Here is a 144,179-nt window from a genome sequence, read left to right as displayed (position 1 = left end):
TTGAGGGATCGCCAGACGTTTCTGCGCAGGCGCGAGCACAAGCGGGTGCGAGAGAAAATCTGGGGCTTTTGCTCCTTGCATATCTGACTTTGCCTAGGTACTACGCCGGAGAACTTTCTTTGCTAGTTTTGTATGCGTTTGTCCCTAGGCTAGCCGGCATATGCGTTTGCTTTGATGGCCTCGTGCCAGAGTTGGGCATACGTCCGCCATCTAGCAATCCAAATTTCTGCAGTGAAGCCACCTCTCGTTCGCGCAGGGGCTGCGTTCAAGAGCGAACGCGGAGCCGGAATTCAAAGACGCGACCCGCAAACAGCGGAGACCAATGGAAGCGGCCGCTTCAGTGACGTGCGCGCGGGAAACTGGTGTCATGCGGACCCGCCCGACCGCTGGATGCGTACTCGTATGTGGTGTCAGCCGGACCTTTCGTTTCGTGCTATCGCCTGCTCACGTCAGCTCTCGCGCGCTGTTGTTTTGTTTGCTTTGTTTGGTCACGTTGAGACAGATGCACTGCAACCGGTCACGCTGGTAACGCATGTAACAGGCACTAAACCGAAAGACGTTACGCGATTCGCACATAGAATAATATTAGTAGGGGTCCCTTATGCTACAACTAAGACTACTTGAAGGGTAAAGCCAAAGCGCCGCTAACTCAATGGCATGGCGAGCCCTTTTTAGGCTTCGTGAAATTTCTTTTGACGTTTCTTTCATTTTCTTTATTCACGTTTTCTTTACAGGTTTTACATTTTGCAAGGTCACTTCTGCAGTCATCCTTATTTCACCAAACTCGGACCGTGACTCAGCACTTTTCTTTCGGTGAGTCATCATCACTCTGAAAACACAATTTAGTCAATTTTGCCAGTCATCATGTTTTTTTGGAAGTCACCCTTCCTATGATTCAGCAAACTCGAACCGTGACTCAGCACATTTTTTAGGGGCGAAGCACCTTAGGGCCGAGCCTTGTCTCTCCCTCGTCATCCGTTATCCGTAGCTCTGGTTTGCATGGATACCGCTAGCGGCGCTGCGGTGCACAAGGGCGGTCGTTCACGACGCGCGCTCTCTTTCTCTCTCTTTCCCGACGCGCTCTTTTTCTCTCTCGTCCGTAGCTCTGGTTTGCATGCAGTCCGCTAGGGGCGCTTCGGTGCACAAAGGCGTTCGTTCCCGACGCACTCTCTCTTTCTCTCTCGTCCGTAGCTCTGGTTTGCATGGAGTCCGCTAGGGGTGCTGCGGTGCACAAGGGCGTTCGTTCGCGACGCGCGTTCTCTTTCTCTCTTCAGCCATGGATGATAACGGTCGCTTCTGATAACGGCACGCCAGCTATGGATGAAAACGCGAGAGTCGCGGCTCAATTGCAAGTGGGGTCGAGGGCTCGCAAAGCTGCTGCAGCACGGCGACGCAGACGACAAGCGGACCCGGAGTCTAGGGCCCGGGAAGCTGCAGCAAAACGGCAACGCCGGCAAGCGGAACCGGAGCGGAGGGCTCGCGAAGCTGCTGCAGTAAAACGGTAACGCCGGCAAGCGGACCCGTACCTGAGGGCTCGCAAAGCTGCAGCAGTACGGCAACGCCGGCAAGCGGACCCGGAGCTGAGGGCTCGCGAAGCTCGTGCTTGAACCGAGCCTCGGCGACATCAACCTCAGGTAGAGCACGCTTCCGGCGTTTTGCCCCCGCTTCCCGCGCTCTCGCAGCCTCTGGGTCCGGTTGCCGGCGTCGCGCTTGAACCGAGAATCGGCGCCACCAACCTCAGGTAGAGAACGCTTCCGGCGTTTTGCCGCCGGTTGCCGCGCTCTCGCATGTACGGGCGATTCACGGTTACCCGAATGATCCCCCGGTGCTTCACCCACTCATCATCATTCAATTCGTGGATATGCGGTGATTTTTTGCTGAGTCACTCTCACTTGGGCCCTCAAGTCACCTATATTTTTGCAAGTTGCTCCCCCACTCCATAACACCTTGATTCACTATTAATTGCTGAGTGATGGTCATGACCATCATCCTTTTGTATTTCCTTCACTTAGCACAACCGTCCGAACGACCGTCAGTGGTTTTTAAGAGTTAATCTTTGTCGCTAAGTCATTGTCATTTTGTCGCTGAGTCATTCTCAGAAGTAATAGTCATGTTCATGACTATGACTTCTGCCATCATCCTTTAGTGTTTCCTTCACTTAGTATCCACCAGTTTTGCAGAGTACTGCGGAATTGGAATGACTCCGGAATCATTCTACATTTTCGCGACCCCTGAATGGAATGGCGACAACGCTTGGAGGAATGGAATGGGAATGGAATTAAGCGCCTTTTGCCCGGAATTGAATGGGAATGGAATTACATCTTTTTCCGAAAATAGTGTGATTTTTTGTCTACGCGCTGTTTTTTTGTCAAAATATGCCGAAGAACCAACCAGCTAGCCCACGTTCAAACGTTAGTAAGTCAGAGCCTCGAATTTAACAATAGAGCAGCATTTTTAAAATGGCTTGGCTGATTACAAGTACGGCATATTTATAAGCAACGCGCCTACTACAATTATTTGCTGCGAAGTTTGTCTCGATTCTTCGCGTAACCGCGGGTTTATGCCGTTGGTATCCGTCGTGCGGAACTACGACGGCGGCATACGCCCCACCCCTCCCCCTTAAGCCTTGTGATTTTTTTCACCTCGGCGTTGTCTTCACCTCGGCCGCCTGCTGTCTCCCCCCCCCCCCCCCTTCACTTCTCTGTTTTTGCTTCAGTCGCCGTCGGCGACTCGGACGCATATTCGAAAAAGCGCTTCTCTAAGTTGTTATGCGTATTGACGCTAGCGCGATGCTTCCGTTCACTGCAAGCGTTCGCATACCAGCTTGCGCACCGTCTCGCATCGTACTGGCTTGGCATGCGTGAATGCTGACGAGCACTGCGGCCCAGTGTTGCGTATTTGATGCAAAAGCACGACAAAGTGCTCGAGCGGTGCACTGTTCCTACTAATACCACCAGATCTCGAGGGTTCTGTTTCCCATTAACCAAATCTTAGTTTTCTCCATATTCACGACCGCTCCAGACGCGTGACGAAACTGCTTAGTGAATATAAGGTCTTCGTGAACACTACTTTCGTCAGCATAAAAATACGCGATGTCGGCATTTTAGTATTAACAGATTTAAGCATAAACAATATTAAAACGTCACAAGCCGTTAAAATATGCTGACCATGCAAATACTGTAGGTAGCGGGAGAACTGCGTCTATGGGAATTAGTAGGGTGGTTGTACTGCACGAGATATGTCACCAAGCTACTATCCCTCGACCTCGGTAACGTGTTATGCGTATTTTTGCAGTTCTTAACGCGTCTGATGACATCACCTTTATGGTGCGTTCATCAGTAACTCAATGAAACTATCAAGATGCCTTTCCTACGTTGAGGAATTACAGGAATGGAATAGAACTGCCCGGCCATTCCCGGAGTGGGAATGGGCTAAATTTTTTTATTCCGAGGAATTGAAAGGAATGGAATTGGAATGGAATGGGGGCGTCCATTCCGCAACACTGGTGCCCACGTCAGAATCAATTTCAGTGTATTTCGAGTGTTAATCTTTTTCGCTGAGTCATTCTCATTTTTGCTAAGGTATGCTCATGACTAAGACTTCTACCATCACCCCTTAGTGTTTTCTTCGCTTAGCGCTCACGTCCGAACCAATTCCAGTGGTTTTTGAGCATTATTCGTTTTCGGTGAGTCACTGTTATTTTGCTGAGTCATGTTCATTATTGAGTCATTATTGTATTCTACAATCATTATCGTTACCATCATTGCCATACTTGCACCCATTACCATCATTAATTATCGATTCTTTGCCTATTTGAGGGTTTTTTGACCAATTTTTCCGCTTTGTCACGCTCATTCACATAATTTAATGACTATCATGATCATTTATCGTTATTTATATTCCTTATGTAATTACCTATTGATTGATATATAATGTTAGGGGGTTTGTAATGATCTTATTGAGTTATCGATTTTTTGTAGATATTTTTTACCGATGTTTGGCTCCACTTTTTTAAGGTCATCTGAAAGCGAGACATGTAAGGTTTTAGGCTTAATAATGCACCCGCGCAAAAGCTGCCGCGTCTGTCAGACAAAATAAAATGTGCCGCGCAGATGGCGATGGCGCTGGAATTTACGAGGCCAAAAGCAGAAACGGCGTCACGGTAGGTTGGCTTCTCTGCAGCAATTTGGAGTTTCACGTGACCGTGCTTGGCGAATGGCAATGGAGCGGCACGTGAAAAACAGAAGCCCAATTCTTGCTCCCTGTGGGAGCCATATACTACGTATTGTAACTCTAGGTCACGCGGGAGCCATATATAGTAGCTCCTTGCACGCGCGCGTTGCTGGATTTCTTGCAACACCACCAGATGCTGCTTGCCTCCGTGCATCCGCGGTTGTTTGTTTGAAGTCAGTGGTACAATCAGGACTCGTTGGCAACCAAAGATCAGTGGGACGCCTCGCAATGGGCGCTCACGGGAAGCCTACTAATGAGGGCTGGACAAGTTTTGAAGTGAGAGAAGCTCATAGCAAAATTGATTATGAACAACGACCGAGGAATATGGAAGAAAGTAGATGGGGTGCAAGAGGGTGTTCAGGTGTTTGTACAGGCAAAACATTGATTCACAGTGGAGGAAAAGAACTAGGAAGCTTACCAGCAAGTATGTGACCGGTATGGTCAGCAACACGGCAACAAAGAACGTCAAACGCAAAGTGAGAGAGGCTGAGACAATGTCATGGGTGGCGGCAATGGAAAAGAAACCTGCTATGACCAACTACCTCAAGGGAAAAAACGAAATCAGGAAAGAAACAATTTATGAAAACTCAAAAGGAAGCTCCTTATTTTTCGAAGAGAAATCAGGATGCCTTCTAAAGCGTAGTTATAAAGCGAGGTACACCAATGGTGAAGACACATGTGCTTGATGCGGTAAAGCTAGGGAAAAAATGGAACATGTTTTATTGGAACGTGACGAAATCTATCCATCTGCCAGTCTAGGCTTCTCTGACCTCCTTGAAGCCCTTGGGTTGAGGGATAGCCGGGGGAAAGTAGACATGTCCGCTATAGAGATTAGTAAGGGGCGGTTGGAGGTTTGGTGGAAGAAAAGTAGTGAGACAACAAACAACGGACGTGCAGTAACAGAGTTCCCAGTAATGGTTCAAAAAGTTTGATGCTTGGAATTCTTTGTATTTGTGTGTTTTCTCAAGAATAAAGGTAGGACATTAGGCAAAATAATAAGAGCTTGGTGACGCAACCCACCCCGTTTCAAAGGGGACGCTCATAGCATCCATCCATTCATCCCACGCATGCCTAAAAACAAAAGAAAAAAACATGTATAGCATAATTGATTAAATCAAGCATACTAGGTGACTATTTGTCACCGCCCCGTTTCAAAGGGGATGCCATTAACTCATCATCATCATCATCAACCGGCCGCCGCCGCCGCGGGAGCGTTTCTGTTTCTGCGTATGGCACGTGCTTTGCTTGCTTTCCTATGCGACAAAAATGCAGGTGCATGCTGGGCTGTGATAAAGTGAACATTACAATCACCCATAGCCTGAAAAGAGCACTTGGAGCTGGCGTCTCAACAGCGTGCTGGCCACGTATGCAGTAGGAGCACGTAAACACGCGCCAGCAAAATTTGGAGGATGCTTAAGCTTCGCCTTTAAGAGTGGAACGCGATAGCATTCAAACATCCCTGGCTGCTTACAGTGCTTCCCGGCAACTCAATTATGTTTTCTCGTATATTCAAATTACGATCCGACACTGTCACGTCTGTAGGTTGTAGCTAAGGCGTAGTTTACGATTTTTCTAATGCATTTTACTTTGAGTAATTCAATTTTGTTCACTAATGCCTTCCGTCACGCGGAGGGCCTGCGCGGTGGGGTGGTCGGGATGATTCTTTCCGCCAACGACGCCAGCGCACCCGCGCCCATGTCGACACCGACGCCGGATTAACATGGCTCGAAAGCGTGCACTCAGCGTCGAGGCCCGAAAGAAGCTTCGCGCGGAACAGGAGAGTCTTCGCTACACCGTTAAACGTGGTGCAGACCGCGAATGGATGTATAAAATGTTTATACAGGGTGTCCCAGCTATCACGCAGCACGATTTGAAAGAAGAGGAACCGCGTTACGCGAAGCCAACCTAGTGCGTATTGTTTCCAGTACAGTGGAGTAGCCGCCAGTAATTTTTTCGTTACTGAGATTTATTTATTAATTGTAATTAATTATCTAACTCGAGAAGTACTGTCCTAATTATCAAAGTGTCAATGAGAAAGTTGTAGAGCAACATGAAGAACTCCCCATACAGCTTTCTGTTGCTCAATACGTGCTACATAAATGCGTTTTTCCGAGTGTGAAAGAAGCCCGCGAATACACGCAAAATGCCTCGAGCGGCCAGTCGCGCGGCAATTGTATTCGTGGGCTTCTTTAACACTCAGAAAAACACATTTATGTAGCAGGTATTGAGCAACAGAAAGCTGTATCGGGAGTTTTTCATGTTGCTCTACAATTTTCTCATTGACACTGCGATAATCAGGACAGTACTTCTCGAGTTAAATAATTAATTACAATTACCTAATTAAATATCAGTAACCAAAAAACCTGGCGGCTACTCCACTGTACTGGAAACAATACGCACTAGGTTGGCTTCGCGTAACGCCGCTCCTCCTTTTTTAAATTGTGCTGCGTGATAGCAGGGACACCCTGTATACAATTATAATAAATATTGGAATTACGTACAGCCCCATAATTCAAAAAAAGTTTAACACTTATGCCACGCTACGGTGTGCCATGTGAGGCATTGAATATGCTCAACCCTCTCAGAGGTTATGAAGTATGGCGCACAACAATGCCTCGAGAAAACACCTCCCCCTGTGTGTTCTGTGTACTACGCAGACAAACAGCAGTGGTGCACGCAAGGTAACGTTTAACATCAACTCACCACTCTAGTATTGCACTAAACACTTAGAAAATTACTCATTCGCCGCCAACATCACCGCCAATTACCGTCAATCAAATCAAACAGCATAGAAAGCCTCGCTTACATCGATTCCCACAGTGCGTGGGATCCACATGTTTTTTTTTTCTAATCGTATTCGATTCAATTCGATGCGTAAATTTCGCTTGCCGAACACGCAATTATTTCATACTTAAATGAAAAGCCGTTAACAACAGTACGTCCGCTCAACTACTACCTTGCAGATGACAGACATCTTTCAGTTCTCTCATGCACCATGACAGTGGCAATAATAAAACAAGGGAATAGTACGCCACAAGCTGCACAGGGAGTGTGTTCTTCACTCGAGGAGAGAAGTATGATAGTGCAGCACCGCACATGGTTTTATTGGGCAGCAAACATAGTGAGACTGGCCCAAGAATAAATTGTTTTGCCTAAACTCAGACAGCACATTAATAGCCTGCTTAAAAGTGACGCATTCTCATTGAACGACTTCGAATTAATGAGCGTAGTTTTCTGTATGGCCCGTACGTTAGCTAAGGAACTGAGGAGTCAGCGCAATGATCGTCGCTATCTTGCACTGGAGTCATTCGGAACATTCCTCACTTGCACCTGTAACCCCCCCACCCCCACCCCCCCTCCCTCGTCTATAGTGTTCGCGCTGCAGTCGCTGCAATGGTTGAGCTGTGAAATTTCATTCCCCACGTGGTAACGTGGGGTCGCGCGTTTACTCGTTGGACCTCTGTACCTGCATAATGTTACGAATAAAGTCCCATTCTGTTTGCGTTCGATTCTCACTCGCACTCACCCTAAATTCCTGCACTGTGCAGTCACCACTCCGTTTGGCGTTGTGCCTTTGCAGAACTGTTTCTCGAAAACTGTTTTTCTGTATGTTGGCTACAACTAGTGTTGAAGACTAGGATTTGCAGCTCTAAAACGCGCTTCAGCGACAACAAAACTAAAAATATGCATTAAAATAATTTACCAATATTCACCGAAAAAATAAAAACGGTAAGCTCTACGTACAAAATTCCACCAAAAAAGGCGTGAAAGTTGCTATCAAAAGGTATATTCTTTTAAAAAATGTCGCAGTTTCGCTCGAAAGGCGAAGCATGAATTGCGATAGCAAATTGGTAGAGAGCTATTCTGAGTAGGGAGAGTAGTTTTATCGGCTGCATAAACTTGGACACATTCGCTTTCTGACTGAATTGACAAGCGTGGTGTCATCGCGCACAAGCAAACATGAATAGGTCACGCTGAATGACCGCAGACAACGACTGTAAAAACGCTGGCAGCAAGCGCAGCCGCTGCCGCGGGCGAAGAATCGTGCGGTCTATCGCTTCAACGGAAACTGAGCGGCGAATGCACAGCGCATGCAAAGGTCAGAGCCGTGTAGAGATAAGAGACGGTGCGGGCGACCGCCACCTCAGCCAGTGCAAGCGTATTTGTTGGCAGAGTAGAAGCAGCTCCCCCCCCCCCTCCCCTCCCTCCCGCGCTGCCTTCCCGTTTTTTTTTTTTTTTTTGCTTTCGCTTGGGAGATTGTGTTGCCAGTTCCCCTCGCGCTCGGTTGCAAGATACGCATTTGGTGCCGTAGTAAAGCGTCGCCCCGCCTCCCTCCCCCCATACCCCCACGGGCTTTCGCACGACGGTCACGTTTGCTTTCCGCCGTGTGTTCGCTCTCCGTCATAGCGCGCGTCCCCCGCGCGCTTTCACTCGCGCATACGGCGCGCAGCGACGATTTTATCGCCCTTGGAATCTATACGGAACCTCACGGCGACGGCGACGACGGCCTCATAATCAGAACTGGTTTTGGCACGTAAAACCCCAGAAAGAAGAAGAAGACGGCGACGACGACGACGACGGCGACGGCGACGCTGACGGCAGAAATCCGGTTGAAGTGTCCATATAATTGCTATCGCAATAAAACACCGAAATATAGGGTGTATAAATAAACTGCGAATAAGTGCGCCGAATTTCGGGAAAAGAAACCCCGAAAACACAAAGCCCCAGGTTATGAAATCAAGGGTTTGATGGAATCCGGTCTGTTCGGGGAGGGGGGGGGGGGCATGGTGAACAAAAAAGAGAACGCCGAACAAGAACTAAATAAATAACAATATAAAGAGAAATATTAAAGTAAAAACACATTTTGTGAAACATTAAAGGACGAGGCTGTGATAAAGGCTTCCGTGTGAGAGCGGGAACGTCTTTTAATTTTCTCACTACGTTTTTTATTTCTTGGTCGGCGTTCTCTTTTTGTCATCAACACTTGGCTATGGTAGCTAGGGATGCTATCGATTCGAAGAGCGAACACCGAGAGCGTACAAAGCCGTGTGGACAACCCGCGTGAAATCAGCGGAAAAATACGAGTTGGCCAATAACTGTGGAGCGAAATGAGACTGTACTCGTATTCAGGTGTGTTTAAACAGTTTTTACTTACTTATTTACCTGCGTTACAGTTATCACATATAATCGTGTACATATTAAAAGTTTCAGAACAGTAATATTACTGGTATTACGTCGTCAAGAAGCCGAAAAAAATACTTTGTCAGAAACCTCATTGATAAGCAGATGAGCTATCATGGTTACGCAAGTTGGTTTAAAGCAGCCACTGGCCTTTAGAAGATCTTGCAATGTTGCTGTAACGCCCTGTGTTTTGCGGACTCTTTGCAAGCTTACTGGACTACTTGCTTTTTTGTGATTGTTAAGGAAGTAGTGAATAGGTGTCGGTCGTGTAATAACATTCTCCCTAAAAACCAACGGCACACATTTACAACACAGGCAAATGCAGCAGAGGAAATTTCATCACTGCGATAAAGAGGCAACTATCAGTCACATTCTGTTCCAGTGTCTGCAGTATTGTGTACAAAGACGCTCATTTACCGCTGTGGTCAACAAGATCGACTACGGACTTCTGCGGACAGATATAATTTAAAACGTACGCTTCGCTCGATATCCCATCAGAGGACCGTGAAAGTACTGATGTGCTTTTTGCGATACACCGGACTCAGTGAACGCCTGTAGTAGTTAGTAATTATTTTTCTTTTCTCTCTTTCCTCCTGCCTTCAATGGTTATCGCGGCAGAGGTAGCCACCTATAGGTAGATACTCAAAGAACCATATTGAGTAAAAACTCAATAATGTTATTATTTGACGAAATCTAGTTTAGTCTAAATGGCAAATTTTCCGTTTTTGTAGTCTCGCCTAAAATCAGAGTTTAGCGCTCCGACACTTTGTTCCCATTCTGGAATATCGGTTTGCTATTCCATTCCCATTCAGTCTGCCAGACTGGTGCCATCATTCCATTCCCCTTTCATTCTGGGTGTTTGAAAATGTTGAATGATTCCGGAATCCTTCCAACTCAGGAGTTGCCACTCCGCAACTCTGGTATCCACCATTCCAGGGGACGTGCTGCGCACAAAACACGGCAAATATTGTCAAGTGCTTAATTTGAGGGATGTGAAATGATTAGCGCTGCGTGGGTTTTCTGTCTGCGTTGCCGCAGATGCATCAGAATAATTCCCAGTGGAGCTGGTAAGGACATGCAGTTGCCGTTTTGCAGGGACAGTTTGTGGGTGCTGCGGACAGTTCTAATTCATGCATACTGCATGCTCAAGGATTCCTATGATTGAATGTGGCGACGAGTCCGCCCTTTTTTCGTATAGTGTTCTCACCTGTTGAGTATTCGTTCTCATTTTCATTAGTAATCGTCGTCAAAAGTGCAGTGAATCAGATTGGACAGTATCCAGTTTCGATCCTGTTCACTAGCCCGGCACCGCTCGCTAATTTAGAAGAGATGGGCCGACAATGTCCGGCAACGTGAAGAACCTATAAAAACTCCCTGCTCTCCTTGCGCCTCCTGGCACGACTAACAGAAAATGCATTGGTGTCGTCGCTTTCCAGCGGCAGTTTCAAATGTGCCACGGTCTTTATCGACTAGGCTTCTCTAGCAGTTTAGACAAACGATTGCTGCGCGGTGCCATGTCTCGGTCATAAGGTGAATGGCGTAAAATGAACACTCAAAGAACAGGTATGCTTAATACACCCACTCTGTTTTGCATAGCCAGAATTCTTGCGAAATCGAGGAACCTACGTGTAATTCCGTAATTTTGCTTCTTAATGAAGTGTTGCCGATACCGAGGGAGAATGGTGGAAACTCGACGAGAGAATTACTGTTCTAACGGTTGTTCAAAATGAAGCTTTATGGTTTTCTTAAAATTAGGCACTGGGATGCACGCAAAGACCACCTGTGCAAATACGTTATGTGGCCAGGGGGACACAAAGTGAGATGATAATTATCGCTTTCAGCAGCCCAATGAACTAAAATTGAATAACGAACTTTTTATTTACTGCAGTAAGTGTGTATGTTTGTATTCAAAGGTTAGAGGCAGGTGTTTCTACAGTTTCCCTTGGAAGAATTCTTCTAGCATGTCTGTGCTCCGAGATATCCGACTCCAAATTTGAATTGTCGTTCGCATAATTACGCATGCAAGAGCGTTAGGATCGGTGCAAAGCTCCGGCCTAATGTGACGCGAGTGTGGCGTGCGGCGTTTAGTCTGACAACAGGGCGCAGGTATAGGCAAAGATAACGGTTCCCCTTCCCTTCTCGGGTGGCGAAATCAAGATATGACAGCGCGGTGTGCCGTACGCAGTACGCACGATCCTCTTAAACGCGATAAAAGGAGATAATTTTTCGGCCCATTTTTTTAATACTTGAGATCGCATCGAGACATCTTGTGAACGCGTTAGCTTCACTGTCATCTACTAGACTGCTTCTGGAATAGCGGCGCCTCTGTACGGAAGGATAACCAAAAATATCCTCGTGCAGTCCATTCGTGCTAATATGGCTGCTTCTGGCGGGACGATTCTACCGAAGAAAAAATAGACGCGGTACTTGCAATGGCTGAGATCAATTGCCATGCGGCTATACGCGGCTCGGCACCCACACCGTCCCCTTCCAACTAGGTTATAATTTCATAAACATGTTTCGGCGCTTTCGCACAACAGGGTCAGTCCATTGTTCGAGACAGACCAGGAAGACAATCGTCGATTAAGACTTTGAAATCGACGCTGTCGCGTGCGTAGCGTCGATGCCAGAACTCGGCATCCGACAGATTGCCCATCAGTGTGGTCGCAGCATTGGAACAGTCGCAAATGTGCTAACAAAGCATAAGTTCCATCCCTATCACGTTTACCTTCACCACGACCTAAGTGAGGCGGACTTTCAAAGGCGGCTTGACTTCTGAAATTGGGGCCTGATCAAAATTTATGAAGAAAAAGACTTCTTACACAGAATAATTTAGACAGATGAAGCTCGGTTTTGGCGCAATGGCACTGTGAATATTCACAACGCGCATTAGTGGTCACAAGCAAATCCACACCTACTGCGGCAGCACAAGCATCAAGTTCGCTGGAATGTGAATGTGCGGTGTGGCATACTCGGGGACAGGATCATTGGACCTTACATTTTTGGAGGATCATTGTACCTTACATTTTTGAGGATAACTTGAACGTAAAGGTGTGCACGGAGGAAATATTAGGTGTTGTCGTTGATGACTTTGTCTTCAATCTTTCCCTGAATGACATGCGCCTAGTGTTGTTCCAGCACGACAGAGCACCACCACATTTCTCCACCATGGCAAAGAGCTGGTTGGACACACGTTTTCCATGCGGTGGATCGGGCATGCAGGAGCGATGTTTTGGTCGCTGAGATCACCTGAACTTTCCCCGCTCGACTTTTGTATTTGGAGCTACGTTTAAGGTCAAGTTTATGCCACAGAGCCCAGTGATGTCAATGATATGAAACACAGGATAATATCTGCCTGTGCGAGCATCCGTCCAGAAGTACTGCGCAGAGTTATCGAGTCGACGCGAGGGTGGTTTATGCTTTGCGTTGCTGTGGAAGGGAGGCATGAACATTTCTTAGGGCATTGAAATCTTGATGGGTGAAGTGTTTTCATGAGAATTGTGCGTGACCACTCCAAACCTAAAGCGGCAGTATGAAATATTCCTTAGCATAGCTAAAACTGTTTCTGCTGTTGATGGTGCAGTTGTTGCTCTTGATTTCAATAAAACTTACATACTTGGCAATCAGCGGTCAGTTTATTTGCGTGGCTCACGCAAGGACCATGCCCGCTCGTCTAGTCACCATTACGCACGCGCACTGTACTCCGGCAACTCCGCTCGCGCCATTATCTCGGCATGGAAGCTGCCGCCATCGTTGCAGGCTTCACGGTCACGTGTTACGATAGCGGTTTCGGGTTCTTCCTTTCTTTTATTTCGCCAGCCGATAGGGGAAAGGGGAGAGTTATCATCTTAGCCAATGCCTCGATCTGCCCCGTTGTCAGAGAAAACGCCGCATGCAACAGCCGCGTCACATCAGGGAGGAGCTTTGCGTCGATTCTCTCTCTCTTGCACGCGTAATCATTGGAACGACAATTAAAATTTTGAGTCGGATATCTCGGAGCAGAAACTCTAGAAGAATTCTTCCGACTGATAGTGTGTAGAAACACGACTGCGTCTAACATTTCAATACAAACATACCCACTTACTACAGTCAACAAAAAAGTTAATTATTTATTTTAGTTCATTGGGCTGCTCAGAGCGATAATTATCCTCTCATTTTGTGCCCCCCTGGCCACATAATTTATTTGCACAGGTGGTCTTCGCGTGCCTCCCAGTTCCTTACTTTAAGAAAACCATAAAGCTTAATTTTGAACACCCTGTATACTGTAAAGCCTCGTACACGCATTTCAAAACGTGATACAATACAATACAATACAATTCAATTTTATTCACAACACACATACAAAGTTGTGTTGAAGGCTCCCCTGGCAAAAAAGCTGTAAGCATACAGCTTGACGGAGGCCAGGGGGGCCAATAATCGGCAGCAGTGTCAATGCATTAGTAATAGCATTAAACGGCAATACATGAAGACGCATCAATAAAACCCTATACCAATACTATAGGCAACAGTCACAACAATAAATACCTACACTATAAGCAAATACATACAAGACATGCAAATACATGCACTACATACTACATGTACTAATAACACATGCAAGTAATACTCGTATATAAGACGAGATAAATACAGTGTATCAATAAAATTTATCAAATACAAACATATTGCGCAATCGCCCTCGTGAAAACCCGACATCTTTATTTACACGCTTTTCAAGTTTATTCAGTAGCACTGGTACATTATGAGTTACAGATTGCAAAAGATAATTGGTTCTAGAGCACGGTACCAACCACCTTTCGCGTTCCCTTGTCAAACGAATACTGGAACGTTCTACAGGATTAGACACGCTATTTAGAAATTCAGCAGTTTTTGTTTCTGCAAAATGAAGCTGATGCAAAAGACGGTAGCTGTATGTGTGCTCGATATTAACTATCTTGTTTCTCTGAAATAGTTCTTTTGTTGGGTGAAAATAGTCGACAAGGCTTGCACAGCGAATGGCCTTCTTTTCTAAAAGCAAGAGCCTATTAATATTACTTTTTGTTGTTGTGCCCCATATTAATAAACAGTAGTTTAAATGCGATCGAAAGAGTGAATGATAAAGTTGGAAGAGGATTCGAGAGGGGAACATGTGTCGACACCTGAACAACACGCCAATAGCTGAGGACAGCTTTTTTTATAACCATGTCGATGTGTGAATTCTACTGCAAATAGTTCGAAAATGTTACGCCTAACACCTTGTGTTCTGCCACTACTTCAATAGGATGGGGCCCCATGGTCAAATTTATGGTAGTAACGGCTTTGTTTTTGGCAGTGAAAATGATGCCTTTAGATTTTTTAGCGTTGATGTGAAGGTAGTTACTAAGCGACCACTCATGTAATTTTGAGAGGACAGAATTCGTGCGCAGTACTAAGTCGATGTCGTTATCAGCAGTAACAAAAAGACTAGTGTCATCCGCGTATAAAATAAATTTATTCTCATTGTCAATTTTATTTAGATCATTAACATATACGTTAAATAAAAAGGGGCCTAGGATGCTGCCCTGAGGAACTCCAGTCGGTAAATTCTTAGGTGTTGATACAAAACCGTTAATCGCCACGCTCTGTTGCCGATTAGTGAGATAAGAATGCAAGAGTGAGTGCGTCACTCCACGGATGCCGTATTGTTGTAGTTTAGTTAACAGTATACCATGATGGATTGAGTCAAAAGCTTTACTGTAGTCTATGAAAATGCCAAGTGTTAATTGACCCTTTTCGATGCCCTGTAGAAATATTTCCTTTTGCACTAGAAGCGCAGACTCAGTGGACCTACCTTTTGTAAAGCCATGCTGGCAGCCGGACAAGATGTTGTGGGTAGAAAAAAAGCCACTTAGTCGCGATAAATTAATTTTTTCAAGGCCCTTCGAGAAAACAGGCAACACAGATATCGGCCGATAGTTAGAAATGTCATTTCTGTCGCCACCTTTATGTATTACCGATACACGTGCTTCCTTCATCTTGGAAGGAAAGATACCCGATTCAATAGCAAGATTGAAAATATGTGCCAAGTATGGACAAACAAGATCGAGCACGCGTTTCACTGGCCTAATCTGTAGACAGTCTATGTCGATAGCCTTGCTATTCCTCAGAGATTGAAACGTTTGGTACACTTCCGAGCAATCTGTTGGTTGAAAAAACGCTGTGTCGAGAATATTTGTATCAAGCACGTAAGAGGAATTGATTGAAGGTGCATGTTTTAGTGGCAATGAGGCATAATGTGCGCTGAAGTGCTTCGATAAAGCAGTGCCGGAGAGTGTTTTCCCGTTTAGTGTAATTTCGTTTAGATTATTTTGCCGTGAATGCGTTCCCAGTACTTTATTTATAATCGCCCACACAAGATCAGGTGTGCGTGCGCTTTGGAAAAGGTGTTCGTAATATTCCTTTTTCGCTTTCGTTAAATCCTTAGTGAGCCGATTGCGGAGTTTCTTAAAAGCCGTCAGAATTGATAGATCACGCTGTTTTAGAAAACGGCTGTGCATTTTATTTTTCTGTTTAATCAGACACATCATATCACGGTTAATCCATGGCTTCCGTAATCGTTTATGTGGTGCAACCAATTTCATAGGAAAGCAGTGTATGTATATTTTGCAAAATGCCTTCAAAAACTCAACGTACGCGCTTTCTGCGTCTGTTTTCATTAGTACAGTACTCCAGTCGTTATCTCGTACTTTGGTTCTAAACAGATCCAATGCCGATTGAGTTATTTTTTGGTGAAATATTCTGGGAATACGCGTATTCTTGTTAGCAACAGAAGAGTTTAAATATGCCATGAATATGGGGCAGTGGTCACTGATGTCGCAGTTAATAGTGCCAGAAGCTGTTACAATTGTGTCAGCATTGGTAACAAAGAGATCTAGAACAGATGAACTGGTCGCTGACACTCGTGTGGGCGTTGTAATGACATTGCGAAAGCCCAGAGCAGTCGGTCTATTTAGCAGTTCTACAGCATTGTTCTTTTCTGGGCAAATGTTAACGTTAAAGTCCCCACCAAGAATCAATCGGTACTTTTGATAGGAAGCATGCTCCATAAGGCAGTCAATACAATCTAAAAAGTTTACCACATTTCCAGCAGGAGGGCGATAACAAACTGTAAATATGGTGTCATTGCAGCGCAGACTGAGTGCCTCATAATCTGGTGTTAATACTGTGAAATCATTAACGATGGCACAGATGTTCACATTCAGAAAATAAATAGCTACTCCCCCACCTCGTCGGTTAGTTCGATTTAACGAATAGTGCGTGTATCCATCTAGATCAGGAAGGCTGTTAAGTGTATTACACCACGTCTCAGTTACCATGATTGCGTTGAAATTAAACGAGAAATTGCTAAGCAGCAGGGAAAAGTCGTCATACTTGTTAGCGAGGGAGCGTGCATTCAAGTGCAGTACTGTTCCAACATTTTGGTTGGTTTGGTTGCATACATTTATATTGTTAGCTTCTACATATTCCTGATATAGCATTTCGTCTTAAAGTTAGTTACCAGCAGCTATTATTAGCTTATCTCTAAGCGATTGCCGCAAGGTCATCCTCACACAAAATAGCAATGGCCTCAGTACCGTCAGACCTTCCTGCGAAGATTCTGCCGTTCCGCGCATAATTTGTCCGTGCGCTGGAAGAACCAAATGTAGCAGCAAGTTTGACTTCCGACATATGGAAATTTTTTTTCAACTGTGTCGTTTAATTGCAGTGCTTGCAGTGACTTATTTATTCTACCGCTGTAAAGTACTATACTATTCACTATAGCACTATACTACACTATATATTTAGAGTCGTATGCATGTTTTGTCGCTATTCTTTAAGAGCAGAATGTGACGGCAAGTTTAAATATGCACAAAAAGAGAGACGTGCTAAGGGTCATAGGCTGGTGAATTTTTAAAATTCGTGAATTATTGCAGAATTAAAAAAAACTTGCTCATACAATTCATAAAAAAATGACGAGCCATCCTGGCCCTGTGAAAGTGAATGTCCAGCGAAGCTAGCTGTGGAAAACCACCACTACAATTGCTGGAATGCAATGCTTTATTGCTTTAGAGTAATGGTAATGACAATCGCTTTGTGGTCGCTGTGGTACACCGTGATGGGTTCCGCGACCACTTTCGCTACATTCATGCCCAAGACTAAATCCGAACCCGATCTTTACCGCGTGATTGGTTCATTGCGGTCGTTGTAGCATGCGTCTACAAGTGCAGTTGTCCTTGACATACTACAGGAACCAGTCCTTCGTGTCGGGTTTCGCAACGTCAACATTAAAGTCGCCTTAACCCTTTCGGCCCTGGCGTCTTATAAAAAGGACACGAAGAGAAATTGTTCTAAATCGTGACACAAATGGTTATCAAGCTCAAAAAATAATTTTAAGTATTCTCCATACACCTCCGCCACCATAGGTGACAGTTTCATCATCTTTGTCTTCCTCAGAAAGCCCTAGAGGTGAAACCAAATGGCGGAAAGCAAGAAACACGACTGCAGCAGTATTCACGGCTTTTGATAATATTTTACTCAGTACCTATTGTCTCCGTAGCGATCATAATTTTGTTTGTAGCTTGTGATATGTTTAGGGGTGTATTTATATTCCGAAGTTTTGCCTCTTATTTGCGCATAGCCCACGGCACGCCGTGATCGGCGTGTCCTAAATATAAGACACAAGGGCTTAGTGGTTGTGAAGGCCCTGCATGAGTGGAATGTAGAGTGAAGGGGGCTGTTGCTTGTGACACCTTCTGATTTTTTCTGTTATTATTCCAGGGATGGTCAGTCAGCCTGAACTGTTGTGTTCAGTGGCAAGGGTACTACTATAGTAAAATGTCTGTGTATCTAGGACCAAAATATGTTGAATGCACTATAGGAAGTGTGCGTGTAGGAGGTAGAAGATGATGGCGATGAAAGGCAGTTTGCTTTTGCACTCTTGGGAAGCAGTAATTGCTGCACAGTAGATGAAGAATTTGCTTTCTCTGGCAAAAATACATCCAACAAAGTGACTATCAAGTAGTGTCACTGAGCGGCATATTTTCGAGAGTTTTCGAGTGGGTTTGACGCTGATTAGCGACACGCCGAATTACGGGCGTCAAAAATGTGGGGTCCTCACTGTGCAGCCTATAATTTCGAGACATCGACACGCCGTATCACGGGCGTCAAAAGCGTCGTGGTCTCACGGGGTGGCATCTCGATTCGAGACGCGACACGCCGATTACGGGCCCAGAAGTGTGCGTGTACGTCCGCGTGGTAGTGCCGAGCTCGACCTTGGCCCTTGACCTTGGCAGAGAGGGGAATCTACCGGCCCTCGTCCATGGTGAAAGGGGCGCGGCCAAGACCTTTGGGAGGAGTCGTGAATTAATTAGGCGAACTCTGCATACCGACAGTTTCCCTACATAGGGAACTAGGCAAAGGAGAGGCTATTTAAGCGCAGGTCTTGGGCCCTGCTGAATAGTCTAGAAGCTTAACCTATGCGCTGCTGAGAAGCCGTCGGGGGGCTAGTGCCGTCCAGTATCGCCTGGGCCGCCTGGCCACGTCGAAACTCCGAGGAACTAGTTGACGTACGAGACGACAAATCAACGTCTGCAACGAAGCTCACGGTAGTTCGCCTCAAGTTAGCTCAACCTGCTTGAGAGAAGACGTCAAATCTAGACTCCCGGGAAACCCAGCCCTGCAATTCGCATCCACCTCAACAAGATCGGCCCGCCAGCATTCTTGGGGAAAGCTCTGCGCGTCGACTTCATGGTTTATGGACTTGCTGCTGCTGTCCGGCCACGCGTATGACATCGTTTGTTTTCTTTTGAACTTTAAATTCTTTTGAACTTTGTTTTAGTGAAATACTGTTAAGTGTATTGATTTTTGTATCTACTGGTAATTGCTCGTATTTATTTGTCTTCATCATTGTGTTATATTAAGTTCAGGTGTGTTAGTCTGTCTTGTGTTTTTTTATTATTTTATTAATTTGTGTATATTTATCAACCAATAAATATCTTGTTTTTTGTTTACTCCCGACTCTGACTCTTTTCACTGTGTTCGCTCGAGTACGGAACGACAAACCGGCTTGTCTATCCCGTCGATCGACTTCGCGCCGACGACGAATCGGGGACAGCTGTGACAAGTAGATGGAGGCTATTCAAGTGCAAGGATGAAGGAAGTGCGCCTGTTTGAGGTAGAAGACGATGACAATGAAAACCAGGAGACATGTCGGGAACCGAGCGGTCGCAGTGGAGCGCGAGAATAAGAGGGCCAGTGCACCAGGCTTTTAGAACAGACTATAAAAAAAATAGCGTGTGCCGTGCTGGCGCATCGAGCACGCGCCCAACTATTTTCGTCGTCTTTCGCAGCCAGCACAAAGGCGCCGGCCGAGAGCGCCGATCTTAGCTTCCCCGCGTTGCAGCGTCGGTGGGCGCTGCACACAGTTTGCTTTTGCAAGCTCGGGGAGTTGTAATTGCTGTACAATAGACGATGAATTGGCCATCTATGACGAAAATACGTCCAACAAATCGACTATGAGGTAGATAGAGGCCATTCAAGTGCAATGATTAACTGTGTATAACGAGCATGAAAAATGTTTTTGAGGCCTTTCACGCTCAAGGACCACTGTGAAATTGCCATCATGCAAGTTTTTCTGCGTTTAAATGTGTGACATAGCTGAGAATAACATTCAACTTCGAAATACTTCGTATTCCTCTCCATAACCACAAAGCCCTGGTGTCCTATATATAGGACATGACGCCAAATCTTATACTGATGTTGTACTCTGAATATAATAAATATTTTTATGTTTCTTAGGCAGTAGTAAATTAATACCAAACGATGAAAGAAAATTCCGCACGGTGAAAAAAATGAGGGCTGAAAGGGTTAATCTCCCCAACATTAAAGCCTTTTGAGCGACAGCAATCGGGTCCTCCGCTGAGCCTCTTGGGAATGAAGGTGATCAATTTTGGCAACACGCCGCCGCTGGTCGTACTGCCATTTCTTTTCTCTTTGCCGCTCCTCGTATTCACGCTGCTACTCGGGAGTCCTAACTACGCGTTGCCTGCCCATACCGGTGCTGCAAGGGCAATGAAATCAGTTGCTAGGCTGGTTCTTTTATATATGAAAGGCTAGTGGCGTAACTTCCCCCTTCGCGAGCTGCCGTCGCCGCGGCAGCTTGTGCAACTGTAATCTTTACGAGCAAACGTATGCGGGGAGCGCTACAGCCTTCGCATTGTTAGCAGGAATGCCTTATCATCAAATATGTAGTTTGGATGCTTGTTCTCTGCTTGGTTATTATTAAAGCGAATGCTTGGCTGTATGTTGTATGCGTGACACCAAAGAATGTTTCCACTTTTCGCTTCAATCGCTGAAGTTTCTTTTGTTTTGTTTTTCGTGAGGACACCGCCGCAAAATATTCCGATCAACTAGAGGCTAACAGCGTCTCTGTAAAACAAACAGCGTCACTGCAATTTTTGTTGCAATTCTGCAAGGTTGTTCAAGCGTGCGTTTTTACTGTTTTAGAGCGCCGCTCTTAGGAGCCCGTTCCTGGATCGAGCGTCGGGCTAGGCGGCGTGACCGAGTGAACGAGCACAGTGAAAGATGAAAGCGAACGCCGACCGCAGCGGAGAATCAGTGGCGCAGTCAGGGGGGGTTAACCGGGGGGGGGGGGGGTTGACCGGGCTTCAGCCCCCCCCCCCCTCCAATGTTTTCTCGGCCGGCGCCCGGCTACGTTTTATGCCGGGCCCGTCACGAACAAAGGCGCATAACCTTCGAACACTCGTCCCAGACAGGTACAGGATGGTGCACGCCTGCAGGCAGACCAAGGGCCGTCTCAAGCGAATAGTTGCATTATTTTGCACCAAGCATTGGAAGCTTAACAAAAAATAATTAAACCTTAGCCCCCCCCCCCCTGAAAAAAATTATGAAACCTTAGCCGCGTCCTCCCTCCGAACTGAAACCTGATCCCCCCCCCCCTTAAAAAAAAATCCTGGCTACGCGAATGCGGGAGATGTAAGACGCCAGGAGGAAAACGGGGAGGAGGGTGCAGCGGAAGAATGAGGTGGAAATGAAGGAGGGCACGACGAAAGCGTGAGAAGAAAAGCGTAGTGTGGCGACGATGGCTACAATATGGCGCCGGAGTAGCGCGCGTCGTCTGCGATGTCTGTCGGCAGCGGATGCTGCGAATCGCGCCCACGCGTCACCCACGCGTCACCCACGCGCCGACTCTCGGGATCTGCAGATTAGCGAGTCAGTCGCGCCACACTTCGCCCCGTTTGCAACCTGCCACACGAGTCAGATTATCCCTGCCAGCCAATATATCGCTAAATGAAAACACGTATAGAGCTCGCTGAAATTTTGCATTAGGGAGTAGCGTAATCGTGGGTGAATTTTTTAGCCGCGCAAGGGCAGCCACAGAATGAAGGCACGTTTTAAGCTCAGCATACTACTTGTCGATAACGCCGGCGGTACAGTCTACGACGCAAGCGCACCGTAGACCGGGAAACGTCACTACCTGCTTACTTAGTGGCTTTTCGCTGTGCTTGTTTCTTATGGGCTTCGTGTTCGAATCGGAAAGCGCTATAGTGGTCCACTGGTCGTATTAAAGCGAGCGTTTTTTATAGGCTCACAAATGTCGGCGGTGGTGGTGGTGTCACGCTGAAAAGTGGGCCGATCCTGGTGGTAGTGCAGAAAGGGTCCAAGCTCAATGGCACATACCAGGGACAAAAAGAAAGAGAGAACAAGAGAAAGAGAAATACAGCGAGAAAGGGAGAAAGATAAAGAGAAACGAAGAAAGAGAATGGAAGAGAAAGGGAGAAAGAAAAAGAGAGAGAAAGAAAGAAAATCACAGGAAGGTCAGATACACACACAAGCATCGCTTGCCCCCATTTTCTCGACAGGGAAAGAGCTGGTGATTTTTTTATCGTAAACAATATTTTAAAAATAACCTGTGCCAAATAGCACAGAACTACTCATTCAGCTGGATTACTCGAAAAGGTGGACATTATTACACTGTTAATCAAAATGCATAATTGTCTAACAAAATTTTGTTACTCAACATTTTAACTAAATACTTTAGTTCACATGAAGCAATATACTTATTGAAGCCCGTGATTTCATAAGCCCCATTCACTTAGAAGGAATTTTCAAACTAACACCAGTTTTGAGATAAGTTCCGCCCAACTTGCGGTAACAATGCACTGCTGTTGGACTTTACGATGCGAAAGCATGAAATGGCCCATTGAACGAGAAAGCCGGCGTCTGTAGCAGCGAAATCGCACCTAAATTCTCCATTAACGGCGACGCCACGTCACGAGCGCGCCTCCACAGAGCAGAGCGGGCGAACCAGAACGCTTGCTGGCGCGATAGCGTGCCAGGTGTTGCGTGAGGGCGAGTGCGCTCGGAAGCCGGCGCGTGGTCCGTATCTTTCTCTCTCAACCCCACTGGGCTTAACTGCGGCGCGCACCTCTCGTCGCGCAGCCGCAAGAAAAAAAGAAAAGAAAAAAAAAACGCACCAATTTGATTGCAACACTCGTTATAATACCCTGCAGCAAAAGTAGTAAACATTACTCAGAGCGCAAAACTCGACGGACCGCTCAGAGGCGTTCAATTGGACATTAATGCTTTCGCATTCACAACTCATGAGAAGTGCTTAGGTGTGCTTGCATTTTTTAACAAATCGATTTTCCAAGTTCTTGTGCATTGAAGCTGCAAACTTACTGGAACAGCAAAGTATTTAGCCGGAAATTTTGGGAAAGCATATTTCTAAACTGGTGTCAGTATCACAATTTGTTCCAAGTGGATATCAATTTCGAAGCCACCGGCTACAATTTATAGTTAAAGTATGTGCCATAAACTAATATGATTAAAACGTAATTAGAGAAACATCGTTATTTTGTCAAGTATTTATAAAATGTCCCCCTCTAAGAGCAATGTAGCTCAAGAAGTCTAATTGTGCTACGAGCCAGAGTTTCTTTTTTCCTTTAGACAGGTACGGAGAGGATATAAACGGATTCCCTGTGGCTCCAGCTTCATTGAGCAGCAGTCGCAACAACGTGAACGTACACTAATTCCTGCTACTTCTACTGACTGCAGATTCTTCCAAGCCGTTGCCTCGTTTTTGCGTGGTTCCCGCTATCTGTCACCTGGGCAGTTCACACATCTTCGTGTGTCATCCGTACACTCATCTGGCACGTGCTTCACCTCTCTGGACCCTGCTGCGCGTGCGCTACCTTGGCACGGAGAGGATATAAACGGATTCCCTGTGGCTCCAGCTTCATTGAGCAGCAGTCGCAACAACGTGAACGTACACTAATTCCTGCTACTTCTACTGACTGCAGGTTCGTTTTCATTTTTTTGGGGGTCTTTCCTACGTCACGGTTCTTTTTGCGACTGCTGCTCACTGGTTTTCTGCTCACTGGTATTTCGCTGAGTTAATTCTTGTCCCCGAAATGCCTACTAATGCTGAGTTGTGCAAGAAGATTGAGGGCCTCGAGTCCTTGCTTGAAGGTAAACTTGATTCTGTTGTTGGAGGGCTTGCTGCTAAAATTGCACAGAAGCTTGAGGATCAGGGCCTTGGCCATATTAGTGCACTTGCTGATAGTGTACGTTTCATAAGTCAGCAGTATGAAGAAATGCGGGCGACGTTTGATGGACTATCTGCTACAAACAAGGCTTTGATAGCACAGAATGAATCCTTGACAAAAAGAATTGCATCAATGGAACACTATAGCAGGCTGAACAATATTGAAATTAAAGGGATGCCTTCAACCCAAGGAGAGGATTGCTCTGCCATTTTGACTACTGTCGCTGATGCAATTGACTGCCCACTGGATGTGGTGGACATTGACACAGTCCATCGGGTCGCTAGCAAGTCACCACAGAAAAATTTATTTGTTCGATTTTGCTCACGTACCAAGAAGAATGATTTCCTCCGTAATGCTCGAAAGGCACGCCTGAGAACCTCCATGATTGGGCTCTCAGGTACTGATAGCCCAATATATGTTAACGAGCACCTCACATTTGAGAACAAACGACTGTTCAGCAGAGCACTTGCGCTAAAGAAGGAGCACAAGTGGCAGTTCCTTTGGACAGACAACTGTCAGATTAAACCACGCAAGGCTGAAAATAGCAAAGTGTTCTTCATAAGCTCTGAGGCCGACCTTCGCGTCATGACTTAACCTGATTATTTGTACTTTGTGTGACTCAATCCTTCAAACATGTCTCTGTTTTCGCCGTCTGAAGCTTTATCACTGCTTACTTCTGCTGGTTCTTCTTTGGTTCACATCAATGCGCGAAGTTTGCGTAAGAATCATGACAACATATCTTCATTCATCGATTCTCTTTCCCACACTTTTTCGTTCATTTGCATATCTGAAACATGGCTTGGCCCGGCTGATAGCAACTTATACGAGTTTTATTCCTATCAGGCAGAGTATTGTCATCGTACTGCAGATCGACATGGTGGTAGCGCGATTTTTATCTCACCCCACATTAGATATAAACGTAGACTTGACCTATCCCTTGATGTATTTCACTGCGAAACTGTTTGGATCGAAACCGATGCCTTGTCTTCTCCAAACTATTGTGGCGGAATTATTATTGGCTGTATTTACCGTTCTCCATCGTCTTCCGTATCTGATTTCCTTGATCATCTTAGTGTAGTTCTGCAAAAAATTACTAGTGAAAACAAGCCCATTCTAATCGTAGGTGATATAAATATTAACACGCTTGATGTCGACAATGGTGCTGTATGTGCCTATACAGATTGTTTTACAGGTTTTGGCCTCGAGCAATTAATTACTTCTACAACCAGGATTTCTACTTAAGGAAGCAGCTCCCTCTTAGACCATGTCCTTACTAATATTTCGCCTTCGCCAGATTCTGGTGTAATTGACATAGATATATCGGATCACTACCCTGTATTCCTCACTTTCAAATCTAACCTTCCGAGGACAGATCGCTGTTATTTCACGTCTCGTCTTGATAAGATAAAGTTTGTTGATTCAATTGACAAAATTGACTGGACAGTAATAGCTACCAAACAAAATCCAGAAGAAGCACTTCAGTTATTTTCGTCTTTATTTTTAAGAGCTGTTCAAGCTAACACTGTAACTGTAAAGTGCAAAAAGAAATTTAAGTTTCCACACAATTCGTGGATCACTAATGGACTACTTCAGAGCATGAGGAAAAAGAAAACATGTATAAGAAGACTAAGCAACAACCTTTCAATGTTAATTTAGCGTTTCGCTATAAAAAATATTGCAACATCCTGAGCAATTTATTGAAAAAGTCTAAAAGGCAATATTAGGAAAATGAATTCGTGAAAAATAGGTTTCATCCGAAAAAACAATGGCAACTTATCAACGAGTTTTTGAATGTACCGCACTTTGGCAGTTCCATTGAAAAAATAATTTACAATAATGTAACTATCACTGACCCTCCTAGCATTGCCCGTGCGTTCAGTAACCCCTTTTATGAAATATATAATACCGCACATGTTTCTTCTGACTATCCTGTAAGCCGATGCGACCACTCTGTCTTTTTGTTTCCTGTGACCTCTGAAGAAGTCCTTACTGAGATTTCCAACTTAAAGAACACAAGTCCTGGTCTTGATGGAATTTCCGCATTTCATTTAAAGCTTGTTGCTCCGACTATTTCTGATGCTCTCAGTAATTTAATTAAGCTTATTTTCACAACCGGCATATTCCCTACATTTCTCAAAAAAGCTAAGGTAATTCCTGTTCACAAAAGGGTGATAAAGCTCAAGTCGTTAACTATCGTCCTATATGTATTTTATCTTCAATTAGTAAAGTTGTTGAAAAGTTATTAGTTAGCCGTATTAACAGCTACCTTAACAAATTTAGCTTGATGAAGCCTTGTCAGTTCGGTTTCCGTTCAGGAAGCTCGACTAACTTAGCTTTGCTAGCATTAACTGATTATATTAGACGTTCACTTGATCTCGGACACTTTGTTGGCTCGGTCTTTTTAGACTTTACTAAAGCCTTTGATACAATAAACCATATTGTTTTGTTTACTAAATTCCAGTCTATTGCAATTTCTTCTTCTTTCTTGGGTTTTACGTGCCAAAACCAGTTCTGATTATGAGGCACGCCGTAGTGGAGGGCTCCGGGTTAATTTTGAGCACCTGGGGTTCTTTAACGTGCACTACAACGCAAGCACACGGGCGTTTTTGCATTTCGCCTCCATCGAAATGCGGCCGCCGCGGCCGGGATTCGATCCCGCGACCTCGTGCTCAGCAGCGCAACGCCTTAGCTGACTGAGCCACCCCGGCGGGTCTATTGCAATTTCTGGTCCCGCACTTAATACGCTAAAAAGTTATCTATCTAATCGTGAATTAACAGTGTATGCAGGTTGGGCTTTCTCTGAAAGCAAAATTATTAACCAAGGAGTACCTCAGGGCTCCATTTTAGGTCCACTATTATTCTGCATTTATATGAATGATTTACCCGACTGTATTAATTATGCACTACCGATATTATACGCAGACGATACGACTGTTGCCCTCGCAGATAAATCTTTACTTTCGCTAATTTTCAAACTAAACAGTGACCTGTCTAAAATTACTGATTGGTGTAATGCCAATTTTCTCATTTTAAACCCTGCTAAAACGCAATTCATGATATTTAGGTCATCACAGAGACATTTACCTTGCTCTCCAGCCATAACCCTCAATAGGCATAACATTGCTCCCTCCACTTGTGTGTCCTTCCTCGGCATTAAATTAGATCCCCACCTTAAGTTTACCTATCACATTGCTCACATCAAACAAAAAACAGCATTTGGTATTAGAGCACTACTCAAATCACGTGCATTTTTTTCCAAAGAAGCACTATTATCGTTATGCTTCGCTTTCATTCATAGTCATATCATTTATGGTATTGCTTCTTGGGGTAATACTTATCATTGTCATCGTTCCTCTATTCAGCACATTCAAAATCAGGCCATTCGCATTATAACCCGAAGCCATTTTTTCTCTAATGCCTCCTCTCAACTACGTACAAACCGCATTCTTCAAGTGACAGATTTGTTCAACTATCATTTAGCGATATTATTTTTCAAACTATTAACCAAACAAGTTTCTTACAACTTCGTTAGTTCTGATCTACTTCTTAATCCAAATAACACAAGGTTTGCAGCAGACGGAAATTTCCTGTTACCTTTATGCCATACTAATTACGGAAAGATGGCTTCCTCTTTTTGCGCAATTAAACTTTGGAACAGTCTACCATATGCCATTGAATTGTCATCTACCTTGTACTCATTTAAACACCAAATTAAGAATTATTTGCTTTGTGATTAACTTTGTATAATGCTATATTGCTAATTTGTATTTTTGCTTATTCCATTTTGTTGTTTCTCTGCTCTGTATTCCGCTTTATTTTTTATATAACAATTAATCAAGGGTCCTGGTGCAGTCGCTGACTATGGGACCCTTGTCTGTATATTATATCTTGTGTAAATAACTCTGTGAATGAATAATAAACTGAACTGAACTGAATCCTGTCGACGGCAAAAAAAACGATTATAAAGATCCTATTGAGTTAATAGCGTGTACAAAACCCCGACCCTATTTGAGTGGAAGGAGCCATTAAATAGTACTAAGGGTATGGAAAAGAAAAGACGTCGGAGAAAATTAAGTACATTTCCAGAACACAGGTATCAGTTTCGTGCTTTTCTGAAAAATGGTAGGCGATAACCATTTTATTTGACTCCTAACGTAACCTTGAAGAGCTGCCCACTGTAGTGATCAGTTTGATATGGCTTGTGTTATCAGTTCTACAATTACTACAGGTAATTATTGTAAACCCTGTGATATTGTCACGTAGTAGTGACGCTTAAAAAACAATCGTAAAACTGTGTATGACGAAACTGATTCTTTATTGGGCGAACCTGTGCCCACAAAAGAATCAGTTACACTAAAATCACAACGAAAGCGGCGAACACAGTCGGCGGTCGTCGAAAATCTGATCAGCGGCGAAACGCGTCGGCTTTTATACCTGAGTCATCGAAGGTTCCAGATTAATACCTGATGCCCGCGGGTCTTCCAGAAAGTTCTCGACAATTCGCGTCGGTCATACAATCAGATAACATAAGCGTCGGTGAAAAGAGGCAACGGAAAGAAGCATCGATAACGTTCTAGAAACTTCCGATACAGGCGCGTCCTGCGCCGAGCGATAACGATAACATTTGTTAGCCGGTGAAGAGCTGTCACCGGTGAAAGATAAACAAGTACACGTGGCAATACCCTCCCCTTAAAAAAACATCGTCCCGATGCTACTAACGAACACGAATCCGAAAACATAAACCACGCGTAATAAAGACAATAAAAATAACAAAGCAACGAAGTACCTAAGTTCGTCAGCGGGCGTAGAAAGGCTTAAGACGCACCACGTGGATGACTTCGGGTCGTGCGCGGCGCCGCTGTGACTGCGAAATGCCGTCTGGCACGACCTCATTGTCCAGTGCGCCAATCCGTCGGATAATCTTGTAGGGTCCGAAATAGCGTCGTAACAGTTTCTCGCTAAGTCCTCGCCGGCGTATCGGAGTCCAGACCCAAACACGGTCGCCGGGCTGGTACTCGACGTAGCGTCGTCGAAGATTGTAGTGTCGGCTGTCCGTCCTCTGCTGGTTCTTGATGCACAGGCGGGCGAGCTGTCGACCTTCTTCGGCCCGCTGCAAATAGGTGGCAACGTCGAGATTTTCTTCATCGGTGACGTCCGGTAGCATGGCGTCAAGCGTCGTTGCCGGGTTCCTTCCGTAGACCAGGTTGAACGGCGCCATGTGCGTCGTTTCTTGCACGGCCGTGTTGTATGCGAAGGTCATGTACGGAAGGATGGCATCCCACGTCTTGTGTTCGACGTCGACGTACATTGCCAGCATGTCGGCGATGGTCTTATGTAGGCGCTCGGTGAGGCCATTCGTCTGCGGGTGGTAGGCGGTGGTCCGGCGATGGCTTGTCTGGCTGTATCGCAGGATGGCTTGAGTTAGTTCTGCCGTAAAGGCCGTACCTCTGTCGGTGATGAGAACTTCTGGAGCACCGTGACGCAGGAGAATGTTCTTAACGAAGAATCGGGCTACCTCGGCGGCACTGCCTTTGGGCAAGGCTTTTGTAGCGGGTGAGGTAGTCCGTAGCTACGACGATCCATTTATTCCCCGACGTCGACGTCGGAAAAGGCCCAAGTAAGTCCATCCCGATCTGCTGGAATGGTCGGCGAGGTGGTTCGATCGGCTGTAGAAGTCTGGCTGGCCTTGTCGGCGGTGTTTTGCGTCGCTGACAGTCTCGGCATGTCCTTACGTAATGGGCGACGTCGGCAGGGAGGCGAGGCCAGTAGTATTTTTCTTGTATCCTCGCGAGGGTGCGGGGAAAACCGAGATGTCCAGCCGTTGGGTCGTCATGGAGAGCTTGCAGAACCTCTGGACGCAACGCTGAGGGTACCACGAGGAAGTAGTTGGCTCGGAGAGGCGAAAAGTTCTTCTTTAGGAGAATGTCGTTTTGCAAGAAAAACGACGCCAATCCTCGCCTGAACACCTTTGACACAGTGACGGTCTTGCCTCCTAGGTAGTCTACAAGGCTCCTTAGTTCCGGGTCGGCTCGCTGTTGTTCGGCGAATTCGTCGGCACTGATGGGTCCCACGAAAGTGTCTACATCCTGGTCGTCCTGTGGCGGCGGTTCGACGGGGGCGCAAGACAAGCAGTCGGCGTCAGAGTGCTTTCGGCCGGACTTGTAGACGACGGTGATGTCGAATGCTTGAAGTCTCAGACTCCATCGTGCGAGGCGACCTGAAGGATCCTTCAAGTTAGCTAGCCAACACAAGGCGTGGTGGTCGCTCACAACTTTGAAGGACCTGCCATAGAGGTAGGGGCGAAACTTTGATGTAGCCCAGATGATGGCGAGGCACTCCTTTTCTGTTGTGGAATAATTTGATTCCGCCTTCGATAGCGACCGGCTAGCGTAACTTACAACCCTTTCTAGTCCGTCAGTCCTCTGCACAAGCACGGCGCCGAGTCCTACGCTGCTTGCATCGGAGTGGACTTCGGTATCGGCGTTTTCGTCGAAATGCGCAAGAATGGGCGGCGATTGCAGGCGTCGCTTCAGTTCTTCAAATGCTTCGATTTGCGGCGTCTCCCACTTGAACTCGACGTCGGCCTTCGTGAGGTACGTCAGTGGCTTGGCGATCCGTGAAAAATCCTTGACGAAGCGCCTGTAATAGGCGCACAGGCCAAGAAATCTACGCACTGCCTTCTTGTCGGCATGCGGAGGAAAGTCAGTGATGGCCGCCGTTTTCTGTGGGTCAGGGCACACTCCAGACTTGTTGATGACATGGCCCAAAAACAAGAGCTCCTCGTATGCGAAGCGGCACTTTTCTGGCTTCAACGTGAGTCCGGAGGTCTTGATAGCTTGAAGAACTGTTTCAAGGCGCCGGAGGTGTTCCTCGAAGCTTGAGGCAAACACAACGACGTCGTCCAAATAGACGAGGCAAGTCTGCCACTTCAAGCCTGCCAGTACTGTATCCATGACCCGTTGGAAAGACGCAGGTGCCGAACAAAGACAAAACGACATGACCTTGAACTCGAACAGTCCGTCTGGTGTTATAAAGGCAGTCTTCTCCCGGTCTCTCTCGTCGACTTCGATTTGCCAGTAGCCGGTTTTGAGGTCCATCGACGAAAAATACTTTGCGTTGTAGAGTTGATCCAAGGCGGCGTCAATCCGTGGGAGAGGGTATACGTCCTTCTTCGTGATTTTGTTGAGGCGACGATAATAGACGCAGAAACGTAGGGTTCCATCCTTCTTCTTCACTAACACCACGGGGGACGCCCACGGACTCTTGGACGGCTGGACAATGTCGTCGCGTAGCATTTCGTCGACTTGTTGCCTTATGGCCTCGCGTTCGCGCGCCGAAACTCGGTACGGGCTCTGACGGAGTGGGCGGACATATTCGTCGGTTATGATGCGGTGCTTGGCGATCGGGGTTTGTCGAACTTTTGACGACGACGAGAAGCAGTCCTTGTATTGCAGGAGCAGACCTTTTAACTGTTCTTTCTAATGCCAGGGAAGGTTCTGATTGACGTCGAAAGTTGGTTCAAGTACTACAGTCTTCGTTGCAGGTGTACTAGAATCCGTGAATGCAAAAGCACTGCTGGCTTGTACTATTTCGTCGATGTAGGCGACCGTTGTGCCTTTGTTAATGGGCTTGTATTCGTCGCGGAAGTTCGTGAGCATCACTCTTGCTTTCCCTTCACGTAGCTCAGCTATGCCTCTAGCGACGCAAATTTCACGATCGAGCAGTAAGTGATGATCGCCCTCGATGACGCCCCCCATATCTGCAGGCACTTCGGCACCGACGGAAATCATTACACTGGAGCGAGGCGGAATGGTGACTTGTTCTTCAAGCACTTTCAAGGCATGGTACCTTATGCTTGTATCCGGTGGTATCGCGTTGTGCGTTGAAAGCGTTATCGACTTGGACCTTAAGTCGATGAATGCACCATGTTGATTTAGAAAGTCCATGCCTAGGATGACGTCCCTGGAGCAGTGCTGCATGATTACGAAGCTCGCCTGGTAAGTGCGATTGTTAACCGTGACTCGCGCTGTGCAGATTCCAGCCGGCGTTATTAGGTGGCCTCCCGCTGTCCGGATATCGGGTCCTTGCCAGGCCGTCCTCACCTTCTTCAACTTGGCGGCGAACGGGCCACTGAAGACGGAATAGTCAGCTCCAGTGTCGACGAGAGCGGTGACGCTATGACCATCGATTGCCACGTCTAAGTCGGTAGACCGTCGTCTGGCGTTGGGGTTAAGTCGTGGCGTCGGATCACGGCTACGTCGGCTTGCTTCGCTGCTGCTACGTCGCGTCGGTAGGTCTTCTTTCGGCGGCGAAGTGTTGTCGTCAAGGCTCTTGCTAGGCGGTGTGCTGGTACCTCGTTGTGATGATGCGCGAGTCGTCGTCGTCGGTGGCGGCGGAGGATCTTCGGTATTGCGTCGTACAGCAACCGCACCTCCATCGGTTGCTGCCTTTAGTTTCCCGGATAGGGGCTCACGGACCGGCCCCGCGCTGGGCCAGTGTGATGAGCAGGCTTTTTTGTGTTAATGTTTCTGGGGGTTCTCTGAGGCGGAGCCTCCCAGAACCCAATCGAGGACAAAGCCGTTTGTTGGAAAACACACACACAAACTTTTAGTAAAACTAGAAACGAAAATTAACCCATAAAAACAAACACACAAAGATAACATGAAAGCATGTAGCTAGAACGCTAATGATATGAGGCAAGTTCGGGCAGGCTGCGGATGTGAGTATGCACTACAGTCTCGACGCGAAGCAGTGGAGACGAGACGACGAGATAAGCGGTGTTCGTCTCACCAAAAGTCGTTGTGTCGGAACGTCGTACAGGCTGCCAGAGCGTGGCACCTCTGGCTCGGTGGGAGAAGATAGACGGCTCGGTAGCACAGGTTGACGGCGACGGCGTTCTGGCCGGGCAGCTGGTCGTGGAGCTCGGGCCCGTAGCCCGACAGCTCTCGTTCTGCCCACGGGCGCAGACGCTTGCCGGCCTCGGTCAGCGGTTCTCGAACGGATGGAGTAGCGGCGCCCAGGAATGCGTTGGCAGGAGGCCCCGGCCGGGTGAAGTCCTGGTGGCTCGGGTCCGGAACCCGACGGCCGTCTTCAACTCCCGATCCGGTGGCCGACCTTGTCCTGGTGCCGCTTCTGGAACTCCTCTCTCTACTGCCAGCGCGGCTCCTTTTTCTGCTGCTCTGGTCGATTCGTCGATTTCTCATTGGCTGCTCGAGGCTCCGTGTTCCTTTGTGATTGGATTCGCTTTCTTTTGATGTTTTTCTTGTGCCGCGTGTTCGCGCGCCGTACGGTCTTCGGCGACGTCGTTTTCGGCACGGCGCGCTAGAGCGGCGCGCGCTCTCCTTGTCGTCTGCTTCTTGTTTGAAATGCACCGCACCTTGTCGCACACCACAAATATCACCGTCACGCACCACACATCACGTAAGCCCCTTTTTGGGACAAGTTTTTCCACAGGAAAAACTGCCGGTCAGTGCGCGACACCTTTCACACTTACGCTCTATATGGCACATTCACTGTGGGTCCATCACACAAATTCAACTCTTGAAGCTCACGAGGCATTCAAGCACAACACTCACGAATGCTCATAACAAGCGAAAGCAATTACAAGTTCAAAACAATGTTTATGGGGTGCATTAAGCATGACATTCACAAAAAACTACTTCAAATAAAGAACTTGCAGTTCAATTGAAAACCAAGTTGTCTATTCACAACAAATATGTTTCCGTCCAAGGTCGAAATCCTGATATGGCAACCGGCTATTCATCAGTTTCTTAAGTTATTGCGTCCCAGATGAGACGAACCGCACGCCTCTTCTGCGTTCTAGAGGACCGCCCCGGAGCCAATTTCTTGCACTTTGCGAAACGCACATACGAGGACCTCTGAATGACCTGACTGAGGTGCTGAACTGATTCAAAAGTCACCATGCCTAGCCAATGTGCTAACCTTCGCGAGATTACTTTGTGACTCTCACCAGTGGGTTGTTTAGCGAAATGATCCTGCGACGTTGTCAGGACCTTCCCTAATATGCATTTACCCAGGCCTAGCATGCGCACGTCATCATTTAGTGCTGACTGGCAATGTGACTCGCACTGTAAGTCACAGATCCCTTCCTTTGATTTTGTGCTCGTCTCTTTAGCAAGTGCATCTGCACTCATCCTTGCATCTTGGCCTATTTGGCCTTCATGGAAGCCGACAGGCAAGATCAGCTCTTGGGGTGAGCTATCTGGATTCATCTCATTGGTGAGTACATCGGTACTCAAGTTCATTGCAATTGGACCTATCGGGTATTCCGGGATGCAGACAGGCAAGCTCACCTCTTGAGGTGATTCATCTGGGTGGTCCTCGCACCTGACGAGGCCACTTGTCACCACTGCAAGGGGCACACCGAAGAGTGGGTGAGCGTCTCATTGCTCGCCTCATACTCTTCGAGGCCATTGGCAAGGCGAACTTTTGCCCAGTCCGTCGGGCTTTGTAGAGGTATCTGTGCCTCTTTATCTGATGTGCTTTTACTAGCACAGGTTCGCATGCGTACCTCCTTGGTGACCTTGTCCTCTTCGAGGTCATTCTCCATGCGCACCATTGCCCAGCCTATCGGGCTTTCTGACGACATTTGTACCTCTTTATTCAATGCGCTTTTATTAGCACAGATGCGCATGGGTGCCTCGATTTCATGTGAAGCTGCCTGCTGTCTGCTGTCTGAGCTATCCTCAGCCTCCTTGAGGTTAATTTCAGGATCTAGGCTGGTTATTTTCCTGTTCATTTCTCTGCTGCCCTCTTGTTCAGTGCACAAAAACCCGTGACGGCGTTCGGGGCACTCCCTAGACAGAGATTCCGAACTGCTGAGCCTGGATCCCGCGTCAAACGCTTGCTCAATAAAGCTTGTATAGGAGTCCAGCTCGCCAATCTCTCTCAGGGAGCGTGCCCGTTCCGCCTCCGCGATCTTGAGACGCAACTGCAACAGACGTGCCTCGCGCTCAAGCTGATCTCTTTCCGCTTCTTGTTCGGCGGCCCTTTCTTTTCGCTCCGCAGCGCGTTCTTCTGGCGCTCGAGCCTCCTGCTTGGCGAACCACGCTTTTAGCTCTGCTCCCTCAAGCCCCATGCGTTCCGCTAAAGCTAACAGCTCTCGCGTGCTAGCCATGTTTTTAAACTGAGAATTAGCAATAAAATCCAAACGAACGGCTTTGTCCTGTCGTGGACGCCAATTTGTGATGAGCAGGTTCTTTTGTGTTAATGTTTCTGGGGGTTCTCTGAGGCGGAGCCTCCCAGAACGCAATCGAGGACAAAGCCGTTTGTTGGGAAACACACACAGAAACTTTTAATAAAACTAGAAACGAAAATTAACCCATAAAAACAAACACACAAAGATAACATGAAAGCATGTAGCTAGAACGCTAATGATATGAGGCAAGTTCGGGCAGGCTGCGGATGTGAGTATGCACTACAGTCTCGACGCGAAGCAGTGGAGATGAGATGACGAGATAAGCGGTGTTCGTCTCACCAAAGGTCGTTGTGTCGGAACGTCGTACAGGCTGCCAGAGCGTGGCAGCTCTGACTCGGTGGGAGAAGATAGACGGCTCGGTAGCACGGGTTGACGGCGGCGGCGTCTTGGCCGGGCAGCTGGTCGTGGCACTCGGGCTCGTAGCCCGACAGCTCACGTTCTGCCCACGGGCGCAGACGCTCACCGGCCTCGGGCAGCAGCAGTTGACTATCGGGCAGGGTGGCGATGCCCGGGAAGGCAGGCGGCTTGGCAGCAGGGGTTGACAGCGGCGGCGTTCTGGCCGGGCAGCTGGTCGTGGAGCTTGGGCCCGTAGCCCGACAGCTCTAGTTCTGCCCACGGGTGCAGACGCTTGCCGGCCTCGGTCAGCGGTTCTCGAACGGATGGAGTAGCGGCGTACCAGGAATGCGTTGGCAGGAGGCCCCGGCCGGGTGAAGTCCTGGTGGCTCGGGTCCGGAACCCGACGGCCGTCTTCAACTCCCGATCCGGTGGCCGACCTTGTCCTGGTCGGCCACCGGATCGACCTCCTCTCTCTACTGCCAGCGCGGCTCCTTTTTCTGCTGCTCTGGTCGATTCGTCGATTTATCATTGGCTGCTAAAGGCTCCGTGTTGCTTTGTGATTGGATTCGCTTTCTTTTGGTGTTTTTCTTGTGCCGCGTGTTCGCGCGCCGGACGGTCTTCGGCGTCGTCGTTTTCGGCACGGCGCGGTAGAGCGGCGCGCGCTCTCCTTGTCGTCTGCTTATTGTTTGAAATGCACCGCACCTTGTCGCACACCACAAATATCACCGTCGCGCACCACACATCACAGCCAGTGTATGGTCGGTGCTGCGGCGACAGGTAACGTCCTGGTGACGGCGAGCGTGAGGGTCGTCGTGGTTGCCACTGGGCTCCGGCGATGTAGTCAGCGATGTCGCCTGGTCGCTCGCCAAGCTGTGGACGTGGCGCGTTGAAGGCTAACCCTCGTAGGCCCATCTCGCGGTATGGGCATCGGCGGTAGACATGGCGGCTTCCCCGCAGTGATAGCAGAGCGGGCGGTGGTCGGGGGCGCGCCAAATGTCCGTCTTCCGCTGGTAGCTGCGCTGGGCGACGGGCGGGCGTGCTGGCGGCGGCGGCGGTGGACGACGGAACTGCGGCGTTACGGGGCCCTGGCGCGAGCGCGGAGAGGGGCCTTGACGATAGGCGACGGCGGCGTAGGTCATCGCTTGCGGCTGTAGTTGAGGCGATGCCGGAACTTCTGGCACTTCCAGTGATCGCTGAACCTCTTCTTTAACTATGTCAGCGATTGAAGTCACCTGAGGCTGCGACCTTGGGAATAATTTCTGTAGGTCTTCCCGTAGAACCGCTCTGATCGTCTCGTGCAGGTCGTCGGCGCCTAGAGCTTGAGCTTCGGCGTAGTTTGTCAGCGCACGGCGGTTGTATTGCCTGGCTGGCATTTCAAGCATCTTCTCGAACGTTGTCGCCTCCGAAACAAAGTCTGCCACAGTCTTGGGCGGGTTGCGCATCAATTGAGTGAATAGATGCTCTTTGACGCCCCGCATCAAGAACCTAACTTTCTTTTCTTCAGACATGTCGGGGGCGGCGTGGCGGAAGAGGCGAGTCATCTCCACCGTGAAGATCGCGATGCTCTCGTTCGGCAATTGAACTCTGGTTTCCAGGAGAACTTCAACCCTTTCTTTTCGTACGACACTCGATCGTGAAGGTCATCACGAAGTTCTCGCGAAATAGGTCCCAAGTCACCAGGGTGGTCTCTCTGTTCTCAAACCATGTCCGAGCAGCGTCATCCAACGAAAAATAGACATGGCGCAGCTTGTCATCGTCGCTCCATTTGTTGAATGTCGCGGTCCTCTCGTACGTCTCCAGCCATGTTTCAGGGTCTTCAGCTGATGATCCACGGAAGGTCGGTGGCTCCCGAGGTTGCTACAGCAGGATTGGGGACGCTGGGGCTGCCATTGGGGTCGTTGACTTGGCCTTGATCGCTGTGGTCTTCTCGGGAAGAAGTCCGTATTCTGGCAAAAGACCTTGCTGCCTACGGCTAGCTCGCTGATCCTTGGCGACGTTGGTCTCGTCCTCCGGTTTCGGGCTTGGGTCGCGGCTTTGCGGGTGCGTCCGCTGCATGGACACAAAAGCACCTCCACCAGATGTCACGTAGTAGTGACGCTTAAGAAAACAATCGTAAAACTGTGTATGACGAAACTGATTCTTTATTGGGCGAACCTGTGCCCACAAAAGAATCAGTTACACTAAAAGCACAACGAAAGCGGCGAACACAGTCGGCGGTCGTCGAAAATCTAATCAGCGGCGAAACGCGTCGGCTTTTATACCGGAGTCATCGAAGGTTCCAGATTAATACCTGATGCCCGCGGGTCTTCCAGAAAGTTCTAGACAATTCGCGTCGGTCATACAATCAGTTAACATAAGCGTCGGTGGAAAGAGGCAACGGAAAGAAGCATCGATAACGTTCTAGAAACTTCCGATACAGGCGCATCCTGCGCCGAGCGATAACGATAACATTTGTTAGCCGGTGAAGAGCTGTCACCGGTGAAAGATAAACAAGTACACGTGGCAATATGCTGGCTAGCTCATTTTTTTCAAACCTGGAGTATTAAACGCTGGCCAAATGCCTGGCGTGAAGTAGTGAACAAGGCTTCCGCACACGAGCCCAAACGTGTAATACTTATTAATAAGACCTTTTTGGTCAGCGTCCTTTCTTTTCCTTCTCACATGAATCTAATACCCGACCGTATGATATGACGTGAAAGCATCAGTTTCATTACTGCAGAATTTTGGCTACACCTGCATTATGTGGGCAACAATACTGTTACAGACCATTCCCATACATCGAAGAAGGCGCTCACCGAGATGACAATGGCGATGGTCGGAAAGGCGTTATAGTTGCCGACGCTCCACCTTCGCTGTACCTTCTTCCTCCACGTTGTAAAAATATTTGTCCCTTACTTTCGCCTACCCAATACTTCTTGAAGTTTGGTGGAAATGTGCAACACTCCGAGGTATCCAGTTGTTGGGTGATTGGGAAGCTGCTGGAGGACAGTGGTCGTGGGGAGTAGGAGCAGAAGTTCAGGACCATCGTAGTTAGCATTGCATTGGTAGAGAATATCATCACGCAGCAGGACCAGGTTGAGGGACGAGTACAAGACACCCGAATATTGCAGCGTTGTAGGTGTAGGATCATCACAAGTACATCTTGCTTCTTTTACACCTCCTAAACATTATTTTTAGTACGAACCAAAATCAGGAGGGTAATCGGTGCCTCTGCGACGGCTATCGCAGATTATAGAGACATCTGTAAATCCACAATATTGCTCCCTTTAGTTGCTCTAAAGAGCACCATTACTGAAGATTGTTACACAATTATAGATATTTTATGACCTCTCCAAGTTATTCACTTTTCGCTTCAATCAAGTCATCATGATATTGTCTAATGACAAATGCTGCGATAAGAAAAAACGCATTTTGGATCAGGGAAGCCCACGATTTTGTCTTTTATCACCGATAACATTTATAGTAGATGGCTACAGCGCGGAACCGACGAACACAGGAGAGGCACAACAAAAAAAAAACCAAGACATAGCGCTGATGTACAACCAACAAGCCCAACTGGTTACTCAGCTCAACAAAATTTATAGGGAGAAGCAAAGAACAAAAAATGTGGTGCACAGGCGTAATTGGGCCAATGCTTTGTCTCCGCTGCTGACGTCTCAAATGTACGTGAAAAATCCGTGCGTGTTGCTTAATTTTCTTCAATTGTCTTACTTGACCTGTGCAACAGCATATATAAAGTCATCAAGCTCTTAATGGAAATTCATGCATCTCAGCAGATTTTCATCACCGTTCATATGAACGGAAAATGAGTGAAGTTCATTATATTACAATAACTGAAATAACACTTGCCCAAAACAAAGCGACCATTCTACATATTTGTTGTTGCGCTTATGTTCATCAAGGTATACGGCGGCCACTTTTTCCTGCAATCAGCCTGATCATATAACGCGCCGCTTGAGCCGAGATCCAGCAGACAGCAATAAGCCGTCGCAGTATGGGTGGTGCCTGCCCGTGCCTGAGTTAACAGTGCCTCATCAGCAGGCGACTGATTGGTGATAAAATAACGAAGCTCGTCTCTGAAAATTAAATTCAATTGTGAGGTTTTACGTGCCAAAACCCCGATCTGAATATGAGGCACGCCGTGAATAATTTGGAACACCTGGGATTCTTTAACGTGCACCTAAATCTAAGTACACGGGTGTTTTCGCATTCTGCCCACATGGAAATGTGGCCGCCGTGGCCTGGATTCGATCCCGCGACCTCGTGCTTAGCAGCCCAACACCATAGCCACTAAGCAACCACGGCGGGTTATACCTCTTCTCTCAAGCTTTCTGTAAATCAATGACCGTCACTTGAAGTTGTTGCTTCATCATTTAAAGAACGCAAGTAAGTGTTCTGAAATTATGTTCTGACTGCAAATACTTCAAAGTATTCGCAGGGCACTCGCAAAAAAAGTGCTCTTCGAGGAAGATCACCTTGCTGGTCTAGTATCTCACAAGAGTACCCACCCCCACGGGTTAGAGCTGAGCAAGCCACCGGGACACTTCAGCCATCGCCTCACGTTGTCTAGCGCGCCGATGCGCGCACGCTCAGGCCGCACCGAGTGCTACGCATGTAAGAGAACACAGTATTGCCCTAAGTTCGCGGGAACAGCTTATTTTTTCTCCGGCGACACCCAACACTGCACAAACGTCCGGGCCGGGGCGGCAACAAAAGAGCTCCCGCGCCAAGGGCGAAAATACAGACAGGGGAGCCGCTTACACATCGCTTCGAGAGGATGGCTCCCCGCAGCTATGCTGCTTGCTCTCGCGATAACAAATGGGCCCACTCGTGAGATTTCGAGCAATCTTCGTCGGCTTGGGCCTCCGATAAGTGCGGCTAGAAGCAGTACGACTACGCGCGAGCACTAGGCACCGCTCTTCGCCTTAGATAGCGTTCGGTAAAGGATCAACACCAGGTACGCGCTCGCCGCAAGTGCAATGGCTCCGTAGACGAGCTTAGTCCGAGACCCTAACAAAGGGGTCGGCGGACGAGAGGAAAACGTGTATGTACTGTGTGATGTCCCGAAGATGATGTCTCCCTGGCGATGTCTCTCTGGCCCTCGTTCAGCCGAGGGCGACGACCGCCGCCGGCAGTGCGAGCGCCACCGCCGCAATTGGGTTTGTGGCAAAGGCCACCGCCACCGACAACCGTCGCGACTGGGAAGGGAGAGGCGTAGGGAACGACAGAATAGATGAATGCCCGCACAAAGGCGCCGGGGCACACCTGAATCCCAACAACCTTCATCTAAGCAATATAATTCTTTCTTCGGGCAAAGTTGATTCACAAAGCTCGCCATCATATTTATGCGAGCGTATAAACATTGCTTACATTTATCCCAGATTGTTTACATCGTTTTCTTGCACGTACTTCGTTAGGTGTCCTTTCGTTCACTTACAAAACTGTGGTTGCCTGATTTTTACAACTTCCGTGTGCTAACAAAGTGAGCGCCCTTACCCCGAGATGGCTTGTGGAACCATAGTTACCGATGCTACAATTAGCATGACTTCCATAACACTGCAGTCCATCTCGAGAAGACCAGCTAAAAATCCTTGACTTTGTTGTTGGTATATCAAAAACAGCACTCTAAGGGTTTTCTTCGGCTCAGATTTAATTTACTGAGACAGCAGCACTATCTTCCAGTGAAGACCACCTTCTTGTTTTTACATGCTTGCTTTTTCGTTGAATACGGGAGTTCACCTGTTACGGAGGAAACGCCAAGAAGCAAGATGTTTTGGTTACAGCTAGGGTTCTGTGTTTTCGGTTTTTATTTGCCAGAGATTCAACCTACTTCTTGCAATTTTAATTTCATCCCTAATACACGGTGACCTTCTGTGAATTGATTATTTCTGAAAAAATTTCACTGGATGTTTCAGCGGATAATTTTTCGCGCAGGATACCGCTTTTTTTTGGTGAAATGTTTCGTTGATGCGGAAACCTCCTGTATAACCGCACATCTTGCACTTCAATGCTGTACTTGTATCCGATACATGGAACAGCAAAGCTTTTGAGAGAGAGAGAGAGAGAGAGAGAGAGAAATAACATTTATTAGCACCGAACTATTCATCACCATCATCAGCCTATATTTTATGTCCACTGCAGGACGAAGGCCTCTCCCTGCGATCTCCAATTACCCCTGTCTTGCGCTAGCGTATTCCAACTTGCGCCTGCAAATTTCCTAACTTCATCATCCCATCTGGTTTTCCGCCGACCTCGACTGCGCTTCCCTTCTCTTGGTATCCATTCTGTAACCCTAATGGTCCCCCGATTATCCATCCTACGCATTACATGGCCTGGCCAACCGAACTATTAGCAGGAACTAAAGCCCAAGTCCGGGCCTCCTGGTAGGCTCATGCCTCCTGGCCCAGCACGTTCTTGACGTGCTGCACCAGAAGCGGCCACCATAGTTTTTCAAACCTTGGTGGGAGTCCACTCCTCCCAGCTGCCAGGACGCTGGTTGTGTGGTAATTTGGAAAGTATTGTCTTTTTGAAGATGGCATTTGCAGGGCACTCCCACAAGATGTGTTTATCTGATGGATAGGCCCCGCACTGTTTACAAGTGGGGGAGCCTGGGTCCCTGTTAATATAATGCGTATAGTGTGGTCTGAGTAATGTGTGTGTTTGTGCTTTTCGTATGGTTGAGGCGTCCTCTCTCGAATGCGTGTAGGATGGTGTGTTGAGAATTATTGATGCTTCCCTGAGACTTCAAAATATGTATCCTTACATTCCGCTGCATCTTCTGCTCTTTTCTGGGGTTGTAAGTATCTTCGACAGGCCAAAGGATAGGAGGTCCCGGATTTTCTGCGCGGGCGAGCTGGTGTGCTCTTACATTTCCTCGCAATCCTTGATGGCCTGGAACCCATCATTGTATGCGTACGCGTAGAAGGGGGTGAGCATGCATGTACATGTGGAGCTTTGTGCGTATGTGGTAAGGAAGGTCATCATTTTGAATGTCTCTGCAAGCACCTTGACTGTCTGTTCAGATTGTGATCGTGTAAGATGTATGTGTCATTTCTGTTATGGCAAGCATTGAGAAGCAGTGTAGCAGGGGGCACAACGCTATGCGGCGACGTTACTATGCAGAAATTAAGAGTTCAAATGCAAGTGGAATCAGGTTTTAATAATAATATTGTACTGCTACAGAGCTCCAACAAATAATGCTCATAAAGATGTCTAGGTAGCTTAATAAGGCTGCTGGTACGGACAAGAGTACGGACAAAGGGTACGGACAAGAGTGAATAACACAAGCGCTCAATGAGCGCTTGCGTTGTTTAGCTTTATCCGTGTCCTTTATTGCGCTTTTATGTTACTATATGTCTAGGTAGGTTAACCCACATTACTGCCAGTTCATTTGCCTAGTTCATTCACAGCATTAACTGCTCCAAGGAATCTGCAAAAAAAAAACCGTGCCAGGACTCCTTTGATCCACTCTGCGTATTACATTGCTCTCATTTTTGTTGATGAAGCAGGTAGGTAATAGAGACAGAACTAACCAGAACATTTGTAATTCCAAAGCACATGTTGGAATTTATTAACAAGGGAGCTGTTTAAGGCGGCCGTGATTTGTAGCGCGTTAACGGAAAAAAAGTGCTATGTGGGCCGATCCTGGCGGTAGTGCAGAAAGGGTCCAAGCGCAATGGCACATACCCGTGTGAACTAGTGAAGCTGAGCCTGGCTAAGTCTAGATAAGCATGGTTGGGACAACTTAAGCTGAGTCAGTAACCGATAGCCAATCAATAGCCAATCAATAGCTAATCGATAATCGACATTTAATCCATAAATTCCGGGAACTGCTGTGGATAACTTGGTAGTGCTTAGCCTAGCCCAAACATGTGGCCTAACACCTTGCGATAGCCAATCAATAGCCAATCAATAGCTGATCGATAATTGATCAGTAATCAATCAATTTCAGAAACTGCTGATGATGACTTGGTAGTGCTTAGCCTAGCCGAAAGGCCCGGACTATAGCTAGGTTCCTATCAGCTCCGCTGTCTCTTTAGCATATTGCGCCTCCAGTGCAAGCTATGCTAATTTTTTTAATCGACGCTTTAGCGAGATGGTTAAATTCTATTCACGTAAATGAAATGCGCAAATGGTCTTTGTTTTTACGTTATGCAATTTGCAACCTCAAGGAATGTTTATGTCTATGCATCACACAGGTTCCAACACTAACTTCGGGCAATACTTCCGTGTTTCCACTTCACCGGTCACGAGCTATGCCAAAATGCGAACGCGAACTCAACCGAATTCACTCTGTAAAACACCGAAGCAGCGATGTTTGATGCTTGTCGAGGGAAGAATGGTGAGGATAGGTGCGACACTTTAATTAAATATATTTGAGGCTTCTAAACGCCTTGTGTTACTATGCCACATAGTCATTTCTGACCATTGGGCAACTATGGGCACATAACCGCGCAGTGGTACATTCCAGGGGCCCAAGAGTGGGGTTAGGGTGTCTTGATGCCCGCGCGCTCCGCTGAGGGGGAGTACATCCGCGTCGTCTGCAACGACGGCCGCCATTACGCAGCCCGCCGCAGCTGAGTAGCATGCGAAACACGCTACCGCTTGCGGTGCACGGATACGTTCGGAAACAAGCGCACGTTAGCGTGCTTTTCTGTCTTTTTTTTAAGCTTCGACAGCACTTAGTGCTGTTGTTGCCTAAATGCTTATTAAGGGAATGATATACTCCATATGAGCTGACGGCCTGTGCATGTGTTATGCGCTAGAGCTTGACGTAGACTTCGATATGTTAAAAACGGATCCTCTTTCTTAGGCCGGAAACGACAGAGTTTCGATAAGTCTAAACCCTTACTTATTTTCCTCGTAAATTCTGCATTCCAAATACACAAAGAATCGTTTAAAACACTCATATACATGTCAGCAGCAGCAGCAGTATATGTATCTCAACACACAAATTTCAGTGTTGCGAAGCTACCCAAGCTCTATTATGGTGGCTTATTTTGCTAAGTTTACAAACAATTGACTCATTTATTATAAATGGCATCATACGTATTGTGTGCAGGATAAAGTGCCGAGGGGCAGTATAGTGCAAATATCCTGCTAAGATTAAATGACAGCTTCTTTATCATTATTATGCTGGCTCAAAGGATTGACATACTGAATATATATATATATATATATATATATATATATATATATATATATACCTGCCGTTCACCCTATTAATATCAGACGATTGGCACCACCTCCCCCGCCTCACCATTTAAAGCATGCACTGTACAGGGGCATATCTGATACATACATGTTATCGCTCTTCCTTTATGAAACGACACCCGGTAATTCCAGTGTAAAGGTCAATTTTTTGCGTGCATAAATGCTGCGCTGACAGGCGCAATTCCACAAATAAAACGCTCCATGGCAGAATTTGCTGAGGACTGCCACTGGTCGCTTCACAGTGATGACTGCATTCGGTTTTAACGTTTTCCAACCATCCGCACGCTTTTGCTCGTAGTTCTTCGGTTTAAAGTGAGCCTGCAAATAAAATCAGAATTGGATTCTCACATACTGGTAGAATAAAAGCGAATGCCTTTCGTTCTCATTGAACCTCCATTTATGCGTGCAGTGTGGTTCGTGGCAAGAACTAGCAGTGACTTGGACAAAACAATAATAAATCAGCTGAGCTCACGTGTGCTTTCACGTAAGCCGCTTCAATTAGTGTGGTCATGGACCTAGCCTGTTGTTAGGGTAACGCTTACAGTTTTGCACAAAAAATTCGTGCGAATAAAAGAAATCAGTCTATTGCGCCGACGAAGGTCCAGGTCTATCAGGCGTGAACTTAATGCGGGCGTTACAGATTTCGCTCCATCAAAAGCTTTGTAGCCAAGCCTCTGATTTCCTAATGGGGTCGAATTTAATTATCATGTGAGAATGACACAACACTGTGCTTGCTTTGTTTATCATCTAAAAGCCCCGCGGGTTCGATCTCGTAACGTTACACATTTTTCGTAGGAACAGCATACGTTTTGTATTCAATCGCTGCAATTTCGGTTGAGGCCCTCAAATGTCGACAGAGTCGTGGGAACGTGTGCACGAATAAATAAGCGCTGCAGTCATGGTAAAATTTTTCCGCACAACGACACCGCTCTGAAACCCGCGGCAATACTTCTGAATGTACTACTATACTCGAGGCCTTATAACCAGCACGAAATGCCGACACGGGTTCCTCTGTATTCCAGCTAATACGCCGGCCTCCTTCCTATCTGGCGCATTTTCTTACAGCGGGGTCATTCCCCCAAATACCCCGAACAGTACGCTGCACGACGTTTGACTGCCCGACGTTTGCCTACGCACCCATAAAGAAATAATGGTGCGCTAAGTAATGCTGGCTAATCAAATTACCAGGCGTACTGAAAAAAATGCTTACTTACGCTGCAAATGGATGATGTGTTCGCCGAATGCTACTTGTCAGGTTTGATTTTTACTGTCCAAAGAAGCCTTCCTTTCGGGTCTCTTTTTTAAAGCGGTACAGCTTCCAGCCGTTCCTGGAATAATTGTTGCACTGCGCCACGCAACACCCTGGCATGGTCACGGAAGCGAACGCATAAAACTGGAGGGAAACGAGCATCGACCGAACTACAATACGCACGCCACGCACAAGTGACCGGTCGGAGGCGTCAAAATGGCGGTCACGCTGCCGCCAAGGCCGAGGAGGCGGCACCTGCCCTTTCAAAAGCTGACACCACTCTAAGCGGGGGCGCGCGCATCGAGGCACACTAAGTGGCGTAGCCCAAATATAAGAAATTACAGAAATTCAAAGCAACCGTGGAATATCATACGCCGTTCCTTCAAGAGAACTGTGCGTCTTTAAGATGCCTAGGGGTACGTTATAAGCACATATATCTTATGTCGTGATATATGGTTTACTCCAAACAGAAGTGGCCCTTATACTGGCATTGCATTGTTTATAAAAACTCTGCGACATCCGGCAAGGCACCGACCTACCCAGCAACCGCGGGAGAGACCGGAGGGAATTAGGCAAATGCAGCTGGGCTTTATGATTATGCAGTGCTTTGGCGGAAGGTTGAAGCATGACGTTTTCTTGCGCGTGATGTACAAATTTTCCTTTCTCTTTCATAGTAATGCATGTTATGAAATGCGAAATGCTTGCACAGACATTAATTCTCTCAGACTCCCCACATCTAGGTAGACTAATTTTATTTAGTTCAAATGTATATAGCGATTGATGGAACTTTATGTTTGTAGCTGTTTGGCCAAACCATATGATGACTTCTTTTTTGTTCGTTGTAGTCCTTCATTTTGTTATTTGAAAATCAGATAATCTTAGTGCACCGCGCTTTGGACATTCTTGGTACCCCATGCTTTCTTTTTCGTTTCTTTGTGTCATGGTGGCGGGTGCCTTGTGTTCTGGGTAATGAGTTGCGAGAACTAAAAAAACAGTCGTATTTTCTGTTTTCATTATTCAGTTAGCTGCCGCGTCTATCGGCACTGTAATACCCTTTCGTCGATACTTGGTGGTAGCTCGTATTGGAAGCGACATGACCTTGAATTACAGTATCCTTATGCCATTTCTTTAAAAGATCATTCTATGCGTAAATGAGTGTTTAATTCACTGACGATGAAGCTGTTGCTAATTTAATGTCACGGTTGAGCGTTTTTGATTTAAACAGAGCAAACAAAAACAAAATTAATACAATGGTATGTCCAATTTTTGTCCAGCGATTCAGTTTTAACTGAAAAAAATTTTCAGTGAAAGAAAAAAAAAGTAAGTATCGGGTTTTACGTGCCAAAGCCACGATCGGATTATGCGGCACGCCGTATAGTGGGGGACTCCGGAATAATTTTGACCTCCCGGCGTTCTTTAATTTGCACCTAAATCTGAGTCCACGGGTGTTATCGCCTTTCTCCCCCATCAAAATACGGCCGCTGTCAATCACTGAAAGCAAATTTACAATATAGCTAAGGGGACGATCTGCATGCAGCCGCAAGCCCCCATGGGCTCCGATGTGTGTGGCCTGACCAAGTTAAGGTCATGTGTCGGCTAGCGGTTCGAGGCTTCCTTACTTTTTTTTTATTATCTGCGTCCGTTCTGCCTGCCTCTGCGACGAAAACTACAAGCAGGAAGGCATGTATATCAAAGGTAACGGGGGAGGTGGTTGCGTAGTAGTTAGCGTGCCCAGCTTCCAAATGCTGGGCACGCTAACTGAAAAAAAAAACGCGATTCGAGCCCATGTGCTCGAATCGCGGTGGCAGTGGGTGTGAAGAAAGCTTTCTGTGTCCTCCCTTGATGGTGAAGCTCAGAACAAGGCGGCGGCCTGAAGACAACGGTCGTCGTCGGCGTAACAGAATAAGCGGACGGGCAAGACCAACCAACTTTCTGGCACTTCACTGCTGCCACAGCAAAACACTACATCGACCAGTGTGTCTCATTTGGCATGGTGAACTGGTGTGCTTCTCACTGCTACCCCAGAGTGTGATACGCAGCAAAAGCTTACGTTTGCAGGTACCTGTCGTTGTCGCAATATGAAAATATCAACCTATAAATGTGCATGCACGTAAGAATTTTCTGACGTCTATTTCCTTTTTTCTGAAGGCGTAAGCAATTTAGATAAAACGGGAGTGAGAAAGTTTTGGCTTCAGTTGGACAGAAGCATAATCAGTTGATATTATTGGACTCCACTGCGGATAACGTTGACCAACGCCCAAGTAAAAAAAAATCACTTCTTTCGAATCTTCCAATGTAGTGTGCACTTTTCATTTATAACCTTACAGCGTCGAAAAAAAAACTAGAATACGAATGCAACTCTGTATCGTGCAGAGGAAGTCCAACCAGATTCATTGCACATTGAAGTTTGCACTATAAATTTCATCCTCGTCTACCCCGTTTTCCATAGTTTCAGTTCTGGTAAAGAAATCTACCAACAAATGTAACATCGCCAGCATTACACAGATGAGACTGGCGTTGAAGCTGGGACGCAGCACACTGCTATTTCCTGCATTTGATGCATGATCGAATCCCACGGCCGTTGTATCATTGTGAACTTCCATGGGACCGTAATCGTCAGAACGGGCTAGAATCGATAGTGAATGAAGGAGGCTGATGAACAGCAAGAAAGCAGTAGCTTACAGAAGGCCTCAAGAAAATAAAATTATTTTTTCAGCAGCATGGTCAGACCATAGGGGGAGGGGGGTGCTATGGTTACAATTTCAATGAAAAATCCCCCAAAATATTAACAGAAACCGACCAAAAGGCGGGCATAGTGGGAAAGGTGAAACCTCTGAAAATCTCAGGACAGGACCAACACAAAGATAAAAGTTAACATAAAGATAAAAATACGATGACATTGACAGGGTGGACAAATTTCAGGACAAATAAACTGGCTCTAGGAGGAATTTAGCTGAAACCCGAATGGTGCGAAATAAGACGACAATTTTTGCTAGCATTGAAGAGACGTGCAGTAGCTCCTGTGGTCCACACGAGCACCCGGCACCTGTCCGGCGACTGCACATATAAGCAAGGTGCCTGGTCATCGGTCGTTACAAGGTGAGTCGGGACTGAAATTCGGGACGCGAATTCTATCACAAAGAGACTATGCACTCGACGGGGCAATTAGTAGGCGGCTGGTAGCGTTCTTCGCGGGATGAGGATGTGAACAAATTGTCTCGTGTGCCGACTTTCACCTTCCTCAAACTGCCAACATTCCTTAATGATGTCCTTGACAGTCGCACAACTCTTGAATACAAGTAAGTGTGCGCGATGCCTTTGAGTATGTAAGCAGCCTGTTTAGTTTTCGATATCTGCTAGTCTATACATTGCGGCTATATTATAAAGACGGAACGGCTGCATGGCAGTCAATATGGAGAACAGACAAATACCGCATGTATTACTGCACAATCATCTTAAAGAGCAGTCTTCCTTCACGCACATGGATAACCGTGATGCTGCACTATTTTCACAACTAACTGCATGTACATGTCATATTCAAAGGTATACCTGGCCCGGTCGCCAGTAAATGGGACGTACTATTGTGAGCAGCTTCGGCCATACCATGCTAATGGACGACGACACAGAGATAGTTTGCACGATTCTTGTGTCGTGCCTTTTTCCTCGTGGTACAAAACCAACTTGTTCATGTATCCATATAAATACTTAAGCCCATCTTCTCTCGATTTGCAGCTGCTGCGGTAGCTCATGAGTTCTGATAAAAAAAGTGCTTGGGAAATAAGTGGGGGCACCTTAACGAAACCGATAGGTCTAAATCAAAAGCCGTGCACAACAGCGTCTTTCATAGACGCTGTGTGCCGTCCGGACGCTAAGTATTCCCAAGAAATACAGAATCTGTCCCGACTGAAAAAATTCAAGGCCATCCCGCCCTGCGAAAGTGGATGACAAGCGAAGCTGTACACATCGCGGTAAGAAAACTTGTAACGACTTTATTGCATCACGCATTGCCACTTTGTAACGACGGTCACAATGGATTTGCGGTTGTTATGATATCGATCGTACTCTCGTCTAAGTTCGTGCCGTTGCGCTTCGCAAGCTAGCTGCTCTTCGGGAGTGCTCAGAGCGCATGGCGTCCCCATGGCAGCTCATACTCAACGCTACCCAACTAGGTTCTTTACGGAGCCACAGCAGAGCCTCAACGACACCAACCATTGTTTTCTCCGAGGCACCCGAATCAACCATCGCGCCGAGAGCTGAACACCTACCTTTCCTCTTGCTACGCCCGGTGTGAGCACATGCCTTACTGGTGGCCTTGAATTTGCTCCAGTTTCTCATAGAGGGCGGCATCTGTACCACTCGGAGCCTCGCCAATTTCTGTGTGCGCACGCGAAAATTCTAGTACACCACTGCCATATACAGCTCCGCTCTAAATTACCTAATAATGGTTTAAATATTTCCGTTCCACGGTGGGAGGCGCTGAAGTACAGTTTCATTTTACTGGGTATTATAGGTGTTCTGTGGCATGGCTAACGCCCGAACTCAACAGATGTATCCATATTGCCTCGGACCTGATTTGTGAAGTGCAGCACTGCTTGGAAGCCATAACAAGGAACTTCCATCACCTGCTCTAAGCAATATTCTCTAATTCGATCAACTATTTCTTTCGCGCTTGCCACAATTGTTAAGTTTAAGTGGCATTCTTAACAAGTTTATTATTGAGCATGTTTCTGTTTACTTAATCATGACTGCGTCCTTGTTGGAGACAAGATTTGTAAAAAAATCACCGATGAGAACAATACTCCCTAATGCGCAATTTGAGCGCAGCTCTAGACGTGTTTTCATTTCGCTACATATTGGCTGCCGCGGACAATCTCTCTCGTGCGGTACGTTGCAAGCGGAGCAGAGTGTGGCGCGACTGACTCACTAATCGCGAGATCGCGAGAGGCAGTGCGCGGGTGACAAACAATCGGGTGACAAACCCCCACCGTGGTTGTTTGTAGCTATGGTGTTGTTCTGCTAAGCACGAGGTTCCGGGATTGAATCCCGGCCACGGCGGCTGAATTTCGATGGTTGCGAAATGCGAAAACACCTGTGTACTTAGATTTAGGTGCACGTTAAAGAGCCCCATGTGGAACAACTTCTTCCGGAGTCCCCCACTACGGCGTGTCTCATGTTGGGACTCGGGGTAGCGTTTGGGCCGAGATCCTCCAGCCACATGGATGACTGCGTCCAGGAGTAGGAGTGAATGGAAAAGGGTTTGTTCTAGAATATTTACAGTGGCTCCAGATTTGGAAGCCCACTCCATGTAGGAGCACTTCGACTGTCTGACTCACTACATATCTCAGCACACATCAGAATAGGTTAGGACTGTGAAATATCGTTCCAGCGCACAAATAATCACGGACGAGAAGAGGAAGACAACAAGAACGCCATTCTCGGTCGAACATGGGCGAGAAGAGAAAGACAACAACCGGAGTTGTTGTTGGCTTTCTCTTCTCCTCCGTGCTTATTTGTGCGCTGGAATGATGTTTCATAATGCTGATCACCACCAACTAGCCCAGCTATCCACGCTTAGCAGGTGAGGAAACACTTCACTGCACCCAAGGTGTCTGTTTATAAAACAGCTGCCTTCCCTAGTTCCCTTCTCAACGGAATTGATGGCCTTGGTGCGGCCAATCAGAGGGGTCATACTGTTCACAGAACTCCTCCTCTGATATCCAGCCTTCGAAGCAAGGACGAGGCACTCTGCAAACCGCGGGTTCACGCTGCTTCCACAAAACTCTTGCTCTCCCTGACGGTCATCCTGTCAGAGTCAGGAGAGTGGCCTTCGCGCTGGTCACCGCTTCCACGGAAGGTGGCTATCGGGCGCTGTCGCCGTCTGGGCGATGCCGATGTAACGGGCTGCCTCGGGGAAACCAAAGGATGCGCACTGCCGATTCGGCAGTGCGCATAATCAGAGCGTACTTTTTCCACGTAAAGCCCGATAATTTTTATGTGTGAAACGGAGTATACGTAAGGTCATTCCTGTATATAAATCCGGCCACAAAAATATTGGTAATAACTACAGTCCCATATCTCTAACAAGTGCCCCTGACTAACTTCTTGAGCACACAGATTCATCTAACATGACCCAGCATTTAAAAAATCATGGCTTATTATTACTTTTTTGAACCAGCATGCATTTAGAATTGGACTTTTCTGTGAGACACAATAACTAGAATTTGTTAATGACCTTCAAGTATGTATGCACGAAAATTTCCCGACATACTTCACTCATTGAATTTTCGAAAGGATGTAAATTCATAGCGTCGTGTATGGTGGCTCAATCGTTAAAATGTAAAGGCTTAAATAGCGCAAGTGCGTGACAAGAATACAGTAAAAACACTACCGCTATTCTTTTCACGCACTTGCGCTATTCTAAACCTTTACTATGACATACTACTTTCTTTACTGACATACTACTGCGGCCTCGCGCTCCCGCCGGGCCGGAAGGCTTCGAGGGGAAGGGGGGGGGGGCGTTCTGCGCCGCGAGCTCCCGCACGTGCGGCTGTATCTTGAAAGCCATCTGCGGCAGGGGCAGAGTTCGCCCTCCCTGTGTTTTCGCGGATACGATCGCCTTGATGCGAGCGCCGGCACGAAGAGAGTGAGAAACAACTTTTATTGAAAACGGCAAGTGTAAGAGGAGTTTATCTCCCCTCCCTTAGATGGCGGCCAGGAGCCCTTGGGTCCTAGCGGCATCTTCGGCTTGCCTGATGACTTTCAGTTGGTGCTTGCTGTCTGAGCTGAGCAGCGCGGTCTCCCACTGCTCCGCGTTCATTTATGTGTTGTTTGGCCCCTCCACTATGTTGGGGCACGCCCAGATTGTGTGTCTGAGGTCCGCCGGCTGATTGCAGTCTTTGCATTTACCTGACTAGAGCTCTGGATAACAATAATTAAAAGTTATCGGGTTTGGGAAGGTTTTTGATTGCAGTAGGCGCCATGCTGTCGCCTGCTGTTTATTTAATGAGGAGTGTGGTGGAGAGTAATGCTGCGTCCCTAATCTGTAGTGTTTGGTGATTTCATTGTAAGTGACCATGCGGTCTCTCTCCGCACTCGGGCCCCACGTTGTTTCTGCTCCTGCTGGGCTCGCTAACTCTCGAGCTAGGATGTGTGCGGTTCCGTTGCCCGGGAGGGAGGAGTGGGCGGGCGTCCATATGACATGAACGTCACGCTCCCCGGGAAAGTTACTCATGATCCTTAGCGCCTCTTTCGAGACCCTTCCCTTAGCGAAGTTATGAAGCGCAGTTTTCGAATCAGTGATTATGACGCTGGCCGTTGTGGAGGCGATCGCCAGTGCTATGGCCGCTTCACGGAGTAAGATAAACAGGAGCGCCGACTCCACCGCCGCGCAACGCATTCGCTCGGGACAAACCGTGCAACGCAAATTATACATCGCGTAGCGCCATCTGTCGAGGCGCGTGGAAAACACTCAACAGCTTGCTTCCATGTGCGCATGCGCTGAGTGGCGGAGACAGGCGGCGGCGACGGCGGCGCAGAACGGGCAGCGCGGCACCCGCAGAGCGTGTCGTCTGCTACAAACGTGGACCCTCGGCCGTCTCAATTTGACAGCAATGAAACATAAAAATTTATGCGCACAAATAACAAAAGCGCAAATAAACACGCGGTCGCGCTTTTATGCACGCATACCAAACATTTTTAGATATCTTTAGAGGGAACAGACGATAAATGATGCTGTACAAAAAGACACAACAGAAGTACTTGTTTTTCACTCGTCTACATCCGCGCGGAAGCGAAGGTGCGAAATTTTCGTCTTCCTCGTTTTGTTTACCATGTCTGCAGTATGTTTATTCATTCCTGACGGAACAAGGTATCTTGATACTTGTGCGTGAAGAGACTGAGCAACAGGACAGTGTTTTGTTCCCGGCTGTAAATCTGGTTATGGCAAAGGACGCGCGAAGTTTTCGCTCTTCGCTTCGCCATTTGATCTTCAACTACTGCACCAGTGGCGTCAAAAAATGCCTCAAATAAGCGAGCGCTTAAAGCAATGGACAAAATATTTGCGCGACACTTCGAGAAGCAGCTTATTTTTGATAGTTACTTCAGCAAAGACAAAGGTGATGTCCTACTAGATCTAAAGAAAGTGCCTCGACTTCGAAGCGGAGCAGTTCCTTCAATTTGTTTAGGGAAGCCTGGCGTAGCTCAATGAGGCTGAATGCCAGGAGGAACCAGAAGACGCCAATGCGGAAGGAGTTCAATTTAAATTTATCTTCAACTGCACACAGTGCAGGTGCCTTTCCTTGCCCAGAGACATGCCGTAATGTAGAAAGAGAGAAAGGTAAAGAAAGACAAGGAGGTTCGCCAGTGTAAATACCGGCTGGCTACCCTGTAAATTTTCAGCCTTGCCTTCGAGATGATTCCCCCAGTTATGCAGACACATAATCAGAGCTTCACTTGTGAAATAATAAGCAGGAAACACTGGCAGGAATTCCCAATTATTATGTTTATAGAGAATGGCGATTCTGCTCGCGAGAGAACCGGGCGACACGAAATGCACCGCGAGAAGCAAAGAAGCAAGCGAAGCATCTTAGCACTTGATGCGGGCTCAGATAAAAAAGAGTGATAAACGTCAGCTTTTGCGTAAAAACTTCTTTTCGCTGTCGTCTTTCATTGCTTGAGACCACCCGAACTGCCGTTATATCGCCTTACCATTTGCTATAGTTTTTCTTTCCATCTTTGTTTATTTTCTGTTCCTGTGCCTTGTAAAGTTCCATGTAGGCCACCTGACAAATGCCCTGCATTTGGCCTGTATAAAATAAATTAAATAAAATCATACATGACTTGTTTCTCCTGCTAACGTCACTCCGTGAACCGCAAGAGCTATGCACGCTACAAGCGTCAGGGCGTGCGCGGAGCAGACGACAAAACGGATAGGCAAGTAGGCGCCGCGAGAGAGCCCCCGCGCCTTTGCTCCTCTCCGCTGCAGAGTTTTTCTTCATTCGTAGCGCCGTCTGGCGAACACGCTGTGAAGCAGGAGCCGGCGTTGCAGAATGTGTCCCTGTCAGACGAGCGGAGTCGGCGCTCCTGTCTTATCTTACTCCGTGGGCCGCTTCTTCCGCGATTTCCGATTCTCCTGTTGTAATGGTGCCGCTGGCAAGCGAGTGGCCCGCTTGATTTGAGGCCACCACTGCCATGTGTCGACCATCTGCATATTCCGCCGCGTCTATATAGACCACGTTCGCATCGTTTTGAAACTTGTTATGCAGTGCTTTCGCTCTTGCATTCCTCCGCTCTCGGTGATGTCCGGGGTGCATGTTTCTGGGTAATGGGGGTATGATGATGCACTCTCTGATTTCTCTCGGGATGTCGTATTTATCCCCGCTTTGTCCAGCGTACCTGATACCAAGCTTGTGCAGGATGTGTCTTCCCGTGTTGCTTTGCGCCAGTCTTTCGTATTGTGCGATTGTATGAGCCTCAATGAGTTCGTCTAGCGTGTTGTGCATTCCTAACGCTTCGAACTTCTCGTTAGATGCGGTGATCGGTAGGCCGAGGGCTTGTTTATATACCTTTTTGATGATGCACTCTATCTTTTGTTTTTCCGCCACGTGTAACTTGAGGCATGGGGTCACATACACTATGCGGCTGACAACAAAGGCTTGGATGAGCCGCACTAGGTTGTGTTCCTTCATACCGTAGTTCTTGTTGGCGATTCTTCGAATCAACCTGATGGTTTGCTGGGTGCTGTTATCCAGTATTCTTACTGCTTCTCCGTTATGACCGTTTTCAGATATTCGGAGTCCCAGTATTCTAAGGTGTTGTACCTGGGGAATTGGGTGACCCCCCACCGAGATTATGATGCTGGGCCGCTCTTGATTGCGCTTACGTCCTCTGCTTGTAGGTCTGTAGAGCAGTAGCTCCGATTTTTGGGGAGAACATTTTAGGCCCTTTTTTTCCACGTATCGCTCTACCGTATTGACTGCTTACTGTAAAATCTCTTCTATGTGGCCATCGCTTCCGCCCGTCACCCTATGGGTGATGTCGTCCGCATACAGACTGTGCTGAAGTCCTTCGATGCGTTCCAGTTCTGTGGGCAGGCCGAGCATCGCCACGTTAAATAGGAACGGGGAAAGCACCGAGCCTTGTGGTGTTCCCTTATTGCCTAATTCTATTTCTTCGGATTTCGCGTCCCCGACTGTGATTATGGCTTTACGGTTAGCAAGGAAATCTTTCACGTAGTCGTATGCTCTTTGCCCTATGTCGAGGTTTTGCAAGTTGCGCAATATGGCCTCGTGGGTGACGCTATCAAACGCTTTCTGTAAGTCGAGACCCAGGATGGCTTTTGCATCCAGGGTGTGTGTTTCAGTGTCTATGATTTGCTTCTTTAATTGCAGCATGACGTCTTGCGTCGAGAGTTTTGGTCTAAAGCCGATCATGGAGTGTGGGTATAGCCCCTTATCGTCCATGTATTGGCCGAGACGCGTTAGAACCACTTTTTCCATTAGCTTTCCCATGCAGGACGTCAATGAGATTGTCGTCAAATTTTATGTGTGGCTATTTGCCAGGTTTGGGTATTAATTTTATCTGGGCGGTTTTCCATTGCTGGGGTATGGTCTCCTTCTCCCAACATTCGTTTAGTACTTTGTGAGAGCGTTGATGGATTCGTCGTCTAAGTTTCGCAGTACTTTATTTGTTACACCGTTGGGACCTTGGGCGGACTTCGGATTGAGTCGTCCGAGTTCGTATCGAATCTCTGCCTTCGTTATGGAGGCGTTGATGTCGACGTTATCCTTCCCTTGGTACTCTGGTAGTCGTGTCTTTGTTGCATCTCCTATGTATATCTTGCGTAGCTGTCGTAGGAGTTCTGCCTCTGTACCTGCGTGGTTTTGTAGTATCCGTTGCAGGTTTTGTCTTTGGGTTGTTTTTGTGCCTTCTGGGTCGAGGAGGCCTCGGAGTATGTTCCAAGTTATGGACATTCCGAACTATCTGTCCATTAGAGTGCCCGTGGCTTCCCACTGCTGCTGAGATAGGCGATTTGCATGGTCTTCTATTTCTCTGTCGAGCGCCACGATTCTCTTTCTTAGGCGCCGGTTGTGCTTGTGACCTTTCCAGCGCTTTTGTAAGCTTTGTTTTGCGTCCCACGTGTGTAGGAGTTTGCTGTCCATTTCCTCCATGCCTACCTCTTGGGGAACGTTTTTGGCGGCTTTCTGCACGCTACGCTGGAGTGTCTCTGTCTACTTCTGTATGTCTTCGATGGTTTCTGTCGCATCGTCCTCGCGTAGCTTACGAAAGGTGTCCCACTCGGTTAGCGTTATTTTCCCACCTTTCTCTTTACGCGGGCCTGCTTGTAGCATTCTGTTCACAATTTAGTGATCGCTGCCAAGATTTACGTTCGTGATGACTATGTTCTTTATGAATGTCAGGTCCGCCGTAGTGTCTCTGTTGACGCTATTGCCTATTTTGGTAGGGTCTTGTGGGTTAGTTATTAGCGTGAGCCCCTCGTGCTGCGCATCGTACCACAGGTTGCGGCCTTTAATGTTCTCGATGGTAGAACCCCAGGCAGCGTGTGGTGCATTAATGTCGCCCACGATGATCAGCGCTTGTCTGCCCGCCACATTTAACGCTTTGCGGAAAAGCGAGCCAAACTTTACTTTTTGTCGTGGTGGGCTGTATACATTCAGCACGAATAGGCTTCCCTCCTTTTTTCGGGAAGGTATGATTTCGAGTAGGACGTGGTCTATGTTTCGTATGCTGGTGTTGTGTTCTACAGCCACTATGTTTCGGTGTATCAGTGTGGTTACTGTTGCTTTTTCATCTGAAGTGCTATATGATTTGTATCCTGATAATTTTGCGGTCCCCCCAGTTTCCTGGAGAGCGATTACGTCCGGTGCTTGCTTGGTTTTTACGAATTGCTGCAGATTGCCCCTCTTACGGCGAAACCCACGACAATTCCACTGCCAAATCGTGTACTCGTTACGCAGCGCCATGTTGTTTACTCGAGTCCGTGTAGCTAATCTCAGCCGCAGGTGGTCTGCTGTACGGCTTGCTCTTCACTGGCCTGGCTCCTGCGGGTCGGGAGTCTTTCGACACATTTTCCAGCTGTGCTACTCTACCCTCAATGACGTCGAACCGCTGCGACATTTCCACCCGCATCTGCTTTATCTGCTGTTGCAGATCCGCCTGCATCTGTATGAATTGCTGTTGAAGACCTGCGAACATTTCCTGGAACATGCCTTTTACTTCTCCGAGTGCACAGTCGCTTTGCTCGTCAGCTTTTTCCTGTGCCCTTCGCTTATGCGGCGGCGTCTCTCCACTTATTGGCGTGGGTACGGGCGTCGGCGGAGCTTGATTTGGTGTTGACGCCGTACTAACTGTGGGCGTCTTACGGGTTATCTGTGTCATTTTTGGATGCTTAAGTTTTGCGTTTTCCTCTTTCAGCGTCTTTATCTCCTCCCTAACGTCGCGTTTTCCCGCGTTATTTGTTGTAGCATCTGTCTGATCTGCGTTATTTCCTGTTCTAAGGCGGACTCCGCCCGTGTAGATGGAGCAGCAGTGCCAGAGACCGCGCGTGCCCAGCTCACCTGTCCCCGGGTTTCTGCCTCTCCTCGGGTGGGTCGCGATCTTGATGTTGTCCTGGTTCTCCATCGGGTTCTCGAACGCGTTCTGGACCGCGTCCTCGACCTGGTTCTGGAACCGGGCCGTTCGCGACTGTTCCCTCCGCATAGTCCTGGGCTTGAGCCTTCAGTTCGTTGCCCTTCCGATCCTTGCGTGTTCTTGCCCGTTGCTTCGCCAGCTCGCTTGTTGTAGTCGTTGATGCTGTCGAGTCTTTCCGCCTCTGCTTCTTCTCTTCTTCGTTGCTCCCAGCGGATATCCCTTCTCGGTTCTTCTCTTTTCTTCGGATATCCCTTTTATGAGTCCTTTAGACGTGTTTTCCGGTGCTGCTCTGTACGCGTTGGCTTCGTGTTCTTGCTCTCCCACGTACCGCGGAAACTCGCTGTGAATACGCTGGAATGAGTCCGCACAGCAGCGAGCAAATGTAGCCTGCACGAAGCTCAATTCGCTCGCTGCTGTGCTGACTCACTCCAGCGTCTTGACATCGAGTTTCCGCGGTCATCCAGTTAGACGAGTTCATATTTGCTTGTGCGCGCGTGACACCATGCTTGTTCATTTAGTTAGTGTGCCTATGTTTACAAGATTATGCGGTCGAAAAAACTACTATCCTTACTTTGTATAGATGTCCACTAATTTGCTAGCGCAATCGATGCTTCGCCTTTCGGGCGAAACTCCGTCTTATTAGAGGTTCTTGGTAACTCTCACGCCCTGGGAGAGACGGAGTCGTCACTGTCCATGCTCGCACTAGAAGGGACGTCCGTGCACGCAGGGTTGAGATACACGTAGAGCGCGTAGTAGAGAAGGGGAGAAGGCTTTGTACCGGGGCACAAAAGGTCACACAAGCGCACATACAGGCAGTTAAGTGGGACACTCTGTATATACCGGGTGTCCCACGTAACTTGAGCAAAACTTTAAAAATATGCGAATACCACGGAGGTGCATAGAACCAAGGTAATGTTGTTAGCCGTCGTTTGGAGTTACTCAGATTATTTTTTGCATTCCGCCTACATAATTAGTCTTAATAATGAACTTCTGAAATATTATAACTAGATTAAAAGTGTCAATGGGAGAATTGTAGAGCAACATGAAAAACTCCCGATACAGCTTTCTGTTTCTCAATACGCGCTGCATAATTGTATTGGCCGAAGCATGAGAGAAGCCCTCGGAGATACTCAGAACTGCCGCACGAAAGGCCGCTCGACGCACTTTGCGTGTATTCGCGGGCTTCTTTCATGCGTTGAAAAACACTTTTATGTAGCGCGTACTGAGCAACAGAAAGCCGTATCGGGAATTTTTCATGTTTCTCTACAATTTTCTCATTGACACTTTTCATCTAGTTATAATATTTGAGAAGTTTACAAATAATTAGGACTAATTAATAATTAGGTGTAATGCATGAAATAATCTAAGTATTTCCAAGCGATGGCTAACAACATTACCTTGGTTCTTGATTGTTCGTGGCATTTGCATATTTTTAAGGTTTGGCTCAAGTGAAGTGAAACACCCTGTTAAGCGAAACACCACAGAAAAGCCTGGCTTGGGCTCAGGACTTTCAATAAGCGTGCCGGTGATCGCTGTTCGCAAGCACATCTGGCACAATGACGTGCTTTCTGTTTTATTGATGCCTTGGGTTATTTCGAAAATAAAGTTTAAGCGGCATGACTAGCTGCAGCAAGTGCGAAGCATCCGGTTTCCGGTGCACGTCGACAGTGCAGGTGGTCTGCTAGGCGTTCAACCTAGCCTTCACAATCATGTAACGAAGGAATAATAACTGCCTGACATGCAAGAGTTGAATAAAAAGAGCACGGGAACAGCCGAGAACGCCACGTCATTGAGCAGTTTGGGTGACGAGCATAGGTGAACGGAGGAGCAATAGGTCTAACCAAGAACGGTAAGGGTTTTTTTTTTCGCCTTTTACAGTGCGAAAAAAGAGCAGTTCCCTTTCAGCGAGTGTTTCAAGAAAAAGATAAGATTATTGTAAACAGCTAACTGGCATGTTTACATATCTAAACCCATATGTGAAAGTGCGATAAGCTTGGCTCAGCTGATACTATAATAAAACGAGTTAAATTGCCAGTGAGGAATTATATTGCCCTCATGTTGGATAGTGCCGGTGAAACCAAAACCAACGAATGAATGCGTAAATAAGTGGAGACAGCCAACAATAAATAAAAAAAATTCCATGTGCCCCGCAGATGGTGACTATACTGAAGAGCCCATTCGCCGACGTTGCGCTTGATTTTCACAAGAATTTCGGCGGCTACATCCTGGAGCACCTTCGCCTTAACCCTAACTCTAAATGGGTGAGTCATAATCTCCTGCCACTGTTACGGATCTACGAAAAAAAATGCCCTTTAAGTCTTCACGGCTTCCATGCGTAACTAAAGTTCTATCGCAAAAGGAAATCCCGGCTTTCATTCACTGCTTTGTCAAAATGTTTGGTTGCGAAGCCATTAGCAACATCACATCCACAAAAAAAAATGTGGTGCAAAAAAACGAAACCTTTTTTTTCCACGTTTGCAATTTTTGAATCATGCCGTCATTACATGATTTGAGCGTCGCAAAGTATTCTGACACAAGGATTAAAGTAACAGTGAAATCTATTTACAGCTGATATTACAAGAGACAGGCAGCGCAGGCAAGTCCCTAATGTTGTTGTCTTCTGACACCAGCTCGTGCCCTTCTTCTTCCACCTTGTTCCCAGCGTTGTAACATATGGCCCTCCGGCGTGGAAGCACCGTCCCGGTGCGTCTTATGTGGACGAAGACTGGTAGCGTTTGAGGCGGCCAACACGCGCGACGTCACGGGGAGGCTGGGCAGAGCAAGTGGGAGTCGTGACCGGGGAGATTTTGTATGTTACAGCTGTCACCTGGTGGAGGACCCGGTAAGGACCAGCGTGGCGTGACATTAGCTTTTCTGATAGGCCAACGCGGCGGCTAGGAGACCATAAAAGGACAAGGTCTCCGGGAAGGAAATTAGCGTCACGGTGGAGACCGTCATATGTGCTCTTCTGCCTGTTCTGGGAAATGGAAAGGCGACGATGAGCAACTTCACGTGCCTGTTCGGCTGTGGCAATGACGTCTCGGGCGTATTCCGACGTAGAATCCTGAGCGATGGGCAGGGCGGTGTCGAAAGGCAATACGGGGTTGCGGCCGTACAATAGATAAAATGGTGAGTAACCGGCTGTGTCGTGACACGACGAATTGTACGCGAATGTGACGAAGGGGAGAGCATTGTCCCAGTCACAGTGGTCATCGGAAACGTACATTGATAGCATGTCGGTGATAGTGCGATTAAGGCGCTCAGTAAGGCCGTTCGTCTGCGGATGGTAGGCAGTAGTGAGCTTGTGCTTAGTGGCGCCGGAACGGAGTAGGTGGTCCACAACTCGGGAGAGGAAATACCGGCCGCGGTCTGTATGAAGTTGACGAGGAGTGCCGTGATGAAGGATGATGTCTTGCAAAAGAAACTCAGCGACGTTGGTCGCGCAGGATGTCGGAAGAGCTTTGGTGAACGCGTACCGAGTTGCATAGTCGGTAGTGACAGCAATCCACTTGTTGCCGGAAGCAGATATAGGGAAAGGTCCAAGCAGGTCTAACCCAACGCGGAAGAACGGTTGGGATGGCACGTCGATAGGTTGAAGGCGACCAACAGGGAGTAGAGATGGCTTTTTCCGGCGCTGACATAACTCGCAAGAAGCGACGTAGCGGTAGACGGATCGGTATAGATCGGGCCGAAAGAATCGGCGTCGTACACGATCGTACATGCGAGAGACGCCAAGGTGACCAGCCGTGGGTACATCGTGTAACTGAGAGAGAATGGTGGCACGCAGATGGCGGGGAACGACAAAGAGCAGCTCGGGACCTCTAGGGTGCATGCTGCGCCGATACAACGTGCCGTCCAGGAGGAGAAACAGTCGAAGGGAGGGGTCGGATGGCGCAGACGCGAGCTTGTCCATGACGTCACGTATGTAGGGGTCACGGCGCTGCTCGGTGGCGAGGTCAGCGAATGCAGAGAGCGAGGGAACAGGAGCAGGAGTGTAGGTCGCAAAAATATCCGGAGGGTCGACAGGATGACGTGACAGACAGTCGGCATCTTGGTGTAAACGACCCGACTTGTAGGCCACGGTGTGCGGGTACTCCTGAAGTCGCAATGCCCAGCGACCGAGGCGGCCTGTAGGGTCCTCAGGGAAGAGAGCCAGCACAGCTCGTGGTGGTCTGTAGTGACTGTAAGTGGCCGACCGTATAAGTATGGATGAAATTTCGCGACCGCCCAGACAAGTGCAAGGCACTCTCGCTCGGTGATAGAACAGTTGCGTTCAGCAGCAGAAAGCAAACGACTTGCGTATGCAATCACACGGTAATTCCCTCGCTGACGCTGAGACAAAATGGCACCGATTCCATGACCACTGGCGTCAGTGCGGACTTCCGTAGGCGCAGACGGGTCGAAGTGCGCCAAAATAGGTGGAGATGTCAACAGGGAGATGAGCTTCGAGAAGGCGGTCGGTTGCTCAGGGCCCCAGGAAAATGAAGCATCACCTTTCAGAAGCGCAGTAAGAGGTCGGGCGACTTCCGCAAAGTTCTGAACAAAGCGGCGGAAGTAAGAATACAGACCCACAAAGGTCCGTACACCCTCGGCGCTGGTCGGTACGCAAAAATTCTGCACAGCCTGCACTTTATCTGGGTCTGGGCGCACACCAGATGAGTCAACAAGATGGCCAAGGATAGTGATTTGGCGGTGACCGAAGGGACACTTAGACGAATTAAGCTGGAGGCCAGCATTTCGAAATACAGACAGAACTAATGAAAGGCGCTCGAGGTGTGTGGCAAACGTAGGAGCGAAAACGATGACGTCATCTAGGTAACAAAGACAGATGGACCACTTGAGTCCATGCAGAAGTGCGTCCATCATACGTTCGAACATGGCTGGGGCGTTACACAAGCCGAAAGGCATGACTTTGAACTCGTATAGGCCATCCGGTGTTACCAACGCTGTCTTCTCGCGGTCCATGTAGTCTACAGCAATATGCCAGTAGCCGGACCGAAGGTCGATGGTAGAAAAATATTTCGCACCGTGAAGGATGTCCAGCACGTCAACGATGCGGGGGAGAGGGTAAACATCTGTTTTAGTTATATTATTCAACTGCCGGTAGTCCATGCAGTAACACCAGGTGTTGTCCTTTTTAACTAGGACTACACGGGACGCCCACGGGCTTGAAGACGGCTCAGTTATTCCCCGAGAAAGCATCTTTTTGACTTCTGTTTGAATATAACTTGTCGGTCATGCAAGAAAACCTGATATGGTAATCGGATGGGCGTCGCCAGTGTAAATGATGTTTTTCGCAATGGAAGTCTGTTCTAAAGGGCGACCATCCAAGCAAAAATGTCGCTGAATGAGGCGAGCAAACGACGCAACTGGTCGGCGTGCTGAGGCGCGAGATCAGGAGAAATCTTGTTGGAGAAGTCGGGTAAGGTAGTTGGTGAAGAAGGCGATGAAGCACCTTGAGATGACGTTTCAATCGTCAAGGCCGAGAGATGGTAGTCTTCGCAAGATGACAGCGTGCCTAAAGCTATGTCTTGCGGTAGAACGTGGCTGTATGGTCCGACGTTTAGAATAGGCAGGTACGTAGAATTGTTCGTAACATTGACGACAGTGTGAGGAAGCGCAAAGGTATGGGCCAGAGGGACGTTCGAAATAGGAGAGACGATGTAATCGCCGTCAGGCACAGGTGGGGAGGGCGAAAGAACGACACATGGCATAGCTTGGGGGGCAAACGAATGTGCTCGGTGAACACAATCTGCTGGAAACTTCCTCAGGAGGGTCAGAAGAGCAGGGCAAATCGAGTTGAACCAGTCCCGTGGAGCAATCAATCAACGCCGAAAGCGCTCATAGAAAATCGAGACCCAAAATAACGTCGCGGGGATATTCTTCCAGAATAGGGAAAATAACAGAGGTCTGACGGCCGGCGACACTGTCACAAGCAGCGCACATTCCTATGACGGCCGGCGTTCTGCCGTCGGTGACCCGCACAACACAGGACGCAGCAGGTGCGATGACTTTAGTCAGGCGTCGACGAAGATGGTCACTCATGACAGAGATGTGCGCGCCGGTATCATTTAAAGCCGTTACAAGAACACCATCCACAAACACCTGAAGTAAATTTATATCCGTCGGCAGAGTCAGCAGAGGAATTTCAGTCCGGGTCGATGTAGCAGCGTCACCCCTCGGAGCTGCACCCGTCAGTTTTCCGACGAGCGCCGGTACATGGGCGACGGAGAACGGCGAAGAGTAGCTGGGCGAGGCAGGGGCCGTCGAGGAGAAGGCGAACGACTCTGCCATGTAGGTGGCGAGGCCTCAGCACGGTGGTAAGGCTCTGTGGGTTCTTCCTGTGGCGGGTGACTACCTGGTGAGCGATGGTCTGGTTGGAATGCAGATCGAAATGAGGGTGTCCAGGTGTTGCGCCAGTGACGAGAAATATGGCGAACATGTCATTAGTTGAAGCAAATAGGCCTGTCATCTGGTGTTCGCCATTCCATTGGGTTACGATAGGGGCGTGAGAGATACTAACTCCGCGGAGCCGGGACAGTAGTAGTAAAGGCGTCGGATGGGTTGATGGGGCAAACGGAGGGAACACCAAGGTTCGCCAGTTCTTCGCGAACGACAGATTGGATTAGGGAAACCGTCGGTCGAAAATCGTTCGGGGCATACGTCTGGGAGTTAACCGGCGATGCGGCCTCTATCTCTCGGCGAACGATGCGCATAATGCTTTCGGGCATGGGCGGCTGAGGCGCGGAATGGTCGTCGCACGATGATGTGGCGGCTGTATTAGGAAGACGAGTATACTGATGGACAATTCGACGGACTTTAGCTTCTTCGAAACGTCTGCATTCACTTATGAGGTCGTCGATGCTGGTGCAGTTCTTGTACACGAGCAGGTTAAAGGCATCGTCAGCTATGCCCTTCCGCACATGGTTCACCTTTTCATCTTCCGGCATTCGCTTGTCCACCTTGCGGCAAAGGGCAAGAACGCCCTGAATATACGTCACGTATGACTCGGTTGAAGTCTGGACACGAGTTCCGAGTTCCTTCTTCGCGGCTCGTTGTCGCCCAACTGTCCTCCCGAAAAGGTCGCAGAGCTTTTTCTTGCATTGCTCCCAACTCGTTAGCTCGTCTTCGTGTGTCTGAAACCAGACCCTTGCCGTGCCTTTCAAGTAGTAGATCAGATTGGCTAACATAACGGTCTGATTCCGCCTGTTACTTTCCCTGACACGCTCGTACAGCCGGAGCCAATATTCGACGTCCAGGTTGTCGGTACCCGTAAACGTGCCAGGGTCGCGGGGCTGAGCCAACATGACGATTGGCATGGTGGGCACCATTGTGGTCGCCGTTGTTGTAGCCGCTTCGTCAGTCGGCATGGTGGTAACGGCCAGGCTACGTCCGGTTCGCATCTCCGTCTCGCATGAGACGCACCCTGCAATGTGACACAAGGATTAAAGTAACAGTGAAATCTATTTACAGCTGATATTACAAGAGACAGGCAGCGCAGGCATGGTATGGTAGGGTATGGTATGCCTTATCTGATGGCGCATACCCACTGCGGGGGATTGGCCAAGATTTGGATGGAATTAGGCAATCTTTTTAATACTAAAATCGGTAAAGCTAACTGGAGAAAATGAACAAAAATAAAATATTTAAGAATTCAAGAAAATCTATTTGAAGCACTTATAAATTCCTCCACGGCTGAGCAAATATCCCTGTGGCACTTTCCAAGAGAGGAGGCTCCTAAAGAAAGGATGTTTAGAATATAAAAGCTTAAACCAAGCTGTGTAAATTTTGATTCTAGAATATTTTTCCTTAAAGAAGAAAAACAGCGGCAGAATATGAAAAAAATGATCTATTGTTTCATCTTCTGCACAGAATGGGCACAGAGGGGACGGCACCAGACCAGCCCTGTGACGATAGAAGTTTAATATTGGTACCCGACAACGTAATCGGGTAAAGATGACTTCAGTTTTTCTGGTGTGAAAGGAATTTTTGGGCCAAGGGAATAGGAGGTGTGGATATTCTGAGAAATTAACTATAGCTGGATTCAAGAAGTCTTGAATAATTGAATATCTCCTGGATATAGTAGTCGTTAGGTAAGCTATTGTAGGAAGTAATCGTAATACAGGGCCACTGAGGGCCGCTCTCGCGAGACTGTCAGCCATTTCGTTCATGACTAATCCTTATGTCCAGGCACCCAAAGCAATCTAATTAAGTTTATGTGGGCAGGCACTAGAAAATGAAATGTACGTAAAAGGTTAGTGACACTATTTGCTGTGAGCGAGGAACATAAAGATAAAGAATGTGTTATTATTACTACCGCCGATATTGATGAATTTAGTTTGCGTAGGGCTAGAACTACAGCTAGAAATTCAGCCAGAAATACGGAAAAGAAGTCCGGAATCCTGATTGCGAATGACCAATCTAGACCAGGAGAGAAAATGCCAATTCCAGATTTTTCTTCACACTGTGAGGCGTCTGTCGCAATGACCGTACTTATAGATAAACTTAATAAATGGTCTTGTAATAGGCCGTTTAATATATTATATGAAAGGAGTTTTGCGTTGGTTGGGTAGATGTCATCATATATGATTTGTAGGTTCTCTCGCACATCACAAATAGGCGGCACCTCCCAGATACGTATATTTAAGGGATTGATTAATGTTTGTACGAAGACCACCTGGGGTGTATGAAAACGAGGCCAGTGTATTCCGAAGAATAGTGCAGGCTGGGAAAGGAATATGTATTCTAATCTTGTAATAGGGGATTCATGCAATTTAAGAGTGTTTGCACCGTTAGTAAACGAAATCTACACAACATTGAGGGCAACCTGACTTCTTGGTGTAGTATGTTATTGGCAACACATTTCGGTAATCCACAACAGAGTCGTAGGGCTTCCCGCTCAAGCAGAACAAGGGGATGTAATTTATAAGCTGGCGCACCAGAAAATAATACACATCCAAATTCTAAGATGGGCCGCACATACATTTTATATATCATTAAAAGTGGATCTCTCCGCATTCCTGACCGACTGTTGCACAGCTTACGAAGCATACCAACGGCTCTCACTCCTTTTTAACTATATGGTCAATATTGCCGAGCCAGCTGAGGGAACCGTCATATACTACACCTAATATTTCACAGACTCCACTTGAGGTATAGTCTCGAGGCGATAAGATAGCGATATGTTAACGGGATTGTTAAGGGTTAAAACCAATATCGAGCATTTTCTAACGTTTAGTGAAAGGCGAATTTTGTTTAACCAGGTTTCTATGGCATCGAGGTAGTTCTGTAGTCGATAATATAGAGAGTGGATATCACTGCCTGAGGCGTAGAAAGCAATGTCATCTGCGTATACGTATGTTTGTACATCTTGATGAAGAGGAATGGAACACATCAGAATGTTAAAAAGTAATGGTGAAGTGACAGCTCCTTGAGGAACACAACGTGATTGATTATAAATACTCAAGGAAAAGCCTCTTAGAGAGCAGTAAAATGTTCTTCCATTTAAAAATTCATCAATCCAGTTTGAAAAATAATTTGGAACCTCTAGACTTCGCAATATATCTAATACGATTAAGTTTTCTACGCTGTCGTATGCTTTGGAAATGTCCAACGTCACGAGAGCACCTATTTGCCTCTGTCGCGGTGCTAATTTTATTCTACTTTCTAAGTCCACGTGAGCATGCCAAATGGAACATGATGGTCGGGATCCAATTTGGCGGGGGCTAAGCAAGTCTTTGTTCTGTATAAATTTAATCATACGGTTATATAGAATTCTTTCGATTAATTTAACCAAATTTGAAGTTAGGGCAATTGGTCTAATATTATCTATTGTATATCCTTCCCCGTGATTTTTAAGAATTGGGATGATTTTAGCGATTTTCCACGCAGACGGAATCCATGAAAACCGAATTGAGTAATTTACAACAGCTAAAAGGTCATCAGAAGCTTCCTTAAATAAGATTGTGATCATAGCAGATGTTACCCCATCCACGCCGGGAGCTGAATCTGGAAGCCGCTCCACAATTTCAGCCAATTACAACATAGAGATTTCTGTAAACTCATCTGATGCCCTTCGTAAGCGAGAATAACTTGGCAATATGGAAGAAAATCTAATCTCTAATCCCTTCGCAATTTCTTCTAGTGATTGTTTTATATCATCGCTACTTAAGATTATAGAGTCAATATTAATTTGACGCGGAAGAACTTTTCTGCTGCGGAGAAAACGGAACAGTGCGCGCTTATTTTTATTGTTAAACAAGAAATCAAAATGCTTACAGTCGAATTCATCTTTGGCTTTAGAAACTGTAAGTTTAAAGACTGCTCGAAAAAATTTACAGTCACTCCAATTTTGGGGACTCTGGTTATGTAATAATTTTTTCCAAGCAGCTTTTCTCTTTCTGTAGTCTCGGGTGCATTCTTCATTCCACCAAGGGCTGTAAGAATTTCTTTTATTCAATCTAATCTCAAATTGAGCCTTTTTTCGAGAGTTTTCCAAAGCGGAACAGATAATCGTTGTTTTTTGTTCTGTAGGCGCATCAGACAGAGATGAAAGGACATTTCGTAAGCATTTTTTTAAAATGTCGTAGTTTATGAAAGTTCGAACCTGGTCACTCATAAATGTTACAGGACGGGCAACTTCAAATACTATTGGAAGGTGATCACTGCTTGTCGAACACTCAACAGTCGACCAAGAAGTTACGGAAAGACTCGGGCCGCAGAATGTAAGATCTATTGAAGAGTAAGATCGACCTCGCACAAACGTAATAGATCCGGAGTTAACACACGTTAGCCGATTGTCCAACGACCAGTTCCATAGTCGGGTGCAGCACAAATCTGTTCTTAAACCCCATGAGATATGGTGAGAATTGAAATCACCTGCGATTAGAATTTCACGTCCACAAGAGTTAATAACACTATCCAGTGTGCTAATGTCGTGTACGCCAGATGGAAAATATGCATTAACTACGGTGAAGGGACAACATCCAGGAAGAAGTACCTCTATCGCTAGGATTTCACACTCTGGAGTAGAAACTTGAAATGAAATTTTAGCCTTATGGCAAATTCTAGATTAAATGAGTGTAATTAATCCGCCCCCTCTTGTAGGACGGTCTAAACGAAATGATCTGTAAAACTTTATTTGAAAAGATTTCGCAGGATTTAGCCACGTTTCTTGTGACATAATTAAATCAGGATTAAGTTGAGAAGTTAGACAAGATAAATCTACTGAAGCAGAGTATAAAGAGCGGCAGTTCTACTGAAGCACTTTTAGCGATCCTATGTTTTGAAAGTGCAGCAGCCGAAACTGCCTTCAGTAGAATGCTTTGCTTTAGCACAGCACTGGACTGACTTTTCTTAGCTTTTGAGTGACGACCGGGGGAAGAGTCTTCATTGATAGAAGACATGGTTCTTTTATATGCTCGAGAATTTTTTTCCACCTCTGTCATTTCCAAATCTGTGTTAATCAGATTACCAGTTGTAGGGCCCGTGGAAGAGGAAGTCGAAGGTTCAATATCATCATTGGAAGGAACCGTATCTGAGCTTTTATGACTAGCTTGGAGCTCAGGATCAACTGTTTGCGTTGTCACAGGAGTTGGGCAGGTAGTTTGCATCAAATGAGACAAATGACTAGAGATGGCCTGTGAGATACATTCACCCAGGCTCATTGCCAACCGTTCCACAGCTTTGGTTAATGCCTTTTCCACCGCGGCCTCTATAGTTGCAGTAAGTGATAGGTCCGTGGCAAGATTTTGTCTGCCTAGAATCCCCGCATAGCCAGATGCCCTTTCTTTCACCATGTTTAGTGCCTCCACACTAGAGCAGCGTCGTCGGTCTATTATTTCAATCACTTGCAATTCTTGAGCCCTAACAGAACAGTTAGAATAATCGGCTGGGTGATTTCCGTCACAGAGACAGCATCGCTCTTCTTGGGCACTACAATCACTTTGAGCGTGTTCCTCCCCACATGCGCAACAACGTTGTCTAGACTTACACCCTGCCATACTATGGCCGTACCGCCAGCAATTACGGCATTGAAGCGGACGCGATGCCAGGGGTTCAACTCTGAACACAAGGGGCCACACCTTTAGTTCTGATGGGCAGGAAGTTCCAGCAAAAGTTGCAATCACCGATTCTGTTGGGACCGCTTATTGTCTACCATTCGATTGCATCGGTAAACAGCAATTACTCCAGTTCCAGACAACCTCTCTAGTGTTTCAGCGGGAGAAAGATCAGCATCGACACCACTGACTATTCCCTTAGTGCAGGCGAGGTGAGCAGGGATGTAGGCACTCGCCGGTAATGACGCGAAAGATGAACACTTAAGCTACTCCGCGACACAGGTCTGGTCTGGTGATTGACACATGGTACCTCCGCGGCCGAACTGCTTCACTTCCGTGATGGTCTGGTATGAAGATGTAGCAGCCTGCAGAGCTTTCTGGATCGCCTGGGGGTTGGTCAGATGTATACAGCCTCCATTTGAAGGAACCAGAGCCACCGGGATGCTGCTCACACCCCTGTGGATGAACAAATCTAGAGGTAATTCATCCGTTGGAGTAGAGGCCGTCCAAGGGAAAAAACAACCGCCGGGGGAGTTCTTGGACATTAGCCTAGAATGAAGTTGATGTTAGAGTAAGTGATACCTCAATAAATAAGGTTAGTAAAGCCTAATATCACCCAAAACCTGGCCAAGAGACAGGAGCCACAGCGAACGCTTCCGAACGCCAGAGCACGCCGTCGCCGTCGACTTGCACAGGCAAGTCCCTAACGTTGTTGTCTTCCGACACCAGCTCGTGCCCTTCTTCTTCCACCTTGTTCCCAGCACTGTAACAGTACTTTTGACTTGGGCAACAAAGCGTTAACAATCTTGGAATCATTTTGGACAGAAATTCAACCGCCATACGAGTAGTTTCCTTGCGAAAAAAATTCACCGATGATTACGATGCTCCCTAATGCGAAAATTGAGCGCAGCTTTATAGCTATTTTCATTTCGCCATATATTGGTTGGCGCGGACAATTCGTATGGCATGTTGCAAACGGAGCGAAATGGCAGCGCGACTTTCTCGCTAATCAGGAAATTGCGAGAGGCAGCGCGTGGATGACGCGTGTCCGGGATTGACAGCAGCCGCCGAAGACAGACCTCCTCTGATGCAGTGCTTTATTTCCATATATTGTATCGGTGGACGGGCTCACCGCATGCCTTATGGTTGGCGTCATCGGTGAACAGCAGAAGCGCGCGACTCTGGTGCCATCTTGTAGCCATCGTCGCCAAAGAGCCCATCTTGCTCAGCAGTAGGCTTTTCTTCTCACGCTTTCGCCATACCCTCCTCCTCGGCTTTCCTCCTCGCGCTCTCTTAGCTATCACAGTCTTTCATCCCCCACTGGGCTCCGCATTCGCTCTTTCATCTTTCGCTGTCCTCGTAAGCTCGGTTACGTCGAGGGACGCCGACACTCGCCGTAGGAACGGGCGCCTAAGGGCGGCGCTGTAAAAGAGGGATCATGCATCGTGGGCTGTTGGAACCATTGCAGTTTTTAAGGCGAATAGCAGTATTGGCATTGTCAGACCTGTTTTCTTTCCCGCTATCTATCTATCTATTTAACAAAATATTTTTCAGATACCACGCACATTTTTGGAATCTATGGGAAGCGAAGCTTTTGTGAAGTAGTTAATAAATTACTATAAATTTACACATTTCATGCATGCATCTTTGGCGTAATGGAAACTGGCACACGCGCATGTGCTCTCGCGCACCCGAGCTACGTAGTGTGACAACTCCTATATTTTCTTGTATTTGTTCATTTCTAATTTATTTTACATGTAACGCACGCTTCTTGGCTAATCCCTCGTTGTGGGTATGTGCCATGGTATGGACATCATCATCATCATCATCATTATCAAGACGCGGCAATCATTTGAAAGAGCTAGTTGGCGTTGGCATGATAGAAGTATACGTGCCGTTATTGCCTAATACATAAATAAGTAGGCATACATAGGCTATAAAGGTTTGGTTTATTAAATAAATTGTGCTCTGACGTATATTTGTTCTAATCAGAACGCATAGTTATCATTTGTTTTATCACCGAGTAATTTCATAGAAAACAAGGCCAGCGATCGCGGACAGGTATAAGGGTACTAAAAATGCTAGTGCTGTCCTGCGTGCGAGGTATTGGCATAGCGGCCGCACCCAGCCAGCAGCCACGGACAAGAAAGTCCGGGAAGGCTTGCAAACAAAGTTTCGCTTTAAAATGGCGAAATCCCAAAGATAATGCTGTCTAAACTGGTGGGCCAAGCCTGAAAATCTGCAGTCTATTAAATGCAGTCTTTGACGAGAACGCTGGGCCGTTCTCGTCATGAAACTCTTTGACGCCAACTTGGGTATGTGCCCCTTGGGCCCCTAGGGTCACTGGACAGGTGTCACTAAGTTTGTGCCGCTAGGTATGTGCCGCTGTTCATAGAGCCTCTTTGACGTCAACTTCGACCACTGGTTATGTGCCACTGGATATGCGCGGACATCGTGGCGGCGGCGCTAGATGGCGTAGCATGTCCAGAGTGAAGCATGAGAGGAACCTGGCGGTAGTACACGTTTCACACATCACGCATTTCGGCTAATCGCATAGTTGAAAAGTCATCGTAAATGAGATTCTGGCCAAATTTCTTTTTTTTCTTTCGGAAAATTACTTCGCCGTTTGAAGCCTTCACATCAAGTTTTCGTAGACAATGCTGCGGCTGCCTTAAAAAATATTGAGACATTGCTGCAGAGAAAGACTGAACATTCTCATTTTAGTTACTTTCTCGTGAGCTTTCCAACTAGAAATGAATAGTGCATACACAACAATGTAGCCGCAAATCAAGGTGTATTTGTCTTCAATAAACCACTCTGATGCCAACTTGCGTCATTGGAGGTAAGTCACTAGGTATGTTCGGCGTTTACCCGCCAACCATAGCAATTACCTTCCAACCATAAGACATAATGCTATAGCATCTAAGTCACTAATCATCTCTAATAATGGATGCACCGCCAATTGATATGCCGTTATGCAGTGTTTATCCAGCCATCCCCACGCTTAAGGGCACCAATGTACTGGTGGAGTGAATAAAGTTCTGATGAATTTTAAATAATTATAAATTCTGGGGTTTTACGTGCTATAACCAAGATATGATTATGAGGCACGCCGCAGTGGAGGGCTCCGGAATAATTTTGACCACCTTGGGTTCTTTCACGTGCACCCAACGCACGGTACATGAGCGTTTTTGCACTTCGCCGCCATCGAAATGCAGCCGCCGCGGTCGGGACTCGATAACGCGTCCTTAGGCTTAGCAGCGCAACCCTAAGGCCACTACGCCACCACGGTGGGTGAAAGTTCTGTTCTCCTATGTCTTATGTTTATTATTTGACATGGATTATCCTAATGTCACAAAAATCTTTCAATTAGTGAGATCTACCCGCCGTATAGTGGCTAGGGGGCTGTGACTCAGGGTTCAGCAGCTGAGCAAGAGTTCGAAGGTTCGATTCCCAGCCTCTGCAGCCATACATTGAGAAAGAATTATGAATTTGGCGCCAAGAACACGATCAAGAGAGGGGAGGACATAAATTCGGGACGAGTGCTTACTTTCACTAGTTTATTTTTGCAGAAAGTGAGCATAAAAAAGTATTACTTTTCGTCACGCATGCGCGCTGTGCAAATGCTCGCACCTCGCTTCACACTAACAAAACTAATAAACACTTCCCAGACATCGCATTACTGAATCAAACTCACTTATGTGTTCCTTACACAATGTTTACCTCTTTTTTTACACTTTATTTCAACAAGTTTTACAAGACTTTTACACTTTATGAACACGCTATTCATTTATTCAGTTATTTACAGACGGATCAAGAATATCGACCCATAAAGGTTCGTTCTGCCGTGGTTGGAAACAGTCATGAGTTAGCTTGGCGACTTCATGACAGAACAAACATTTTTACAGCTGAAGTTTATGCCATACCAATGACAATAAACTACATAAAATATCACGAAATTACTCAGTCCACTATGGTTATTGATTACCTGAATGCACTGCAAGCAACATGCTCTGCAGGAAACATAATGTAGTTCAGAAAGTCCTAGCTGAGTGCCCAAAACCTAAATAATGCAAAATTGTGCGGTATTGGATACCGAGCCACCTTGGTTTAAGGGGAAACATAAGAGCGGACATTGCCAGCTTCCAATTTCTTATTACCACACCAAGACCTCAGATTGCACTTGAAGGACGTAAATATTCTCAATTCAAGTATAATGAACGGACTAAAATCAACCTCCACATTCTGAAGCCAGTTTTACGGGCATAAAGAAACTGTCGGCACAGGTACAACTTCTATGAAGGCGTCATCTGTCGCCTTGGAATAGAGCAGAAAAAAACAACTGAGTTTGTCTGTTGAATGAGCAACTGCTTGTATTCCTAACATGCCAAGAACCATTAAAGTTGCTAGAACGATCATTCCACATACTCTAATTTCTTGCGCATGGTATGAAATTGATCGATGAAACACACTGCATTTTACACACATCGAATACTACTGCACCTAGCACTTAACTAGGAGACGAACTTTTAGTGCCATTAGAAAACACTTTCAAATTTCTACTAACAAAAGCTTTAGCCAAATTTGCCACGGCTGACAAATCTTACACCTATGACAATTCGTTAACAACCTTTGTGCTCGAGTACACGGTAAACATTCTTGCTTCAGTATAGTGAGAACCAGCTCCTACGCCATTGAAACCTATATTTAGCAAAAAGTATATAATCAAATTATATATTGACTTTGGGCCCCAAAGCAAATGCAAAAATATAAATGATAAAAAAATACTTGCAGATACTCCATAGTGAGAAGCTCAGGATAATTTTGAACAACTGGCAATCACTAAGTTGCACCTAAATCTCAGAGCACAAGCATTTTTGCCTTCCTCCCTCATCGGAGTGTGGCCTTCGTAATCAAGAATCGTACCCGTGACTTCGTGCTCAGCTGCAAAACGCCATATCCACTGGGCCAACGCGACAATGCCAACAAACGAAGGCCGATAACAACTGGAGCTCCCGTTGCACATGTGTATAGTACTGAAGCTTGCGGAGTCGTCAAAAAAAGAACCTGGTCCTCAAGAATGAGTCTGTGACCCGGAATAAAAGAGGAAGTCTATTACCTGCTATAGTAAAATATCAATAGCTCTGCCATACGCGCATTCAGAGGTTATCGCACATCTCTGAACTGCACAAGGTATAGTTCTTCAGGTGTTTCGTCAGTGCCCGGTGAAAGCGCTGGTCACAGGCTTTGTGTACCAAGTACTAAAACGAACTTTGCCATACTTTGTGAATCAGCTATGTAGCACGCCCGTATGACGGGGACAGTGTGAGTGTAAGCCACGAACCTAGTGGCTCGTGTACTTTTGGCAATGAACATGCGCACTTTACAAAATATGGTGCCGAAGACCGCACAAACAGTACGCCTGCTGTCTTTCTTGCTTCGCAGATAAATGCCACGTCACACGAGGAGCGAACGTACGGCGAACTGGCAAATCAGGTGGTGGCAGTCCACGCTGCCTTGGAAAGCCTAGGTCTCTGCGCCGGTGACAAACTGTGTCTCATCGTGGCCAATCGTCTCGAGCTGCTGCCCATATTTCTGGGCGCAGCTTGTGCGAACGTGGGTGTCGCCTACGACTACCCGGGATATGCAATTGGTATGGCTCACGCTCCGAGTAGCCGTTGACAAAAGTAGGAGAGAGACGACTATACTCCGTTCCATACAGAGCAGTGAATGCTGTGGAAGTTACGCAAGAAGTTCAGCCAAGAAAAGTTATCACTCCGCGCGTTCCGTCTATGCTTCGCCAAGCGAACCGTCCATACTTCGCTGCGCGCCAGCAGTGGTCGCTCGCGTGAGCATGCAGATTAGGCTCCTCACGACGGGTTGCAAATGAATGAATCAATGAATGAATAAAGCCTTTATTTTAAGGAAGCGGACGGCTCTAGGCCCCTGTTGGGGACTAGGTGGGAAAGGAATGGGGGTTCACGGATTGCTGTATGAGGCACATCTTCATCTCAGTCTTTGAACTTCCGCTTTATGCAGACTCAGGTGCATGTTCAGTTCCGTCGCTCTCGCATGGGCTGGTCGACTCCTTCTACACTACTCGAAACACGCCACTTTGTCTGCCATATGTCGCAATGGCTTTCTGTGTTTCAGAGTAAAAAATTAAAAAAACCCAGAAAAGAAAAACAAAATTAAAAATTATCTTCAACAGCGCATTAGCAGCCGTATACCACACTGCGTGTGTTTCTAAGGAATAAAACTTATTTCATTCAATACTGAGCCTATATAAAAAACATTGCACACAATTGCGGTCAAAAAACATCGAACTAGATCCAAGTGCGAACGAAGCCACTGCAAGAAGCCTCTTTAGCCTACACAGCGTTGACTGCTATGTGGGGAACGGAGTATGGTCCGTACCTCTCCTGTCGTTCATTATCCCTAGCTTAGAGCAACAACATTGCCACGTCAATCATTATGGCACAGGTTGGCCGGATCTCAGCCTGCATGAAAAGTAAACTGTAGCAAGAAAAAAAAATAAGAACATGGACATGGACATATAAATGCAGAACAGCAGGCCCACCACTGAACATATGCAGTTCTACCTAAAGGCCAGGTTCAGATGCATTAAATAGAGTCGAGCGGTTCAACTGTGCTTTTATGTAACTACGCATGTCAAGGTATAATGAAGTGAATTACTCACCAGCATTGGCGGCGTGTCTTCTTTTCACTCGTCGTTCAAGCTTTGTAGAGGAGCATCAAGATGATACTTCAGGATGACAAATAAGATGCAATTAGAAATTTGGAAAATATATGCAGAAACACGGGTGAAGATTACGTTAACCTAGAAAGTATGCAAGTTCATCAATTGACATGTCCAACACGGAGGGCCACCTTGTTTGCAGAGGTTCTCACTGAGTGGATGAAAGACATCGAGTTCACTGCTATCTGCTGCGAGCCAAGCAACATTGACTCAGCGCTCGAACTGAAGGCGAGGCTACCGACCATCAAAGTGAGATCCCTATTTGTAGGGCTGAAAATTTCGTTCTTATCAACGTGCCATTTTACTAAACCTGAGTCCGATGTGGAAATTAGCTGCTTGGGTGACTAAGCGATTGCGCTGCGGTATGTTGCAACGATTCTCGAAACAAAACGGAGTTTCATTTTTCATTTCAGCGCATCATCTCTTTGGGCGAACCTACGAGTGTGCCACATGGCGCGGAAGGCGCAGTTGTCTTGTGGAGCGAGTTAATCAAGATGGGCACTGTAGCATGCAGTTTAGCAGCGCCCTCCGTCGAGTACCAAATGAACCGTATCTGCTACATGAACTCGACAAGTGGCACCACTGGAAAGCCCAAGATGGTAGTGCACTACCACGATTCGCTTGTTGCCAGTGTGCAGGCTAACAGGTGAAAAATTATAATTATTATCCAGTGTCTGCTCCTGTGCGCATTTCGTTTGCTCGCTGCGAGACTAAACTTCATGCTCCTACGGGGATATGTGCCTGAGCTTAATTTCATGAACTGCATCGCCGGATTTTCAAAGCTATGTTTGCAATAATTTAACTTGTAGTAATTATCCTCGCTTTTTGCGGTAGGATTGTGACAGGCAGCGTAAATTGAATAGTGACTGTATGTACCTAATTACGTAAATTGTAAATTGATTACGGATAAATTGTTGATTTATTGAAAATTGTAAGTAATTGTAAACTTACGTAAATTGATTACGTATTGCGTAACTTGTGCGAAGTTCTGCACACCGACAACACTGCTTGCACATTCGCGCAATGCCCGTATATGCAGCAAAGGTTCAGTATTTTTACACATAGTCGGCTGTACGAAGGACGAAAGCAAACATATACGAGAAAACCAACCATCGAACACGTCCGATAGTTTTTTGTTCTGCTCACCTTTTGCATCCTATATCGATCTTCAATGTTAAACTGGCAGTAAACGCGAAATGCCTCGAGTGGCCATTGGCGCGGCAATTTTGCGTGTATGGCGGGCTTCTTTCACGCTCGGAAAAACACTGCTTAGTAGCACGTATTGAGCAACAGAAAGCTGTATTTGGAGTTTTTCATGTTGCTCTACAATTTTCTCATTGACACTTTTATTCTAATTATCATATTTGAGAAGTTGATTAATTCATCATCAGCCTCTAAGTCTGTAAATGGGTACGTTTATCTAGGTCAATTACTTCCAGGGGGAGTCAGGGATAATCGGAGATCGTAGGGAGAGGCTTTCGTCCACTGCAGGACGAAGGCCTCTCCCTGCGATCTCCAATTAGCCTTGTCTTGCGCTAGATGACTTCACCTTGCCCTTGCAAATTTGCTAACTTCATCACCCCACCTAGTTTTCTCCCGTCAACGACTGCGCTTCCGTTCTCTTGGTGTCCATTCTGTAACTCTAATGGTCCACCGTTTATCCATTCTACGCCCATCTCCATGGCCTGCCCAGCTCCATTTTATTCTCTTAATGTCAGTTAGAAAATTGGCTATCTAATTTTGCTCTCTTATCCAAACCGCTCTCTTCCTGTCTCTTAACGTTAGGCCGAACATTATTCGTTCCATCGCTCATTGAGCAATCCTTAACTTGTTCTCGAGCTTCTTCGTTAACCTCCAAGTTTCTGCCCACTATCTTAGCACCGGTAGAATGCAATGATTGTACACTTTTCTTTTCAACAACAGTGGTAAGCTCCCAGTCAGGATTTGGCATGCCTGCCGTATGCACTCCAACCCAATTTTATTCTTCTGTAAATTTCCTTCTCATGATCCGGGCTCCCTTGTGAGTAATTGACCTAGGTAAACATACTCCTTTACAGATTCTAGAGGCTGACTGATGATACTGAATTCTTCTTGCCTTGCCAGGCTATGGAACTTTGTCTTTGTCTTCTGCATATTCATCTTCAACCCAATTCTTACACTTTCTCGATTAAGGTCCTCAATCATTTGTTGTAATTCGTCTTCACTGTTGCTGAATAGGACAATGTCATCTGCAAACCGAAGGTTGCTGAGATATTCGCCGTCTGTCCTCACTCCTAAGCCTTCTGTAAAGATAATTTACGAAGGAAACGTTCGTCACACTCGTTTGTCGTGCCGCGCGATGAGGAAAAAGGACGCAGGAAAAGCCAGTCTGACTCGGGATGCAAAATGCAAACAACATTTATAACCAATGCCAACTACACCGGGACAGGACGTTACGGCACAAGACAAACACAACACGCTAAAAGAGCTAAAGCTGGTGGGAGTCCAAAAAAAACACACAGTTCGAAAGATGTAGCAGCTCACAGTACGTGGACAGGTTGCGGGAGTGAGGGGCGATGACGTGACGACGTCGGACACGTGTCGATGTTGGACGGTGAGGAGATGGATCTTGACGAACTGGAGACGACCGCTCAGCAGCCAGCCTGCATCCAAGCCGCAATGCACGCTGCAGGAACGGTCAGCCTGCCCAGCGGACAGCTTGCGCTCGAGCCGCAGTGCTCGGCGCAAATGCGGCCATTAGCCAGGCCACGAACGATGCTCCGCTGAACAGCTGGCCAAGGAGACGCCTTGCCCGCGATCCGCAATGCTCGCGGCAAGTGGTATCGCAGCAGGTCACTCCACGCTCCGAGCTGCATTACTCGTGCTGGCGAACACCCTGGCCAAGGGCAACGGTCGGGCGGCAGCTCCAGGGACGCGTTCCCTGGAGCCTTGATTGTCGGCGTCCGACACGTCGGCCTGCTGCCTTGCGTCTCCCGTTGACTAGGTGCGTCGCTCGCCACGAAGCATTTCGCCACGCGCTCGCCATACGTGGCCCAATCGTGGTACGACGCATCTTCGAAATACCACTGGGCCATCGCTGATTTGGCGGGATCACTACAATGCGTGGTCCACTCGCGAAAGAACGCGTGCACACTTCGTCGTCTTCGGCGTCGTTTTCTTTCATTCATCACAATCACCCCCCACACAAGAAAGTTGTTTCAGCAAAAACAACTTTTTCTAAACACCGCAACACAGTAATGAAAAATGACACTCACAATATACGTCTGATACACTCGATCACACATGCGAAAGAGGATTTGTGTCCTAACTATACAAGTACACAACGTGGTTAATTGTTCCCATGCTAACATTCTATCAACTAAACACTGTCACAACAGTACAAACCTAAACATGGAAACAAAATGGAAAAAAAACTATAAAATGAAGCACACCAAATGTCACAACCCCTTTCATGCTCGCTAGGCTCAGTATCATTGGCGTTACGAATGTCTAAGCCATAATCTACACGGGCTGTATTTTGTGCAAACAGGCTTGGGGGAATTCCGACATTTCTTTCCGAAGCCCTGAACACAATATATCAGTCTACGAACAGGTTGCGCACAATATAGGCTATCTCACATACAGCCAGACACTCATAAAAAAATATGCAACCGAACTTAGTACCAATAACAGAGGATCACTCATCGCTACCTCCTCTAACACTGAACACCATCGATGAAACAGTGGAACGCACTGTAGAACTACAAGAACCTTTTTTTTTTCTACAGCGGCTGCTGTGCCAGTTTCTACCGGCACTCTCTCTACACATCACATTTTTAAACCGGACATGCTTTCTCAGACGCAGTGCAAGAAATTCACCTGAGAGCAAGGTTCTTCTTACAGTGCTTGGTAGCTCAAGCTGGCGTGCCAAATTTTCAGACATGGAACATACTTTTCCCGCGAACCGCTTCTTGCGCAGAGCGCGTTCAGCGTTCCTACTCTGAGTGCTTTCTACTGCTCCTACTTTCTCACTACGCCGCTTATCACAGATCTCTCTTCTACATTGGACAACGTGTTCCCCGTTCTGCCCTACATTATATATTTTTGTATCCAGTCCTTTGATATTCCCATTTTGTTTTTGTGCAAAATCTGTGTGGCCATAGCCCTCGTAGAAACAATGATTTGATTTCTCATCCTCGCGTTCGGAACGCAACCCTATAGCATCCTGCGCCCCACCTGTAAGCAAGCTTTTCCCGGACTCGCTGGCCTCATTTCTGTATGGCTGTAGACATTTGCCAGAGTCTACACACAAGCTCATAAACTTTTTGTAACCACTCCTTCTGAGGTGTTACCTTGTGCCACGTACCTTAAGTTCAGAGGCACGATTCTTGGCTCTAAGCCATCCTTTTGTTCTCTTTTATGCTCGAACCAGCACCAACCAGAACAATCGCCATTAAGGCTATTAGCGCAGCATTTACTACGCTCCCATTCGTGGTAGAGAGCTTGATGACACTCCGCTTTGAATGTCATCTTACTAACGATTTTCGCAGTAGATGCCTTCCTTAAGTCTTCATCGAGACTTATTTTATCAAGACCGTTTGACTTGATAACGTTTTCACGGCAGGCGTTGTACACCGTTACCGACGCGAACTCTCTATCCTCACATTGTACATTCTCAAAATTTCCCCAGCAGCCATCCCCGTCACTACACCTGTCTAGTTCGGAGTTTAAATTGTCAAGTCCCGCTTGGTTGACGACGTCACAACTGCTGACATGGAAATAGTTCAGCCCAACTGTCGACCGTTTTCCGACTCCCACGTCGTTCTCGTCCGCCTCCACTACTCCGGCCTCACCTAGCTCTTCTGAAGCGAGCATGCGCGATTGCTTCTGTAACAATTGCAGCCGGAGCTCACGCACTGAATCCTCCGTCTTAGTCAATCTTTCTTGACGGGCCTGGAGCTCTCGCGCTACAACTTTAGCATGCTCAAATGAACACGACTCTCGCAACGCTTCTATATCCTCAGCTATATATAGTTCAGCTTTGTCATAGTTTAGCTGTTTTTCAAACCAATTCAGAAATTCCTCAAGAGGCATGCTAAGCTCCTCGCTAAGTGAAACTAACTTTTCCGGGTCCATTCCTCAGCCACGGCACACAAACAAGGTGAAACTCTTAATAGTGATAAAGAGCTTATTCCTGTCGCGCGGACGCCAGAAATGTAGTGAGATGATTGCGGACCGTCACGTTCGATGACGTGCGGTGCGGTGAAGGATGGAGCCGTAGACGTTTAGGTTTGAAGATACCATATATTAGAACTAAGCACTCTGTAAAATACTATACAAACAGAACGACACACACATCAAACAGTGACTAAAGTACATGTAACACATGCATGCTACGTCCCTACGCTACAAGGTTCTTGCTCACGTCCTCGTCGTCTTCACTAGAAGGAGACCGTGGTGGGACGACTTGGTCGCTGAGCAAGACGTAGTGGGTCGACTTGCCGCCATGCTGGGTTAGCGGTGGCGGCGGCTCGAACGTTGAGGAACGGCATGAGATCAGACGACCAGGAACAGTACTAGCCGGGAACAGTCTCGCAGGCAGGTAGTCGCCGCACAGGTCACCGACGTCCGCAGGAGCGCAACTGGTCAGGAGGTTGCCCAGCGGTTCCACCGAGCAACCCTCTCGAACCCTGGCTCTTCGAACACCTTCCCAGTCTAAGAGCTTGAATAGGTCTTCTAAGCATGCCGTGAATAGCATTGGAGAGATTGTGTCTCCTTGCCTGATCCCCTTCCTTGATAGGTAACTTTCTACTTTTCTTGTGGAGAACCAAGGTAGCTGTGGAATCCTTGTAGATATTTGCTAAGATATTCACATATGCCTCCTGTGCTCCTTGATTACGCAATGCCTCTATGACTGCTGGCATCTCTACTGAATCAAATGTCCTTTCATAATCTATGAAAGCCATATAGAGAGGTTGATTTTACTCCGCAGATTTTGCAATTACCTGAGTGGTGACGCGGATGTGATCAATCGTAGAATGTCCCTTCATGAAGCCAGCCTGTTCTCTTGATTGACTGAAGTCAAGTGTTGCCCTGATTCAATTGGAAATTATCTTGGTGACTATTTTATATAATACTGAAAGCAAGCTAATGGGTCTATAATTTTTCAATTCTTTAACGTCTCCCTTCTTATGGATTAGTATAATGTTGGCGTTCTTCCAGCTCTCTGGTACACTTGAAGTCTTGAGACATTGCGTATAAAGGGCCGCAAGCTTTTGAAGCATGGTATCTCCTCCATCTTTGATTAAATCGACTGTTATTCCATCTTCTCCAGGAGATTTTCCCCTGGCGATGTCTTGCAAGGCCCTTCTGACTTCATCGCTAGCTTTAGAAGTTATAGTTGATTATTAGTTAAGACTCATTATGTAATAAGGCGGAATGCAAGAAATAATTTGAGTATCTCCAAGCGACGGCAAACAACATTACCTTGGTTCCCTCCAGCTACGTGGCACATGCATGTTTTTAAAGTTTGGTGCATGATAGTTGTCACATCCTGTATACATATATATATATATATATATATGTATGTATGCTGGTAAACGCACTCTTGATGAAGGCCGGACCCCGGCCGAAACGTCAGTAAAGTCCTGTTATGTTTTTCCTACGTGCTTCTATTTTCTGAACTATATATATATATATATATATATATATATATATATATAAAGTGTGTTTCAGCCAACACTCTCACAAAATTTTAAAGGTTGCCTGTGGCATATATCACAAATGTAGTTCATGGGCTTGTCTACTCGAGGAAACGGACATTACTTAGAACGGAGAATTGGAACGAATTCTCAGGATGACACCAGTTTCTAGATATTAATTCCCGAACTTTGCGGACAAATGCATATGCGTTCCAGTTACTTTCTTAACTAATCGTCGTTTTATGCATTGAACCACAAAAGTAACTGGATCGCGAAAGCATTTCTCTGCTAAGTTCTGGAATTAATCTCTCGAAACTGGTGTCATCCTGAGAATTCGTTCGAAGTGGATCTGCCTCCAAGTCGATTGTGCGTTTCAAGTTTTGTGCAGGTAATGTCCGCCTCTTCGAGTAGACCAGCTCATGAACTAGAATTGTGCTATCTGCCACAGGCAACCTTGAAAGTGTTCTGTCAAAATTCAAGTAAAATTGTTGAAAATGTTCGCTGAAACACCCGCTATATTAAAAGCCGCAATACCATGGTTGACTTGGCCAATAATGTTTCGCTTTAAAATTGTCTATTTCATTGTAGTAACCCGACAGGAGATTACTCCCAGACTTATAAATTCTTCATGCTTTCCAAGGAAGATAAAACTCAGATATATTTTCAGATGAAATTTTCAGATAGTTCTGATAAAAGGGCACCGCAACCAACAAAAACTATGGCTCTCATTCTGCTCTGCGAGTACATGTGCGTAGGTTTAAAAGTCCAAAGAAGACTACAACAGGCACACAAGACTCACAGACACGCCGAAGCTGCAACTTTCGTGTGCGTCTTCTTTTTGCAACTTCATTTCGTGTTTAAATTTAAGCCAGTCAATAAGCGTTTATATTTGCTTCATGCGCACATTAAAGGCCGTTAACTGAGAGTGACACTAATTTTTCGCGTTTTAAACGAAGTTCATATACAGCGAATCTCCGTGGTCATTTCTGCAGCCACCGACAGCATATGGGTCTGACGCTGGAAGACGTCGTCCTGTGCACTGGCTCACTTGGTCACGTGTACGCCTTGTTCGACTGCGCATGCAAAGCCATCGTCCAGGGAGCTACGTGCGCCTTCCTCGAGGAGGCAAACGCCGATGCACTTTTGGAAGCACTCCAACGGTTCAAGGCGAGCACGCACTTATGTTGCAAAGAGTACAAGCGTTCTCTTTGGTCGAACGTAGCACATTTGTGTCGTGCTTAACTCATACTGCAAGAAACACAGGCAGTTTGTACTGGTATTGTGGTTTGTAGTATTTTTTGTTTTTGTTAGACGATGACAGGACGTTGCCGTTTGGTGATACCGCGCTTGACGAGTTGTTTCGCATAGAAAACCTGGCGTTCCGGTATCCCTTATGCTGTCTGTGAATATCTGTTGCAGACACGCACGTGATGCAAACAGTGATGTAATAAGCCGTGTGCTCAATATGTTGGCTGAGTTACTTGGCGCATTACTGCGGAAGGATAGACCTTTTGGGAAGGTTCAAGAAAAATTAGTGCAAGTAAATAGTCTTACACTCCGTAGGCGCACCAACTGATCCAAAAACATACAATAAGTTATAGAAACTGTAAATCGAACGAAAAAAAATGTCATAAACCGAGTCCGCGTAATATAATTGTATGCAAATGCGCATATTCGTTTATAATGCATCTTTAAATGGCGAGATTATTTGGCTTTACAAAGTGACCAGCGAAAATCCTGATCATAGTCCTTATAAATAGGTAACCGCGCTAAGCACGGTGCCCTATCTGGCCCGCGGCCTTCTAGACCATCCGCAACGCAGTCGCTACGACCTGAGCCGTTTGCAGTACGTAGCAACGGGAAGCAACTACATCAGCGAAGACGTCGCAAGGAGACTCTTCTATGAACTACACCTCAAGAGCTACATCCAGAGTGAGTTTCACGATTATGTCCTTAACCGGAGTCGACCGATCGCTCTGCGTTTTTTTTCCACACCGCCAACTGTGGCGGTGTGGAAAAAACTCCATTTCCTTGATTTAACTGTGGTCGAACAGTTTGCTTAGACGCATGATAGTTTCCCTATTCCCCTTCGCGCATTCGTTAACGTGAAAGCATAGACAACTGAACGACATAAAATGTGTCCTAGTGCATGTGCACCGGCGAAAACAAAATCTGGTTACAATAATTCTTTGTCTAGTTTTCGGCAGTCAATTAGAGCTACATAGCTACTTTAGAGCCGAAGGTCATATATCAATGAACGGAGCCTTAAGAATAGGGTATTGAGCACCGAAGCTACTGTGGCTGCTTAGTAAGTGTTCGCAAATATCTGTACTGTATTCTCCAGTGTATGGGCAAACCGAGATCGTCTTCGTAGCCGGAGGCCTCCACGATTCACCTCCCAGGTTCGCATCAATCGGACGTCTAGGAATGGGCCTTGAAGCCATGGTAAATGAATTGTATGTCTGATAATCACAGCCGATCTTGACACCCTTCCATGCTTAAGAAGTGTTCGAAAAATCGGCAGCCGGTCAATCCTTACTATGAATGAGATGACAAACGCAATAACACCACCCCTCGTGCCTTGAACTAGCCCCACAGAATACAGGTTCTAAGTTTTCTGTGCAACAAAGCATCGACGCTTTAAAAAACTTAGTATTTGTTATGTGCTAATGGCTTTTGAAGTCTAGTCCAAGGAAGCTCAAACATTGCTGCCCTAAAATTGTGCCACGATGTACTGACCATACGTTACCATATTTTGGAATGTTCTGAGAGTGCGACGACAAACATGTCACTACGTGCGGCTCCTTATATTCGTCACGCCCAACGCTGCAGGTAATTGACACCGAAACGAGGAAGCCACTCGGTCCAATGAAGCATGGTGAACTCGTAGTTCGAGGCCCCGGTCTTATGCGAGGATACTGGGGGAGGCTAGATAAGCCAATCACTGACGCTGAAGGCTGGTACGGCACAGGTAATGTATAACATATTGGAATATAATGTGATGCGCACTATAAGTCCACACCAGGAAATCCCACTTGATAACTTTGCTTCAGAGGCCCGCTCTATTCTTGTAGCTCAAGCAGCACTTCTCCCTCTGGACACACGCGCCTTAATCGCCCCGTTTGTCCACTCCCTTCCTCGCAATCTTTCCCAAGGAGAGGAAGTATTTATTTTGCGAATATGGGCAGGGGCAGCCCTTACACATGCCGTAACGAGGGCCTGGGGCCCAACGCCTGAAGAAATTTACGACCTGTTGTAGCTCTGCACAGAAACAAGGGATACACTAGAGAGGATGCTAAGAGCTGCCAAGCTAGGAACTGATCATAGAGACAGTTACAAGCACTGGCTCATGGGGCAAGTCCTCTGAGCCACTGCTGCATTTCTACACGAGGAGGGCCTCCACACTTTTGTTTAAATAAAAATATATGCCTCCGGGATTGCGTCACAAAAATGTAAAAAAATAAATTATGGGGTTTTACGTGCCAAAACCAGGATCTGATTATAAGGCACGCCGTAGTGGGGGACTCTGGAAATTTGGACCCTCTGGGGTTCTTTAACGAGCACCTAAATCAAAGTACACGGGTGTTTTTGCATTTCGTCCCCATCGAAATGCGGCCGCAGTGGCCGGGATTCAATCCCGCGACCTCGTGCTCAGCAGCCTAACACCATAGCCACTGAGCAACCAAGGCGGGTCACAAGAAATGTAAAATAAAAAGCGGCAGAACCCATCTCACGTTGAATGTCACCGGTAGTACGTTAACATTGACACAATATAGCGACACAGCGTATTGCCACCGTTGAAACGAGTTGCATATGAGGTGTGTACTGCCGCTGGATTACTCCTTCGCGCTTGCCGAAGAACACTCGGCGTCATTTAGCGCCACCGTCACATGGAAGCCTCCCCGTGGCCTCCGAAATGCATGGCGCGTCAGTGCGTGCGAACGCTGACAAATGCGTCATGCGGCAACCGGGCTCCTCTCTCGTGCTTCTTTCAGGACACGCTGCGTCATCTATTCGCACTGTAGAGAAAATTAAGCATGGCCTACGAGACGAGAAGTATTGCGCACGGGTGCCTTCGAACGCTAGGAATTGTTCTCTCGCTTGCCGCACACTCAACGGCATATACTCAGTGACTCATTAAGTTGGCAAAGGCTTTATTTAAGAGCGGCACATACCCAGTGCATTCATGGCGCAGCTCGCTAACGCGTTTGCGGGAAAGACGTTGATTGAAAAGCGGCACTTAGCCAGGGCGTTTGTGGCGCAGCCTGCTAAAGCATGCAGTTGCTGTCCTTGAGGAACGCTTGTGATGTGGGTGCGATTGCGCTCTGTATCGGTGAAATTTATGGGATCTTTATCATCATTGAAGAGTGGCACTTTCCCAGTGACAGATATCTACCTTCTCAAGTTGGCGTCAAATACATTCATTCGAGAGCGGCGCGCACGCCTACTGGCGTCTCAATGATCCAATGATTCAAGTTTTCATCAAAGAGGTTCGTTGAAGACCAGCACAGGCCGGGGGACACATACGCAGTGCTCCAAGTCGGCGTCAAAGAGTTTCCAAAGTCGATCCAAATAAGTCGCGAAGCTTCGGGCGAAAAGCGGTTCAGGACGAATTGTCACCGATCAGCAAGGGTGGTTATGGGAGCAGCGATTGAAGCGCGAATAAGTTTGGAGGGAATAAACACTGGGAAAGAAAAAAGCGTTTGTTAATTAAAGCGAGACGCAGTTAGATTCATTCAACAAAAATAAAATTTCTAATCAATTTTATATACGCATGGCGAGAAAAGAAGAGACACCTGTAATTTATGTGATCATTATTGATAAATACCTTGTTTCAGCGCCCATCGATAGCGGCGGGCGTTGACGCCGCTATCACTTGCAATGCAATGCAGCTCTTGGAATGCGTGGAAAGGCGCGCTCGTAAAGTTCACCTGTTACAATACGCCCCCCTCACATGGTGTGTTGTTTTGCTTGTCCACGTTTGTCTTAATTTGGTGACGCGGGTAGTTTCATTGTTTCTTAACCTATTCAGTCAAAAGTAGTCAGCCGCAACCACCAGATAATTGTTTAGTTGTTTCGTGCGACAGCGCTGGCCGACGGGCTCGAAAGGACGAGCACTCTACACAATCTACGCCCAAAGCGTTCGTTGGCCTCCAAAGAAAGTATGTTCTGTGCAGCGACGCGATTTCGGCACCCGTACGGCTGACCTTTTCCTGCTGAAAGTCGGAACGCCCATCAAGTCGAATGGCGGGGCATTTGAATATACAGCTTTATTCGCAGGCCTCCGGAAACAAATTTCGCGCCAATGAGAGCAAAATGACGTCACTTCTGTCTTTAACGGATATGACCTCACATTATTTTTTCTTCCGCCGGAAGTGTTCCCTCCTCGCACAGATGGCGCTAAACCCCATGAACCGCCAACGAGCCGCCATGTTTTGAACGTATGGGCTTGTAGGGAAGCTTCGCTACCAGGTATATTTACTCTGGAGTTTCTACGAACACTGTACCTACCCAGACCCGCATCTACAGTGACTCATGTCGGCGTGAAAGAGGCTCATTGAAGGCCAACAGATATGTACACATCGCCACATACTCAGTGACCCAAGTTGGCCCAACGGTTGGTTTCGAACCCTGTTCCCTCAGCCCAGCAACCCTATGCGCTACCCATTCGACCACGGACTATTCAGTGACCCAGGATGGTGGGGAAAATGTTAGATACGTAGATACGTAGATAGCCTGTGGGCGAGGAAAAACCACACAGACGTTGGTGCCTGGTGTCCACAAATTATATTTTGTAGCTACACAAGGTTGTCACACAAACGTCGTCTTATCTGCGCGTATGAAACGCCTAGAACTATCCTCCGAAAAGTGCCGATTAGTCGAACTTACGCGCAAAACAATGACTCCATATGTTATACGCATAAATAGACAAGTAATTGCTTACGAAACAAAACACCGCTCCCTTGGAGTCATCATCGATCGTAATTTGTCTTGGATGCCACATATTTCATATATGAAAATGAAGTTGAGTGCAATAGCGCATGTATTCAAATTTGTCGGCGGAAAATCTTGGGGTGCATCTGTGCAATCAATGCTACAGCTGTACCCTGCATTATTTATGGGCTTCCTAAGATACAGCCTGCCCGTACTGGGAAGCACCAGTAAAACGAACCTTCGAACACTCCAGAGTATGCAAGCCCAAGATGCGGACGTGCCTGGGCCTTCCTAATTGTGCATCCACAGTGGCCCCAATCGCCATAGCACATGACCACCCCATATCAACGTACCTTGCAGTCGACGCTCTAAGAGTGCACATTCGACTCCCTTTCACCATCTTGCTTGCCTGCCAACAACTAGGCCGCATACGAGTTTTAGCCGTCTCCTGACTACTCACGGAGCATCGCTACCATCGAATTACGTCCCAGCAGCATGGCCTTCGTTGCCACAGTGGTCTCTGGATTCACCTCAAATATGCCTTACCATTCCAGGCGTCAAGAAGAAGGCACAAATGCCGTCAGCAACATTGAAGCAGGCAGCATTATTGCTACTACATGAGGTCCACAGTGACCGCTTACATGTTTACACCGATGGGTCGGTCATGCACTCCAGTTCAGCTGCTGCAGTATTTGTCGCAGCAAAATCTAGTGATAAAATTCCGAACATCGCACTTTACATCGACGACGGCAGTCAAACTTACAGCTATGTGTACAGCAATGAAATTTATCGATCAGGAACCGTCCCAGAAATGGTCTTTCTTCTGCGATTCCAAGGCCGCCCTCCAGAGTTTCCTCTCTGCACTACACCGTGGACCCCACGAACGACCCGTCGCGGACACACGCGAAATTTACCATCTGGCAGTTGACAAAGGACATGACATCGTCTTTCAATGGCTGCCAAGTCACTGTGATATCCTTGGAAACGAGCAAGCAGATGCAGCCGCTCGATCTTCACATACCACTGCCGATTGCGTCGCTATCCCTATGTCAAGAGCAGACGCAACAGGAAAGCTCCGTGCGCTTGCTCGCGAGCTTACGTTAGCCCACTGGAATTCAACAGACTTTAAGAACCAGCGCCTCTGTTCCCTGGATCCTAATCTAAAGCCCCGCCTTCCACATGGCTTACCACGATGGGAGGTAACTCTCATTTGTCGCCTATGGCTTGGAATAGCTTTTACCAACGCGTACTCCTACCTTATCGGAATGGCCACAAGTCCAGATTGTGAAACTTGCGGGTGCAAAGAGGCGATAGCACATCTTCTGTGTGATTGTCGTCGTTTTAGTGCACAAAGGAAAGTCCTCAGCACCACGCTCGACAAGATAGACAGCCGTCCCCTTACGGAAGCCAGAACTTTTGGTCCCTGGTCCCAGCCGACGTCGGAACGAACTGCTTTAAAAGCGCTAGTACGCTTTAAAAAAACATGTCTTAGTGAAAAACTATAGAATGTGCGGACTGATGCGTTTCTTTTTCTTTTCGTTTTAATATTCTCTTGTTTCCTAATTTTTTCTGTCATTACCCCATCCCCCTGTGCAAAGTAGCCAACCGGACACTTAACCTGGTTAAGCTCTCTGTCTTTCACCTCTCATTTTCCTTCCTTCCTTCCTTCGACATTTTATCGAGGGACGCTCCTTTCATGTCCTTACTGATCATAAACCACTGACGTATGCCCTAGGGTCGAGCAGCACCTCCTACGCTCTCCGAGAAATCAGACAGCTCGCCTACATCTCTGAATACACCAGCGACATTCGTCACGTCAGCGGAAACTCCAACACCGCTGCCGACGCACTTTCTCGCTCCGCCATTCATGCTACGGACCACGGACGACCGGTCATCGACGTCACGGCCATGGCGGCCACCCAGAGTATCGACACCGAACTCCAGCTGCTTCGCACGAGCGGCACCTCTCTGGTGCACCTCTCTGGTGACTGGTCTCGGGTGACCAGGGAAAACCAGACAAACGTTGGTGTCTGGTTCCACAAATTATCTTTAACCGGGCCCGCTCAATCAGGTGGGAGCGGGGCCAAGCGACACTGGCCTTCGGTCTTGTCACTGCCGATTCCCTGCTCGCGCACCATGAGCCTGTTTGCGTGTCGTCGTCGTCTTTTGTGGTCGTATAACTGCGGCAAGCCCCCTAAAGGTCCGTGAAATACATTAATAATGTTAAAGCATTAATACAATATTGCAATGTTATCTACTACATTGACCTATCAAATTATAATATTGCGATTAGCATACTTCGCTTACTTCACGCGTTTTTCAGTCTGTCTGTAGCCCCGTTTACATGAATGCGACAGTGGCGCATCGCATTTCCAAGCGCATTTGGGAAAGGCGATGCGACGCCGTTTACATGTAGCGACGGTGTCGTTAGAGGCCCCCCTCGGCTCTCGCTTGCTTCTCGGAAGCGTCTTCGCGGTTGTTATCGAAGGTATTGTTAGACGCACCCGCCTCCGTTCTCCCCTCTCAGTAGCTTCACGGTTGTCATCGAAGGTCTTGTTAGGCGCCCCCACTCTCGACGATCCTGCGTTTACACGCTCCGCGAGAGTCGACTTTCGCCCGTAAATCTACCCTCGCCTGGCGCATTAATGCGATGAGCCTTCCTAGCGCATTACCGCTGTTTACATGAATGCGATTATGTGCTAGAAATGCGATGCGATGCGACACTGTCGCATTCATGTAAACGGGGCTTGTCTGTCTGTGTGTCTGTCTATCTATCTATCTATCTATCTATCTATCTATCTATCTATCTATCTATCTATCTATCTGTCTGTCTGTCTGTCTGTCTGTCTGTCTGTCTGTCTCTCTGCCTGTCTGTCTATCTATCTAGCTATCTATCTATCCTCTCACGCCAACGCAGAGGCCGAAGGTCTGTAGCAGCTTGGGTCTCTAGGTATGAGCTCGGGGCTTTGACGTGATCGTGGTGGTTCCATCGTCGTCATTGTAGCTTCTCACCTGATTTCCGTCTTGTTGTTATCACGCCTTCTAAGCCAACCCTTCGACCCAAGTTGTCTAACAGCTCGGGCCACTAGGTATGTGCTAGCGATGCCGTCGTGGTCGTTCCATCGTCATTCCAAATTTGTCATCAGACTCTCGTCATGCCGTCGTCGTCACGCCTTTAAACATGAAACATGAAAAACATTAAACATTAAACACGAAAAACAAGAAAAACTTTGGATACACCTTTCTGTTGCTCAATGCGTGCTACATAAAAGTGTTTTTCCGATCGAGCGTGTAAGCAGCCCGCGAATACACGCAATATTATCGCGCGACTGACCGCTTGAAGCACTTTGCGTGCATTCGCGGGCTTCTTTCACGCTCGGAAAAACACTCTTCTGTAGTACCTGAGCAACACAAACCTATAGCGGGAGTTTTTCATGTCGCTTTACAATTTTATCACTCACACTTTACATCTAAATATAATAATTGATAAGTTGATTAATAAATTATGGCTAATTATGTTATTAGGCGAAATGCTAAAAGCTTTCTGAGTATCTCCAAGCGAAGGCAAAGAACATTACTTTGTTTCTGTCCAGCTACGTGGCATTTGCATATTTTTATATCTTGATGCTGGATAATTGGGACCCCGTCTATACGAGCGTTTATTTGTCAGTTGTGTGCTCTTAAGCTCACGTTCTACATGAAGCCTGCGGTTAAAATGATGTTTCATATTCTTCCCCTTGTCCGCTAGCGGTATTGACTAACACTCCCACAGTTGATATTCTACACATACATGAACACCCAAGAAAGTGAGCGGGAGTAATAGCTACCGCGATAACTTATTTGTAAAAGCATCACATCCGTAATGTGTAAGATATGGCATCGACTCTCACCTGAAGCAAGCTCTGTTTTTGTGCACTTAAATTTTCCTTCACCCAATCAGTCCTGCGTTTTATATTAAACATTACAATTACCTACCCATATACTTTATCTGGTGTCATTGTCTGTTTCTAAGTACGGCTGGAACTAACCAAAATCGCTCATCGGTTCCTTTTACTATTCTCTTAAATTAATAAGAACTCGCAGTTCCGCCCGAAAGGCGAAGCATTGATTGCGATAGCAATTATTAGACAGCTATACGGAGTAAGATTAGTAGTATTATCAGGTGCATAAGCTGCTGAAAACTTTCGCTTACTAAGTAAATGAACAAGCATGTTGTCACGCGCGCCCAGGCAAACACGAACACATCTCACTCGATGACGGCAGACACTCGATGTCAGGACGCTGGCGTGATGAAGAGCGGCTGCAGCGGCGAGCGAATTCGCCTTCGTGCTGCCTCTCGCGTTAGTGCGAACGAAGTGCGCAAGAACACAGCGCACACGAAGCCATCAGTTATATCGAGTCGCCTAGCCTTCATACCCACCGCAGGTTACCTCCAAGTTAGGGCACGCGCTGCCGCGCTCAGGCACCGGAGTAGAAGAGGAGATGTGAACTAACCTGCCCTCCCCCCCCCCCCCCCCCCCCAACCGTTTGCGCGCGCGAAAAGACGCCACCGCATTAAGCCGCCATCCTCACCGGCTCAACCTCGCAAGCTTTCACTCGCACCTACACAGCATACGGTGCGCGGCCGCGGTCTGATCGCACTTGGACTTTATACGGAACATTACGCCAACGGCTACGGCGAAGACGACGACGGCGGACGTTCACCTGGAGTGTCCATATAATTACTATCGCAATAACACAAACGCGGAAGGAGTCAGAAACCTCGAAAGGGCTAACATTTCCGATCATTGTTGGTGTTATTGGTAAAAATTGGGATCACCTTCGTTCATTTTCTAGCACAACCTCCCCCTCTTCAGGTACCGCAGCTCAAGCCCGGTCTCCTCTGTGAAGTGGAGAAGTTCCCGCAATTTCGTAAATATAATACTACTAAACAATCAATAAATATGATGAATTCATAACTAGACTGGACAAACAAGACAAGGTTATAGCAAACCTTCAGGGCAGTATTGAAAATATAAAGCGAGGCAAACCCCCCGAAAGAAATGAAACGATTTGAACGAACTTGATCGGTATGGAAGGATGCTGAATCTAGAGGTGCTGGCATATCGGTAAAGAATAAGGAAAATTTACTTTCTGTAATAAATTAATTTGGTGTTTCACTGGGACTGCGTCAACTAACCTAAAGCGATGTTGAAGCCATTCACAGGTGGCCTGCACGTGATGACCAGACTCCTCCATCCTCATTCGATTCAAATCCAAACAAACGAAGGATGAATGGAAAAGCAAGGCAAAACAACTTAAAGACGACAGAAACCACAGTGGGCTCCGGTTCTTTGAGAATCTGATGGCTCACAAAAAAAGAATTCTCTGGCTCACACGCGCTCGAGCACAAGAAAAAACTACCGGTTTTCTTGGGAAACTAACGGTAAAAGATTTGTTAGGAAAGAACCTGGTGACAGCGCGATCAGAATTGCTTCAGAGGACGACCTCAACAAAATAACATGAACACCATCTTGAGGAAACAGATCTTGGATAGGTATGCTAAACATCATGAAGCGAATTACTTATGCGATTCAAGAATTTAACGACCTTCTAAGTGTTAACAAAATGACGCACTGTCCGTTTCAACCTGAACTGCACCTTGATTCATTAGCAGTGAAATTTGACATCTTATGCTTCACGGAGACATGATATTCCGCATCAAACGCAGCGTTTTGCTTTCCAGGTTATCAACACATGGGTCTCTATAGACAAAATAGGCGAGGGGGCGGCGTGTCTCAGTCTTTGAAGTGTACGTTGCAATGTTCCGTTTTACCCGAGCACTCCTTGGTCACGTAGGACTGCGAAATGCTCACAGTTATGTGTAATGATGTAGTGGTCATAGTTGTATACAGGCCACCCTCCGGAGATGTTCAAAGTTTTCTATAACATGTGTAAAATGTTCTCAGCTTTGTATCTACCTCGGCGTTGAAGGCCGTGATTATTGGAGACATAAACATCGATTTAGTGTCTGTCGGTCATGCTCAGTGCGAATACCATACTACGATGTTGTCATGAGGATTTGAAAGCCTTATTAACTCTGCTACAAGGATTACCCCTTCTAATGAAGCACAAATTGATGTTTGCTTTTCTAATACAAGTGAAAAACTTGATACCGGTGTTCTAGCGATCGATGTGAGCGACCATTTGCCTATTTTTTGCATCTTGGACTGCTGTGCGCCTCGCCGCGTATCTCAACCGTTGATTCGATGAAGAAAAATTATTAAAGGAACAATAAATACAATAAAATATCTGATTATGCACACTGATTGGTCTGAGGTGATTAGTGACACCAATGCAGCATCTTCTTTCGTTTTCGCAGCATAATGGTCGATTGCTAAAATCGCGCGTTTCCGCTCGGCATTTGGAAAAAACATAAAAAGCCAAGAAAGCCTTGGATATATCTTCGGCACTTTATAGTTGCATACAAAAAAAGGAATAAGTTATACGTGGATTTTCTGAAAACAAAGGATGGTGAAAAGTTTAAGGAATATAAGAAATTTCGAATAAACTGAATTGCAAAAATCAGACAGGCTAAAGATGCCGATTATTTGCAGAAGTTTGACAGTATTACTGATCAACAATAAATTCTTGAAAGCCTACAAAGAAGTTTTCGGTACATGCAGCATTGATATGTTTCCGGATGAATTGACTACCGACGGAGTAACCTTTTCTACAACTGAGCTGCCGGACAGGTTTAATGAGCACTTCTTATCTTCCGGTAAATTTAGGAACCCCACGACACGAGCAAGGGATCCCTTGGATTACGTTCATATGCAAGTAAGAGATAGCGTTTTCATAGAGCCTACGAATGAGGCGGAAATTATGGGCATTATTAACTTCTTGAACAATAGTAGTGCAGCGGGTCTTGATGAGATTAAAGCTGAACCAATTAAAGTCGTTGCTTCCATGAATGCTCTCCCGCTCACACACGTATGCAACTGCGTGCATCAAGACGGGCGGTTCCCCGATGAGCCCAAATTAGCCCGGGTAAGTGTTATTCACAAAGGAGGCGCTAAGAATGATCTCAACAATTACCGGCCGATATCAGTGCTAGGAACTTTTTTTCGAAAGTTATCGAACGTGTTATTTATTGCGTCTGTCTGACTATTTAGACAAATTCAAGTTAATTTCACCATACCAATTTGGATTCCAAAAGACGAAGTCAATGCAATTAGCACTTACATATCTTAAAGAAAGGCTTATAGAAAATATTGAACCAAAATCACTAAGAATGGGAATATTCCTCGATATAAGGAAAGCCTTTGATTCCGTCAAACATCACATCTTACTAAACAAACTTCCTAGGTACGGCATACGAGGGCGAGCTCTTGAACTTATAGAACGCTACTTAAAAGATTGGAAACATTGTGGGACATTGGCTCGGCCTCCTCAAATATAGAGCCTATATTAACGGGTGTGCCCCAGGGTTCGCTCTTAGGGCCACTGCTTTTTTCTGTAATAAATGATATATGCGCTATCCCACACACAAAAAATGCTCGTTTATGATGACGACACCAACGTTTTCTTTTCTTTCTGACACGAATCTATCAAGACTAGAAACAGATGCTAAGAAGTGGCTACTTGAACTCTCTGAATAGCTAGATGCTAATGAAGTAGAGTTAAATACAAATAAAACAGAGCACGCCTTTTTTAGAGCTTGTAACACTGTCGCTAACAATCTTTCCTTACATTTTCGTAACAACATCATAGAGCATGTGGATTCTATTAAATTCTTCGGTGTTTTTTATCAGAAACTTTCATGGAATACATATATTAGTTACCTGAAATTAAAACTATCTAGAGTATTAGGAGCATTATGGAGAATAATAAATCTCATTCCCAGGAAATTCAGAGCAATTCTTCACTTTTCAATGATCCATTCTCATATTTACTATTGTCTCCTGATATGGGGTACCACTACTGCTTATAACATTGAAAATATTTATTGCACAAAAAAGTCAATTAAAGCTTTATAAGGTTTAAAACGTAGCGAAAGCACGCAGTCTTTCCGATAATAAAGAAAAAGAAAGGTTTACAAACGCAAGCTTGCGACCTACATGCATACATAAATAAAAAAGACCACTAAAGTTTTGAACCATCGTTCATGGTAATCAATCGGAATTTTGATCTTATAACAATAAAATACACAGTACCAAAATTGCGAAAAAATTACAGTGAACAAAGTCTAAAATATCAAATACCTACAGTTTCGAACGAGTACAAGGATCTTATCACAATAATTGAACGGCACTCGTCAGTAGCTGCTTTTAAGGGTGCTTTCACCGAAGCAATTCTTCCGTAAGCTTATTGAGTGTTGTGTTTAAACATATCCTTTTCTTTTTTTGTGACAGATCTATTTTTTGGCTTGATATTTCTTGTTCGTCATGTGCAATTGTGCCTGTGTGTCACGAGATAAGACGTGGATACCGTCAGTGTTATGAATTCTGTTTACGGCTTGTTTGCTGATTTCTATGCACATTTTTTTCTATGTAAGTAGATATTGAAATATGCACTTGATTTGTATAACGCTGTTTCCTCCGTGTACAGTTTGTATAGAGCCCCGATACCAGTCAGGTGCGAAGAAGCACCTTTGTCCAGACCCTTTGGTTTCTTGTATAAGGAAACTAGAACAAAAATTAATAAAAAGAATGACACGCCTACACCTCAAAATGAACACTATTTGCTATTTCTGTCACTGTAGCTCTCTCTTTTTTTATTATTCCACTGGCTTCTTCGTTGGTAGAGTAGGGATGATCGAATAATTTTTAGTAATATATTTTATTGGTTAATAATAATTAACGAATAACCATTCATAATTTTAGCCTGTAATCGATTAATCACTTGTTCACGTGTTTTAATCGATTAATCGAAATTTTTGCCGGGCACTTTTAAAAATGTCGCAGTTTCGCCCGAAAGCCAAAGCATCGATTGCGATAGCAAATTAGCACAGAGCCATTATAATTAAGGATAGTACTTTTATCGGCTGTATCCGCTTGTAAACGTTCGCTTGCTAACTAATTTAACAAGCATGTCAGCGCGCACAGCAAACATGAACACATCGCACTCGATGACCGCGGGACACTGGCTGTCAAAACACTGGCGTAAGGAAACGATGCAGCAGCAGTCAGCGAAGTGACCTTCGTGCGGTCTATCGCTTCAACGCAAACTATAGTCGGGTACAACTTTAGAAGACAGGAGGAGGCCCCGCCCAGTTGACCGAAGCGCAGCAGCCAATTCCTCCGCGACTAAAGAAATAGTCCCGCTCAAAAAATTGTGACTGCTTCTAAAACGCGTAATTGTCGCTATAATTAAGATTTGTGTATCTTGACGAGTGGTTTGGTAAAACTATCATGATGGAAATGCTACCGCACATGCCGGATCGCGAGAGAAAAATGACTCCGTGCCTTCTACAACGCTGTGCGTCGTCTGCTACGGAGCAAGATCGACGGCACCGGGCGTAGCAGTCGCTGGCCTAATAGCATAAAATTCATATATACTTTTTGTGTGTTTGCACAACCTTATTTTTTAATGTGTTGGGCTTATTTTTAATTAATATGTTTTTTCTTTTTTTTTCGCGGTTGCGAACCTGCGATCTCGTAAGTTCGGGCACGATCGTGCGCGGCATTCCGTGCCAGTTTTCGGCCATGGAGCCAAGCGAGGTGACATCGGAACGCAATCCTTTGTTGCCGAACGAGCCTTGTGTCGCCTCGATGACCACAACACCAAGGAGCCTCGGCAAGGACAAGAGCGGCCACATCCTGAACAGCGATTCACGCAACATGATCTTCCACTGCTACACGTTTTGGCGTAACATGCAGCCTGAACGCAGCGTGGAGGACATGAGCAAGTCACCGACATGCTCGGTGTCAGCGAAAGGACTGTGTTCAGGGTGAGGGAGGAAGTTAAAGCTTCGCATTTTTCGGGTGGCAATCTGACGACGCCCTCGCGAAAGCGCCCACGCAATGCGGAGCAGAGAAGACGCAGCGCGAAGTATGACAGCTTCACGTTGTGCGCGCTGAGGTCATGTGTGCACGATTTCTTTCGCCGCAACGAGATACCGACGGTCGAGAAGATAACTACAGAGTTCTCGGAGCGTATGGAACTCCCATCACTAAGGCGGTGTACTGTGCGTCGCCTGCTTGCCGAGATCGGCTTCAAGCACGAAAAGAGAAGCCGCAACTCGCTGCTTATCGACCGGGATGACATCACCGATTGGCGGAATCGCTACCTCCGTGACGTGGAGCGCTACCGGGCGGAAGGCCGAAAGATCTTCTACCTGGACGAGACATGGGTGACGGCGGGACACACTCGGTCGATCGTGTGGACAGACACCGTGGTGCAAGAGCGCAGACGCCTGTTCGCTCGAGCAAATGGCCTGACGACGGGTCTAAAACAACCTTCTGGGAAAGGTCAGCGCCTGATCGTGACGCACATCGGCAGCGAGGATGGTTTCGTCGACGGCTGCTTCGATGTATTCAGAGGCCAAAAGACAGGCGACTACCACGAAGAAATGGACGGCAATCGCTTTGAGGGCTGGTTCAAGGACGTTCTGCAGAAGTTGCCAGCTGGTAGCGTCATTGTTTTAGACAATGCACCTTACCATAGCCGGCGAGAAGAGAAATTGCGGACGACGGCCTGGAAGAAGGAAAAGATACAGGAGTGGCTCACAAGCAAGAACATCACTTACGGTGAAAGGATGATAAAGAAGCAGCTGCTTGAGCTGGTGGCATCTGTAAAGTCACGCTTTCTGAGCTACATCGTAGACAACACAGCTGTAAGGGCCGGTTGCATTGTACTCAGGCTCCCGCCGTACCACTGCGAATTTAATCCCATTGAGCTTGTGTGGGCCAAAGTCAAAAATGGCATCGCTGCGGACAACAGAGACTTCAAGCTGTCCACGGTCGACGTCATCTTGAGCGAGAAAATCAAGCAGGTAACGGCGGATGACTGGAGGAAGAGCATTCAGCATGTGATGGACTTGGAGGCAAAGTTCAGACTTGACATGTCTGGGAGTGAGCACATTCAACCCATCATCATCCAGCTGGGTGAAGATGACACTGATGAAAGCGACTCCTACTGCGAGCTGTCTGGCATTGATCCACTCGACGAAGCATAAAGGCTTCTTATTAACAAAAGAACAGCCCTTATTAGGGCTACCAAAATTTTGCTGGTGGGTTCGCAACAACCAACCATACATTCCGTGACCTCTCAAATAAATAAGCAGTTCCATTTATGGCATTTTCCTTATAATGGAAGCTCAATTCTGATAAGCAACATCCGGCACACATTATGCTCGATTTAAGAAGTGGCATAGAAACACATTTAAATGCTGGCATATCTGAATTGAAACACTATTGTTAACCCTGATTATCGTTGGCGGGCTCAAAAGCTCATTCGGGCAGCCACCATCGAGTTTGACGCACCCCATAGTGAAATAGCAGCAGTCAGAGCACGCTTTATGGTTCTGTTAGCAGTCTGCACTGGAAATCAGTCATGTCATAGCGAGTGGTGGTGAAATAGCAGCAGACAACACGAAACTGACAGCCACTGTCAGCAGATTGAATGCCAAAGCACATTCATGTGGTTGCATTGTTTACTTTGTTAGCTGGCTCACACAAGTAATGCGAATAAGAGAACAAATATAAGACATCATTGGCTTAGTGAGGCCCAAAATTATCATTCAGGCAGCCACCGTCGAGTTTGACGCACCCCATAGTGAAACAGCAGTAGTCAGAGCACGCTTTATGGCTCCGTTAGCAGTCTGCACTGAAAATTGAAGTGTTGTCATAGCCAATTTTCAATTTATTATTCTGACTCGAGCAAGTAATGTGAATGCAAGCACAATTATTAACGTGATTAACTTTGCTAGCATTTTTTGTCATATTTACGTACCTGGAAAAATGCTCAGTAAAGTTGAACGTGTTTTAGTGAGTCACTTTGTTCATTACAAGCCGTAGGCAAAGTGACGGACAGATTCAGACAGTGATATTGGGGAAGTAATAAATGGTGAAAGTTGCAAAAGCTCTCACCGCACTGCTTTGCTGGACTCCATTCACTAGAAAACTGCATTTGTAATGATGAAAGCGCCAAGACAGGAAATGATACCCCACTACACAATGTTATATATGTGTACGACCACATGTGGCGGGCAGCAAAACCATCTGTTTATTAAGACTGAATGCAACAACATAGCAAGGTGCTGTTTCACAATATGGCACCTTTTCATGTGCACTTCTGGCAAGCTACCGTATGCACTGATGCATGAACACATTAACAGGGGTAAGAGACGAAGTAACTGTGCAAGCCATGTGATGCTTTTAACATTTTGTATCTGTCAATGTTTCTATTGTCACAGCTGATAGAACTTTCTTTGGTGCAAGTTGGCTAATCACTTTGGGGCAACAGCACAAGAAGCAAGGTCAGAATAGTAGGAGAAAAGAAAGCAAGGTGACAGACTGAGGAGGCAAGGTAGACACGAGAGAATGGCTTTAATGACATCGAAGAGGCCAGCCCTGCTATTCACAGGACTTGGTGCTTTGAATGAGACGAGTTAATGGAATTGTAAAGAAAGTCGTGGCTGTAGCATGCTTACAAGATCAAATGCAAAAATAAAAGGACAAAAATAGCAATAAATACATACACGCACGGAAGAACTCACATATTCACACACATGAACACAAACGCGAAAACTAAGATCTAAAATACAAAAAAGGGCAAGATAACAAATATACACAAACACACAAGAAAACACGCACACACATTTAACGCAGACGCGAGTAGAACTATTAGGAATCAGTTCACAAGCAGCTGTGCCTACTTTGTCGTACTTTCTTTTAATGCACACATTGGCTCTGTTGCCTTCACTGTCATAGGAATTTTTTAGTAGCGACATATCACGAAAAAGCGCAAAGCTGTGTTGTGGGAAAGCAAGTCGAGCTCTGACAGCAGAGCTTATTCGCGATTGTATCACAGCAGGCTTTCTACAGCTGGCGCGTGCAGTCAGCGAAGAGTTCTAAGCCACACAGCGACGCGAATACATGCCAAGCTCCCTTGCAACGGCACCAGTGTATCAGTCATAATTTTATATTAGCATTCAGGCTGACATTAAGGAAACAAACACTGCTTCCAAACGCCTGACCGTTAACAATCCAATGACATTCGCTCAAGCAGCGCGTGTTAGTCACTGATTGTTAGCATTGGTGGAAAGCAATCAATCGACGGTGCTACACAACACTCGAACGACGCTGCTAGACGCTCTGCTATCTTATCACACTGCTGCCAACGATCGGTCGTTTTCACGCTGAGCTGGCAGCAACGAATCTTTGCGTTGGAGGTTGCTTTCACAAATCTTTTCTGTTGACAAACTCGCCGGTTGGTTTCAACTGCGCACGCTTTTCTCATTTATCCTGATAATGGTTTTGCTCCATCACTTCACCACGTCCGACGAGAAACGCAGGGGCACAGTACACAAACACACCCACCGCTCACAGTATGTACCAGACTTTGGCGAACTCTCCTCGTCGTAACTTCACTGAGGAGCAAAACAAAACACCACGGAAAAAACACGCACGATGTTTGTTTGCAGCGGTATGTCGCCGCGGGATCCTGTTTCCACACGAAGCGCAGCGTCACCGATGTTCGCTGCAATCTTTCTTCGCCGGCTCACGGCTCAGAACAAACGCACGCGGCACAAATTGTGCATCGTAAACTCACAATAGTATTCCGGCATGACAGACCACCACAAACAATTCGAATTCACTCTGACGAAGGGAGACGCACAGAGCTGACGCGACTCGGCCCAGTTCGAAGCGAGGGCGTCCATGTTAGGCATGTTCTCCGTCGGCAGGGGACACCGGCCGTCCGGCTCATGACGTCACCTGAAGTGCGCGCCTATTGGTGCCAGCTTCGTGTGCGTCCGCCTTTGAGGGGCAAATGCCGCTGTCTTCTAAAGTTGTATCCGACTATAAGCGCCGAGAACACACAGCGCGCTCAAAGCTACGGGCCGCCGACGCACCTAAACTGTGGCCCCAACGCAGATCGCTCACAAGGTACGGCCGAGCGACCGCGCGCAGCCGCCACATACGCAGTTGCAGCCGGAGTAAAACGGCGCCCCCTCTCCCTCCCCCGGCGCCCCGCAACGTTGGGTGCCTCATGCGCGACGGAAAAGGGCACACTTCCTGGCCGCTTTTCCCCTTGGCGCGGGCGAGATTGAGCAGCGATCGCTGGCTCACCCTCGCACGCTTTCACTCGCACATACAGCATACGGCTCGCGGCGACGGTGTTAACGGCCTTAGACTTTATACGGAACCTCACGTCGACGGCGATGGTGACGGCAGAAATGCGCCTGGATTGTCCATATAAGTGATATCGCAATATAAGGTTTTTTATTTTATTTTATTTATTTATAAATACTGCGATCTTAAACAAGATCTTAGCAGCGTGGTACACGAGTAAGTTAACAAAACAAAATAAATAAAAAATAGGGGAACTGCACTAAAAAGTTTCTTCACACAAGCGCAAAACAAGCGCTCCACACAAGCGTGAAGAAGAAAAACAAAAAGACGAAAAAAACGTTACTTCAGCGATTTTCCAATCATACAGTGAAACAGTGCTATCACTAACAATCTCAGCAAGTGCAAAATTATTTTTAGGGAAGATATGTCTCGAAAAGTGATAATGAGTCCTGTGTTAGTTTTATCGGCCAGCTTTTTCCAATCTACTATGGTTCTAGGAAAAATGGAATACTTGAAGCAGTTGACACGTGTTGTAAATGGAGTTACAGCTAGTGAGTGTCGCTGTCTCGTAGCGTAACCTGTTGTATAGGTGATAATGTGAGACGTGTCGATGTTGTAGTGACCATTTATTGGTCACTACCACATCGCCCATATGGAAAAAAAGAATTTTAAACGTCATACACGATTTCTATCACTTATAGAAGGCAAGCCGCTCCGAGATAAAAGGTTAGTAATAGAACTACGCCCATATGTATTCTAGATGAATCAGATTGCTTTTTTCTGTAAGCTTTCTAGCTTTCCAATATCGCTTTTAGTGAACGAGTCCCATATTACTTCAGCATATTCTAAAACGGGGCGGACGAGTGTTTTGTATGCCAATAGACGTACTGTTCGTGTTGAGGATTTTAATACGCGTCTTCGAAAAAACAACTTGCGGCGACAGTTTGCTATTGCTGTGTCAAGGTGCTTTGACCAGGAAAGATCGTTTGTTATGTACAAGCCAAGGTACTTATATTGCGTTACCTCTGACAAAAAAGCGTTTTCTATGCCATAGAAATATCGCAGTGGCTTCTATTTTAATGTTATCCGCATATATACTGTCTTTTCGAAATTAATGCACATTTGCCATTGTTTACACCACTCCTTATCTCCTGTTCACACCACTCCCTTTACACCAACTACCTTATCAATGTCCCTGTTTAACCTAAGTTGGTCTTCTTCCGTTGTTATTTCATTGTACAGAACGCAGTCGTCAGTGTAAAGCCTGATTTTAACAGAGTGGTTAGTGACAATATCACTTATATATAACAAAAAAGGGGGCCAAGAACGGATCCCTGTGGGACGCCAGAATTGACAGCAGAAATATCAGAGCTTGTTTTATTTACAGTAACAAACTGATGGCGGTTTGTAACGTAGGCTTTAATCCATGCTAATATTTCATCATTTTTAAACACAGCTCCTAGCTTATGCAGCAATTTAACATGAGACACCTTATCAAACACCATGCTGAAATTCATGAATATCGCGTCTGTTTGTTTCCCTTTGTTTACAGTGCTAGCAAAGTCATGTATGATTTCAACTAGTTGAGTAGTCGTCGAAAGGCCACTTCTAAAACTATGCTGCATGTTTGTAAAAACGTTATGTTCGTCTAGAAAACCAGTTATATGTTAATGAATTTTATGTTCAAAGAGCTTACAAGATGGTGAAGTTAATGAAATTTGTCTGTATTTTTTGATGCAAGATTTATCCCCCGATTTATGTAAAGGTTTTATTCAAGCAATTTTGCAGTCTTCTGGTAATGATCCTTGGTTAATTAACCTCGCAAATAGAATGTACAGGTATTTTGCACACCATTCAGCGTAACGCTTTAGAAAACATTTCGGAATATCATCTGGCCCTGGAGATTTTTTAATGTCAAGCTTCAACAATAAATTTAGAATGCCCTGTTCCGAAACAACAATGTCGGGAAGGGAAGGTAGTTCAGTAGAAAAGCATGGTAAACAGCCATCATCACTTCTGAATGTACTCGTAAAATGGTTATTAAAAGCAGGGCACACAGTTTTCTCATCCCTCACACTTTCACCGTTTATAAAAAAGGTATCGGAAGACGAAGAGGCCGGCGTCACAACCCTCGGGAGATGATCTGATAAAGTCTGGTAGTAATGCGCTGTGATAATACTTTTTATCATTGACAATATTTTCGTGAAGTTTGTCGGACAAGTTATCAATATCGGCTTTCAGTTCTTCGCCGTCCTTTATTTTGGCGCGTTTCTTTTTTAATCGCTTAAGTTTCCTCCTCATCTGTAACATCTCCCGCGTAATACATTGATTACGGCGCTCGGACTTTTTCAGTATTTTAGGAAGGAAACGTTCCACAGAATCAAAAATGAGGCCTTTGAAAAAAAGCCAGAGGTCGTTTACGCTACAAGCAAGGCCTTGAAAGTGATCGTAGTTAAAAGCCAGCACATCTATTATACAGTCATCCTGTGCTCTTGAAAAATTGGAAAAATATTGAACCTTATTGGTTCGATTGATTAAAGCACTTTTCAATGTCAGGACAACTGCTTTGTGATCAGAAATACCGGATGTTACTTTACATGCAATGGAGTCTTTTATGGCGCCACTTACAAAAAACATATCAAGAATGGACCTTGAATCATTTTGAATTCTTGTGAAATCCTTCACAATTTGTAGTAGATCAAAGATAAAAGCTATCTCAGTCATAACACTTTCCGCACTCTGAATTGAATACGAAGAAAAAGCTTCCCAATTTATATTTGGCAGGTTGAAATCTCCGGTTAGTAATAATTTATCTTCTCGCGTTACGTATGAATGCATATAAATTGACAAGCGCTCCAAGTTATCAACAGTGGAGTTAGGAGGTCTGTACAAAGTTGCAAGGATATATCTAAAATTATTCACGTATAATTTACAAAATATGCTTCCTACATCCGGAACATTTCTACAGTACAGCAGTATCTCCCCCTCTTCTATCCCGGTCCCTACGTAACACTTTATAATTATTTGGTACGAATTGACTGTGAAATATATCATCGCTTAACCAAGTTTCGGTTAATACGGCTACGTCGGGGCCTAGTGAAGAAAGCATGCTCTCAAGCTGGACAGTCTTATTCACGACACTGTGGCAATTGATGTTAAGAATTGTGAAGGGCTTACTGCTTATCTTGTGAATTCATTTCTTTTAGTAAGTTTAAAGCGCTTATCTTTAGCTTCGTTCCATCCAAACATTACGCCGTCCACGCTTAACTTATCAAAGAACAACTTCACCTTTAGCATTATTTTCTTTTTCTGGTTTCGCACTTTGCCATATTTTTGTTCTTATTTGACGCACTCTGAATGAAAAGTCTTCTGTTACGGAAAGGTTTGTTCCTTTTAACTTTGAACATGATCTGGGAATGGTTAGTTTCTCACGATAATCCAAGAACTTAATTATCACTGGGCGGCCTTTTCCGCTCTTTTTGCCTAGTCTGTGACACCTCTCTATGCCACTAACACGAAGTCCCAGCTTATCCTTGAAGAGATAGTTTTGTAGTATTTTTGTTAGGCTATCCGATCTTTCATTACCATCTTCCTGTATCCCGTAAACGATCAGGTTGTTCCGTCTACCTCTATTTTCTTGGTCATCTAACTTATTCTGTAAATATGAGACCTGTGTTTGCAAAGTAGTGACAGATGACTTCACATTTTGAAATTCTTGTTCTAAAGATTGCAGAACAGACGAGTTAGCCTCTAAGCCGCTTAGTCTTTCCTTCATAGCTGTTATATCTAATTCCATTCTATTTTGATTCGATAATAAGCTATTCATGGTGGTCATCATGTTATTCTGCCCATCAAGTAGCTTCATCAAAAGTTCCTTCTCAGTTGGACCTGGGTTTGCCTCAATATCGCCACATGATAAAAGATTCAACACAAAAGGAAGCATATCAGACAACATCAGTGGGCACGGCAGCAGCATCAGGAAATGGTTGTCACTACGATAGCACTTCGTTGGTAAGTAACCACTAACCTGCACCGAGAAGCAGAACGGGTTTTTAAGCATCGTTCCCGAAGTGCTGCTGCCAAGCCCATAGGAGGCAGCTTGCAGTGCGACTTGTTTTAAAGCCGCTGGAAGTCCCACGTGATGAGACGTCACAGATGAAGGCGCAAGCGCAGATGTCAGGATGAAAGGCGTGATGTTTTCGCCGATCTCGCACATGTCACCATCCACTGATACCCCGATGACGCTGTCACCAAGATTGTGACAATGAAATACGTCAGATGCATAAGCATGGTGCGGTGACCATACTGTGAACAGGGCAGCGAGAACCTGCACCGAGAAGCAGAACGGGTTTTGAAGCATCGTTCCCGAAGCGCTGCTGCCAAGCCCACAGGAGCTAACTTGCAGTGCGACTCGTTGTAAAGCCGCTGGAGATAATTAGGTGGAAACACAGTTGTCTACTTTAGTACGACCCTATTTTAATCTTTGAGAGGTGCGACCAAGTTTGAAACACAAGTGTATAAATGTTTCATAAAGATAATCTTTAACTTGTTAAATACTAAATATTGTCGGAACTAGTGGCTTTTGAAACTATAAACAATATATGTTCTTCTTTCTGGGGTTTTACGAGCCAAAAGCAGTTCTGATTATGAGGGACGCCGTAGTGGAGGGCTGCGGATTAATTTTGACCTCCCGGCGTTCTTTAACGTGTACTACAGCGAAAGCACACGGGCGTTTTTGCATTTCGCCTCCATCGAAATGCGGCGGCCGCGGCCGGGATTCGATCCCGCGACCTCGTGCTCAGCAGCGTAACGCCTTAGCTACTGAGCCACCACGGCGGGTTAAACAATACATGTTATAAAATGGCAATTAGCGCATAATTAAATAAGACACGTGACACTAGGGAATTCCTGCACAGTACATTTAAACAAGAAATAAGAAAAATGGCAAAAGTGAAAGGTGAAGTCCAACTGAAATATGCAAGAAATTGGAATATACACCAGGGAAAAGAAAATTTATTGTTTAGGATTTTAAAGTAAATGCTCTTTTTACAGAGTGAAGGACTATCAATTGGCTGAGATGTTCTGGCGAAACCGACACCTTCTTTGAATGGCCACACAACAAGCATGCGATATAGATGCTCGGATGCTATAGGTTCGCTGTAATTGACATGAACTCCATCGACTATGTCAAATACATGCTCCAAACCGGGTGCATGCTGTGCCACGTCTTTAATGGACTGGGAGTTTCACTTTAACAACGATCGACGATTGAGTTCCTATAGTATGCCTTGAATTGCCAGGGCATTTCAAGCCTCCGGCTTCGGGCGGCGGGGTGGCGTGTGCCCCGTGGGGGAAGAGAGGGGAAGCGCACTGCTGGACATCGCTCGGGACTCGGAAAAACAGTCGACAATCGCTCTACCACAGTCGCACAGTCACTGATCGTGCCTCGCCATTTCAGTGCGATTTCAAAATTTTCGTGCCACTCCTGTCGAACTCTCGAAAACGATTAATCGAACAGGCCTAATTGATTAAGTTGAGTAAATGAACGGTGGATGTCGATGAAGAATAATCGTTTAGCGGGATACATTTATTCGATTAATCAATTAATCATTCATCGATATTACCAACCCTATGCTAGAACAGTCAGCGCACAAAATACAGAAGTCCTTTGTAATTAGTCTAAGAGCATACCTCGTTTCTAAACAGGAGCTTCAGACATTTGATGAAACTGCATGGTAAGTCCTCTGTTGCCATGATCATCATCAGCCCATTTTTATGTCCCCTGCAGGAAGAAGGCCTCTCCCTGCGATCTCCAGTTACCCCTGCCTTGCGCTAGCAGATTCCAATTTCTACCTGGAATTTTCCTAATTTCATCACCCCGCCTAGTTGTCTGCCATCCTTGACTGTGCTTGCCACACATTGTATAAATGTATCAGTATCATTTTATTTTATAAATGTACAAATAAAAGCACATTTTCTGCGTTTTTTCATCCCTGTGTCCATGATTCTGGAGCTTGATGATGTTCTCATTACTTCTTTGGGCCTGGTAATCCTTTGTGTCGGCTGTGCTTCATTGATAGGTAAACAACCTAGCTCATTTCAAGAACTTAAATGCGTCTATCACAAGAAGTAACTTACCCTTAGGTTTGCCCTTCATCCACCCTTATAGGTGACGAGTGTTACTTCGATCAAGAAGGCTGGCTCTACCTCGTACAGCGACTAAGCGAGTTCATCTACTGCCGGAGCATAAAGATGGCACCGGCGGAAATTGAAGCCGTTCTGCTACAGTGCGCTGATGTGAAGGACTGCGCTGTCGTAGGCCTGCCGCACCCACAAGCCGGACAGCTGCCTCACGCCGTGATCGTACCGAAGAACGAGAGCAAGCACCTTGGCCTGGAGCACTACATCACATTTGTCAATGGTTGGTGCAAGCACCTTATTTATAGCTCCGTGATTTTTATGCGTAAGCATTTTTTGGCTAGTACCCTGGCAAAATCTGTCTGTCACGTGAAAAGTATAATGCCTTTTATGTGCACAAAAATGCGTAATTTTCTAAGTTAGGACATTTAATCGTTATAATAGTGTAAATATAGATGATTGGTAGATTTGTAATCGATAAGGAACAATTGAAACCAAGAAAACTAAATAAAATTGATCAGAGAGGAAACCGTTCTCGCAAGGGCGCCTTGAAAGCTTAACTTCCCACATTAATGTTTATGCGCAGAGAAACCTGCAGTGGGGCTGCTGAGTATAAAAATAAGAATAACTGATTGGTGCATGTGATAACAGTTTAATAATAATAATAAATGATCGGTTGCGTTAAAAAAAGGCCGGGGACGGCGTCAAGGCTGCTACAAAAAAAGGAAAAAGATAAAATAAAATAAAAAAGGAAAGAAAATATAGCTATGGTGAAACCGATCGTGAAGGCGTTCCGGCTCACTTTGAAGGGGGCCATGCAGCTTCCTGAAACTCACCTCACACCGTTCAGTACACGGATATCATTCCTTTGGCACGGGAAAAGGAATGGGTAGATATGCATAAGCTAGGAAAAGCAAGTAAAAAATAGCGAAGTAACAGCCGAGCCAAAGACTGCGTACGCATTAGTAGACAACTCTCAGAATTTCTGTAGCATTTTTGAAAGTGTGCACCATACGTCCTTTATCTTTCAAGCGAACAATCGAAACCCCCACAAGGGTATGACATTCGACGTTAGCGGATAGGCAGGACGCCATGCCCAATCATACCAGACAGGAAATCACGCAGTGCATTTTTGCTTTTGTTGAAGCGGCGAGCCATAAGAAGGCTGTAATAGGTTTTAATCGCCGTCTGCAGCTGGAAAGGAAGGAAAAAGGTCGGAAGAAAATAGAACCGTCTTGGAAAAGACATCCACAGGCGGGCGCTAATAAAAGGCGGTGTGCCACCCATAACAGAGAATGCAACAAAGTGCCACAAACAACCCCCTCCCAAAGCACGCTAAAACGCATTCTTGGATTACAACCGGGGTTGATTTTTCCCAATTTTATGGTTGCTGTTGTTTATTATAACCATTTTACATCAGTACCTAAACATTGACGATCTAATACACATGTGGATTAATATTTGGGCTAATTATTAACCAATCATTTTTTATTTATGTATATGGCACAGACGACGTAAGGCAGAAGCATAAAGACACGCCGCCTGCAGTCTCATTAACTGTTTCTTTAAATGTGATCATTCATGCATGGCCTTCTTATAGTACATTTATGGCATGAATAACTAAAGGCTTTTCTGCTGTGCAGTAGCCGAGCAGGCAATGCCACTGAAACTAACGTTTAGACAAGAAAAGTCTTCCTGCTAGTCCCCTTGTCGAAACGTTGGCTTCAGCGATAATAGTTCTTACACTACTGCTCATCACTTCAAGCCTCCATTTTCCTGTGAACTTCTTTCTTGTTTAAAGCGTTTTCTGTCACGTGGCTGTTCGTTTGTGGGTTATATAATAATGTTCATGTTTGTATTCATATTCACACGTTTGGGTACACATACACATATACCAAATAAAGTTAACGCAAGTATGTCGCCACGGTAGGTTAAATGGTGAAGCATGGCACTCGTAATGCCGAGGTTCGTCGTTCGGCTCCCACCTGCGGCAAGTTAACTTTTCATGCAGTTCCCTCTATCTCATTATTCCTACGTTTCTATTAAACATAGCAATTACTTTCCCATGGGCTTTCTCTGGCTTCACCATATGTCTTTTCGTATGGCTGTGACTAAGAAAAATTTAGCCCCTCGCATCCCCTTATTTTTTTCGTTCAAATAAATATGCGCTGTAAGTGTAGTGGTATGCTGTCCTCTTGTTTCCTTCTGTCCTTTGTCTACCCCGCGCTGCTCAAGTCAAACATTAAAGGGAAAATTTTCATCAATTACCAGCTTCTGAGAAAAAGAGCTTCGCAGTTGAAAAAAAAATCTGTCCTGGTGCGGTGATCGAACCCGGCACCAAAGCCTTTCCGGGGTGGTCGCTCTACCACTGAACTAATCAGGAGGCTTGCAGATCGCAGATCGAGGCTGAAATAATTGACAACTGTATCGAAACAGAGGGATGCTGAATATTCCAGGTCATTTGAGCAGAAGCCTCATATACTTTTTAACGGCGAAGCTGTCTTTCTGAGAAACCCGTATTGGGTTTCCTCTGTAGCTTCATGCTATACTGTCGGATAGCTGACAATTTCTGCCTTTTATGAATCTACCTCCACATTTCGCGCTTCCGCAGAACTCATTTTCAAGTCAAATGTGCATCTTACTCACTTTTAGACAGATTTCCGTCACCTTTAGAACTTTTCTTTTGCAGAAAGGGTGCCGAAACAACTTCAGCTTGAAGGTGGTGTCACGCTCGTCGATTCAATTCCACGCAACAAGATTGGAAAATTGGTGAGGCGCGAGCTACTGAATATGGTGCTTGAGCTCCGTACCAGAAAGCACCTAAAGTAATGCTCCGGCTTGTCACCTCAGGCGCATGCTAGCACTGATTAACAGCGATACCGAACGCATCAACAACCAGATATTAGCACATGCTTCATGGTTAAAATTTTGAAATAATTTGCATATTTGCCGCAACCTTAGAAAGGAAGACAGTGGCTCAGCGTTTCCTTTTCTACTTCCTGGCGAAAACCGATTAAAACCACCGGAACACTCTGTTACGTCTCTGCATTTTTCAGTTCTCCAAGACAGGTGACGATTTCATTTTATCTAATATATTATAATAAAGCTTAGACTGCTGAACGGTGTCAAGAACTCGATTAAGCATGATATTAAACACACTTTTCAATACCTGTTGGGCACGTGCCTAAATAAATTTGCATCTCCTCTAATGCACTTCACAAAATAGAATAAGAAGGCCTGCAGGCACCATGCTAAGCACTACGATGACTGGAAAGCTGACAAAAAACAGAGTAAATACGGGGCTGACATCATCAAAACATGTGAAGTACGTACTTACACAAAGAAAAGAAACCCGTGTTTAAAACGTCACAGGGGAATTCACGATTATCATTCAGCTTATATTAGATCACAAACTCAAGGCCATGTCCGGCCGTTAGTGCAAGCTGTAAAATGTGCGCAAGACATCAATAAACTGCGTTCACTCGATCAGCTCCAGTCAGCTTCATATCCTACTGACGTACATAATAGCACTGGTGACTACCTACAAAAGTGGCATTAAAGCAAAAAATAATAATAAAAATCCGAGTGATGCATAGCGCCAAGGCATAATTCAAAACCAATATTGCGTGTGTCATAATAAATGTCGCCATTGGTATCAATTAGGCATTGTTACCTTTTAGTGAAATTTATATTTTAAATTAGATATGAATCACCGTAACGTCCCGTCAACGAATATGCATTGGTAAAAATAAATGAGCTCGAACTGAAAAGGCGTTCAGTGCGATGCACTTCTGATGCGAGTTCAAAGGGCTGCTAGCTTACGCATGAACTCGTGGGCGAAGTCCGAAATGTGTTGCAGAGAAGTGTCACACACTGGAAGCACTAAGGAAAACTTGCTCTCGCACTTAAGGAAGCACGATGCAATCGGCAGCCAATCTAGAAATTCACAAGTTTGACTATTTCGAGCTAACTGTTCTGCAGAGTTGTCAGTAAAACCTCGACAGACAAAATCTCGTAGGTCACGTTTCCTATATTCTCTTGCTGAGAGAACGGCGCCTTGCCGAGGCACGTGATGGCCTAAAATATTGCGGCACTCCCGGAGCCGAGAGCCAGCTGCCGAGTTGACTCCGCCGCATTTGCCCCGATACCAGCGTATTTTATTGGCACCGGAAGCTCCTCGTCGTATACCGGAAGAGTGAATGTAAGCGGCAGGAGTACAACGTCCCGGCTGTAACTCGTTGGGGTACGCGAATAGTGATTTTTGAGACCGCATCGAATACGAATTGAATAGTGCCAGAAACTAATAGAATCGAATGGAATATCGAATACTTTCGAATAATTTTCGAGTAACAGCCGTTATCACAATTAATATGAAACGATGTTCACATTCCAGTATTCTTAAAGTTAGCAAGTTTCTGTCTTTACCTAGTACGTTATGAACTGTTTTTTATTACAAGCACGAATGAAACATTAGAAACAAATAAGTCGTTTCTTCGCATGCACAGGGCCATTCAGAGAGCTCGAATGATTTTTGTGCAGCCTGTAAAGTATGGCTACCTAAGTGGCATAGCCTGCTGCGTAACATTGTTAAATCGGCGCGTGTAAGGGCTGGACAAAAAAAGAATGCACGGTGGACAATCGCCGAGTCCTCCGTGCCTTCGGCGATTGTCCTCCATGCATTCTTTCTTTATTCCTCTTTACACGCGCCAATTTAACGATGTTTCATCAAGCCAGCCACCAACTAGCCCATCCAAGTCTCGTAACTGCTACGCAAGTTCTTATGTTTTGCGTCTACACTACGCCCGCGGGGGTGAAAATTTATCGTACTTTTGCTACAATTTTAAGTTCATTTGAGTGCAGTTGACGTTTTGAAATATTCGCATTTATGAATTGTGACTATTTGATTCGAAGACCGAACCAAATCGGGCATGATTGAATTCGTTGTTCGAAAGTTTTGAATATTCGCATACCACTTGTAACTCGCCATTGTGTGTATATTCATGTTGTCAGCAACTGTCCTGCCAAGCAGATTGTGCTGTGAACGCCTGTGCACCGACAGCCGGCAGGGGTGGAAGTGCTGCACCATTTGCGCCAGGCTGCGCCAATTCGCTTTTCCTACGCCATACTGTTCTAAAACACATTATTGCGCCGAAACTGCTCCCAAGCGATGCCTCCATGTCAAACATGCCCGATAATTCGGACGACTTCGCGGCACCACCACGTACCGCATAGAGTTTCAAGGTAAAAGAACGTCTCAAATTTCGGATGCAAGAACCCTTCACCGTCCGATTTTACGGACTTTGTGGGGGGACCGCAGGTCCGAAACGACATTAATCAAAACCACCACCACCGCCATGTTGATTATCTCGCTTCCTCGAACCGGCGCTTGCAGCAGTAGCCACCACCATGGCAACGCTAGGCCTAGCTGCTTTGATATTCGCTATTCAGCTTCTTGCTGTTCGGTGCCGTCTTTTTTTTTCAGTGAAATAATTAGCCGCTGTCAGCAACGGCCCCATTCGCCTTTGTAATCCTCGCGATTGGCTTCGGAGCTCGGAAAGCACGGCGCGTTGCATAATGCCGGTATCCGAAAGTGAGATGCTACAAAACTACAAATTTGTGGCTTCGATACTGCTCCAAAATTGTTATTCGCTGCTCCCAGCCCTGCTCCAAAATGGTCAGTTTGCTGCTCCCATCCCTGCTCCAAGACCTTGGAGCCGCCTTCCACCGCTGAGCTTTGAACACAAGAGTCCGTCATGTCGAGCATGGTTTCATGCCGCGTTGCGGTCACCCTTTCTTGTGAAGTTACATCGGACAGCAACGTATCAAGCAAGGTATAATTGGCGACCGACATCTTCACGTCGCAAAAGCCGTACGTCTCAATTCGTTGTTGATAAGTGCGACGCAGAGAGAGCAACAGTGCGTCGACATTTCTTGCTCAGTGCTGTTCTGGTGAACTCGAATAAGGCGTCACCTAGAAGGACGTAGATGCGAGCCAGACAGAAGACGCCGTGCCCGAGGAAAGCCTGCTTTTTGCTTCCGTGGTCATCCTCAATAAAGTCAGAATTGGTGAATATATAGGGCGGCTATCTGCATGGTACACGAGGACAGGTAAGTATGCACTGCTTGCTCGCCGTGCCGGCAAAAAAAGGTAAAAAAAAAGCTTTGCACAAATCCACCACTATGAGCAATCAAGGTGGAATTGCTATCTACAGTAAAATTGAGAGCACCAAATGCTTCCGCAGCATGAGCTTGCGACATGTTTACTCTCACGTTGTTGAGCCTTGAGCGCGCGATGGGCATCACAGCAGTTTCCCTTCTCTCGGCGTCCGCTCAAGAGTTGAAGACCATACGAAAGTTGCGAAAATTTGGAAATATTTTCGGAAGAGCTAAATCCTGCAATAAGCTTTTGCCGACAAAAAATTACTACGTATTGCAAGCTATTCATTGTACCAGGCTTTACACCCAAAGCTTTCACCGAATTACACCACGGGCGCTTGCCTGAAAAGCCGGAGTAATCTGGTGGAAGCTAGCGCTTGAGTCACTTGGCGCGCTATAACCGGGCCGCATAGAAACAATTATAAAATGTGAGCGCGTGGATCTTCTATCTGATGATTAAGAAAGTTATATACGGGACGCGTTCATCCGCGAAATTCGCTGTGCGTCTCTCATCGTACTGTGGCGAGCTTATGCGAGGTAAAGCCCGTCGTGTATTTTGATTGCAGCCATTTCGATGCTGAATAAAAGTACCGCTTTCTCAGCAAGGTGTACAGTGGTTACTGAGGGACGCGTTCATCACTGCAATCTGCAGCGGGTCTCTTGTCGCGATGCGCAACCTATCGCTACAGCGATATCCACCCAAGGTTGGTTCTGCAGGGATATATATTTTTTGGATTGTAACATGTCATGATCAACAACAACAACAAAAAAATACCTTTAAGAACTTTGGTATATGAATCCACAAGGTTGGTAAAGTCGTAATAACGAAAATATTGACGAATCTGTTGCCCATCAGGGTTGCGGAGTGCCCTTCATTCCATTCCCACTCCAGTGCGGAGAGTGGATATCCCCGTAGTTCCACTAATTTGAACTCCTCGGTATGATGAGAGTTGGACCATTCCCACTACTGCAGTGGCTGACCTCAGCCATTCCCTTCCTCCAATTGCAGTAAATCACACGCTTTATTTATTATTGTTTCTTACTTACGCTTGCGTGCCTAGTAACAATATATATATTCGAAGACAAAATAGGAAATTACTTCTACTTACTAATTGAATGAACGAAATGATAAATTAATGAGCACGAGGTCGCGGGATCGAATCCCGGCCACGGCGGCCGCATTTCGATGGGGGCGAAATGCGAAACCACCCGTGTACTTAGATTTAGGTGCACGTTAAAGAACCCCAGGTGGTCCAAATTTCCGGAGTCCCCCACTGCGGCGTGCCTCATAATCAGATCGTGGTTTTGGCACGTAAAACCCCATAATTAATTATTAAAATATTTAATTGATAAATTAATGGAACTTCAAATGAATGAAGCAACAACTGGCCGCATGTGGGGAACGATCCCACGTCTTCGCATTACGCGCGCATTAGGTTTGTGAGTGGTGACTCTGGCTTACACTCCCAGGCTTAGTTCTAGAAGTAAAACATAAATACCCCAGAAAGTGGATTGGAAAACGGTGCCGTGGTAGCTCAGTGGTAAGAGCATCGCACGCGTAATGTGAAGACGTGGGATCGTTCCCCACCTGCGGCCAGTTGTTTTCTCATTCATTTTTGGTTCCATTAATTTATCATTTCTTTAATTCAATGAGTAAGTACAAGTAATTTCTCCTACGCTGTCTTTGGTGTGATTGCTTGTTGGCTTCTTATGACCAATAAAAATCGAGCCCCTCCGGTTTCCTGTCTTCTCGTTCATATATATATATATATATATATATATATATACATGCATATATCTTTAAGTTTTATCAACGTAACAAATCTGACGTACCATTTTTTCGCACAAGAACAAACACACTTGGTGGCCTCTCAGGTCCTAAGGACAGTGTTGTCTGTAATATCTCAAATTATTATTCATTCGGGTAAAGCAAAGCACAAAATTATCTTAAACCATGTCCCTCGTAGTGGGTCAGCGCAATTACTTGAGAAAAAATCAAACAAGGCAAATGTAGATGTTGGCATTCAAGGAGATTGCTGCCACCGAAGTAAATGAGCTCAGACCCATAAGAATCGCTTAGGTCCGCTGCCATTGTTCTTTCACATTTACTGGCATAGTAACGGGAAAAATTTTCCAGCACACCCCTCTTACCGCATGTTCTGGGTACTCGACAATGTGCGAAAAAACGTGGTGCACTTTCCAAATCACTTTGGAGTCGTGCAGGGTGCAACCGTTTGCAACGTGGGCGTTTTTGGCCTTCGTCCATTTGTCGTAGGTCAGGCATTCTCTTGCTAAATCGAATAATTCTTAACAGCTTAACCGTTTAAAATCTTAAGCAGGTTCACTCAAGCTAAGGAGTTACCTAATGTAAGTCTTTAACTAATTATTTTAGAGTTAACTCTATATAACTAAATTTTGCTTCCTTCAAATGCACTTCAAGGTTGTAAAGAACTTTTCTAACCCCCTTTTCCGCAACACCGTGCAGACTAGCAAACTGGTGACCTGCATGTGGTTAACGTTCCTGCCTCTCCTCTCACAATTCACTTGCGAAATAAGTGGGGCGCTTACTTCAGCAAAACATTCTTTGGGAGAAAAATACTTTGAAACCTCGCGCCGGCTTTTACAAAGTCCTAATTTGTTCTGGATCACCAGGTCTCCAGGTCACCACTACGTTCTGGGTCCAAGAAAGAGAATAGCATAGCAGACCTATGGCGGCTTTACAGAATCACTGAACAAAGATACATAAAGGTGTCACTTTCCAGATGATCATGACACTGTGACGCAGCACACCTTCTATACACCCAAACGTTCATTCTCTCAACTCTCATCTTATTGCCTTTGACGATGGTTCTTTACAGCGAATGTTATTGCTACTAGATGTGGTGGAGAATGCCTAGTCTATATTTCGACATAAATTTCTTCAGAGAACCACTGAAGACAGCACTTTAAAATTTAAATGAAATGGTTTGGAATGTCAAGTGAAATAGGAAAGGTTAAAAGTTTATGAGGCAGTTTTTATTTTATTCACGTAGTCTAAAGACCCTTTCCGAGCAATTCACACGGGGAACTGTACTAAACTAGGAAAAATGTACAGAAGTTGTTAGCGGCAACACTAATAAAGCAAACATAAGTATCAATGAACATACATGTATAGAGAGGAAGAACTTGTGCGCTTAACCCAACCATTCGAACGTGGCTAATAAATGACGGTAAAAACACTCCTCAACTTTTGGGGAAATTTATCATGCTTTATTGCGTAGGCAGCAACCTGCCCGAGGTTATCCCAATGACTCTCCGCAATATAATTTCGCCGCAGGGGATTGCGTCAATTTTATCCCTATCTTTCTAAGGCAGGCTGGTCCCCTATAATAAAGTCAGATAATTCAAATCATCAAGGTTAACATTTCACTGGTATTCTGCCGGAGGAAATGCGCATGCACGTTCCTCTAAAACGAAGTCGCCCTTCCCGCTACCCATCTTGGTTTTCGACTGAGCTTCGCAAATGAAAAGAGCCCGCCCATAAAAGAGCGAAGAGCGGAATTGAAAAATGGAAAGCCAAATTCAAAGAGTACCGATGTCTCAGCAAGAAGCTCTACGGCCGCGATCAGAATAACTTTATTAGCTCAGTCGAAAATGATATTTCTAAAACCTAGAAATTTCTGGAAATAAGTGCAACTGAGGTCAACACCAGGTAAAACAGATACTATCTCTCTGTTAACAAACAATCACGAAACTATCGCGGACATCTAAAATGCGTTTGCACAACACGTTCAATCAGTTTTCAGCAGGGGCGGTGGTTCCACTTCGTCTGACTTTCTGATGCTCAGCGGTGGTGCTCTAAGCACTGCGTCTATTAGTGAGGAACTGGTTGCCAAAAGCATTCGCAGCGCAAGACCATCGCTGTCATGTGGCCATGATGGCATTCCTATGGCTTTAATTAAATCATTCAATCATGTGCTCAGTCCAATCCAAACTTGCATATACAAAACCTGCCTCAAAACAAGAACGTTTCCTATACGATGGAAAATCTCTCATGTCATTCCCGTCCACAAATCTGCCTCGAAAAAAGACGTACAATACTACAGACCAATACATTTACTCCTCTCTGCCTCGAAAGTCTTTGTGTCTATCCTGCACGTACGGAACATGCAACGTACGGAGCAGCCTAATACCTAACCAAAATGCGTTTATACCGGGCCGTTCAACAACAACAAACCTTGACAGATTTATGACCCACCTAGCGGAAGTGGTCGTGAGCAGAAGTTAACTTGACACTGTTTATTGTAACTTGAACAAGGCGTTTGATGTCAGTCATGCCCTGTTCCTCGAAAAACTCTACGAAACCGGGGCTTTCGCATCTTTAATGCATTTGCTGCAGGGGCACCTATGCAATGCCACCTACAATGAACAGTCCTGAAGCACGTACATAGCTAGCACTGGTGTGCCACATAGCTCTGTCCTCGGACCGCTTTTCTTTTGTCTCTTTGTAAATGATGTATCCAAATTCATAAAGAACTCGTCTTTCTTGCTTTCTGCGGACCACTTAAAGATATTTAAAGAAATTTGCAGCGGTCGAGACTGCACTCTGCTTTAACGAGAAATATCCACCTTTGCCGATTGATGCGTACCAAACAAACTAGTGTTAAACAGCCAAAAGAGGAAAGTAATGTCATATGAACGCAAGACAAACGCGTTCCGTTTCCCTTACCACCTGGGCAAAGTCGCACTGTCTCGAGAGTGCGAGGCTACCGAGATCAGACGAAGAAGACAGAATTAACCCAGTTCAACACTTCGCGAAGCTACGGACCTTGAAATCATCTTTAATTCCAAGCTCACCTTCTCGCCCCACATAGAATGTATCACTCAGCACGGCCTGCGCACCCTGGTCACAGCAAGTCGAATGTCGAGGAGGTTCAGATATGCAGGTCTATTTTTAAGGTGTACACATCCCTCTGCTGACCTCTGCTGCAATATGGCGCTGTATTTAAAACGGTACTTGCCGGTCTAACAAAGATCGGGTGGACAGAGTTCAGAGGAAATTAACTTTACACATCGATATCCGTGCTCCAGCCAGGTCAGCCGTGAACAACAGCGTCGCTCTCAGTCCTCGCTCGGTCTAGAAGACTTGGACTGCAGATGCACGAAAGCTGACTTAACTTTCTTATTCAAGCTTGTCAATGGCCTCATTGATTGTTCAGAAATATTAGATAAGGTTAGTATAAGAATTCCACAAAAATAACTAGGGTATCTGGACCTTTTCATGTATCCACTTCTGGTGACTCAGACCTACCTTGGCCAGGATTCTGCGGGCCTGCAACAAGCACTCACACGAAATGTACATGTTCCACAGACATTTGCCCACTTTCCAAGCAGCACTGGAATCCATTTCATGATTTATTTCCAAAAATGTCAATGCTCGGTTTTGTATGTTATGTGGTAGACCGTTGGTGTACGGCTTGTGTACTCTTCATTCTTGTTTGTAGGTATGTATGTGTCCCCCTAGTTCCATGTGACGGCTACCGTGTTCTTGGTGTCCAGACTTCCTGAAATCTCAATGTTTTGATATGCTATGTATTCTATGTTGTTAAGCTTGAAATGTTTTAGCTCCTGTTGTCGACACCCTTCAAGTGAGCTTGAGCCAAAAACCAGAGCCGGTATCCGGGCACTCAAACAAGAACATCCGCGCATCGTTGCAAGAACAAAACAACATCATCCGGGCAACCAGTCAAAAGTTAAGAAAATGCGGTCTTGGGCCCCTAACCCTTTGTACAGGACCGCATTACATACGCTAGATACTTCTCAAACAATTTACGAAAAATATTACTTCCGATTTCTTCGTAATGTTTGTTCACAATATCACTCAAGCTGTAACTCTAAGTACGCTGAAGTTTTATTTGCCATTTCCAATAGCGAAGTTCATAAGGCAGGTAGAGAGGTTGCCTGTGCTCTTTTGATCGCCAGCGGTCCGTGAGTAGTGAGAAATAGTGACAGACTAAAGAAATAGCGACAGACGCTGAGTGCGCTGCACTGTTGGAAGAAAAGCGGCTTGAACATACATGATTAAACCGCACAAAAGAAAGATAATCATTCCTGATTCGACGCCTTTTCACCATTAGCCCTCTGCTATTGGTTCAATGTTTTCTGGCTACGCCTACTTCGCCTATCTGTCACGCGACCTCGCAAAACCGTGAAAACTCAGCATGTCAAAGTGACGTGTACGCGAAAAAAAATGCGATAATATGCCGAACAAAACTGAAAATTTTTCTGAATAGCCACAGACTGCCCCGTTCCGAAAGGAATAGAAGATGGCTACCCGCCGATCGCTCAGGCCCTCGCTACTCGCACCTGCCGGTGAGCATGTATTCATTTGCGCATGATAAACCTTTTTGCGTGGGAGTAAAACGTTATCGAGCTCTTTCAGCATGCGTACGACATCGCTCTGCCAACTCTTTCTTGCTGAGGATCCGTTTTAACGGCATTCTTATCCTTCCGTTGCACGCCGCCCTATTTTCGACCAGCCACCGCAAGCTATGTAAGGCGAAGCGGACCGATCGGAGAAACCGGCACCACCCTCTTCACGCGGTTATCTATTTTCACTGTGCTGGCTCGGCCCCAACGAAACCCTCTCCACTAGAGTGCGCTCCTCGCCTCTTGTCAAGCAATTAGACAAGAAAAACCGCTGAGTGTAGACAATGTTATTGGTTTTGAAACCGAACAAAGGTGACCTCCTATATACGAGGAGAGTGTTTGGGTTGTTCAAACAACGCTGCGGGTCACCGCCCGATGCTTGCGTCGGTGGTTAAGTAAATTTGACGCCAGGAGTTTGGAATCTAAACAGTTTGGAAACATTTTACGTTATAGCGCCCTGTATAGGATGTGTACTATTTATTCCTGTTGGTTCACGTATATGTATATATCTGTGTAGGTATGTCCTGCCATTTCTCAGGTGCGCCAGTACGAGGACCACCAGGTTGCACCAGGTTGTTCCTGGGCACGTTAATAAAACTGATTAATTGTTTGATTGATTTATAATATATTTTTTCGCATCACCTTTGAAACAGGACGCGGACAAATAGTCACCTTGCCTGTTTGAGCAAATCAGGTAATATAAACATGTTTATTAATCTAGCTTTTGCCAATCGCCCTTTAATCTTTTCCCTCTTTCTTAAAACCTCTATATTTATATTCCACAGTTACCTATGCCTGTAACGGATCCAGTATTGCCAATCCATTGTCTGCTTTTTTCCCACCAATACTCTAAACGTCTTTTGCTTATCTCGCTTGATGACCGGTTATTGCTTCCTTCCGCTTTTAATCCCAGTGCTTCTGGAAGGCGGACGTTACCTACGGGTTGTGCTGGAATAAAACCTACGCATTCCATTAGGATGTGCTGAGTTGTCTCCAGATTTTTACTGCAGCGCACACATGCCCCTCATAATTTTTAGTTTATTTGCTCCGGTTATTAACCCCGAGAACGACCTGCAGGGGCGCTGCGGCTGCCAGTCGCGGGACGTCAGGGCAAGTACTCGCGCCTGTCGTCTGCTACAGTTCGGGCAGTGCCTGGGCGCCTCCTGCAGTGTTTTCGTTTGTTCGATCTTGTTCATTATTCTAGTACACTTTTGACAGTCCTCTCAAGTATATTTTTATGGTGTCATCGTTTGCCAAAATTTATTCAACGAGATTATTTCTTAGGAAACTACATATTTACCGAAGACAACCTTACAGTGCGTACCGATGGAACTCAGTCCAGCGTGTAGTGGGGTTTTCATGCGTGCTTCTACATTTGGCAGCAGTAGCTCACGTGGATAATAACAGCATAAATGCAAAAACATAGGATAGAAGAATCCAGTTAAAGCGACCATACCTTTCGTTGTGCAACAAGCATGTAACAAACGCTGGCTATATATGACTTCTCCAACATCGAACTATATTTTAGCCCACTAGAATTTGTTCGCTCAACATGACAGTTCAAGGTAAAATATTGAATTCTCACATTTCTTCACAAAAACTTTCGGCGGTAGCCCCAGGGTTGAATTAACAATGCAGTATAATTTCTTTCGGCGCCGTTAGTTTTTTTCAACTGCTTCTCAATATCAGCCGGTTCTTCGCCGGTTAAGTTTAAGCAGCGGTAATTTTTAACTAAAGCTGATTGAGGCTTTCAGCTCTGTAGCACACAAAAAGGCGTGGACAAATATTTTTTTCCTTTTTCGTGCTTCGCGTTCAACTCAGTTCCGCAATATACAGGTGATTGTTGCTTGAGGAAAAGTTATGACGGATCTGTCTGGCGAAATTGACACAGCTGCTGGGCCCAACTTTCGGGCAAAATATCTCTTTTAGACCATGTGGCTGCTCCCAGCAACAAGCTGAAGCCTCATCAATCAGTGGTATGGGACACGCAGATATCATAACTCACTGGATTATGTCAAAAATCAAGTGAACTCATATTAGCTTTGCGGTGTCTCCTTTGTGAGGCGGGAATACGAGGTGGTCCTTTACGAGTTGACGAAGTGAACAGTTCACAGTTTGATAATTAAACCACAGTGGTTTTAGACATGATGATGCAAAGGTACTTGAATTTTGTTGTTCAAGGCCGCCTAAGTAGCGCTCCAGTGCCTCAAGTATAATTTAGTAATTACAATCGGTGCAGTAAAAAAGTGCCTCATGGTTGAAATTCGAAGTTGTAGTGAATGGATGGGTTTCAAGAACAAAGCCTGCCTCGCCATAACACCATAACTGTTGGTTGCTTCCGTTGCGGAAGGCTGCTAAAGGCCACTACGAGACATTCGATCGCTTGTAATGGCTTGGCTCTCGGTCTTAACCATGAAAAGTTTCTTTTAGGGGATTGCTGTACTATACATGAGGCGCAGTCATGTTAACAGCTGTGGGAATTATGGAAACCGACAATTCCGCACGTCCAGAGGCACGTCCAGAGTAGAGCAGACGCTCCCTGCACGGTTCTCCCGTTCGGGAAGGCCAGGCGGCTACCCAGCGGCGCGATCTCACCCCCTCCCTTCGAACCGGTCACATACGTAGACCGCCACGTGGCCGCGGAGTCCCGCGCCCATTGGACCGAGCCCAGATCAAGGCGGGGCGGTCGCGATCGGCGCGACCGGCGCACGCCGGGGACAGGAGAGAGACGACTGCGAGCCGCGACAAAGAACGGAGCTCAGGTAACCTTCTTGTTCCCTTCCTTTGTCGTGCCCTACCTCGTTCGACCACGCTCGACCCCGACAAACGTCGAGGTCGACTCTATAGCCTGCTTCCAAGCGAATTCTCCCTGGAGCAATAAACCCTGTTTGTACTTGTTACACTATCGTGCGTTGTCGTGTTTCTGCCAGTCCTGATACCGCCGAACCCCGGTAGTACAGGGCAAGCACAAGGGAGTTGGCCGTCAAGCCTAAGCCTTAGGAACAAAGGCGGCTTCAGAGAACCCGGAGACCACAACTGGCGCCCAACGTGAATTCTCGCTTGCAGACGCAATCGAGCAGCCGGCTCCCACTACACGATGACGAGCCCACAGTACGAACTGAACGATCTCGTGGAGTTGGCCGAGATCTGCAGTCAAGCCAGGGAAAACTCAGGCCTTGCTGCAGCGGCCGCGTCACCCACAAACGTGGGCCGTGAAAGCACGTACAACATTCCCATACCCCCTACAAATGTAGGAGTGCCCAACCCCGCGCACCTCACCAACACACCGGCACATGTCGGCGAGCTACCGAATCTATTCTCGTCAGTCGGCGGAATATTGGTTCCCTCCGTGCGCGCCGTAAACATAACGGATTACGGCGGCGGTTCCCAGAGACCATTTTCGAACGGCGAAGAATTTCTCGCCGCCACACGCGTCCCCAGAACGTCGGAAAATTTCGGCGTGCATTACCTAGGGCTCAATTCAGACGGGGTTGTACCCACAACAACAGCACGCGCCGCGGGCGCAGCCGCCCCGGCCACCTTGGGCGCGCACCCAGTCTGGCCAAACGGCACAACTACTTCGGCTCTCGGTCGCGCAGCGAGATCACCACGCGTCACGGAGCCCGATTGTGACCCGTTCCCAGTAAACACAGGGACCTCCGCAATCGGGCCGGACAGTTTCGGAGGTTCCAATAGCGGAGGAAAACCTGCAGACGCGTCAAATCCCGTGCACTTTCTGGCGAGCGGTTTGCAGCAGGCGTTGCAAACCGCAATTTCACACGGGCCTCATATCGGAGTCCCGATACCGACGTACAGTGGCTACGGCGATCAGATGAGCGCCGACGTTTTTCTACTGGCGTTGCGACAGTACGAGCAAGCGACTGGCATGCGCGAGAACGCGGTGTTGGAGAGAGTTCTCTCGATTGCTCTAGTCGGCCAGGCCGCCCGGTGGCACCGTTTGGTAGGCCACACGGCGAGCACCATGGACGAGTTTCGTAGGCTGTTCAGAGACGAATTCCTCCCGTATGACTACCGACTGCAGATGAGGAGGGAGTTGGAACTACGCACACAGGCTCCGGACGAATCGCTGGTGGAATACGTTCGGGCGATGCAGGAGCTTTTCGAGTATGCTGATCCGAGCGCTTCGAACACGGAGCGAGTGGAGCGGGTAATTCGACAAAGCCATCCTACCTTTGCACTTTATCTGCGGAGTTCACGCTGCAGAGACCTGAACGAGCTGGCCGCAGAATCACGCAGGGTGCAAGCCGAAATCTCGGCAGCCCGCACGTACCGACCACCGCCGCCGCCATCGGAGTCCTTGGAACCAAGCTGCGCTTGGCACGGCAGCGGGCCCACGAACAGCGAGCACGCTGCGATGCCGGGTCGGTCCGCAGGTGCAACGGCGCCGTTCGAAATATCGGACCGCGCCCTCGATCCCTACGCATGCGGGTGGAGGACCACGCAGGCAATACAGTCAAAAGGCTGGTGCAGCGCACAACATCACGCCCGATCAGACGATTACAGGCCAGTGCCGAAACTAGGCAGATCCGCTAGAAACGCGATCACGGATGGCCGTCCTCAGCCCGATGCGTGGAGATCGGCGGAGCAGCCCGGCTCCGGACTGCGCCCAGACGGGACACATCGCGCGTGAGTGCCCTAACCAGCAGGGAAACGAGACGGGCCGCCGGTAATAGTGCCGGCGGCCAAGGCAACGGCCCGCGAGGCAAACACCATCGCGGCATCTTCTGTTTTTCGAGTCGGAGCGCAGAACAACGGGAATGCCCCCTTCATAGACCTCGCAATCGCGGGGACTAAGTTCAAAGCATTACTCGATACCGGGGCAAGCGCATCGATGATCGGAGACGAGGCCGTCTCCCACCTTGCGCAGGGAGGGGTCAAGTTGCGGCAGCGAAAACTACCTCTCCAATTGGCGTGCGGAGAGGCCTGTTCGAACGGCGGCGTGCGACTCTTCGTGCGCTGGAATCAGCGGCGGCAGATACAGCGATTCATTCATCTGGCTGGCCTCGCGGTCCCAGTAATCCTCGGCCGAGATTTCTTAGCGAAGAGTGTAATCGATTTCGGCAACGGTGGCTACCGGGAAAACCCGTTGGTGCCGCTCGCGCCTTTCGCCGCACCGGCATTCGCCGAAGTGGAAAGGAGGAATCTTTTCGGCGAGAGCAACGCGCCTCGCGAGCCGCCGGAACCGCTGGCGGCGACTTGTCAACACGGATTTTCGCCGAGACCGGATCAGAAAAGGTGCGATCTCCTGGCGGACGCCGAGGATCTGACAGAGCGCGAGCGAGACCGCGTCTTATCGTTGTTAAACGACTTCGATGAGATGTTCACAGATCGCCCAGGATGCACGAAGCTGGTGCAACACCGCATCGAGACGGGCGACGCGCAGCCTTGGAAATCCAACCCTAGACCGGTCAGCCCTGCCAAACGGGAGGCAATTGACGCGGCGCTACAGGAGCTGCTCGATGCGGGTATCGTCCGGCGGTCCACGAGCCCCTGGGGTTTCCCAGTCGTGCTCGTCCCCAAAAAGAATGGCAGTTCCCGTCTTTGTGTGGATTACCGGCGACTAAATACGGTCACGAAGAAGGATGCGTATCCCTTCCCAAGAGTGGACGAGATAGTTTCCAACCTCGGTGGAGCGAAGTACTTCTCGACGTTGGATGCTAGCAAAGGCTATCTCCAAGTAGAGATGCGACCAGGCGACGAGTGTAAGACGGCATTTACTTGTCACAGGGGCCTCTGCGAATTCGTACGGATGCCCTTCGGTCTCTCCGGAAGTCCGAGCACGTTTCAACGGCTGATAGACCGCGTACTCGGGGACGCCAAATGGCACCACGCGCTCGCCTATCTCGACGATATCGTCGTATACTCGCACACCTTCGAAGAGCACTTGGATCATCTTCGAGACGTCCTGGGAAAACTCCGGGCGGCCGGCCTCGCACTCAACCCCGCCAAGGCGCAAATCTGCAGAACAGAAGTGAGCCTACTCGGTTACCGGATGGAACGAGGGCAGGTGTCCCCAGACCCGGAAAAACTTCGAGCAATCGTCGAGTTTCCAGAACCGCAAGACGTGAGTGGTGTACGCCGTTTTCTTGGGATGGTAGGCTACTACCGACAGTTCATTCTCAATTGCGTACGCATACAAGCCCCCTTGACAAAGTTGTTGAAAAAGGGCATGGCTTGGGAATGGGGGCCGGAGCAACGGGAAAGCTTCCGCCATCTCGCGCAGGCCATCGCAGACACAGCCTCATTGAAGCTACCGGACCTAAACAGGCCCTTCGGGATCCAGACAGACGCCTGCGATTTCGGAATTGGCGCAGTACTCCTTCAGGCGGAAGAGACTGAGCTTCGCCCGATGGCATTTGCGAGCCGCGCGATGACGCCGGCGGAGCGCAACTATTCAGTGACGGAGAAAGAATGTTTGGCAGTCATCTATGCACTCCGAAAATTCGAGATGTACGTAGAGGGAACGAGGTTCACGGTCGAGACCGATCATATGGCCTTGACGTGGCTGACCCGCCTCCGTGAGCCGAGCGGGAGGCTTGCGCGTTGGGCCCTGACCTTAGAGCGCTTCGAGTTCGAAATCCGCTATCGCAAAGGAACCACAAACGTGGTCGCCGATTCGCTGTCACGGGCGCCGGTGAGAGACGCGCCGCCGGCCGGTCGCGAGGAGGAGGAGGGGGCGGCCGAGCCGCTCTCATCGAAGGGAAGCCGGGGAGAGGGGAAATCCCCGCCGGCACAAACCCAAGAGCACGTGCATCTCGAAGGGTTAGACCGCCCCTCGAGATTGCGTTCAGCAGAGATCAGCTCATCAGCGCTCAAAAGGACGACGCTCACTGTCAAAACCTGGTCGCCAGCCTCAGAGAAGAGACGGACCCGGAGAGACGAGTCGGAGAGAACCCAAAAACCGCCGGTACGACGGGGGGCGCGGACTCGGACGGTGAGCTGGAGAACTATCTGCTTGATGGGGACGGGGCTCTGCTGAAATACGTGCCAGGCAAAGAAGAGTCAAACGAGAGATTCAAAGCCGTCATCCCACGCCAGCTCAGACGAGCGGCATTGCAGCATTACCACAACACAGATGGCCATGGGAGCGCATCAAAGACATGGAAGAAACTGTGTCGGTTCGCAACCTGGCCGGGCATGAAGCGTGATGTATGTAAATACGTGCAAACCTGCCACGTTTGCCAAGCAAGGAAGCCGAGAGGCGGGAAGCCGCCCGGCTTGTTACAACCGACCGTGAGCACGAAGCCATGGGAACTCGTGGCGTGCGACTTGATCGGACCGCTGCCGCGCAGTAAGAGAGGGCACAAATTTGTGCTAGTGATCACTTGCCACCTCAGTGGAATCGCTGAACTGTACCCACTACGAGCAGCGACAACGAAGGAGGTCCTGAAAAAACTATCGGAGACCTTCTGTCGCTATGGGTTCCCCGAGCGACTGATCACCGACAATGCATCGTATTTCACGTCGAAAATCTTCGGAGATACATGCGCAGCGATGGGTGTCCGGCAGGTGAAGACAACGTGCTACCATCCTCAGTCGAACGTGACGGAGCGCCGGAATCGAGATGTGAAGCCACTACTTGGGGCATACAGCCAAGCACACAACGACTGGGACGAGCACCTAAATGCGATCTCCTTCGCCCTAAGAACGAGTGAAAACCGTTCGACGGGTTTCACGCCAACTTTTCTGATGTTCGGGAGGGATCTCCAGACACCGACGGACACAATCTTGGCCAAACGGACAGACACACCCGGAGCAAAAACAGCAATCGCCGAATATGCCCGGCAACTGCGTGATCGCCTGGCAAACGCCGTGATAGAAGCGAGTAGCAACCGTGAAGGGGCAAGGGCGAGTCAAAAGGCCGCGTACGACCGGGCGCACCGGGACATGGATTCCGCCTTTTTCAATTTCCTGTGCTGCCCTCTGCCGCACGCCGCTGGAAACGTTTTGGTAGGGTGCCGGGGCTTTCGCTGGTTGATTTGTGTACCTGCGCCCATGTTGGGCGCATCGGTTGTGCGTTTTGTGGATCGCGAGTAATTATTAAAAATTAAAATTAAATTATGGGGTTTTACGTGCCAAAACCAGTTGTGATTATGAGGCACGCCGTAGTGGGGGACTCCGGAAATTTGGACCACCTGGGGTTCTTTAACGTGCACGTAAATCTAAGTACACGGGTGTTTTCGCATTTCGACCCCATCCAAATGCGGCCGCCGTGGCCGGGATTCGATCCCGCGACCTCGTGCTCAGCAGCCCAACACCATAGCCACTGAGCAACCACGGCGGGTTACGAGTAATTATTAATGACTTTTCCGGGGCACCGTGTCGTTCCTGGAAGCCACGTAGCACTCACCAACTATATATATATATAGGGTGAGTTGGCCTGAGTGCGCTGTTTTGTTTACACTGCGGCCGATAAAGGCACGCTGAGTTCCGTCTGCCGTCGCGGCTGCTTTGGAGTTTGTTGTAGCTGACTTCTGCACTTGCACCTCGCTTTTTTTTAAATTCATTTTACAGATTCTTTAGGCATTTCGCATAAATAAAAAGTCTTCGAGCGCGCAGCCTTCCGCGTCGTATTTAGCAAAGTGGTGCACTTGTTTACATCGACATCTGTAGCCACAGATAGTTGTTAGTGTCAAATATTGGGAAAAAGGTGCATCGCTGATATGAAATAATGTAAAAACGTAGAATAAAACAGACATATCTGCGCATATGAGCCACGTTGTTTCACCGTGAGACTAGTCAGTATGAGCGGCTGAGCCACTTAAACGGCGAGTGTGATGCAGTTACATATATCGGGTTGTTAATTTATTACTGATTCTCACTTTTCTTTAACTTCATCATACATATAGTTTGCTCGTGTCCTAAAGCATTATTAGAGAAAACTGTGCTCGCGTAAGCGTTCATTTAAAGGCCGTGTTGTTCTCCCGCGAAAACGCGGATAACGTCGCTGACACCGTTGATATATGACTAAAGCGCGAGACACACGGTGCGATTTTGCGTGCGATCCGTCGTACGATGCGTCGGAGTCCGACTTGCCGCATACGACGATTCGGGACACATGGTACGAACGACGTGCCATGCGTAGCTCCGCCCACAACCGGCGCCCCTGCATGGACGCTCGGAATACTGCGGAACTTCGCAAAGTGAAAACAAACGTATTTGCACAGTTCTCTAGTTTCGCACAAACGATCACAATAAAAACGCGTCTGTGCGAGCAGCGTAGACATGTTTCCGCAAAGCCGCGTCCGCAGTGTGGGCTCCGTCGACAGCCGCCGATGGCTAGGAGCTGCCAGGCCTAGTTCGCTGGGCCGTCGAATCCGAGACCGGTGTCGCTTGCGACAGGACCACTTGTAGCTCGTAATAAACCTCCTACGTCGGTCAGCACAACGTGCACACAGTTATGTTCGCGCTTAAATTGCGATACATTTGATTTTATCGGCGCGGACGAAAGCGAACGATCAAGCCAGGCGAGCTTGCGATCGCTGGGAGACGGTATATAGGCCTAGCTCGCTGGCCGTTGGATCCGGGGTCGACAGCCCTTGCGATCCGTCCGCAGCTCGTTATAAAGCGCCCACATTCGTCAACACAATCAACGTCTGAACATTTATGTCGCTCATAAGTGGCAATACAATTAGTTTTCCCGACGTCGTTGGTAGCGATGAGAAAACATGCCAGTCAGGCGAGCCGCTTCGCATAGACGACTGTTGCGGCGTCTGCGCTGACCGCTTCCGAATCGATACCACGTCAAAGATTTACTACTTAGCGCAACGTTTTATAACATACACAACTTTGAGTTCACTTCATTCTATAAGTTATTTCGTGTCAGAAACAAAGTGTACCCGATTTTTGTGACGCCGTCAGCGGAAAAGAGGCCAGCGCCTCGACCAGGGAGAAAAAAAGAAAAAAAAAAAACATCACCGGGACGATCGGAGCGCTTGCTCGCCGGCGCCGCCCCGCCGGCTTTACCACGTCACCATGACGTACACGCTGGCGGCGCTGTCATTGGCCGCGGCCGTCCGACCGATCGCACAGTCGTACGACTATATCCAGCAGGTTGGTCGCATGCGGCGGCGGCGGTCCGCCGCCGCCTGCAGGAGAATATGTTGAAAACCTGTTGAGTGCGGCGGCCGATGCGGCGCGTCGTACGACGGATCGCACGCAAAATCGCATCGTGTGTCTCGCCCTTAAGCCAGGCGGTTGTTTATGCTGCTGCACTGAATGTACCGCCTCTTGTTTCGCGTTTGACGCATATGTAAACAGTACATCTCAGGAATTAAGAAATGTGTCAGCATGACAACACGTAAAGACCCACCCATCTACGCTGCGAATGCGGCCTGCAGCCTACGGGAACGGTGACGTATATACAGATGTTGGCACAGCCGTTGGGCACAGCGCTCTGTTCCCGCTTGCAACTTATTGTGTACGCGCCGTACGAAGGGAAGAGTAGTTTATTTCAAATCACTAAGGCCAGAACTGAACTATAAAAGCAGTTTCCTTCGTCCTAGCTGCTTAATTTTCAGTTCAGGTCTGCCGGCAGCGGGTGCACTAACTCGACGGCGCCAAGCCTAACCTTCGCTGAACAGGATCAACATTGGCTCAAACCTTATGCGCACGGCTTGCGAGAGTTGAATCTTGTGCATTTCAATTTAATAGGCATGTTATAACTCACTTTGAGCGCGATTAATTATATGTACAAACGAAGGCGCTGCGGCTATCGCGTTATCGTATCAATTCGACGGCCAATCGAGCGGGGTTCGGTCGAACGATGGTCGGAACCCTTATTTTATCGGAGCCGACGACAACTCGCGCTCGTCCGTTGCGTCTTCAAGGCCTGGTATGATAAAATCGTCTGAGCGACACACTGTGCTGAATAGTCGGCCAATCGTTGGCGTGAGCGTCTTGTTGGTCTCGTATATCGTCCCAGTGTTACCGCGCCAGACTTCACAAATGCGCGAAGTCGGGCACACGCTGCCACTACCAGCACGCGAGGACCGACGCTGCAAGAAGTCTTCTTCAGCAATGTGATGTTTTTATGTGTCGTCCAAGTGTAACGCAGGCGTTTAACGATAAATTTACTATTATAGTCATCAATGCAAGGCGGCAACGTGGTTCCCGGTGCAGTCCGGACGAAGCCCTCGCCGCTTTCTGTTTTAAAGTGGAGTTGCAGTCTTACGCTACGTACGTTTTCAGTACCGTACCGACGTCGAGCTACCAGTGGAGTTTTAACGCGGTACACAGTACGAGTGTTTGCAGTAGCGCGCGTCCGAGTGTTTTTTTTTTTTTTTCGGAGGACTTTTGCCTGAGATGGGGCCGCGCGGCCGCGCGCGCGACCCTTCCAAAACGTTTCGCGACTAATCCGCCAGGGCAGGGCGCATGCGCCGTCGGGCCGTGAAAAAGGCGGATTCCAAACGGGGGACCTGGTCCTGAAACGCAAGGCGGCTTCCCAGCGGCGCGATCTCACCCCCTCCCTTCGAACCGGTCACATACGTAGACCGCCACGTGGCCGCGGAGTCCCGCGCCCATTGGACCGAGCCCAGATCGAGTCGGGGCGGTCGCGATCGGCGCGACCGGCGCACGCCGGGGACAGGAGAGAGACGAGTGCGAGCCGCGACGAAGGACGGAGCTCAGGTAACCATCTTGTTCCCTTCCTTTGTCGTGCCCTACCTCGTTCGACCACGCTTGACCCCGACAAACGTCGAGGTCGACTCTATAGCCTGCTTCCAAGCGAATTCCCCCTGGAGCAATAAGCCCTGTTTGTACTTGTTACACTATCGTGCGTCGTCGTGTTTCTGCCAGTCCTGATACCGCCGAACCACGGTAGTACAGGGCAAGCACAAGGGAGTTGGCCGTCAAGCCTAAGCCTTAGGGACAAAGGCGGCTTGAGAGAACCCGGAGACCACACAGCCAAGAACAATGCTTTTTCTGGGTGTCTGTTCTGGAAAACGGTGAAAGTAGCAGCATTTTTTTTTTTCAATTGAGAGTACTCGCCTAACGCATGAATAATGTGCCCACATTTTACTAGACAACTCACCAGAGCAATAAGAATGTCGATGCAAGCCTCACAGGTGGTATCCTTCCCACATAGGAATTTGTAATGTTGGCATCAAATACCGAATTTCGGTTCCATGCAAAATGCAATGTCCGCCATAACTAACTATTAATTTATTCGCCATGTTTTGAGCGAAACATCATAAAAAAGTTTGTATACTGAATTTGAAGACATTATTTTTACTCAAAATTTATGGACATACACGGCGCTCGCCGGCATTGCAAAATCAGTAGACCCCTTCAACACATAGCTTGCGATATCGAAGCCGCAAATTTTCACTGTTCACTTGGTTTTGAAAAGCAAAACAGTGGCAGTTTAGGTGTCACAGCTGAATGCAGACAAAACATGCTTCAGGGAATGCGGCGGGCGCGCCCAGTACCCCGAGCATGCTCAAACTGAACGAGCGCGCGCGGCAGCCTAGCGAGTCGTAGCGAGCGGCGTCCTGGCCGAGACGTCACTAGCGCGAGGGCGCCACTCCAACTTCTCGCCGCTAATAGCTTAAGTTATTACCCTTTAACGAGAATAATCGTGTACACATAGTATGTAGACGATGCTCCCAAAGTCAACGACTGCAACGGGACCCTCGGTCCCCCCCAAAAAAGATTGTATACAAGACATTGGTCAAAGCAGCAAAGTTTTAAAAAATACAAAGAAAGCAAATGAACGCGCGAAATGCAATACATTGTTAAGTGGCAATAAACAAAGAAGTACGTATATCGAAAAACACAATTATACAGCAGAACATATGATCGGGCATGAAACTGTTTACAAAAAATAAAACATTTCAATTCATGTTTGAATGCATTCAAAGATGATGTTTGTTTAAGTGAATGTGGTAGATCATTCCATATTTTTAACGCTGAAAATGAGGATGCCATTTTTCCAGAGTTAGTATTATATATAGGTAGTATAAATTTGAAATTACGCGCAAACCTAGTGCAGTTGGTAATAGTGAGTAATCTGCAGTCTACAAATTTGTAAGCAAGCTCCTTGTTAAATAAATTAACTAATTATGTTAAGTAAAAAGAGAATACTTAAATGATACCTAAACAAGCCAGATACAGGTAGAATAAAGTTAGCCTGAAGTAGCGGGAGAGCAGTGAAGTAAAAATAAATATTGATAATTATGCGAATAGCCATGTTCTGTGTGTGTTGAATAGACGAGATGTGACAGTTATATGTGTTTTTTCAGGAAGCAATACCATAGCTGTTATGACTATGAATGAACACAAATTATAAAGATTATAATGCGTGTTCTGAAATAAAAATGTTCGTGATTTAATTAGTGAACTTATGCCGAAAGTTGTTTTTTGTTTAACCAACGCAATATGACTAGTAAACTTAAAGTTGGGATCTAGTTCTATGGCAAGGAATGACCCACAGTCCGCTGCAGGAATAAGGTGGCTGTCGAGGATTACTTGGGGTATACACGGCAACACACTCCGCTTTGTTTTAAATATCGTGAATTGAGTTTTGACAGAGTTAAATTATTTATCTGACACCATTCTACAACTTTCGCAAGTTCATTGTTCAGTTTAAGGAGCAAGGGTGTTTGACATGACATGTTTAAGGAGCAAGACTTGTTTGACATGAAAATAGTGGTATCATTGACATGTAGCATATCACCATATAATGAAGAATGAAATGGCTGTTTTTACAGCGAAGCTGTTAAGGGCTCACTCTTCGATGGCCGCGTCCGGATGTAGAAAACAACTCTCATTTACCATATGCTGTATGTGCGAGTGAAAGCACGCGAGGGCGAGGGACGCACGATTTCACGGGCAACGAACGCACGGCCACGGTGTAAGAATAATAAAGAGAGGTGCTGACACTCTCCCCGCAACGCACGCAAAGCGCCCACCGCTCGCGTCCAGTTTATGTTCGCTCGGTTACAGCTCGGTCGGCGCCGTCGTAGAGGGCGCTGCGCAATGCGGTCCCAGCCTCGGCGGCAAGGCGCGTGCAGCCGCTGCTGCGTCTTCCTACTTGCATGTGCGGCCGCGCTGTTTTGAAGGTGCGCTTTTTGTTCGCATGTTTCATGAGCTTGTGCTTGGATATTGTCGCCACGGGCCCTCGACAAAGGTGGCAGCGGCCTTCTGAGGGGCCTTTGAAATGGGTAGAAAGTGCTTCGTTCCGAACTGCAATTCTGGATACCGGACTTGTGCTGAGCGTGTCCCTTTATTCAGAGCGCCGTCTGATAGCCGTCGTCTAGAGCAGTCATATTTAAAACAGCGCCAAAAAACACATACAATTTTGGTGCTGTTTTACATATGAACGATCCGCACCAACTAGTTCGCACCCAAACCTTTCTGAATCTAGAGCCGTGGCGCCGTGCAAATCTGAGGGCAGACCGAACTCTAATGCCTACTGACCATGTCTGCGCCAAGCATTTTTCAGAGGATATGATATCGACGGCATATTACGCGGAGCTCGATAAAAGAGTGCTACTTGACGCGCCAAAGAGCCCTGTTCTGTCTAAAATACAGTTCCCACCTTATTTCCGAACTGTCCAAAGAGCCTCACACGGTCAAATAAATATCGAAAGCCGCTGCGGAAGAGAGAACCTCCTGTGTGCCACAAAAACTGCTGTGTGCCACAGCAGTTCGTGCAAATTTTGCTGCATGTATATGATATATACCGGATGTCTTGACTATCACGCACGAAGATTTAAAAATATGCAATTGTCACGTAGCTGGAGAGAACCAAGGTAATGTTGTCTAATGTCGCTTGGAGATACCCTAAGATTATTTTTTTGCATTCCGCCTAATTACATCATTATTTTCATGATAGATTATTCAACTTTTTTAATGGTATAATTAGATAAAAGTGTGAACGAGAGAATCGCACAGCAACATGGAGAACTCGCGATACAGCTTTCTGTTGCTCAATACGTGATACATAAAAGTGTTTTCCGAGCGTAAAAGAAACCCGCGAATACACGTGAAATTGCCACGCGACTGACCGCTCGAGGCATTTTGCGTGTATTCATGGGCTTCTTTCACGCTCAGAAAAACACTTCCACGTAGCGCGTATTCAGCAATAGTAAGCTGCATCGGGAGTCTTTCATGTTGCTCTGCAATTTTCTCATTGACACTTTTATTCTACTTATAATATTTTAGAAGTTGAATAATTGTTTAAGGCTAATTATGTAAGTAGGCGAAATGTAAAAAATAATCTGAGTATCTCCAAGGGACGGCAAACAACATTACCTTGGTTCTTTCCAGCTACGTGACATTTGTACATTTTTAAATCTCTGTGCACCCTGTATAATACTGCTGTTTTCTTTGCAGAGGTGTGGCTGATTTTCAAATTTGTTCCGTTGTGGCTACTCATTTTTTTTACAATGCGCGTGCGGTGTTTATTACACGCTTGCATGTTTTTATTCAATATTTTTGCATTGTGGGAGTGTATGAGAGCTTAAGCTTCTGGGATGGTTATCCCCTTTTAAAATTTGTCGAGCTGCTTCATGCACAATTTTTTTCGTATTGCGTCTTTGAAAAATAAAAAGTAAAATGTCTATGAGATTATTGTGTGGTGGTTGTAAGTGTATTTGTGGGCAGGCTGTAGCATGTATTGTCAAATACGCTTACATTGGCATTTTCTCATATACAATTTAAGAAAAGGATAGTCACCTCCTTTTTTTAGATCCTTCAAGAGTCACTCCGTCCTTAATGGTCGAAAGCCAAATGAATAGTATACATGATCTATGTTAAGCGGAATTGGAAGAAAAGAGGCATTTGCTGAGGTTTTCACCAGTAAACTGTATTAGTGAGGCTGTAATTCAAGATAAGACGCCTGCCTTCGTCCCGCCTAATAAATTCCCATTTGAAATAGTTTTTAAATAGCTGATGTGCATTCTCATCTTAAGTTCGAGCCATGAACAGCCACTTTGCTCTAGTGCGTTGCATATCGCAAGCTTGCGCCGTTTCATTTCTTAATTTATATCGCGGCCACACTGAATTCATGCTACGATGCTTGAACGGTTTTATGAGTGTGAATGGAAGCAGCGATAAGCATGAAAAACATTTTCTGGTGCAGTAACTATTTTATTTTGATCAAGGAGTAGCACGTGGGCTAAAGCATTTATTTTTTTATGCTTGGATGAATGACTAGACCAGACGAAACAAATTGTGCGCGCGAGCGTAATTTGAGTGGGCTTTGAGTGCTGCCCGATCGACCTGTGTTCACGTCATTCACGTCCTGCACAAGGAACCTTCATGTTAGCGACGCATTAGGCCTGGTACACTGATGACGTCAATCTGAAATAAGGAATTCCCTTCGCGCTTTGAGTTTTACTCACTCCACTATGAACGAAAATTTAGGGGAGGCAGAGTAATGTCAAGCCGCCGGCGCCGCTAAGCTGGGACCGCTGAACGCGGCGCCATCTATTGGCTCGCCACAGAGCTGCTCAGTGCGCCCGCGTGCTGCAGAACATATTCTGGACGCTCGCGCGCGCGCGGTGTCAACACCTAAATGTTCTTACACCATGAGAGAAAGTCACGTGACTGAAATCGTGATATCCTCCCCATTTGTTTTTATTTTGCTTCAGCCGGCGAGCTCAGCGGCAATGGCGGCAGCCATGCGTAGTTTGTGGTTTGGTCCCGCTGATTTTTGACGTCGGCGATACGAGTTTCGCAGCGATTCGGCGACAGATCCTGACATTTCTAGTCGGCCTTGCTTCTCGTCGGAGGCGCTGGGCACAGCGGCAGCAAAGCATCTACGCCTTGCGGAAGTGCTTGAGACGCTCGACAGTAACAGCAGCGAGAGCTGATGGACCTCAACTTTGATTCAAGTTGCACATAATCTACGCAGGCGGAAATGTTGTGGGATGCGTCGGCGTTCCAGAAAAGTATGTACTACGTGGCCGCAAACGGTGACAGCGTTACGCCCCCCAGATCACAACACAATCACGCGTGTTTTCCCACTTTCCAGCTGAGAATGTTGGGACGGCGATTGCTTTAGTCACATGGTACATTTCTCCTTACGCGTCCCCCTCTCACCTGATCTCTGGATTCACGCCGCATTCCAGTGGCGGGGCGAGTGACCCTGCTCTCACTGCGCTGTCACCCGACTCCGCAATGCGCGGCGCCCTGCTCCTGTGTTCCCAATGGAATTCGCTATAACTGACATTGTAATTCTTTTTCCTTGTCAGCTCCATGCAGTAGACCCGATCTTTCAATAGCACTGATCTTTGTTTCTTCCTTAAATCGTTCCCAGGCTTCAATTAAACTTCGCATCGGTACCGTTAAGAAATTTTCCAGGCGCTTCTGTACGCTTTGTACAAATAATTCGGCTTCAAATAGTTTATCGTTTACTTTCCAGACGTCCCTGTTAAACCGCGACCCTTTTTGTTTTTACCCTATAGTAAACATTATTTATTTATCACAAGACTACGATCACTGAACGATACGTTTCTAACTTCTTAATTCAAGCAAATACGCTTTAGATCTATGGAAACGTATGCTGTGTCGAGTCGTGCATGGCTCTCCCGTTGATAGTGCACAAATTGTGTCACTGGGGACAGTACTTCACCAACATCTTCGACATTTCAATCTTGTACGATTGTGTTCAAAAATAAGGACCTCTGATCTCTTCATGGGGCTTTTTTTCGCTCTGTCGTGAGCGTTACAAACGCAAAAAAAATCACTAAGTAAAATGACAGTATTGTCACAGCTCATATAGGAATGCAGATTTTCTCAAAAATCTTTGCGCTCACACACTTTGTTGGGCGCATACACACATGTAACACGCCATTACCTCTCACAATATGAAAAATCGCACACTATAAATCGACCTGTACTACGCACAGTTACAGCCTCTTCTACTATACCGATGGAATTCCTGAGAAATAGTACACAACCCGCAGACCGACCTACAGCATGGGACACGCATATATTGCACCGTGTTTTTAACGGAATGAGTGAGTGAGTGAATAAACATTATTGTAAGATAAATTATTCGGCTTGCCTCATGCGAGGCTTATCTATGGTCGGGGCCCCTACTTTAGGGCTCCGCTAGCTTCCGCAAGCCTGTTAGCTCTTCTGACCAGGAGGATCTGGTCCTCTAGGTCTGAGCTGGCCAGTAGTGCCTCCCACTCATCTCTATTTGGATTTGGTGCTTTTGAACTGAAGCACCATGCTCAGGATCGGTCTGATCCAGATTTTCAGCTTTCGTCTCTTCGATGGCAACGATACCAGGATCGTGCTCCAACGTTATGTGGCTCAGATGGCACTGACGCTGCCTAGCAGAACGGCCTCTAACGCTGATTGTAGCTACTCGTAATTCTGCATCAGTATTCATAGTCACCTAAGTAAAAAATAAGGCCAGACCGGTCCCATGGTCCTCACCAGTGGTTCTCGCACATCGTCAGCGTAAACTCGCGGTACCGCGTTGCTCCGAAGACCAACGGGCCCTTCCTTAGCCATGAGGGTAAAGCACCGCGGGCTAAGCACGCACCGCTTCAGGCGCACATCACTTGTGAGTCGCATACGTCGACATCGACACATGTACGTACCATATTGCTTGCCATCGATGAGAGCCTCCGTCCTATGGAGGCTGTTGCTGTTGCTGCTGTAGGGTGGTCGGTGGCGGCGGCTGCTGCTGCTGCTGCTGCTGCCGGCACGGCTGTGGCTGTTGCTGTTATGAGGACGGCGGTGGCGGCGTTTGCTGCGGATAATGCTGTTGCGTTTGCAACTCGGCCGCACGACGGTCGCTTGAAACGTTTGGATTCGGGTTGTACAAATTGCGGCGCCCGGTGGGCGTCTTCGCTGGTGTCTCTCCCGACATCTTTGTCGTTGTCGCCGCTTTGCTTTCCGTCTCCACCCGTGTCGTCTTACGGGTGCTACACGACTTGTCAGTCTGCATGGTTTCTTCCTCTTCAACCGATGGCACTTCATTTTTGCCCTCAGGTTTCTCGACGTCTTGGACGCCAATCTCCGGTGCAAAGTTCGTGTTTCATTAACAGAGACTTCCTTGCCTTTGCTGGCTGGGAGGTCGATAGCGGTGCCAGTTCACCCCGACGTCCGCTAGAATCTCCTCGGCCTCAACCTCGTCCATGTGGTGCTCGGAAAGGTCCTCTCTCCGCACGAGCCTTGCGACGCATGCATACGTCCTCGAACATCCACTCTTGTCGTGTCCAAAGCGCCGATACACAGCACCACGCTGGACACGACATTATCTCCGGATGTGACCCGCACCGTGGTAGCGTAGATAAAGTGGCGCCCACCCCCGCACGACAACAAGCGTGACATTCCCAGCAGTCCGTAGTTGATGTGGAAGGTCGTCCACCGTGATGCCTGGTTTTAGCTTGAGGCTCACCATACGTGTTGAAGAACCTTTGTCTATACATCACCTTGCCATAGGGGGCCAAGGTCACTCACACGTCGTCGTCATGGACGTTGTACAGCCGCCAATGAATCTTCAGTGGCGTATCCGGGTGACATTGGTCGAGTACCATGCAACGGCGATTCTTGACACCTATAACGCCGACAGCGAGCACCTTTTTCTTACCCTCAGCACTCTTCAGTGTAACTGCGCAAACGTGATTCATTTGGTACTCCCCCAAGGTGACCACCTCGGGGAGCATAGCCAAACAAATAAGTGCGTACCTGAAATCCACGATGCACTACGGGCGCGCCTTGATGTCCGCGTGCAAAAAAAAAAAAACAGTATGCAGTGCTGCATCACCTCATGACCTACGTCGTTCTTCAAAAATCCTGTTACCGCGGCTATGCTGGCCCGCAACATGCAACTGCTCGAACGAAGCTCGACGCGGCTGGAAGTGGAATCGACTACACCACAAGCCCATTAGGCCACGCGGACATGCAGAAGTATCAGCTGTAAGCCCATAAACGGAAAAGCTGCACGAGTAAAATAAATTATCACGCCCACGACAGGACTCGAACCTGCAATCTCCTGATCCGGAATCAGGCGCCGTATCCATTAGCCCACGCGGATTTTTTTCTCTTTATTGCCTGGCTTTCACACACAACATTTCACCAAAAGAACAGTGCAATAAGAACAGACAGAGTACAATGTACATTAGGTGAAGGCGTACTCAACCATCATCCTGCTGGCTGCGTGTACTTAGAATTCGCGCAAATCCACCAGCGGCTCTACATTTGAGAGCCACTCGGGAGGTTCCGCTAAAGTTTTATGGATTACAAGAAACCAGTGCATGCTCTCACGAAAATTAATTCGTACAGGCCGTGCATCCTTGCAAACGTAATATCCTGCAATTATGGACCGCCAAATACAGTGGAGGCGCATTAGCAAAATTAAATCAAGAAGCACACCATCCTTGTTATCTATGCTTAAGTACCTAATGCCATACGGGTCAAGTGGAAATTCTTTCTATAGTGTTCTCTGTAATACATCCAAAAAATAGACCCCTTCCCAACAGCGTAAAAAATATGATCGATAGTTTCTGGCTGCTTGCAATTTAAACAGTGCGATCCCCACTCTAAAAATAATTCCTTTCCCTCCCAAAACTTTTCAACTGGTAATGCTCCTGTGTGTAATTAAAAAAAAAGTTTTTGTTCCTGGCGGCACCTGCATTTTCCTTCACACTTTAAAACATCGCTGCCGGGACGTTTCAGTGTACAAGGACATATACAAGGGCACCACGAAAACAATGTCACACAAAGTGCAATACAGTTTTTTTCGTTTCATACTGGACAGGTAATTGTTGGAAAACTGCGCTGAAGAAATCTTACACTCGATACTGCCGGAAGCAGAATGATCCATTAGGCCACGCGGATATGCAGAAGTAGCAGCTACACGCCCATAAACAATGCTGCACGAGCAAAAAAAGAAAGAAAATAACACCTTGAAAACTCGACGTCCGTGAAGGACTGCAAGAAACTTACCATTTCCTGATCCGTGATAATGCGTCAAATTCGCACGGCCTCACGTATAGGAACCACAAGGCGTTCCATAACACTAATGATGTACCACGCAGCAAGCAAAAAAAAAAAAAATCACGTCCGCGACAGGACTCGAACCTGCAATCTCCTGATCCGGAATCAGGCGCCTTATCCATTAGGCCACGCGGACATGCA

At 46.8% G+C, this 144,179-nt stretch overlaps 1 protein-coding gene and 1 non-coding gene across 2 annotated transcripts; one reads left to right on the top strand and one right to left on the bottom strand.

The window, feature by feature from the left end:
- Positions 1 to 60,333: 60,333 nt before the first annotated feature.
- Positions 60,334 to 113,581, top strand: LOC119442296 (uncharacterized). Its single transcript, XM_049661562.1, has 11 exons — positions 60,334 to 60,491; positions 60,796 to 60,903; positions 76,147 to 76,354; positions 77,604 to 77,710; positions 77,875 to 78,107; positions 85,134 to 85,359; positions 85,902 to 86,073; positions 86,486 to 86,586; positions 86,974 to 87,112; positions 110,521 to 110,772; positions 113,179 to 113,581. Exons 2-11 carry the CDS (start codon positions 60,796 to 60,798, stop codon positions 113,316 to 113,318), a joined length of 1,686 nt encoding a protein of 561 aa, XP_049517519.1. The 5' UTR covers positions 60,334 to 60,491; the 3' UTR covers positions 113,319 to 113,581.
- A 30,520-nt stretch (positions 113,582 to 144,101) lies between these two features.
- Trnar-ccg (transfer RNA arginine (anticodon CCG)) lies at positions 144,102 to 144,174 on the bottom strand. The gene has a single exon. It is a non-coding gene; the product is annotated as a tRNA-Arg (tRNA).
- Between the last annotated feature and the right edge of the window lie 5 nt (positions 144,175 to 144,179).

Source organism: Dermacentor silvarum, chromosome 1, assembly GCF_013339745.2.
Source record: "Dermacentor silvarum isolate Dsil-2018 chromosome 1, BIME_Dsil_1.4, whole genome shotgun sequence".
Lineage (NCBI taxonomy): Eukaryota > Metazoa > Arthropoda > Arachnida > Ixodida > Ixodidae > Dermacentor > Dermacentor silvarum.
The sequence above is the reverse complement of the archived record's forward strand: the minus strand, read 5'-3'. Positions and strand labels throughout refer to the sequence as shown.

What these genes read in the sequence shown, in the direction of transcription:
- LOC119442296 (XM_049661562.1), top strand. Translation starts at nt 60,796, where the DNA reads ATGGTGACTATACTGAAGAGCCCATTCGCCGACGTTGCGCTTGATTTT. An exon ending in GCCAGTGTGCAGGCTAACAG is followed by an intron (nt 78,108 to 85,133) that starts GTGAAAAATTAT and finishes TCATTTCTGCAG; the next exon opens with CCACCGACAGCATATGGGTC. An exon ending in CTACATCACATTTGTCAATG is followed by an intron (nt 110,773 to 113,178) that starts GTTGGTGCAAGC and finishes TTTCTTTTGCAG; the next exon opens with AAAGGGTGCCGAAACAACTT.